Genomic DNA, 144,179 nt, shown 5'->3' with positions numbered 1-144,179 from the left:
TTTATGGAAATTTATTGTGGTGTTAATTTATTTAACACCTGAATTGGATAAAAAAATGGCCGCAATGCTATATTATGAGTAGGGATGAGCGAACTCGAACTGTATAGTTCGGGTTCGTACCGAATTTTGGGGTGTCCGTGACACGGACCCGAACCCGGACACTTTCGTAAAAGTCCGGGTTCGGGTTCGGTGTTCGTCGCTTTCTTCGCGCTTTTGTGACGCTTTCTTGGCGCTTTTTGAAAGGCTGCAAAGCAGCCAATCAACAAGCGTCATACTACTTGCCCCAAGAGGCCATCACAGCCATGCCTACTATTGGCATGGCTGTGATTGGCCAGAGCACCATGTGACCCAGCCTCTATTTAAGCTGGAGTCACATAGCGCCGCCCGTCACTCTGCTCTGATTAGCGTAGGGAGAGGTTGCGGCTGCGACAGTAGGGCGAGATTAGGCAGATTAACTCCTCCAAAGGACTTGATTAACTGATCGATCTGCAGCTGTGGATCATTGAGCTGCTGATCCTCAATTGCTCACTGTTTTTAGGCTGCCCAGACCGTTTGTCAGTCACATTTTTCTGGGGTGATCGGCGGCCATTTTGTGTCTTGTGGTGCGCCAGCACAAGCTGCGACCAAGTGCATTTAACCCTCAATGGTGTGGTTGTTTTTTGGCTAAAGCCTACATCAGGGTGAAGCTGTCACACCAAGTGCATTTAACCAGCAATAGTCTGTTTATTTTTTGGCCATATACTACATCAGGGGCAAGCTGCGCCTGTCACCAAGTGCATTTAACCCTCAATGGTGCGTTTGTTTTTTGGCTAAAGCCTACATCAGGGTGAAGCTGTCACACCAAGTGCATTTAACCAGCAATAGTCTGTTTATTTTTTGGCCATATACTACATCAGGGGCAAGCTGCGCCCGTCACCAAGTGCATTTAACCCTCAATGGTGCGTTTGTTTTTTGGCTAAAGCCTACATCAGGGTGAAGCTGTCACACCAAGTGCATTTAACCAGCAATAGTCTGTTTATTTTTTGGCCATATACTACATCAGGGGCAAGCTGCGCCCGTCACCAAGTGCATTTAACCCTCAGTAGTGTGGTTGGTCAAGCTATCACACCAAGTGCATTTAACCAGCAATAGTCTGTTCATTTTTTGGCCATATACTAAATCAGGGGCAAGCTGCGCCCGTCACCAAGTGCATTTAACCAGCAATAGTCTGTTCATTTTTTGGCCATATACTACATCAGGGGCAAGCTGCGCCCGTCACCAAGTGCATTTAACCCTCAGTAGTGTGGTTGGTCAAGCTGTGACACCAAGTGCATTTAACCAGCAATAGTCTGTTCATTTTTTGGCCATATACTACATCAGGGGCAAGCTGCGCCCATCACCAAGTGCATTTAACCAGCAATAGTGTGGTTATTTTTTGGCCATATCCCAGTCTAATTCTGTCACTAAATCCATACCGGTCACCCAGCGCCTAAATACTAGGCCTCAAATTTATATCCCGCTAAATCTCTCGTTACCGCTGTCCTGTTGTGGCTGGGAAAGTTATTTAGTGTCCGTCAAAGCACATTTTTTGTTCTGTGTTGAAATACAATTCCCAATTTAGCAATTTAAAAATTTAGTGGTTTCTGCTGTATCAGAGCTATTTGAAATCTATCCCTAAAAGGGTATATAATATTCAAGGTGCACATAGGGTCATTCAGAATAACTTCACACACCCGCTACTGTGCATTTCCAAGTCTAATTCTGTCACTAAACCCATACCTGTCACCCAGCGCCTAAATACTAGGCCTCAAATTCATATCCAGCTAAATCTGTCGTTAGTGCTGTAGCTGGGCGAGTTATTTAGTGTCCGTTCAAGCACATTTCTTGTTCTGGGTTGAAATACAATTCCCAATTTAGCAATTTAAAAATTTAGTGGTTTCTGCTGTATCAGAGCTATTTGAAATCTATCCCTAAAAGGGTAGATCATATTGAAGGTGCACATAGGGACATTCAGAATAACTTCACACACCCGCTACTGTGCATTTCCAAGTCTAATTCTGTCACTAAACCCATACCTGTCACCCAGCGCCTAAATACTAGGCCTCAAATTTATATCCAGCTAAATCTGTCCTTAGTGCTGTAGCTGGGCGAGTTATTTAGTGTCCGTTCAAGCACATTTCTTGTTCTGGGTTGAAATACAATTCCCAATTTAGCAATTTCATAATTTAGTGGTTTCTGCTATATCAGAGCTATTTGAAATCTATCCCTAAAAGGGTATATAATATTCAAGGTGCACATTGGGTCATTCAGAATAACTTCACACACACCCGCTACTGTGTATTTCCAAGTCTAATTCTGTCACTAAACCCATACCTGTCACCCAGCGCCTAAATACTAGGCCTCAAATTTATATCCAGCTAAATCTGTCCTTAGTGCTGTAGCTGGGCGAGTTATTTAGTGTCCGTTCAAGCACATTTCTTGTTCTGGGTTGAAATACAATTCCCAATTTAGCAATTTCATAATTTAGTGGTTTCTGCTATATCAGAGCTATTTGAAATCTATCCCTAAAAGGGTATATAATATTCAAGGTGCACATTGGGTCATTCAGAATAACTTCACACACACCCGCTACTGTGTATTTCCAAGTCTAATTCTGTCACTAAACCCATACCTGTCACCCAGCGCCTAAATACTAGGCCTCAAATTTATATCCTGCTAAATCTGTCCTTAGTGCTGTAGCTGGGCGAGTTATTTAGTGTCCGTTCAAGCACATTTCTTGTTCTGGGTTGAAATACAATTCCCAATTTAGCAATTTCATAATTTAGTGGTTTCTGCTATATCAGAGCTATTTGAAATCTATCCCTAAAAGGGTATATAATATTCAAGGTGCACATAGGGTCATTCAGAATAACTTCACACACACGCTTCTGTGCATTTCCAAGTCTAATTCTGTCACTAAATCCATACCGGTCACCCAGCGCCTAAATACTAGGCCTCAAATTTATATCCCGCTGAATTTGAATACAATACATTGGGCCAAATAATATATTTGTTGTTGTGGTGAACCATAACAATGAGAAAAACATCTAGTAAGGGACGCGGACGTGGACATGGTCGTGGTGGTGTTAGTGGACCCTCTGGTGCTGGGAGAGGACGTGGCCGTTCTGCCACATCCACACGTCCTAGTGTACCAACTACCTCAGGTCCCAGTAGCCGCCAGAATTTACAGCGATATATGGTGGGGCCCAATGCCGTTCTAAGGATGGTAAGGCCTGAGCAGGTACAGGCATTAGTCAATTGGGTGGCCGACAGTGGATCCAGCACGTTCACATTATCTCCCACCCAGTCTTCTGCAGAAAGCGCACAGATGGCGCCTGAAAACCAACCCCATCAGTCTGTCACATCACCCCCATGCATACCAGGGAAACTGTCTCAGCCTCAAGTTATGCAGCAGTCTCTTATGCTGTTTGAAGACTCCGCTGGCAGGGTTTCCCAAGGGCATCCACCTAGCCCTTCCCCAGCGGTGAAAGACATAGAATGCACTGACGCACAACCACTTATGTTTCCTGATGATGAGGACATGGGAATACCACCTCAGCATGTCTCTGATGATGACGAAACACAGGTGCCAACTGCTGCGTCTTTCTGCAGTGTGCAGACTGAACAGGAGGTCAGGGATCAAGACTGGGTGGAAGACGATGCAGGGGACGATGAGGTCCTAGACCCCACATGGAATGAAGGTCGTGCCACTGACTTTCACAGTTCGGAGGAAGAGGCAGTGGTGAGACCGAGCCAACAGCGTAGCAAAAGAGGGAGCAGTGGGCAAAAGCAGAACACCCGCCGCCAAGAGACTCCGCCTGCTACTGACCGCCGCCATCTGGGACCGAGCACCCCAAAGGCAGCTTCAAGGAGTTCCCTGGCATGGCACTTCTTCAAACAATGTGCTGACGACAAGACCCGAGTGGTTTGCACGCTGTGCCATCAGAGCCTGAAGCGAGGCATTAACGTTCTGAACCTGAGCACAACCTGCATGACCAGGCACCTGCATGCAAAGCATGAACTGCAGTGGAGTAAACACCTTAAAACCAAGGAAGTCACTCAGGCTCCCCCTGCTACCTCTTCTGCTGCTGCCGCCTCGGCCTATTCTGCTGCTGCCGCCTCGGCCTCTTCCTCCGCCTCTGGAGGAACGTTGGCACCTGCCGCCCAGCAAACAGGGGATGTACCACCAACACCACCACCACCACCTCCGTCACCAAGCGTCTCAACCATGTCACACGCCAGCGTTCAGCTCTCCATCTCACAAACATTTGATAGAAAGCGTAAATTCCCACCTAGCCACCCTCGATCCCTGGCCCTGAATGCCAGCATTTCTAAACTACTGGCCTATGAAATGCTGTCATTTAGGCTGGTGGACACAGACAGCTTCAAACAGCTCATGTCGCTTGCTGTCCCACAGTATGTTGTTCCCAGCCGGCACTACTTCTCCAAGAGAGCCGTGCCTTCCCTGCACAACCAAGTATCCGATAAAATCAAGTGTGCACTGCGCAACGCCATCTGTAGCAAGGTCCACCTAACCACAGATACGTGGACCAGTAAGCACGGCCAGGGACGCTATATCTCCCTAACTGCACACTGGGTAAATGTAGTGGCAGCTGGGCCCCAGGCGGAGAGCTGTTTGGCGCACGTCCTTCCGCCGCCAAGGATCGCAGGGCAACATTCTTTGCCTCCTGTTGCCACCTCCTCCTTCTCGGCTTCCTCCTCCTCTTCTTCCACCTGCTCATCCAGTCAGCCACACACCTTCACCACCAACTTCAGCACAGCCCGGGGTAAACGTCAGCAGGCCATTCTGAAACTCATATGTTTGGGGGACAGGCCCCACACCGCACAGAAGTTGTGGCGGGGTATAGAACAACAGACCGACGAGTGGTTGCTGCCGGTGAGCCTCAAGCCCGGCCTGGTGGTGTGTGATAATGGGCGAAATCTCGTTGCAGCTCTGGGACTAGCCAATTTGACGCACATCCCTTGCTTGGCGCATGTGCTGAATTTGGTGGTGCAGAAGTTCATTCACAACTACCCCGACATGTCAGAGCTGCTGCATAAAGTGCGGGCCGTCTGTTCGCGCTTCCGGCGTTCACATCCTGCTGCTGCTCGCCTGTCTGCGCTACAGCGTAACTTCGGCCTTCCCGCTCACCGCCTCATATGCGACGTGCCCACCAGGTGGAACTCCACCTTGCACATGCTGGACAGACTGTGCGAGCAGCAGCAGGCCATAGTGGAGTTTCAGCTGCAGCACGCACGGGTCAGTCGCACTACAGAACAGCACCACTTCACCACCAATGACTGGGCCTCCATGCGAGACCTGTGTGCCCTGTTGCGCTGTTTCGAGTACTCCACCAACATGGCCAGTGGCGATGACACCGTTATCAGCGTTACAATACCACTTCTATGTCTCCTTGAGAAAACACTTAGGGCGATGATGGAAGAGGAGGTGGCCCAGGAGGAGGAGGAGGAGGAAGAGGGGTCATTTTTAGCACTTTCAGGCCAGTCTCTTCGAAGTGACTCAGAGGGAGGTTTTTGGCAACAGCAGAGGCCAGGTACAAATGTGGCCAGCCAGGGCCCACTACTGGAGGACGAGGAGGACGAGGATGAGGAGGAGGTGGAGGAGGATGAGGATGAAGCATGGTCACAGCGGGGTGGCACCCAACGCAGCTCGGGTCCATCACTGGTGCGTGGCTGGGGGGAAAGGCAGGACGATGACGATACGCCTCCCACAGAGGACAGCTTGTCCTTACCCCTGGGCAGCCTGGCACACATGAGCGACTACATGCTGCAGTGCCTGCGCAACGACAGCAGAGTTGCCCACATTTTAACCTGTGCGGACTACTGGGTTGCCACCCTGCTGGATCCACGCTACAAAGACAATGTGCCCACCTTACTTCCTGCACTGGAGCGTGATAGGAAGATGCGCGAGTACAAGCGCACGTTGGTAGACGCGCTACTGAGAGCATTCCCAAATGTCACAGGGGAACAAGTGGAAGCCCAAGGCCAAGGCAGAGGAGGAGCAAGAGGTCGCCAAGGCAGCTGTGTCACGGCCAGCTCCTCTGAGGGCAGGGTTAGCATGGCAGAGATGTGGAAAACTTTTGTCAACACGCCACAGCTAACTGCACCACCACCTGATACGCAACGTGTTAGCAGGAGGCAACATTTCACTAACATGGTGGAACAGTACGTGTGCACACCCCTCCACGTACTGACTGATGGTTCGGCCCCATTCAACTTCTGGGTCTCTAAATTGTCCACGTGGCCAGAGCTAGCCTTTTATGCCTTGGAGGTGCTGGCCTGCCCGGCAGCCAGCGTTTTGTCTGAACGTGTATTCAGCACGGCAGGGGGCGTCATTACAGACAAACGCAGCCGCCTGTCTACAGCCAATGTGGACAAGCTGACGTTCATAAAAATGAACCAGGCATGGATCCCACAGGACCTGTCCGTCCCTTGTCCAGATTAGACATTAACTACCTCCCCATAACCATATATTATTGGACTCCAGGGCACTTCCTCATTCAATCCTATTTTTATTTTCATTTTACCATTATATTGCGAGGCTACCCAAAGTTGAATGAACCTCTCCTCTGCCTGTGTGCTAGGCCTAAATATATGCCAATGGACTGTTGCAGTGGTGGCTGACATGAAGCCTGATTCTCTGCTATGACATGCAGACTAATTCTCTGCTGACATGAAGCCAGATTGTCTGTTACGGGACCTCTCTCCTCTGCCTGTGTGCTAGGCCTAAATATATGCCAATGGACTGTTGCAGTGGTGGCTGACGTGAAGCCTGATTCTCTGCTATGACATGCAGACTAATTCTCTGCTGACATGAAGCCAGATTGTCTGTTACGGGACCTCTCTCCTCTGCCTGGGTGCTGGGCCTAAATTTATGACAATGGACTGTTGCAGTGGTGGCTGACGTGAAGCCTGATTCTCTGCTATGACATGCAGACTGATTCTCTGCTGACATGAAGCCAGATCCTCTGTTACGGGACCTCTCTCCTCTGCCTGTGTGTGTGCTGGGCCTAAATATATGCCAATGGACTGTTGCAGTGGTGGCTGACGTGAAGCCTCATTCTCTGCTATGACATGCAGACTGATTCTCTGCTGACATGAAGCCAGATTCTCTGTTACGGGACCTCTCTCCTCTGCCTGTGTGTGTGCTGGGCCTAAATATATGCCAATGGACTGTTGCAGTGGTGGCTGACGTGAAGCCTCATTCTCTGCTATGACATGCAGACTAATTCTCTGCTGACATGAAGACAGATTCTCTGTTACGGGACCTCCCTCCTCTGCCTGGGTGCTGGGCCTAAATATATGCCAATGGACTGTTGCAGTGGTGGCTGACGTGAAGCCTCATTCTCTGCTATGACATGCAGACTAATTCTCTGCTGACATGAAGACAGATTCTCTGTTACGGGACCTCCCTCCTCTGCCTGGGTGCTGGGCCTAAATATATGCCAATGGACTGTTGCAGTGGTGGCTGACGTGAAGCCTCATTCTCTGCTATGACATGCAGACTGATTCTCTGCTGACATGAAGCCAGATTCTCTGTTACGGGACCTCTCTCCTCTGCCTGTGTGTGTGCTGGGCCTAAATATATGCCAATGGACTGTTGCAGTGGTGGCTGACGTGAAGCCTCATTCTCTGCTATGACATGCAGACTGATTCTCTGCTGACATGAAGCCAGATTCTCTGTTACGGGACCTCTCTCCTCTGCCTGTGTGTGTGCTGGGCCTAAATATATGCCAATGGACTGTTGCAGTGGTGGCTGACGTGAAGCCTCATTCTCTGCTATGACATGCAGACTAATTCTCTGCTGACATGAAGACAGATTCTCTGTTACGGGACCTCCCTCCTCTGCCTGGGTGCTGGGCCTAAATATATGCCAATGGACTGTTGCAGTGGTGGCTGACGTGAAGCCTCATTCTCTGCTATGACATGCAGACTAATTCTCTGCTGACATGAAGACAGATTCTCTGTTACGGGACCTCCCTCCTCTGCCTGGGTGCTGGGCCTAAATATATGCCAATGGACTGTTGCAGTGGTGGCTGACGTGAAGCCTCATTCTCTGCTATGACATGCAGACTGATTCTCTGCTGACATGAAGCCAGATTCTCTGTTACGGGACCTCTCTCCTCTGCCTGTGTGTGTGCTGGGCCTAAATATATGCCAATGGACTGTTGCAGTGGTGGCTGACGTGAAGCCTCATTCTCTGCTATGACATGCAGACTGATTCTCTGCTGACATGAAGCCAGATTCTCTGTTACGGGACCTCTCTCCTCTGCCTGTGTGTGTGCTGGGCCTAAATATATGCCAATGGACTGTTGCAGTGGTGGCTGACGTGAAGCCTCATTCTCTGCTATGACATGCAGACTAATTCTCTGCTGACATGAAGACAGATTCTCTGTTACGGGACCTCCCTCCTCTGCCTGGGTGCTGGGCCTAAATATATGCCAATGGACTGTTGCAGTGGTGGCTGACGTGAAGCCTCATTCTCTGCTATGACATGCAGACTAATTCTCTGCTGACATGAAGACAGATTCTCTGTTACGGGACCTCTCTCCTCTGCCTGGGTGCCGGGGCCTAAATATCTGAGAATGGACTGTTCCAGTGGTGGGTGACGGGAAGCCAGATTCTCTGCTATGGAACCTCTCTCCAATTGATTTTGGTTAATTTTTATTTATTTAATTTTTATTTTAATTCATTTCCCTATCCACATTTGTTTGCAGGGGATTTACCTACATGTTGCTGCCTTTTGCAGCCCTCTAGCTCTTTCCTGGGCTGTTTTACAGCCTTTTTAGTGCCGAAAAGTTCGGGTCCCCATTGACTTCAATGGGGTTCGGGTTCGGGACGAAGTTCGGATCGGGTTCGGATCCCGAACCCGAACATTTCCGGGATGTTCGGCCGAACTTCTCGAACCCGAACATCCAGGTGTTCGCTCAACTCTAATTATGAGTTACCTTAAAGAGGACCTTTCACTAGAATAAAAAATCTAAACTAACTATACAGACATGTAGAGCTGCGCCCAGGGATCTCCCTGCACTTACTGTTATACCCGGGCGCCGCTCCGTTCTCCCGGTATATCCACCGGTATCTTCATAGTTAGGCTCCACCCAGGGGAACCTGCCGGCGTCTCCTTCTCCCATGCTGTAGCGCTGGCCAATCGCAGCGCTCAGCTCATAGCCTGAGAGGCTTTTTTTTCTCTGTCACATTTGTCACATTTGAAGAGCCCCTGATAAGGTGGCAGTTTTGTTGGTACTTTTTTAGGGTACATATGTTTTTAGGTTGCTCTCTATTACACTTTTTGTGAGGCAAGGTAAGAAAAAATAGCTGTTTTGGCACCGTTTTTATTTTTTGTCATTTACAATGTTCATTTGACAGGTTAGATCATGTGGTATTTTTATATAGCAGGTTGTTACAGACGCGACAATACCAAATATGGTATTTTGGTTCTTTGTTTCAGTTTTATATAATAAAGATAAAACATTTTTTAGTGTCTCCATATTCTGAAAGCCATTGTTTTTTGTTTTTTTTTGGGCGACAGTCTTATGTAGGGGCTCATTTTTTTCAGTATAAGATTACGGTTTGATTGGTACTATTTTAGGGTGCATATGACTTTTTAATCGCTTGGTATTACACTTTTTGTGATGTAAGGTTGTTACAGATTCTGTGATATCTAATATGTCTACTTTTTTTTATTTATTTTTTACATTTAACACAATAAAAGCATTTTTAAAACAAAAAAAATCATGTTTTAGTATCTCCATACTCTGAGAGCCATATTTATTATTTTTTGGGCAATTGTCTTAGGTAGGCTCATTTTTTGCGGGACAAGGTGACGGGGGTGAGGTGAGGGGTTGTCACGTACCGGCAGGACAGGTAGTGGATCCTCTGGACCAGAGAGGCGATGGCGCGGGTTGTACTAAAGGACCGGTTCTAAGCAGTTACTGGTCTTCACCAGAGCCCGCCGCAAGGCGGGATGGATTTGCTGCGGCGGTAACTACCAGGTCGTGTCCCCTAGTAACAACTCGACCTCTCTGGCAGCTGATAAGGCGTGGTACACAGGGAGAAGGCAAGAGCGTAGTCGGACGTAGCAGAACGTAGCTGAGGTCAGGGCAGGCGGCAAAGGTTCAAAGGCGAGTAGACGGTAGCAACGGGTTCGGCAACAGGCAAGGCAAACAAACACAGTGGAACGCTTTCTCTGAGGCACAAGGCACAAAGATCCGGCAGGAAGCTGTGGGAGGAGAAGGTATAAATGGGCAGTGCACAGGTGCAGCCTAATTAAGTCAGCACTGCCTCTCACAAACCTTAACCCTTAATAACCCTTTTGGACCAGGCACCAATCACTGGTGCACTGGCCCTTTGAATCTAAGAGTCCCGGCGCACGCGCGCCCTAGAGAGCGAGGACGCACACGCCGAGACACTGGAGTGCTGCCTGGGGGCATACGCTGTGAGCGCTCCGAGGCCAGCAGGGGACCCGGAGCGCTCAGCGTAACAGTACCCCCCCCCCTTTGGTCTCCCTCTCTTTTTGGTACCGAAGAACTTGCGGATGAGACTGCGGTCCAGGATGTTCTCCTCCGGCTCCCATGACCTCTCCTCAGGACCGCAGCCCTCCCAGTCGACCCAAAAAAATCTTTTTCCCCGGGAGATCTTGGTCGCCAAGATCTCCTTGACAGAGAATATATCGGAGGTACCGGCGACAGGGGTGGGAGAAACAAGCTTGGGAGAAAAACGGTTAAAGACAGCAGGTTTAAGAAGGGAGACATGGAAGGAGTTATGGATTCGGAGGGAGGGAGGAAGATGGAGCTGATAAGAAACTTGATTGATACGACTCTTGATTTTATAGGGTCCCAAGAAACGAGGGCCCAACTTGTAACTTGGGACCCTAAATCGGATGTACCTAGAGGAGAGCCACACCTTGTCACCCGGGCGAAATTCCGGAGGAGATCTGCGTCTCTTGTCAGCTTGAACCTTCATACGGGCGGAAGCCTTGAGGAGAGCAGCGTGGGTTTCTCGCCAGATGGAGGAAAAATCCTGTACAAGACTGTCAACGGCAGGTACAGAAGAAGGAGTGGGAGACTGCGGCAGAGGTGGAAGAGGATGACGGCCAAAAACTACAAAGAAAGGAGACTTGTTAGAGGCAGAGGATTGTTTGTAGTTGTAGGAGAACTCCGCCCAGGGAAGTAGATCAGCCCAGTCGTCATGGCGTGAGGATACAAAGTGACGCAGATAGTCACCCAAAATTTGGTTCACCCATTCTACTTGGCCGTTAGACTGAGGATGGTACGAAGAAGAAAAGTCCAATTTGATCCCGAGCTGAGCACATAGAGCCCTCCAGAATTTGGAGACGAATTGTACCCCACGATCCGAGACAATATGTTTGGGAAGGCCATGGAGACGGAAGATGTGTTGGAAAAATTGTTTGGCCAACATGGGTGCAGAGGGTAGACCGGGCAGGGGTACAAAGTGAGCCATCTTGGAGAAGCGATCCACCACGACCCAAATAACGGACTTGCTATGGGAGGAGGGAAGATCTGTAATAAAGTCCATGGCGATGTGAGACCAGGGAACTTCAGGAACGGGTAGAGGCAAGAGGAGACCCGCTGGTTTCTGGCGAGGCGATTTATCCCGGGCGCAAATCATACAGGCCTGGACGAAGTCCGAGACATCTTTCTCTATGTCAGTATGGGATCTGCATCTCCACTGCAGGGTGGCAGATCGCTGTCTACACATTGCAGCACTATGGGTCCCAGTACTGGCTTACCTTGTAGGAGACGCAGGTGCCCGCCAGCATACCGTCGCATCCGTCCTCTTTGCCAGGTGTCATCTGATGAGCTATAGCACGCGCGCGCGCACCTCTCCCTTTCTTATAGGAGTAGGCAGCTGGTTCCTGATTACCATCCCCACCCGAAGGCGGGACTAGTTGTATTTAAGGCAGCTTCACTCATCATGAAGTGCCCAAGCGTGGTTGTTGTACCTCTGGACTCCCGCTGAAGCACTCCACTGTGTCCGTTTGTTGGATTTCCTGGATTCTGACCTCCGCTTCATTTGACTACGCATCTGCCTGCTGTCTGTTTATTGGACCTCCTGGATTATAGACCTCTGCACTGCCTGACAACGCATCAGTCCATCTCTTCCAGTAAGTCTGCCTGGATCCAGTCCCAGCGCTGCCTATGAGACTGCTTATATCTGCACTGCCTGATTATGCATCTGCCCATGTAAAGTCTGCCTGGATCCAGACCCTGCGCTGCCTCTGAGACTGCTTATATCTGCATGCTATATTGCTCTGAACTTTGTGTTGCCTGTATCTGTCAAGTGACTTTTTGAATACTGTCTGCCAGTAAAGACCATCTGTTACTTTATTCTGCCTTTGTTGGACTCTGTTCACACTACTGCAGGTAGCTGCATTCAAGGTAACAGGTGCAGACACCAGGGTCCTGTCTCTGAGAGTCAGCAGTCTGCGATATTGGACTAATTCCAGTCCTCTATCAGCTGACACAGAGGATCCACATCCTCTGGTCGTAACAGTACGCTTGGGCCATGGATCCCGCTGGCTCTAAACCAGGAATGTCTGAAGTACTACATGAACTTGAACAACAGCGTACCACCCAGAAACAGGTGATAAATTACTTGCAGCATGTAGCTGCTCGCCTGGACTCCCTTGCTACAGCACAGTCTGCACAGGCTCCTACTGCTCCTGCTGTCCCTGTTGCGGCTGCAGCACTGCCAAGCATTTCTGGACCACGTTTATCTGCTCCGCCCCGTTACAGCGGCAACCCGAAAGCCTGTCGTGGGTTTCTTAACCAGTGTACAATTCACTTTGAACTGCTTCCTCATCACTTTCAATCAGACCGCGCCAAAGTGGCGTTCATTATCTCTCATCTCGAGGGTGAGGCTCTGGCCTGGGCGAATCCAATATGGGAGAGATCTGGTCCTATCACCAATAATGTGGCACTATTCATGGGCTCTTTTAAGAAGGTGTTTGAGGAGCCAGGTCGAGCTTCTTCTGCGGCTTCCTCTCTGCTGCACGTCCGTCAAGGAAGCTGGTCGGTGGGCCAATACGCCATTCAGTTCCGCACCTTAGCGTCTGAAGTTTTGTGGAATGAGGAGGCTTTGGTGGCGGCCTTTTGGGAAGGGTTGTCTGGACGTATTAAGGATGAACTTGCAGGTCGTGATGTGCCTACCTCCCTTGAGGCTCTGATCTCTCTGGCTATTAAAATCGACATACGGTTTTCGGAGCGAGCTCGGGAGGCCCGTCAAGAGAAAAGACCTTCCACAACAACTGTTTAAGTCTAATATGTCTCAACCTCCATTACGCACCTCCTTTTCGGATCCTGAACCCATGCAGGTGAATTCCACTCGGCTCTCGGATGAGGAACGTCGTCTTCGCATGTCTTCTGGACTCTGCCTCTACTGTGGTGGTTCGGGTCACCGTGTCCGCAACTGTCCCCAGAAGTCGGGAAACTCCAATGCTTAGGGTCTTTGGGAGAGGCGGCTCTAGGCGAAAACTGCTCCACTCTCCAAATTCCTGTGACTCTGGTTCTTGGGGGCATCAAGGTCTCCATATCTGCTTCCTTGGATTCCGGGTCTGCGGGGAACTTCATACACCAAGCTATGGTGAGTCAATACCACATTCCTGTACGCCTGCTTCAAAATCCCCTGCTGGTGACTGCCGTCAGTGGACAAGTACTGACGGATCCAGTCCGGTTCATCACTGAGCCGTTGGAACTGCAGGTAGGGTGGTTACACGTTGAAAAGATTTCTCTATATGTGCTCCCTGAACTGTCCCATTCTCTTTTGCTGGGGTTGCCCTGGCTTAGGATGCACAATCCAGTAATCGAGTGGAGCTCTGGAGAGGTTCTTCAATGGGGACAGCTGTGCCAAGGCAAGTGCTTATGTTCCATTCAACGAAGGGTCTCTATATCCCCCCCTAAAAACCTGGAGGCCTTGCCAGTGGTCTATCATTCCTTTGCGGATGTGTTCGATAAAAAAGAGGCTGAGACACTACCTCCCCATCGCCCCTATGACTGCCCAATTGATTTACTATCTGGGACTTCTCCTCCTCGGGGTCGTGTTTATCCTCTGTCCCCTGCCGAATCGCAGGCAACAGCAGATTACATTAAGGAGAACCTTGAGAGGGGTTTCATCAGGAAGTCTTCCTCACCTGCAGGGGCAGGATTCTTTTTTGTGAAAAAGAAAGATGGGTCTCTTCGCCCCTGTATAGACTACCGTGGTCTGAATAAGATCACCATCAAGAATAAATACCCTTTACCGTTAATTTCTGAATTATTTGATAGACTCCGTGGGGCTCGGATCTTCTCTAAGTTGGACTTGCGGGGGGCATATAATTTAATACGGATTCGTGAGGGTGACGAATGGAAGACAGCTTTTAATACCAGGGATGGCCACTATGAATACCTCGTGATGCCCTTCGGGCTCAGTAATGCCCCTGCTGTCTTCCAGGAGTTTGTCAATGACATTTTTCGAGATCTGCTCTATTCTTGTGTTGTTGTCTATTTGGATGATATTCTTATTTTTTCCAGAGACATCAGAACTCATCGCAGGCATGTGCAGATGGTCTTACAACGCTTACGAGAGAATCGTCTGTACGCTAAATTGGAAAAGTGTGTCTTTGAAAAGTCGTCCCTGCCCTTCCTGGGGTACATCATCTCGGATCATGGTCTCAAAATGGATCCTGGAAAGGTGGCAGCAGTGCTCGACTGGCCCCGTCCCTCCGGCCTGAAGGCAATACAAAGGTTCCTGGGCTTTGCCAATTATTATCGTCAATTCATCCGTAATTTTTCTACCCTAACAGCTCCTATTTCTGGCCTGACCAAGAAGGGTGCCAATCCCAAACTATGGTCCCCTGAAGCAGAGACAGCATTTTCCTCCCTCAAGCAAGCCTTTTCTTCAGCTCCAGTCCTTAGACGCCCAGAACCCAACAAACAGTTCTTCTTGGAGGTGGACGCATCCTCTGTGGGAGCCGGGGCCGTCCTGTCACAGAAGAATGCCTCAGGTCGTATGTCTCCTTGTGGTTTTTTTTCTAAGTTATTTTCCGCTGCCGAAAAAAACTATTCTATTGGGGACAGGGAACTCCTAGCAATTAAGTTGGCTCTAGAGGAATGGAGATATCTTCTGGAGGGTTCTAGCCTACCAGTCATAATTTACACCGATCATAAGAACCTCACCTATTTGCAGACAGCTCAACGACTTAATCCTCGTCAGGCCCGTTGGTCTCTCTTCTTTGCCCGATTTAATTTTCAATTGCATTTTCGGTCCGCTGACAAAAATATCAAAGCGGACGCTCTCTCCAGGTCCTTTGAAACCACAGATTCAGAAGACGAACCCCAGTTTATCATTGAACCAAATAAAGTAGTCCCAGTGGCTCCAGTTAACCTGTCCAAGGTTCCCCCAGGTAAGATCTTTGTTCCGGAATCTAAACGAAGGAAGGTTTTACAGTGGGGGCATGCATCCAAGATTGCCGGCCATCCAGGTCAACGGGGGACCTTGAATCTCATCTCCAGACATTACTGGTGGCCATCCATAACAGCGGATATTGTAGACTTTGTGGCTTCCTGTACCTTGTGTGCCCAGAATAAGTCTCCCAGACTGAAACCTGCAGGTTTATTATTGCCTCTTCCGGTGCCTGAGGTCCCCTGGCAGCATATTGGTATGGACTTCATAACCGATTTACCTGTCTCTGAGGGCTGTACAGTCATTTGGGTTGTCGTTGACCGTTTTTCTAAGATGTCGCACTTTATTCCGCTTCCAGGTCTGCCATCTGCTCCTCGTCTTGCTGAGCTATTTATTTTACATATCTTCCGCCTTCATGGATTTCCCCTCCATATCGTCTCGGATAGAGGAGTACAATTCACCTCCCGGTTCTGGAGATCTTTATGTAAGTCTCTGAATGTCTCTTTGGACTTCTCTTCTGCCTATCATCCACAGACTAACGGCCAGGTGGAACGCATGAACCAAATATTGGTCAGCTTCCTGCGACATTTCACCAATGCCCATCAGGATGACTGGGTGAAGCATCTTCCCTGGGCAGAATTTGCTCATAACAATAGAGTCAACCAAGCCACAGGTAAATCTCCATTTTTTGTGGTCTATGGACGACATCCAAGTGTTCCTCTTCCTGTGCGGCCTTCTTCTGGAGTTCCTGCGGCAGATTCCTGTGTGGAGCAGCTGTCTCGGGTCTGGTCTGACACTAAAGTATCGCTTCGGAGAACAGCGGACCAGATGAAAAGGTCTGCGGATAAGAGGCGCAGACCTCCTCCTCAGTTTGCCATTGGAGACAAGGTATGGCTTTCTTCTAAGAATATCCGTCTCAGACTTCCCTCTTACAAACTGGCTCCGCGATTCTTGGGACCTTTTTCTGTGATCAAGAAAATTAATCCTGTTGCCTACAAGCTCAAACTACCTGCTACCTTGCGGATTCCCAACTCATTTCATGTTTCATTACTTAAGCCAGCTGTCTTTAACAGGTTTTGCAAAGGCACTTCACAGAACCCTCCTCCTGTCACTATGGATGATGAGTTTGAAGTTAAGGACATTCTAGACAGGAGGATTATCAGAGGTAAGACCTTCTATTTGGTGGACTGGAAGGGCTACGGGCCTGAAGAAAGGTCATGGGAATCTGCAGAGAATATTCATGCCCCTCTGTTGCTGAAGAAATTTCTCTCCAGGTCAGCCGTGTGGAGGAGGGGGCGTAAGAGGGGGGGTACTGTCAGTATGGGATCTGCATCTCCACTGCAGGGTGGCAGATCGCTGTCTACACATTGCAGCACTATGGGTCCCAGTACTGGCTTACCTTGTAGGAGACGCAGGTGCCCGCCAGCATACCGTCGCATCCGTCCTCTTTGCCAGGTGTCATCTGATGAGCTATAGCACGCGCGCGCGCACCTCTCCCTTTCTTATAGGAGTAGGCAGCTGGTTCCTGATTACCATCCCCACCCGAAGGCGGGACTAGTTGTATTTAAGGCAGCTTCACTCATCATGAAGTGCCCAAGCGTGGTTGTTGTACCTCTGGACTCCCGCTGAAGCACTCCACTGTGTCTGTTTGTTGGATTTCCTGGATTCTGACCTCCGCTTCATTTGACTACGCATCTGCCTGCTGTCTGTTTATTGGACCTCCTGGATTATAGACCTCTGCACTGCCTGACAACGCATCAGTCCATCTCTTCCAGTAAGTCTGCCTGGATCCAGTCCCTGCGCTGCCTATGAGACTGCTTATATCTGCACTGCCTGATTATGCATCTGCCCATGTAAAGTCTGCCTGGATCCAGACCCTGCGCTGCCTCTGAGACTGCTTATATCTGCATGCTATATTGCTCTGAACTTTGTGTTGCCTGTATCTGTCAAGTGACTTTTTGAATACTGTCTGCCAGTAAAGACCATCTGTTACTTTATTCTGCCTTTGTTGGACTCTGTTCACACTACTGCAGGTAGCTGCATTCAAGGTAACAGGTGCAGACACCAGGGTCCTGTCTCTGAGAGTCAGCAGTCTGCGATATTGGACTAATTCCAGTCCTCTATCAGCTGACACAGAGGATCCACATCCTCTGGTCGTAACAGTACGCTTGGGCCATGGATCCCGCTGGCTCTAAACCAGGAATGTCTGAAGTACTACATGAACTTGAACAACAGCGTACCACCCAGAAACAGGTGATAAATTACTTGCAGCATGTAGCTGCTCGCCTGGACTCCCTTGCTACAGCACAGTCTGCACAGGCTCCTACTGCTCCTGCTGTCCCTGTTGCGGCTGCAGCACTGCCAAGCATTTCTGGACCACGTTTATCTGCTCCGCCCCGTTACAGCGGAAACCCGAAAGCCTGTCGTGGGTTTCTTAACCAGTGTACAATTCACTTTGAACTGCTTCCTCATCACTTTCAATCAGACCGCGCCAAAGTGGCGTTCATTATCTCTCATCTCGAGGGTGAGGCTCTGGCCTGGGCGAATCCAATATGGGAGAGATCTGGTCCTATCACCAATAATGTGGCACTATTCATGGGCTCTTTTAAGAAGGTGTTTGAGGAGCCAGGTCGAGCTTCTTCTGCGGCTTCCTCTCTGCTGCACGTCCGTCAAGGAAGCTGGTCGGTGGGCCAATACGCCATTCAGTTCCGCACCTTAGCGTCTGAAGTTTTGTGGAATGAGGAGGCTTTGGTGGCGGCCTTTTGGGAAGGGTTGTCTGGACGTATTAAGGATGAACTTGCAGGTCGTGATGTGCCTACCTCCCTTGAGGCTCTGATCTCTCTGGCTATTAAAATCGACATACGGTTTTCGGAGCGAGCTCGGGAGGCCCGTCAAGAGAAAAGACCTCCACAACAACTGTTTAAGTCTAATATGTCTCAACCTCCATTACGCACCTCCTTTTCGGATCCTGAACCCATGCAGGTGAATTCCACTCGGCTCTCGGATGAGGAACGTCGTCTTCGCATGTCTTCTGGACTCTGCCTCTACTGTGGTGGTTCGGGTCACCGTGTCCGCAACTGTCCCCAGAAGTCGGGAAACTCCAATGCTTAGGGTCTTTGGGAGAGGCGGCTCTAGGCGAAAACTGCTCCACTCTCCAAATTCCTGTGACTCTGGTTCTTGGGGGCATCAAGGTCTCCATATCTGCTTCCTTGGATTCCGGGTCTGCGGGGAACTTCATACACCAAGCTATGGTGAGTCAATACCACATTCCTGTACGCCTGCTTCAAAATCCCCTGCTGGTGACTGCCGTCAGTGGACAAGTACTGACGGATCCAGTCCGGTTCATCACTGAGCCGTTGGAACTGCAGGTAGGGTGGTTACACGTTGAAACGATTTCTCTATATGTGCTCCCTGAACTGTCCCATTCTCTTTTGCTGGGGTTGCCCTGGCTTAGGATGCACAATCCAGTAATCGAGTGGAGCTCTGGAGAGGTTCTTCAATGGGGACAGCTGTGCCAAGGCAAGTGCTTATGTTCCATTCAACGAAGGGTCTCTATAGCCCCCCCTAAAAACCTGGAGGCCTTGCCAGTGGTCTATCATTCCTTTGCGGATGTGTTCGATAAAAAAGAGGCTGAGACACTACCTCCCCATCGCCCCTATGACTGCCCAATTGATTTACTATCTGGGACTTCTCCTCCTCGGGGTCGCGTTTATCCTCTGTCCCCTGCCGAATCGCAGGCAACAGCAGATTACATTAAGGAGAACCTTGAGAGGGGTTTCATCAGGAAGTCTTCCTCACCTGCAGGGGCAGGATTCTTTTTTGTGAAAAAGAAAGATGGGTCTCTTCGCCCCTGTATAGACTACCGTGGTCTGAATAAGATCACCATCAAGAATAAATACCCTTTACCGTTAATTTCTGAATTATTTGATAGACTCCGTGGGGCTCGGATCTTCTCTAAGTTGGACTTGCGGGGGGCATATAATTTAATACGGATTTGTGAGGGTGACGAATGGAAGACAGCTTTTAATACCAGGGATGGCCACTATGAATACCTCGTGATGCCCTTCGGGCTCAGTAATGCCCCTGCTGTCTTCCAGGAGTTTGTCAATGACATTTTTCGAGATCTGCTCTATTCTTGTGTTGTTGTCTATTTGGATGATATTCTTATTTTTTCCAGAGACATCAGAACTCATCGCAGGCATGTGCAGATGGTCTTACAACGCTTACGAGAGAATCGTCTGTACGCTAAATTGGAAAAGTGTGTCTTTGAAAAGTCGTCCCTGCCCTTCCTGGGGTACATCATCTCGGATCATGGTCTCAAAATGGATCCTGGAAAGGTGGCAGCAGTGCTCGACTGGCCCCGTCCCTCCGGCCTGAAGGCAATACAAAGGTTCCTGGGCTTTGCCAATTATTATCGTCAATTCATCCGTAATTTTTCTACCCTAACAGCTCCTATTTCTGGCCTGACCAAGAAGGGTGCCAATCCCAAACTATGGTCCCCTGAAGCAGAAACAGCATTTTCCTCCCTCAAGCAAGCCTTTTCTTCAGCTCCAGTCCTTAGACGCCCAGAACCCAACAAACAGTTCTTCTTGGAGGTGGACGCATCCTCTGTGGGAGCCGGGGCCGTCCTGTCACAGAAGAATGCCTCAGGTCGTATGTCTCCTTGTGGTTTTTTTTCTAAGTTATTTTCCGCTGCCGAAAAAAACTATTCTATTGGGGACAGGGAACTCCTAGCAATTAAGTTGGCTCTAGAGGAATGGAGATATCTTCTGGAGGGTTCTAGCCTACCAGTCATAATTTACACCGATCATAAGAACCTCACCTATTTGCAGACAGCTCAACGACTTAATCCTCGTCAGGCCCGTTGGTCTCTCTTCTTTGCCCGATTTAATTTTCAATTGCATTTTCGGTCCGCTGACAAAAATATCAAAGCGGACGCTCTCTCCAGGTCCTTTGAAACCACAGATTCAGAAGACGAACCCCAGTTTATCATTGAACCAAATAAAGTAGTCCCAGTGGCTCCAGTTAACCTGTCCAAGGTTCCCCCAGGTAAGATCTTTGTTCCGGAATCTAAACGAAGGAAGGTTTTACAGTGGGGGCATGCATCCAAGATTGCCGGCCATCCAGGTCAACGGGGGACCTTGAATCTCATCTCCAGACATTACTGGTGGCCATCCATAACAGCGGATATTGTAGACTTTGTGGCTTCCTGTACCTTGTGTGCCCAGAATAAGTCTCCCAGACTGAAACCTGCAGGTTTATTATTGCCTCTTCCGGTGCCTGAGATCCCCTGGCAGCATATTGGTATGGACTTCATAACCGATTTACCTGTCTCTGAGGGCTGTACAGTCATTTGGGTTGTCGTTGACCGTTTTTCTAAGATGTCGCACTTTATTCCGCTTCCAGGTCTGCCATCTGCTCCTCGTCTTGCTGAGCTATTTATTTTACATATCTTCCGCCTTCATGGATTTCCCCTCCATATCGTCTCGGATAGAGGAGTACAATTCACCTCCCGGTTCTGGAGATCTTTATGTAAGTCTCTGAATGTCTCTTTGGACTTCTCTTCTGCCTATCATCCACAGACTAACGGCCAGGTGGAACGCATGAACCAAATATTGGTCAGCTTCCTGCGACATTTCACCAATGCCCATCAGGATGACTGGGTGAAGCATCTTCCCTGGGCAGAATTTGCTCATAACAATAGAGTCAACCAAGCCACAGGTAAATCTCCATTTTTTGTGGTCTATGGACGACATCCAAGTGTTCCTCTTCCTGTGCGGCCTTCTTCTGGAGTTCCTGCGGCAGATTCCTGTGTGGAGCAGCTGTCTCGGGTCTGGTCTGACACTAAAGTATCGCTTCGGAGAACAGCGGACCAGATGAAAAGGTCTGCGGATAAGAGGCGCAGACCTCCTCCTCAGTTTGCCATTGGAGACAAGGTATGGCTTTCTTCTAAGAATATCCGTCTCAGACTTCCCTCTTACAAACTGGCTCCGCGATTCTTGGGACCTTTTTCTGTGATCAAGAAAATTAATCCTGTTGCCTACAAGCTCAAACTACCTGCTACCTTGCGGATTCCCAACTCATTTCATGTTTCATTACTTAAGCCAGCTGTCTTTAACAGGTTTTGCAAAGGCACTTCACAGAACCCTCCTCCTGTCACTATGGATGATGAGTTTGAAGTTAAGGACATTCTAGACAGGAGGATTATCAGAGGTAAGACCTTCTATTTGGTGGACTGGAAGGGCTACGGGCCTGAAGAAAGGTCATGGGAATCTGCAGAGAATATTCATGCCCCTCTGTTGCTGAAGAAATTTCTCTCCAGGTCAGCCGTGTGTAGGAGGGGGCGTAAGAGGGGGGGTACTGTCAGTATGGGATCTGCATCTCCACTGCAGGGTGGCAGATCACTGTCTACACATTGCAGCACTATGGGTCCCAGTACTGGCTTACCTTGTAGGAGACGCAGGTGCCCGCCAGCATACCGTCGCATCCGTCCTCTTTGCCAGGTGTCATCTGATGAGCTATAGCACGCGCGCGCGCACCTCTCCCTTTCTTATAGGAGTAGGCAGCTGGTTCCTGATTACCATCCCCACCCGAAGGCGGGACTAGTTGTATTTAAGGCAGCTTCACTCATCATGAAGTGCCCAAGCGTGGTTGTTGTACCTCTGGACTCCCGCTGAAGCACTCCACTGTGTCCGTTTGTTGGATTTCCTGGATTCTGACCTCCGCTTCATTTGACTACGCATCTGCCTGCTGTCTGTTTATTGGACCTCCTGGATTATAGACCTCTGCACTGCCTGACAACGCATCAGTCCATCTCTTCCAGTAAGTCTGCCTGGATCCAGTCCCAGCGCTGCCTATGAGACTGCTTATATCTGCACTGCCTGATTATGCATCTGCCCATGTAAAGTCTGCCTGGATCCAGACCCTGCGCTGCCTCTGAGACTGCTTATATCTGCATGCTATATTGCTCTGAACTTTGTGTTGCCTGTATCTGTCAAGTGACTTTTTGAATACTGTCTGCCAGTAAAGACCATCTGTTACTTTATTCTGCCTTTGTTGGACTCTGTTCACACTACTGCAGGTAGCTGCATTCAAGGTAACAGGTGCAGACACCAGGGTCCTGTCTCTGAGAGTCAGCAGTCTGCGATATTGGACTAATTCCAGTCCTCTATCAGCTGACACAGAGGATCCACATCCTCTGGTCGTAACACTCTAGAGAAGACCACCAGTACCTTTGGGAGATTAGTTGGAGAGACTTTTGCACCCCTGGATGACCGGCAAAAGGGGAGGCGTGGCCCCACTTGAGAATTCGCAGCCGTTGACGTGGAGGTACGTAGGATTTGCCAGGAGGAAGAAGGCGCAGGTCCACGGGAGCGACTGTTATAAGGCGTTCTGGAGGGATAATATATCGAGGTGTTAACTCGTCGCCCACCACATCAGAGGAGCGAGACAGAGCATCTGCCCTAATGTTCTTACAAGCCGGACGGAAATGGATCTCAAAATTAAAGCGGGCGAAGAACAGAGACCAACGAGCCTGACGGGGATTTAATCTCTGAGCAGACTGGAGATAAGCCAGGTTCTTGTGGTCTGTGAAGATGTACACAGGATGTGTGGCGCCCTCGAGTAAATGTCTCCATTCCTCCAGTGCCAATTTAATGGCCAGCAGTTCCCTGTCCCCAATGGAGTAATTTCTCTCTGCGGAAGAGAATGTTTTAGAAAAGAAGCCACAAGTAGAAGTCTTGCCCCGGGAAGACTTTTGGGTGAGGACAGCTCCGGCTCCCACCGAGGAGGCATCCACTTCAAGAGAGAAAGGCTTGGTGGAATCTGGTCTAGAGAGAACGGGTGCAGAGGCAAAGGCGCATTTCAGGGACTGGAAGGCTTCCTCGGCTTGGGAAGGCCAGGATTTGGGGTTAGCTCCTTTTCTTGTGAGGGCCACGATAGGAGCTACCAGAGTTGAATAGTGAGGGATGAATTGCCTGTAGTAATTCGCAAAGCCCAGGAATCTTTGTATGGCTCGGAGACCAGAGGGGCGTGGCCAATCCAGAACCACCGAGAGCTTGGCTGGGTCCATTTGAAGTCCTTGGGCTGAGATAATGTATCCAAGGAAAGGCAGGGAGGTCCGTTCAAAAAGACATTTTTCAAGTTTAGCGTACAGGCGATTTCTCCTAAGACGAGTAAGAACTTGTTGCACATGGACCCTGTGTTGATCCAAATTGGAGGAAAAGATGAGGATATCATCCAGGTATACGACCACGCAGGTGTAAAGTAAGTCCCTGAAAATATCATTAACGAATTCCTGAAAGACAGCAGGTGCGTTGCAGAGGCCGAAGGGCATCACCAAATACTCAAAATGGCCGTCCCTTGTGTTAAAGGCGGTCTTCCATTCGTCTCCCTCACGGATACGGATCAGATTATAGGCCCCTCGAAGGTCCAATTTAGTGAAGATCTTAGCCCCTCGGAGACGATCAAATAGCTCAGAGATTAGAGGCAGAGGGTAACGGTTCTTGATGGTAATTTTATTAAGACCACTGTAGTCAATGCAGGGGCGGAGGGAGCCGTCTTTTTTTGTCACGAAGAAAAAACCGGCCCCAGCAGGAGAAGAAGATTTTCTTATGAATCCTCTCTGTAGGTTCTCACCTATATAGTCAGACATGGCAAGAGTCTCAGGAGGTGAGAGAGGATAAATTCTGCCCCGAGGTGGAGTAGAACCGGGTATCAGGTTGATCGGGCAATCATAGGATCGGTGAGGAGGAAGGACCTCAGCTTGTTTCTTGCAGAAGACATCCGCAAAGGAATGGTATGGCTTGGGCAGCCCAGAAGGCGGAGAAACTTGCGGGTTCTGTTTGACCAGAGCAGGCTTGAGACAGCGGTCCGAACAGGAGGAACCCCAACGCAGGATCTCACCGGTGGACCAATTCAGGATAGGACTATGACGTTGAAGCCACGGCAGACCCAGGAGGAGTTCGGAGGAACAGAAGGGAAGGACAAAGAACTCTATAGTCTCGGTATGAAATATTCCGATGTCCATCTGCAGAGGCTGGGTACGGAACTGCACGGTGGCAGAGAGTCTCTCACCGTTAACAGTAGAGATGAAAAACGGCTTGGGTAGACGGATTACTGGAATACGGCACTTGTCAACCAAGGAGGCGTGAATGAAGTTGCCAGCTGAACCGGAATCCAAGAAGGCGGCTGCGGAGAAAGAGGACTTTGAAGAGATGATCAACTGCACGGGTATGATGAGACGTGGAGAGGAAGAATCCACACCTAGCAACGCCTCTCCCACGTTTACTAGGTGCGAGCGTTTCCCGAACGCGGTGGACGGAGAGGACAATCTCTAAGAAAGTGCTCGGTACTGGCACAGTACAGACACAGGTTCTCGTTTCTGCGGCGGCTTCGTTCTTGCGGAGTCAGGCGTGACCGATCCACCTGCATGGCTTCCACGGTGGGAAGCCCAGTAGCGGGTTGAGGTGGACGCAGAAAAACGGGAGCCAGACGAGGAAAGCGTCTAGGACGAGCTTTTTCCTTTTCAAGGAGGAGTTCCTCTTGTCTTTCGGCGAAACGTTTGTCTATCCTAGTGGCCAGCAAGATGAGGTCACTAAGAGTGGAAGGAAGCTCACGTGCAGCCAGAACGTCCTTTACTTCACTATTAAGTCCCTTCTTGAAGGTGGCGCAAAGGGCTTCATTGTTCCAGTTCAGCTCAGAGGCCAGGGTGCGGAACTGAATGGCATAGTCACCCACGGAAGAACCTCCTTGGGTCAAATTTAGTAAGGCAGTCTCTGCGGAGGTAACCCGGGCAGGCTCCTCAAAAACATTCCGGAACTCTAGGCAGAAGCTCTGGACGGAAGCGGTGGCAGGATCTGCGCGGTCCCATAGTGGTGTAGCCCAGGCCAGGGCCTTCCCGGACAGCAAACTGAGAATAAAGGCTACCTTGGCTCGCTCAGAAGGAAACTGGTCGGACAGAAGCTCGAGGTGGAGAGAGCACTGCGACAAGAACCCACGGCACTGCTTAGGATCTCCGTCATATTTGTCTGGTAGGGACAAACGGATTCTGGAACCAGTGGCAACTGCAGGCGGAGGTGACGCAGCAGGAGCAGACGGAGGAGCTGGCTGTTGCTGAGAGGGCAGGAGCTGCTGCAACATAGCGGTCAACTGGGCCAGCTGTTGACCCTGCTGGGCCACAATAGTGGTGAGGTCCGCTAGGCTTGGCAGGGGAACATCAGCGGGATCCATGGCCGGATCTTACTGTCACGTACCGGCAGGACAGGTAGTGGATCCTCTGGACCAGAGAGGCGATGGCGCGGGTTGTACTAAAGGACCGGTTCTAAGCAGTTACTGGTCTTTACCAGAGCCCGCCGCAAGGCGGGATGGATTTGCTGCGGCGGTAACTACCAGGTCGTGTCCCCTAGTAACAACTCGACCTCTCTGGCAGCTGATAAGGCGTGGTACACAGGGAGAAGGCAAGAGCGTAGTCGGACGTAGCAGAGGTCAGGGCAGGCGGCAAAGGTTCAAAGGCGAGTAGACGGTAGCAACGGGTTCGGCAACAGGCAAGGCAAACAAACACAGTGGAACGCTTTCTCTGAGGCACAAGGCACAAAGATCCGGCAGGAAGCTGTGGGAGGAGAAGGTATAAATGGGCAGTGCACAGGTGCAGCCTAATTAAGTCAGCACTGCCTCTCACAAACCTTAACCCTTAATAACCCTTTTGGACCAGGCACCAATCACTGGTGCACTGGCCCTTTGAATCTAAGAGTCCCGGCGCACGCGCGCCCTAGAGAGCGAGGACGCACACGCCGAGACACTGGAGTGCTGCCTGGGGGCATACGCTGTGAGCGCTCCGAGGCCAGCAGGGGACCCGGAGCGCTCAGCGTAACAGGGGTTAGGTCATGTGATATTTTTATAGAGCAGACATGGCAATACCTAATATGTATTCTTTTTAAAATTTATTTAAGTTTTACATAATAATATCATTTAAAAAAAAAAAAAAAAAATTCCTGTTTTAGTGTCTCTTTTTTTTTTTTTTTTTTGGGGGGGATTGTCTCAGGTAGGGTATCATTTTTGCGGGATTAGATGATAGTTTGGCACTATTTTGGGGGGGCATATGACTTTTGAATCGCTTGCTATTACACTTTTTGTGATGTAATATTTTTATTTTTATTTTTTTACATTTAACACAATTTTGAAACAAAAAAAATCATGTTTTAGTGTATCCATACTCTGAGAGCCATATTTTTGGGGCGATTGTCTTAGGTAGGCTCATTTTTTGCGGGATGAGGTAATGGTTAGATTGGTACTATCTTGGGGGGCATACGCCTTTTTGATCGCTTGGTGTTGAGAGCAGGTTGTTACAGACGTGGCAATACCAAATATGTATACTTTTTTTACATTTATTTAAGTTTTACACAGTAATATTATTTTTTAAACAAAAAAGTCATGTTTTAGTGTCTGCATAGTCTGAGAGCCATAGTTTATTTTTGGGGGATTGTCTTAGGTAGGGTATAATTTTTGCGGGATGAGATGACAGTTTGATTGGCACTATTTTGGGGGGCATATGACTTTTGAATCTCTTGCGATTACACTTTTTGTGATGTAAGGGTTTTTTTTTTTTTTTACGGTGTTCACCGGAGGGGTTAGGTCATGTGATGTTTTTATAGAGCCGGTCGTTACGGATGCGACCATACTAAATATGTCTGTTTTTTATGTATTTATTTTTATTTTGGGGACTGGAAGTTTTTACAGCTTCCTGCCTGTGAGATCCAGGGGGCTGGATCTCACAGGCTGTCATGGAAGGCAGCCACGATGCCTAAGGAAGGCATCGGGCTGCCTTCCCTGTCACTGGGTCCCCATCACAGCAGCGCGGGGACCCGATGGCCACCATGGACCCGGCAGGATACCGCATGTGCCGCATGTGTCACCATGGTCACCGGCTTTCAGTGACTGCTGGACTCCTGCCGCTGATCTGCACCTGCCCGATCAGCCCGCCGTATTTGTATGGCGCTGGTCCTTATGTCACGTCCACCAGCGCCGTACATGTACGGTGCGGGTTCTTAAGGGGTTAAAGGCTATATACACCTTCGGATGCAATTTTTTAAAATTAGTGCATTGTACTCATTATAAGCTAAAAAACATTTATTCAATTGGTCTTTATTAAAAATATGGAATCCTTTTTTCTGTACAGTGCTGAGATGCTCTAATAGAGGGACCTGGATTTTGTATCTTTTCCATCAGTCAGGATGCTGACAGGCTCCTTATCTCTGCTCTCTAATATTTTAAACACTCATTATAGCTCAATCCTAATCTTACTGATAAGAATGTGGCCTAACTAGTGTTTATGACTTCTTTGTAGTTTAGATATAAGGGTTTTTAGATGGCACAAAGTGAAAGTGAAAGTAGGATGCACACAGCTAGAAAAACACTTTGCGACAGAATGGCTCAATATTTGTAATAAAGGCCAATTGAATTTTTTTTAGCCCCAAATGAGTAAAATACAATCAGAAACAAAATTGCCCCAAAGGTGTACATAGCCTTTAAACAATTTTTCCACAACTTTGGAAGCATCCTTGGGGGTCCTTGTACATTTGTAAGACCTGTTTGTTTCTAGGCTTTAACTTCATGGCTGATGGTTTGAGATGTTTGCTCAATATCTCCACATGATTCCTTCCTCATAATACCATCTATTACTATGAGAAGTGCACCAGTCCTCCTGCAGCAAAGCACCCCCATGCTGCCACACCCGTGGTTCACAGTTGGGATAGCTTTCTTTGGCTTGCAAGCCTCTTTAGTTTTTCCTTTATACATAACGATGGTCATTATGGCCAAACATTTTTTTTTTTTTTTTTTTCATCAAACCAGAAGACAGTTTTCCAAAGTGCAGACTGGCCATATACCCTACAGGGAAATTTCCTGGTGGGTCGACTCTCAGAGGGAGCCCTCCTCACGACCGCTGCTCAGGAACATAACGATCTGTTACTCTCAGCATTAATTAATACTAGGAGCATCAGGTACTTGTGCACCTGGCCAGCAGCTGCAGGTGCCCTCCTGAATTCACCGTCCTCAGTATGGTGATAGGACAGTATTTTGGGCTGCATTGTGGTATTTGGTTCTGTTGGGATGGTATTTTGTGCTGCACTATGATATTGCACGCCTCGCCTACTTCTGTTCTCTCTGCCTACATGTGGTTGTGTTGTCCTGCCTTCTGACAATTTGGACTCACCTACAACATGGGGCCACATGGGGTTCTTTCCAGGGCCACTTTAGGTTCCGAGTCCCTCCCTGCCACAGAGAGACCTCCAATTAACTCAAATCAGGTCAGTTATCCTATCAGATTTTTCTAATCTATAACTATGACATTGTTGTCCGGAATTTTCCAAGCTATTTAAAGCCGCAGTCAATTTAGTGTATATAAGCTAATGATTTCTTAGTGTACTGCACCATGGAAAACAAAGTCTATAGGAGTTGGGGATTCTCTATAAAGTGCTTCAGACCATTCACCAGGGGCACACCTATCATGGAGGCCACCGCCATTGCTAGGTGGCCCAAGGTGGGGCAGCAGCGAATGTTGTCTTTTGCTTCTGGAAACAAATCCACTACATTTTACGCAGCCACCAGTAGAGGGAGCTAAATGCTATGAGATTTTGACAGCTTCCATTGGCTTCAATGGTAATTATATAAATCCCTATGCGCTGAACTCCCCCTAGTGGTGGCTGTAGGTAGCCAGTGTTATAACCTCCTGTTGGATTTAGAGCTGCATGGGGATATTTATGAATGTGTTTATACTAGTTGTTGTTGTAAATATGGTGCATTTATAAATATGATGTTTAGAATGATTGCCATATTTATGAAGCCCCCTCTTCACTTTTTTGAAATGACTATTTTTATCTTTAAAAAAAGCTCACTTCAGAAATCTTGACTTGCAGGTTCTATACAAAATTTTACTATGGGGCCGTACTATCTGCCATTCATAGAATTAACACAGATTTAAGCGTGTAAACCCCCTACATTTTCATGTTATGTGACATCATATCAATATGCTCAGTTTGAGGTGGATTTTTCCCTTGATAACAGTTAACTTTCCATAGAATGTCACGTCACAACAGTGTTCGCTGTCCATGGTCCTGATTATGGCTCTACTGAAGACCCATTAAGGCCTCTTGCACACAAACCTTGTGCATCCGTTCCATGCATTGGTGACCGCACGGGAAACATCTGTACAGCGGCCGGGACAGATCGAGACCAATTCAACTTGAATGGGTCCGTGATCCGTCCGCACCGCAAAAAAATAGAACAAGTTCTATTTTTTTGCGGTGTGGAGGCACAGACAAACACCATGGAAGCACTCCGTAACGCTTCCGTGGGGTTCCGATCCGTGCTTCCGTTCCGCATCTCCGTGATTGCGGACCTATTCAGGTGAATGGCTCTGCTTCCGTTATGCGGTGTATTGCGGACCTGTCGTATGCAGGCCGCAATACGGCCACGGGCATACAACGTTTCGTGTGCATGAGGCCTAATGCACAGTGATTATCATAGGAAGTCACTTCACTGCCACTAAGTTCCACTGAATGTATACCCCATAAATATGCAACTACATGTCTATACTTTGACTACCATAGTAAAAACATAAAATGCACAATTTTTTTAATTTTTATTATTATTTTTGCTGGATCCTTTTGTAATAAAAGGTACAGTTAAAGGGTTTTCTTGGACTTACCTATTGATGTGCTAGCCTCAGATCAGCAGGGTCCAGCTTCTGATCAGCTGTTTTCAGAAGCTGAGACCCTGGAACTACACAGCTCTACCACTTGAATAGAAGCATCACTGCCGCAACACACAGCGGACAGAGATCCGTAGTTCCTGTGCCTGGTTCTGGAGCCAAAGCTTCTGAAAACAGCTGATCTGCAAGGGTCAGCCCCAGGAAATCTGATCCTAATGACCTCTCCTAAGGATACGTCATCCGTAAGTATGTCTTTGGCAGCCCTTTTAGCTGTGCTTTACAATACTATAAAAAAAAAAGGTATACCAACATATATGAGCTAAACATATGCCAAAAGGTCTCTCTTAACCCCCTTCCGACTTCTTCCCAGAATTGGGATCTTTAAACATGGCGCCCGCTCAGAAGCTGACTGGGTGCCATAGCTGCTGGGTGCCTGCTGTTTTACACAACAGATACTCTGAGGCATTGTCCACGATCAGGGATAACGCCAATCATGGACATTTAAAGTGTAACTGCCATTCTTTCTTTTTATTTCTGTACACTGTGTGTACAGTATACCTCTCTTGTATATATGCATGCATTGGATGAGCAAGTCTTTTTTGCATTGTGTATTCATGTTTGTGTATAGCATGTGTACAGTATAGTTCAGTGTGTGTGTATGTATATATAGATATATATACACACACACATTATTTTTTGTGGTTCAGTTATGTTTGTGTATATGACGAGTAGGAAGCACACATATGTGTGTACAGTACATGTATGTTTGTGTACACGGTTATAAAGGCTGGTCAGCTGCAAGCAAGTGGCAGACAGCTGAGGAAAAAGCAAAGCAATTTCCATCTTCTTATGGGGAAAGATTGGACCGTGTGAGGTCCTGTAGCCGGCGCTCGCGGCCCCTCGGCCCATCCCCCGCCCGCTTCTCCTCAGAGTTGAGGCAGCCGCTCGGGGTCCGCAGTGTGCTCGCCTCCGCCGCCGCCGCAGCCGCAGTCCGCTCTCACTACACTACTATGTGACATATTCAGACACAAGGCGGGAATTTGCTCGTTTTTTTGGTTGCATAAAAATCAGAACCAAAAAAAAGCCCATTGAGCGGCGGTGCGCGGAGCCCTCAGTGCAGGAGCTGGTAGCGGTGCAGACGGTGCACGAGCCGGGCTGGCAGAGCTCCCGCCATGGTCGCCGTTCACGCTTCTCATTCTTCCTCCTGTGCAGAGTGGATTGCCTGTCTAGATAAAAGGTACCTTCTACACATGGGTGCAGCCGGGCTACATGTATGATGTGACTGTGCCGGGCTACATGTATGATGTGACTGTGCAGGGCTACATGTATGATGTGACTGCTGGGCTACATGTATGATGTGACTGTGCAGGGCTACATGTATGATGTGACTGTGCAGGGCTACATGTATGATGTGACTGTGCCGGGCTTACATGTATGATGTGACTGTGCCGGGCTACATGTATGATGTGACTGTGCCGGGCTACATGTATGATGTGACTGTGCCGGGCTACATGTATGATGTGACTGTGCCGGGCTTACATGTATGATGTGACTGCGCCGGGCTTACATGTATGATGTGACTGCGCCGGGCTTACATGTATGATGTGACTGCGTCGGGCTTACATGTATGATGTGACTGCGTCGGGCTTACATGTATGATGTGACTGCGTCGGGCTTACATGTATGATGTGACTGCGTCGGGCTTACATGTATGATGTGACTGCGTCGGGCTTACATGTATGATGTGACTGCGTCGGGCTTACATGTATGATGTGACTGCGCCGGGCTTACATGTATGATGTGACTGCGCCGGGCTTACATGTATGATGTGACTGCGCCGGGCTTACATGTATGATGTGACTGCGCCGGGCTTACATGTATGATGTGACTGCGCCGGGCTTACATGTATGATGAGACTGCGCCGGGCTTACATGTATACAGTACTATACACAGTGTTGTACCCCATATATCTGTATACATTGACCCTGCACCAGTATATCTGTATACATTGACCCTGCACCAGTATATCTGTATACATTGACCCTGCACCAGTATATCTGTATACATTGACCCTGCACCAGTATACACACTGCTGTACCCCATATAACTATATACTGCTGTACACTGAATACCTGTATACACAGTGCTGTACCCCATATACCTGTATACACTGACCCTGCACCCAGTATACACAGTGCTGTACTCCATATAACTGTATACACTGCTGTACCCTGTATACACAGTGCTGTACCCCATATACCTGTATACACTGACCCTGCACCCAGTATACACAGTGCTGTACTCCATATAACTGTATACACAGTGCTGTACTCCATATAACTGTATACACTGCTGTACCCTGTATACACAGTGCTGTACTCCATATAACTGTATACACTGCTGTACCCTGAATACCTGTATACACGTGTGATGTGGCTGCTGGCCTACATATATTATACTACCGTGCTGCATGTATGATGTGACTACTGTGCTACATATGATAAAACTAAGGTGCTGCTGACCTTTATGTCATATAGAAGGTAACACTGACGTGCTTCTTGTATGTTGTTACTGTTGTGCTGCACGTATGATGTGACTTCTGCACATAGGATGACAATGGTGAGCTGCTGCCATAGTTGTCACCAGAGTGCAGCATATGTGAGATGTGTGTCACGTACGGCTGTTCCTGTGATGTGTGCACCGTGTGAGTGCTGTGCTGCATACATGATGTGAGTGCTGTGCTGCATACAAGATGTGAGTGCTGTGCTGCATACATGATGTGAGTGCTGTGTTGCGTGCCTCATGCCGGCTAATGGAGGGCTGTTTGTTGAGCTGCATGGTGATGTGTGAACATCAGACGGGTCCTGAGGTGATGGACAGCAGCGGTGCTGATCCGTCTCCTCCTGGCGGGGAGCCTGCACTTGTCCATTGTTATTTCCTGGGGATCAAGGTCTCTGCACTGTGGATGGTCGGAGAAATCAATGCCCTCGATGTACATTAGTGAGATGTGGTGACTAATGGTGAATTAGGGAGAAGTATGACTGCAGCTATTAAAGAGAAATGCTGTGTATGCGATATGCAGATCCCACATTCCTCAGCTGATGCAGAACCTCTTGAGATACACAGCTGAAGTACTCCTTGCACTGGTATGGTGAATCCATTATCTGATGTGTTACCAGATTCTGTTGTAACTTGTGCTATAATTTTATTAAAGAACAAGTCTCCGACAATAAAACAAACACCATTAATGCGGAGCTGTCGTAACTTGTGCTGTTCTTCTCTTATTCCTGCTAGAAAGTTATGGATAAAGGGTGAGATGAGAGGTACCACTTGGGTGGGGTGGGGGTGTTCCTACACAGTCTACCACCTGCCGGATTGATTGGACAGTAACAGACTGTGCAGAGACCCCCCCCCCCCCAACTGGTAGCACCCATCTGGACCTTTATCCATAAACTTCTAGCAAGAATTGAAGAAGAATGGCAAATCCTAGAGTCATAAGGATAAATGTTCCAGGAAATTCCATGCAGAATACAACTATTTACCAAAAAGGACATGTCGGGAGTGGTGAGAGGTCCCCTTTACATACAGTCTAGAGTGGTCCTGTTCTGTAATCCTGTGGTCAGACATGTTTCATCCATTAGTTACATGTGTATTTGGGAAAGCTGGTGGCTACAGGGTCAGTGTTTAGTTATGAGGCACAGGCTGTACCCCCATATAAGGCTGGTTTCACACGGGCGTTGCGGGAAAAGTTGCGGGTGCGTTGTGGGAACATGCGAGATTTTTCTGCGCAAGTGCAAAACATTGTAATGCGTTTTGCATGCGCGTGTGAAAAATCGGCATGTTTGGTACCCAGACCCCGGGTTTGGGTTAGGTGTTCTGTAGATTGTATTATTTTCCCTTATAACATGGTTATAAGGGAAAATAATAGCATTCTGAATACAGAATGCATAGTACAATAACGCTGGAGGGGTAAAAAAAAAAAAAAATAATTTAACTCGCCTTAATCCACTTGATTGCGTAGCCGGCATCTCTTCTGTCTTCTCTTTGCTGTGCACAGGAATAGGACCTTTGATGACGTCACTGTGCTCATCACATGGTTCATCACCATGGTGAGGGACCATGTGATTGGATCATGTGATGTGACGTCACCACAGGTCCTTAGCCGGCAACTCAACATTACAGAAGAAGACAGAGATCCGCAACTACGCGATCAAGTTGACTCGGTGAGTTAATTTATATATATTTTTTAACCCCTCCATCACTATTTCACTTTGCATTCTGTATTCAGAATGCTATTATTTTCCCTTATAACCATGTTATAAGGGAAAATAATACAGATCGGGTCCCCAGCCCGATCGTCACCTAGCAACCATGCGTGAAAATCGCACCGCAGCCGCACTTGCTTGCGGATGCTTGCGATTTTTCACACGGCCCCATTCACTTCTATGGGGCCTGTGTTGCGTGAAAAACACACAATATAGAGCATGCTGCGATTTTCATGCAACGCACAAGTTATGCGTGAAAATCACTGCTCATGTGCACAGCCCCATAGAAATTAATGGGTCAGGATTCAGTGCGGGTGCAATGCGTTCAACTCACACATTGCACCCGCGTGGAATACTCACCCGTGTGAAAGGGGCCTAACTGTATACACTGACCCTGCACCCCATATACACTGTGCTGTACCCCATATAATTGTATACACTGACCCTGCACCCCATATACACTGTGCTGTACCCCCGAATACCTGTATACACTGACCCTGCACCCAGTATACACTGTGCTGTACCCCGAATACCTGTATACACTGACCCTGCACCCTGTAGATGCTGGTGAGTGAAAGCCCTGTTCAGCGCTCACTCCCACCGCCACAAGAAGACATTACTATAATGTATGGGGGCAATATGGAGACGGTATACTGTACACGCCTCATACAGTATAATGTCTTCTTGTACCCTTTATAGGACAGCAAGCCTGAGGACTAGACAGGACAGTGGAAGTGGACGGAGGCTGTCACCAAATTTCCAGCATGTTTTGAGTGTTTTTTCCTTCTAAATTGGGTATTTATTGCGATGTGCCTAGTGCCATCTCTTATATACCTGAATACTCCAGGCCTTACTTTCTGACTTTCTCTGCCGAGCAAAAAAAATCAAGGAACTCTGTCTATGGTGACTGAACGCAATAAAGAAGTGTATCTGTAGAATATTGGGACATAAACTGACAGGATTTTGGGGAGTCACTTTAAGGCCTCATGCACATGATTGTGTACCCGCCTTCTACGGACATAGACCCATTCACTTGAAAGGGTTCCGTTTACTGCATCTGATGCTTTTGTGGGCTTCCCCTCTGTGCCTCCGTTCCGCACTGTATCTTCCGGATTGCACATTCCCTTGAATGCATCCATACGGTGAGTACACGACCGGTGGCCGTATATTGCGGACCCGCTGTTTGCTGGCCGCAATACGGGCACGGACCTGCTACACACTTGTGCACGAGGCCGAAATTCACATGTTTCTTTCGATGTAGAGTGTTTCCTTACTTGTGTATCTGTGGTGGCTAGGAAGATGAATGCAGCATTTTTTTAAATCCTATATTTCGGATAGAGATGATAATGCTATGATGCCGGCTGTTCAGTCTTAGGGTCCATTCACATGTCCGTATGTGTTTTGCGGATCTGCAAATTGCGGATCCGCAAAACAGGTACACCGGCAAAGTGGGTTCCACATTTTGCGGACCGCACATCGCCGGCACTCTCATTAAAAAAAATGTCCTTTCTTGTCCGCAATTGCGGACAAGAATAGGACATGTTCTATTTTTGGAGGATCCGCAAATGCGGACAGCACATTCCGGCCCCATTGAAAATGAATGGGTCCACACCTGTTCCGCAAAGTTGCTGAACGGATGCGGACCCATTTTGTGGACATGTGAATGGACCCTTAGACATTCAGTGGGTGCTCTGAACTGCAGTAATAAATCGCTCTGGTTTTGTCCAGTGTGTATGTGGCGGTAGATGTTGAGCGGTGATGTCACTGCTGTCATGACTCATTCTGAAAGTGTTCTCCAAGGCAGTGAATGATTTACCTGCAGTGAAGCACGTATGTGAGGGGCCTCACCCAAGCACGTTGTGTTGTATCAGCTGGAATATTTCAATTAATAATTTACAGTTTACGGTTTGTATGTTGGATAAAGCACACCCTGCCGGTAATGATAACATATGTGCGGCTTGGTACAAATTTCCGGAAGGTGAATAGATATTTGGGGGAATTTTGTTTGTTGATTGAATGATTTAACCCCTTTAAAAGGGATATTCTCATCTCAGACAATGGGGGCATATACAAGCGATCTGAGATGAGAATACCCCTTCAATGACTAGACCTGAAAAGGCCTTAAAAGGGTTGTGAAAGAATGCAGGGTGGTGGAGGGGGGTTGGCAAACTCCCCCCCCCCCCATTCATTTGGACCTTTAAGGGCTCATGCACACAAACGTATTTTCTTTCAGTGCCCGTTCTGTATTTTTTATTTTTTTTTGCGGACCATTTACTTCAATAGGCCTGCAAAAAAAAGAAAAGTGTGCATTCCGTTTCCGTATTTCTGTTCCGCAAAAAAATAGAACATGTCCTATTATTGTCCGCATTACGGACAAGAATAGTACTGTTCCGTTCCACAAAATGCACACGGATGTCATCCGTATTTTTTGAGGATCTGTTTTTTGCGGACCACAAAATACATACGGTACATAAGGAAAGATAAATTACCTGCTTCGTGCAGCCAGCTCCCTGCTCCTCCTCCTCGTCTAGGCTCCGCTGGGCTCCCTGAATGTCAATATCCAGTTTGAGATCTCGGCAGCCAATCGCTGGCCGTGGCGGTGATCACCTTCTCATGCCTCCGCCGGAACTCCGCCCCCGCCCTCCATTATGGTCAATGGGGATGGAGCGGCAGTCCAGGTGCACACGGTCACTAGCGACAGGATGGATCCGGCAGGCTGTTCACCCGACAGAACAGCCTGCCGGAGGTCCGTGCCGCTAGTGTGAAAGTAGCCTAACCCAAAATACATCTAAATCAATAAAAATGGCTTTGGAGATGTCCATAGCCTTTAAAATGGATATCTTGTAACTTCAGAGCTGTCCACCTCTCCTTACCTGTCTTTCTTTCCTAATTACTATTATTCTCCATGTAATAACAATTCTGGATAATCTATTCTTATGGCTCTGTGTTCTGCTGTCCCTTTATTATTCCTATAAGAAATTTGTGAATGGATTGTCAGCAGGCTGCAAAAAAGGTCCAGCTATGCATTACCAATTAAGGGCTGTCCCTGCATGGTCTAATGCAGGCATGCTCAACCTGCGGCCCTCCAGCTGTTGTAAAACTCCAACAATGACTATGCGGTAGGCTGTTCGGGCATGCTGGGAGTTGTTTTGCAACAGCTGGAGGGCCGCAGGTTAAGCATGCCTGGTCTAATGGTATCAAATTAGTGCTGCCAGTGGCAGACTATGCAGGGACACACAACTGGTAATTCATAATTTCTAGCAGGAATAATAAAAGAAATAGCACATCATAGTCATAAGAATAGATGCTCCAGAATTATTGCATGGGGAAAAAAAGTAGTTACTAATACAGACCTGTCCGGAGAAGGGACAGGTCCTTCCTGGGCGCCCTGAGGCTTGCAAAAGAGAAGCTGTGGGGATGCATATGCAAGAAAACATGTCTTGGACAATAAGGGTGTATGGAAAAGTCTATTCTGTAACATGGACGCTTATGTATGTAGGAGAACACTTCCTGGACAAGATGTTGAGTATATTACAAAGTTTTACCCCATGCCGATTACTGCCTGTGGGGCAGAGGTGAAGTTTTTGAATAAAACGTGGAATATAAGAAGAATTCAAACGTGCACATTTGCTATAGCCGCAGTAGCATGAAGCAAGCACTGTGGACCGTGCAGCAGTCTGTAGATTTGTGTTGTATCTGGAGGGATATCTTGTATGAATTTTTTATAAGTATTACAGCTGCCATTATCGCAGCATGGTACCCCGGACTTCTGTGATCTGTTTCTGCTGTTGTGTAGATCTATCCTGGAGGCACTGCAGGTTATAGACGGAGAGGAGAGCAACATGGACATTTCAACAACAAAAAATATAAATAATTACCATGGTAAGCACAATAGGGCGTGTTATAGGTGTGTTTTCCTGCTTGACTTCAATTGGGAAACTACAGATTATAAAGTGTAGATGCAATAAGTTCATGCACACGTGATACCACAATGGGGTTTTACATATAATATCTAAATGTAGTAGTGCCTTTAAATTCTTAGGGGGTCAGATGTAATTTTGTCGCAGACAGGATTTGCTGTCGAATCTGCTACTTTTCCAAAGTGGCGGAAAAAGGAGGCCTGGCATGGGTGGAGAAGGAGACTGGTCTCATTTATTATTTGGCATAAAAAATTACTCAAATCTACGCCAGCAAGGGAGTTGGCGTAGATTTAAACCTTAGGCCTGAGCCTAAGTTAAGCATCAGGCGCCAGCGCAGGGGTATTAAGACCGGCGTCTAAAACGCTGGTCTTAATAAATGACCCTTTTAGTTTCCAGGTGCCCATATTGGCAAACCAATGTTTAGGTAGTGCGGGGATTTTCTCTGGTAGACAGGTTAGCGGATGCAGTATTTTATTCACACTCAGCAAAACATAACAGTCTTGGTGCTTGTTCATACACAGAAAACAAAACGGTGTTCACCTGGAATCCTAGGTGTCAGTTTACACCTGGCTGAATGCTCAGCCAGAGAAAAGTTCACTGGCAGACTTCCAGGCGGCCTGCACGCCTGTTTTGTAGCCTTCAGCACAAACCCGGCCTGGAACGTGGGGAGTAGCCACCCAGCCAGCACTTTGGCTACTCCCAGTAAAAGCCGTCCCGGATCAGTTTTATAGCCATACTAAACAGCTGAAGTGTCAGACTGCAATCTGCATTACTGACACTTGAGAAAAAACGTCTCTTACCTCACCGAGGCCAGGAACCTCGGTGACACATACCGACCATCAATGATGGACCCATGTTCCTTCCTATATACCTCCCCCTTTGTTCAACCCTGAGGGGGTGGACACACATTAAACAGTGTACCCGGGACAGGGCATCCGCGTTTCCTAGTAACCGGCCTGCCTTGTGTTCCACAGAGAACTTGAAATTTTGCAAAGACAGAAACCACCGGGTGACCCAGGCATTTCTGTCCTTGGCCTGGCTCATCTATTTGAGAGGGGAGTGGTCTGTCACCAGACGAAACTTTCTCCCCAACAAATTAGGGATTGATTGATATTGATATTTTATTTTTATTTTTATAGTCTATACCGATAATCTGTGAACTTTCAGGCCGATAGCAGATAATTTATATCTCATAATATATATTATATTAGTTGGTAGTCACTGAGGTGGTGGAAATTTGCATTTGGCACTAGTATATTGTAAATTATTAAAGCCCTTAGTTGGTAGTCAATTTATAATTTATATTTATAATATACTAGTGCCAAATGCCAACTTCCACACACCATCCCCTCCTCCTCACTGACTTTATTAACCCCCATCAGACCTCAGATCAGACCTTTATTAACCCCTATCAGACCTCAGATCAGACCTTTTTATTAACCCCTATCAGATCTCAGATGAATAAAATAAAAAACTCCTCACCTCTCCTGCGCCGCGGCTCCTCTTCATCTCCGGGTCCGGTGTCTCACTCCCATGTCTTCTCCGGCCCGCGCTGCACTGTCACCTGTACAGGTTCAGGACAATGCAGCGCGGGCCCCATCAAAGAAGTATTGGAAGTGTTTGCTGCGCTTCTTCCCCACTCCCGGCACCCGATGCATACTAGTGCGCGCTTCCGTACTGCTGGCCCTTCGGCCTCAGGTTCCCAGGGTTCCAGTTTCCTCCCTGAGCAAGGCCATTCTATTGGGGCTACTCCTGCCCCATGGGTATCGGTGACTCTCTCCTCAGGCCACAGTGACGGGAAACCGTGGAAGTCTCCCAATTATTAGTCTCCAAGGAATTGCTCCTGGTTAGCCAGAATCCTACTCCACACTGAGGGGCAACACCCCGAAACAGCTGTCTGTGGATGGATAACCGGCTTAGGTCTTCCCTGTCACATCCTTAAAGCTTGTAAAAGAGTGGGATCTTGACATAGGGGCCACTTAATATAGTGGATCTGATGATCTCTGTAATGGAGACACCCCTTTGGTCGGTTTTCCTTCCTTTTGAAGGATATCTGACTTTCTCTGTGTTAAAGACCCATAACTCTGGCTCCACAGTTATTTTGCCAATTATTAGTTCATATTTTAACTTTGTGGCGACGGCCACCTCATGAGTCCACCTGCCGGCCACCGTGGATAGACGCACCAGGGCGGTGGGTTAGTCCTTTAAGTCTCCATGGATGCACACGACGCCGACTTTTTGGCCAGTATACTCAGCAGGCCGCACCAGGGCAGCTCCTACCAGGGACACCAGGCTCCCTGAGTGCAGCAGCGCCACCGCCAGGGTATCTCCTACTTGCCAATGGCACAGGTGACTATTGTCTGTTGTCTCGGGGGTACCGTTTGCACACAGCCTCCTGGCATACATTGAGGGGCGGTAGCCATAGTTAGTGTCCATGGGTTCCTCACCATGGAGACAGTCGGCCCTTATGTGACCATGCTCTTGACACCGCCAACAGACCATTGGAGCTGGGTCTGTAGGGAGTATTTCCTGAGCGGGTTTTGCTGGCACTGGTTGAGGGTGGAGATTTCCGGGGTTTAACTGGCTCCCTCCCACAGGAACCCCCTGTAGATTTATGGTGGCCTCATAGCGCTCTACCAGGTCGACGATCTAGGGCATTACCAGGAGACGCCGGGCCGATCCAGTGCTGGAGAGGGTAAGGCAAAGCCCTCCAGAACACATCAGCCAACAGACAGTCCAGTAGTAGGACTCAGTCAGGCTGCAGCCATTTTTGCAACCGGTGTAGCAGATCATAATACTGCGGTCTGGCGGGTTCAGCCGGGTTAAATTCCCACTGATGCACCCGCTGGGCCCGGACCAATGAATTCACCCCTAGTCTTGCCAGAATCTCACCCTTTATGGTCATGTAGTCAGCTGCTTGACCATCTGGTAAGTCGAAAAACACCTGCTGGGGTCCAGACGCCAGGAACGGAGCGACGACCTCAGCCCATTGGTCTCGGGGTAGCTTCTCCCTCACGGCCACCTTTTCGAATACTGCCAGATAGTTCTCGCCGTTGTCTGAGGGGGTCATCTTGAGGATCGCCGCACAGGCAGCTTTCCTGCCGCTTGTAATGCCATGACATGCTGTATTAGGAGCTGGTTGGTTTCCTGCTGCTGCTTGTTAGCCTCCCGCTGCTGCAAGTTATCCTCCATGAGGGCTTTCACGACCGCCTCCATTTTGTCAGGGGACACGGGTCGTAACCTTGCCGACTTGATATGACATACAGCCGTGCCCAGAAAAAAAAAAAAAACTTTTCGGCCTTCAGGCCTGCCACACTCAGCAAAACAGTGTTCACCTGGAATCCTAGGTGTCAGTTCACACTCGGCTGAATGCACAGCCGCAGAAAAGTTCCCTGGCAGTCTTCCAGGTGGCCTGTAGGACTGTTTGCAGTCTTCAGCCTTCAGCACAGACCCGGCCTGGAACGTGGGGAGTAGCCACCCACCCACCACTTTGGCTACTCCCAGTAAAAGCTGTCCCGGATAAGCTTCATAGCCATACTAAACAGCTGAAGTGTCAGACTGCAATCTGCATTACTGACACTTGAGAAAAACCGGCTCTTACCTCACCGAGGCCAGGAACCTCGGTGACACATACCGACCACCCGGCTGAATGCTCAGCCACAGAAAAGTTCACTGGCAGTCTTCCAGGCGGCCTGCACGACTGTTTGTAGCCTTCAGCACAGAGGCTCCACAGGTTCACTGTCAGATGGAGGTAAAATCCACCCCACCTGATAGTGCTGACTGCTTTTTAAGCCTGCCAAGACCCGGCCTGGAACGTGGGGAGTAGCCACCCACCCACCCAGCACTCCCAGTAAAAGCTGTCCCGAATCAGCTATACAGCCATACTAAACAGCTGAAGTGTCATACTGCAATCTGCAATACTGACACTTGAGAAAAAATGGCTCTTACCTCACCGAGGCCAGGAACCTTGGTGACACATACTGACCATCAATGACTGCCCCTTGTTACTTCCCACAGTAGGTAGAAGGAAACCTCTCTGCCCCCTAAGGGTTCTTTCACACTTGCGGCAGAGGATTCCGGCAGGCAGTTCCGTCGCCGGAACTGCCTGCCGGATCCGTCAAAACACATGCAAACTGATGGCATTTGTCAGACGGATCCGTATGACAAATGCATTAAAACGCTGGATCCGTCTCTCCGGGGTCTTCCAGTAAAACGGATCCGGAATAAAAAAAATTCACTTTTTTTTTTGTGGTCTGAGAATGCGCTGACCGCAATGCCGGATCCTTCCTGCTGAAACACTCGGGGCGGCATTAATGCATGTCAATGGGAAAAAATGCCGGATCCGCCATTCCGGCAAGTGTTCCGGAATTTTGGACGGAGATAAAACCGCAGCATGCTGCAGTATTACCTCCATCCTGAAAAGGCAAAAAGACTGAACTGAAGACATACTGATGCATCCTGAACGGATTGCTCTCCATTCAGATTGCATTAGGATAAAACTGATCAGTTCTTTTCCGCTATTGAGCCCCTAGGACGGAACTTCATGCCAGAAAAGAATAACGCTAGTGTGAAAGTACCCTAATCTGCTATCGTTTAAAAATCAGGATTTGGGGATCTAAATTTAGGAAATTGAGTATATTTGAACAGATTAAAGAAAGTCTAGTGTTTAGATTTGGAAATTAAATCTGTATTTTATTCTAGGGTTGTCCCGGTAGATTTACATTTTTTACGATACTGGGCTGCTAGTATCACAGAACATGAGTGCACTGCTGTCGGCACGCTCATGTTCTCTCAGCAGCACAGGGGAGAAGGAAGCAGTGTCTCCCTCCCCCCTGTGCCGCCACTGCCACCAATGAGGGGAGAGGGGCGGGCGCACTGCGCCACCAATGATAGGACTTTTCCTGGGTCCAGACTTTAAGTATTAGGCTACACAGAGCGGCGCCCAGAGATGTCCCAGCACTTACTATTATTTCTGGGCGCCTCTCCATTCGCCCGCTGTGCCCCATTACAGTCTCCTGCTCCATATGCTAATTACTATCGGAGCAATGTGGAGGAGACATCAGCTTCTCTCCTGGGCGTTCCTTCTTCCTGCGATGCGATTGGACAGCGCTACAGCCAGGGAGAAGTAACGCCCATTAGAGAAGCTGATGTCTTCTCCCCATTGATCCGATAGTAATTAGCATATGGAGCAGGAGACTGTAATGGGGCACAGCGGGCGAACCGAGCGTCAATTCAGACCTGTGGTTTGCGGCTTTTACATGTTGCAGGCGGCGGTGCCATCGGGTCCCCATGCGGCTGTAGGGGGGACCCGATGGCATGGAAGGCAGCGTGATGCTTTCTGGTGACGAGCCTGTGAGATCCAGCCCCCTGGATCTCACAGGCAGGAAGCTGTATGGTAATACACACTGTATTACTCCTACAGCCAATACAGAAGTATTGGAATGCATTGTAAAGGGGATTAGACCCCCAAAAGTGGGACAAAAAATTGGAAAGTGGAAAAAAAAGTTAAAAAATTAAGTTCCCCCCCCCCCAAAAAAAAATTCAGTTTCAAGTAAAAATAAACAAAAACGTAATTTTCCCCAAATAAAGTAAAACAAAATTGGTAAAAATTAGGGGGAAACATATTTAGGTATGGCTGCGTCCGTATCGACCGACTCTATAAATATCACATGACCTAACCCCTCAGAGGAACACCGTAAAAAATAAAAACTTTGTCGCCTTACATCACAAAAAGTACAACAGCAAGCGATCAAAAAGGCGTATGCCCACCAAAATAGTACCAATCTAATCGTCACCTCTTCCCGCAAAAATTGAGCCCCTACCTAAGATAAACGCCCCAAAAAATATGGCTCAGAATATGGAGACACCTAAACATCATTTTTTTTTGTTGTTTTAAAAAAGCTGTTATTGTGTAAAACTTACATAAATAAAAAAAGTATACATATTGGGAATCGCAGCGTCCGTAATAACCTTCTCTATGAAAATATCATATGACCTAACCCTTCAGACGAACACCGTTTTTTTTTTGTCATCTTACATCACAAAAAGTGGAATGGCAAGCGATCAAAAAGTCATATGCACCCCAAAATAATTGCCCAAAAACTGAAAAAAACTATGGCTCTCAGACTATGAAGACACTAAAACATTTATTTTTTTTGTTTCAAAAATGAAATAATTGTGTAAAACTTTCATAAAAAAAAAGTATACATATTAGGTATAGAGATGTCCCGAACTATTCGCCGGCGAACATCGCTTGTTCGGGTTCGCCGCGGCGGGCGAACATATGCGATGTTTGGTCCGCCCCCTATACGTCATCCTTGAGCAAACTTTGACCCTGTACCTCACAGTCAGCAGACACATTCCAGCCAATCAGCAGCAGACCCTCCCTCCCAGACCCTCCCACCTCCTCTAAAAAAGCAAGGACGGCAGCCCTCTTAGATTCATTCTGAAGCTGCAGTGTGTGTTAGAGCAGGGAGAGTGCTGCTGCTGAATTAATAGGGAAAGCGTTAGCTAGGCCAGTATTCTGTGTCCACTCCAGTCCTCAAAGACTCATCTGCTGTAAGGACAGCGTCCTGACAGCACCCCATAAAGCCCTTTTTAGGGCTGGTACATCAGTCTGCTTTTATTTTATTTTTTATATATATATTGCAGTTGCCTGCCCGTCTGTGAGAGGCCACAGGCCCACAGACTGTACTGTGTGCACACCACTCATATAGGGTGGCACAGCACCTTGCTGTTAAAAAATTAATTTAATTTTTCCTCTGTAATATAATTGCAGTTGCCTGCCAGTGAGTGTCAGGCCCACAGACTGTACTGTGCCCACCACCCATATAGGGTGGCACAGTACCTTGCAGATAAAAAAGTCATTTAATGACCTTCAATGAGATCAGTAAGGACGAGGAACGGGACATGAGTAGCTCGGCATCCAACCTTGTGCAAATGGGGTCTTACATGCTGTCATGCCTGTTGAGGGACCCTCGTATAAAAAGGCTGAAGGAGAACGACCTGTACTGGGTGGCCACGCTACTAGACCCCCGGTATAAGCAGAAAGTGGCTGAAATGTTACAGAATAACCGGAAGTCGGAAAGGATGCAGCAGTTCCAAAACAAGTTAAAAAGTATGCTTTACACAGCGTATAAGGGTGATGTCACAGCACAACGGGAATCTAACAGGGGAAGAGGTGATAGTAATCCCCCTTGACTACTGAGTGTGCAGGCTTGACCTGTGGCCTGAGCTATCCCAATTTGCGATAGAACTTCTGGCCTGCCCCGCTTCAAGTGTCCTGTCAGAAAGGACCTTCAGCGCAGCAGGAGGTCTTGTCACTGAGAAGAGAAGTCGCCTAGGTCAAAAAAGTCTAGATTACCTCACCTTTATTAAGATGAATGAGGCATGGATCCCGAAGGGACTGACAGTGGGGGATACCAGTGGTGTAGCGTGGGTTGCCAGCACCTGGGGCAGGCCAAAAATTGCGCCCCCCCCCTACAGGCACGCCCCTTTTAACAGATACTGTAGTAGATCACTAGCAGTCCTATGTAACACCACAGATAACACAGTGATAACTCTGAGTACAGATAATGTAGTAGATGGGTGTAAGCCCCCAGAATTCAGAACACGCACAGTGTGACCTGAAGTCTGGGGCCGAATGCGGCAGTGTGGGTCAAATTCTCAATCTCCTCCCCCAACCCTACTGTGAAACAGATATGTGCATGGACATTATTATTACAGTATAATACCGCCCCATACCTGTTACATCCAGTGACGTCTCCTGTGATGTAGACTCTCCTCGACGTCTTCATTCAGAGATAAGACCGCTTCTTTCAGCCGCTTCTCGTCTCTGCAGAGTTTCACAGAATTTTTTTTTAGGTTCCTCACTTTACTCTCATCCTCTCCTTCCTGGTGTCTCAACAACTCATCCTGCTGCCCCCCAATACTGTGCTAGAGCCAGATAGTCCCCCATTCCTCATAATACTATTTCCCCCTGTATATTATAATGACCCCCTCTTTATTATTAATATAATGCCCCCCTCTTTATTAGTAATATAATGCCCCCCTCTTTATTATTAATATAATGCCCCCCTCTTTATTATTAATATAATGACCCCTCTTTGTTATTAATATAATGGCCCCCTCTTTGTTATTAATATAATAGCCCCCTCTGTTATTAAAGGGGTTATCCCATCTTAGACAATGGGGGCATATTGCAAGGATATGCCCCCATTGTCTGATAGGTGCGGGTCCCACCTCTGGGACCCGCACCTACCACGAGAACGGAGCCGGGGAGAGTTGTGGCTGGAGGACCCCGGGTTTCCCAGGGTCCGACCACCACCAGGCACAGCTCCCCGCCTCTCCACATGCGCGGCCAACGCTCCCATTCATTTCTATGGGGCCGACGGAAATAGCCGAGCCAGCGCTCGGCTATTTTCGGCGGCTCCATAGAAATGAACGGAGGGCGGCTACGCATGCGCAGTGCGCCCTCCTCCACTTTCTCTGCTCCGTTCTGCTTGTAGGTGCGGGTCCCAGCGGTGGGACCCGCACCTATCAGACAATGGGGGCATATCCTTGCGGTATGCCCCCATTGTCTAAGATGGGATAACCCCTTTAATATAATAGCCCCCTCTTTATTATTAATATAATAGCCCCCTATTTATTATTAATATAATAGCCCGCTCTTTATTATTAATATAATGGCCCCCTCTTTATTATTAATATAATGGCCCCCTCTTTTTGTTATTAAAGAGGGGGCCAATACATTAATAATAAAGAGGGGGCCAATACATTAATAATAAAGAGGGGGCCAATACATTAATAATAAAGAGGGGGACATTACATTAATACTAATGTATTGGCCCCCTATTTATTATTAATGTAATGTCCCCCTCTTTGTTATTAATATAATGGCCGCCTCTCCCCTCCTCTAACCTAATTACACAGGGTGGGACTCTGCACTCGGGGACAGTCACTGACTCAGACTGTCACTCACTCTGGGTCGCTTGAATCACTCTCTGCCTGGCCCGGACTCTGGACTTCTGCATCTTCATTCATGCTCCGGCTACTGGCTCTGCACTGCCTTTCCCGTCTGGAAGGTGGACGGAGCCTATTGGGATCTGCCGTGCATGCCCCGCCCCCTCTCCCCTCCTCACTCTGCTCTGCAGCCGATGCTGTGTGAAGAAAAAAAAAACACAGCGTCAGGCTCCATTTAACTTGTGCCAGCCCAGCGGACAGCCGCGCCCCCCTGCAGTGTGGTGCCCGGGGGAACGGCCCCCCCACACTACGCCCCTGGGGCAGTGGTGTATCTTGGTTTTGTGCTGCCCTAGGCGAGACTAAATTCGGGCACCCCCCTAATATAAATTTGACCCACCCCTTCCTGTCAAGGCCAAACCCCTTTCTCTCTAAACCCCACCCCTTCCTATGTGCCATCCACGGATCCCCCTCCCCTAAATAGTGCCATCCACGGATCCCCCTCCCCTAAATAGTGCCATCCACGGATCCCCCTCCTCTAAACAGTGCCATCCACGGATCCCCCTCCCTAAACAGTGCCATCCACGGATCCCCCTCCCCTAAACAGTGCCATCCACGGATCCCCCTCCCCTAAACAGTGCCATCCACGGATCCCCCTCCCCTAAACAGTGCCATCCACGGATCCCCCTCCCCTAAACAGTGCCATCCACGGATCCCCCTCCCCTAAACAGTGCCATCCACAGATTCCCCCCCCCCTCCCCTAAACAGTGCCATCCACAGACCCCCCCCTCCCCTAAACGTGCCATCCACAGACCCCCCCCTCCCCTAAACGGTGCCATCCACAGACCCCCCCCTCCCCTAAACGGTGCCATCCACAGACCCCCCCCCTCCCCTAAACGGTTGCCATCCACAGACCCCCCCCCCCTCCCCTAAACGGTGCCATCCACAGATTCCCCCCCCCCCCTCCCCTAAACGGTTGCCATCCACAGATTCCCCCCCCCCTCCCCTAAACGGTGCCATCCACAGATTCCCCCCCCCCTCCCCTAAACGGTGCCATCCACAGATTCCCCCCCCCCTCCCCTAAACGGTGCCATCCACAGATTCCCCCCCCCTCCCCTAAACGGTGCCATCCACAGATTCCCCCCCCCTCCCCTAAACGGTGCCATCCACAGATTCCCCCCCCCCTCCCCTAAACGGTGCCATCCACAGATTCCCCCCCCTCCCCTAAACGGTGCCATCCACAGATTCCCCCCCCTCCCCTAAACGGTGCCATCCACAGATTCCTCCTCCCCCTGACGCTCACAGGAAAACATTTAAAAACAAATCAGTAACCTAAACTTTATTCATTAGTGATGTCTTTACTGGATACCTTACTCTGTCTTTCAGCTTCGGTAACAGCAGGCAGTGCGGGAGGGCGGCGCTCACTCACTGACGTCACGCGCCTGCTCCTCCCACTAGGCGGCGCAGGCGCGTGACGTCAGTGAGTGAGCGCCGCCCGCCCGCACTGCCTGCTGTTACCGGAGCTGAAAGACAGAGTAAGGTATCCAGTAAAGACATCACTAATGAATAAAGTTTAGGTTACTGATTCGTTTTTAAATGTTTTCCTGTGAGCGGCGGGGCCCTGTATATTCTAACCCCCAGGCAAGCGTCCCTGTCACCATGGGAACGCCTGGGGGTTAGAATATACCATCGGATTTGTGTTTTCACGCTCTCACTGAGAGCGTGAAAACTCAGATCCGATGGTATATTATAACCCCCAGGCAAGCGTCCCCGTCACCATGGGAACGCCTGGGGGTTAGAATATACCATCGGATCTTCTGAATATACCGGAGGCGTCTGATGGGACAAGGGGCAAACAAGGCATTTTGCCGCCCCATTGGCAAGTGCCGCCCTAGGCAAATGCCTTGTTTGCCTCGCGATAGATACGCCCCTGCCCTGGGGGATGCATTTGACTCAAAAAGGCCTGATGCGATGCCTTGGGCTAAAAATGGTCCCCACGCTGCTGTATTTAATCTCTGCATGCCGGATGACTTGCGTGACTTCTCCGCCACCAACTAGGGTTCAAGCCGCAATGTTTTAGTAGACTCTCTGACTGGAAAACAGCAATTTTTCCGGCCGCTGCTACAGCAGCGACTGCAACAATACCTGATTTTTCAGGCATGTGTACATGCCTAATTTTTCTGGCCTCTGGTGCTGCACTGTGGCTGCAAAAACGAAACAAAAAAAAGGCACATACATGTGTCAATTCCCCTTCGTGATCGTTACCTTGTTGTGGTGAAGGGGCTTGCGTGTCGCAATGAAGCAATCACCACCTCTGAGTATGTTGGCACACCCCAGATGATAAGGTCGTTGCTTTATTGTGAACAGACCAAAAGCGATCGGCTGGATAATTTTTCATAGAAAAAACATTCATTTTCTTTGATCAACTAAGGTGATCATTAAAGCCTACTAGGCCAACAATGGGCCCACACTGCAGATTCATTGTTTTCTGGGTCACTTAACTGTCACTGAACTACCTCTGAACGACCCGACCATAGGCTTTGAAAACCCGCCATCGCCTGCAATCTCCCGAACGTGCGCACGAGCACAGTCATCACTACACCAAGATTGACGCATAGAGGAATAAAATGTGTGTCAACCAGGGCCGTCTTTAACGTGGGGCAAAAGGGGCAGCTGCCCCGGGCCCAGTTGCTCCTCGGGGGGCCCAAGGCAGCTGCCTCTTGAGCCCCGCTGGCCACTGCATGGCGGGGGGGGGGGGGGGGTGCAGCCCCGCAAGTGCTTTTTTTTTAAGTGCAGCGGTGGGCCCTCCCTATATATTGCGCAACGAACTCACGCCTGGGCAGCCCACAAGTACGGAGCGGAAGAAGTGGTTAGCGGTAGTTAAGTAGGTTTTGTTTTTTTTGTCAATGTATGCACACACACACCAATGTATGCACACACACACCAATGTATGATTGGGGGATCTGTAGTGCGGCCGGCACTAATGTCTGAATTAAGAAAGTCAAATTTTCTAAAGAGCACAACAGGGTGACACTGCCCAAAACTTTCTCCCAAGACACAAAAAAACTCTGCCGGGTTTTCCTCAAAATCACAACTTATGTCACGAAAAAGAAAACAAATGTGGGCGGCACTCGCCAAAAATGTAGATTCTTTATTCAGACATCATTATTGCAGACATGGAGCGGACTTGGCATAGCGCAGGCAACAAGGATCGTGGCGACGGCCGTTTCACGCCTCTGCGCCATGCATACTACAGTGTGGGAAGGTGGGATCCAGGGGGCCCCAGTAAATTCTTGCCCAGGGTCCTATCAATACTAAAGACGGCCCTGGTGTCAACTATTGACAACTCTTTGCGGTGCGTTAAACGGGGAGTTTGGTCTGTCACTGTGAAGCGGGCGTAACCCTTACACTACCTGATCGATACAACATCATACCTGATCGTATACACACACTGGATGTTTTAAAGCACGGTATTCCAAACAATTTAGGAATGTTAGGTGATTTATGCACTTTATGGATTAAAACCCGACTCTGCGTCAACTACGTAATTTTCCATGGGAGTTTTGCCATGGATCCCCCTCTGGCATGCCACAGTCCAGGTGTTAGTCCCAACTTTTCCATCACTATTGTGGCCAGAAAGAGTCCCTGTGGGTTTTAAAATTCGCCTGCCTATTAAAGTCTATGGCGGTTCGCCCGTTCGCGAACATTTGTGTAAATTTGCGTTTGCAAATGGAAAATTTTATGTTCGCGACATCTCTAATTAGGTATCGCCGCGTCCGAAATAACCTGCTCAATAAAACCATCACATGACCTAACCTGTCAGATGAATGTTGTAAATAACAAAAAAAAAAACGGTGCCAAAACAGCTATTTCTTGTTACCTTGCCTCACAAAAAGTGTAATATAGAGCAACCAAAAATCATATGTACCCTAAACTAGTACCAACAAAACTGCCACCCTATCCCGTAGTTTGCCGCCCTGAGGATAGGCCATCATCATTAGTTGATCATGGGGGTCTGACACCCCACACCCCTGACAATTAGCTGTTCGGGTGTTGCTCTGTCAGCCTAGCAGTGGAGCAAGTGCTAAGTCAGACTTCGCAAGGTTTGTTTGTTGGCTGTTACCATGGAGACACAATAATCAGCATAGCAGCTATAGAAACAAAAAGGTAGTCACAAAATGTGATAAAATTACAGAAGAAGTGATGCTGCCCTGCCGCTTTAAGTGCCATGCTTCAGTCCTCCCCTGCTGGTGTTTTCGTGTCTGTAACGGTGCATCCTCCAAACACCACGTCACTGCTGCAGACAATTACTGGCCTCAGCAGTGACGTGCCATATGCTATTGAGGCCAGTGATGGCCTGTACGATGATCTGTGTGCTTGGAACATCATCACTAAGAAAATTAAGTTAGCTCTGCAGATCCGGAGATCAGCACTGGAAGGGGCAGGGGAGAAAATGTTTTTTTTTTTTTTTTTTTTTTTAGCATTTACAGCTGCGTCTCAAATTTTTATTTAAATCAGTACAAGATAAAGTGAACTATTCGCAAAGTTAAAGGGGTTGTTCACCTTTTTTTGGCGGGGAGGGGTTCGGCAGACTTCACCCTCCTGGCCCGACCAGCGACGCATACTATCCTGCTCCCCACTGCTGGTTCCGTGCTTCTAAAGCTGGGTTCACACCTGAGCGTTTTACAGCACGTTCCTACGCGCTGTAAAACGCTCAACAGGCAAGAACCAATGCTTCCCTATGGGCATGGTCCTCACCTGAGCGTTTTACAGCACGTTCCTACGCGCTGTAAAACGCTCAACAGGCAAGAACCAATGCTTCCCTATGGGCATGGTCCTCACCTGAGCGTTTTACAGCGCGTACGAACGCGCTGTAAAACGCCCTACGCCCCAAGAAGTACAGGAGCTTCTTTGGGGCGTATTGTCGCGCGTTCCCGCCCATAGACTTCAGCGGGAACGCGCAACAATGGGCGTTTCTTTTTTGCTAATTTAAAAACGCGCGTACATACGCGCCGCTTTGTGTGTAAAAGTATTTTACTACTGTCTGAAATGAGCTCTCTCCTGTTGATAAAATGGCCAGCCTCTGTACTCGCTTTATGAATGCACTGCAGCGAGCGTCAGTGAGCTGGCCGGCCGGCACGTGTCTGACGTCACTTAGTAACGCTCCAGCTTCCTTAGGAGCGTTACTAAGTGACGTCAGTCACGCGCCGGCCGGCCAGCTCACCGACGCTCGCTGCAGTGCATTCATAAAGTGAGTACAGAGGCTGGCCATTTTATCAATGGAAGAGAGCTCATTTCAGACAGTAGTAAAATACTTTTTACACACAAATCCAGTTATGTGCGCAGTTTAGGACACATGAGGGGACACATAGGGCCATGAGGGGGACCAGCATAAGATGCTATATGTGTGTCTTATGCTGGCCCCCCTCATGGCTCTATGTGTCATAGCACACATCCCCTATAACAGTGCCATCCACAGGTCCCCCATAAAAAGTGTCCTCCACAGATCCCCCATAACACTGTCCTCCACAGATCCCCACAATCACACAAACGCGCGTTTCCTAAATACAAAAACGCCCCAAAATACGCCTCAAAAACACCTGCTAAAAACGCCTGTAAGAAGCTCATATCGAATACGCTCAGGTGTGAACCCAGCCTTAGGTGCCTGGCCATTGCTGCCTTGTTTACATCCCCTTCTGTCAACATCCAATTTGACGCATGTCCCTTGCTTCATACCATTTAGTCACCTGATGCAAGGGGGCTAGGTCACCACTACTGCCAGTCATTGGCATGAAAGTCGACATGACAGCGTGGAACATCAGCGAGGTGGTGGAAGCAGGGCAATGATGGAGCTGGGACCCTGTGGCAGGGAACAGGTAAGTATGCTTCCTTTTGGGGTCTCATCAGGAAGGGGGGGTTGGGTCTGCCTAAACTCTCCCCAAAAGGTGAACAATCCCTTTAAGCAAAGACTGTAAAAAACTAAAGTATAGGGACGTGTACATGAATTTGTTAGGATTAATTGTATTTATAGGAAGACAATGCAGTCAAAGCCAATACAAGTAACATAGACTGAATTCAGTCTGCAGTTGTCTGCGTGATTTAATTGTATGCAGACTTCGGCCACAATTTAGCACGGTTTCTGGGGACCTCTAGTGTTGACGACGTAGTATTCTTTGTCACCATATTTACTGCTTTCAGTCTTCAGCAGGGGGCTGCAGATAAAGCAAACAGCACAACTCATATGGTGGTCCCTCAAGATTTATTCCGGGATGACCATTGATAAAAAAATATTGTAGGCCATGATGAAATCTCTATGGAAAACTAGAAATTTGTTCTAGAAATTGTGTTTTTCCAGTCTTTTTGCATGCACTTTTTTTGCCCACGAAATGCTGCATTTGGTTAGCTGAAAGCCAATAGTGACAAATAAAACACGCTGCAAGCAATGATTTTTTTATTTTTATTTTTATTTTTTATTTTTTGGGGGGGGGGGGGACGACTACATTTTTCTAGCCTTTTTTTGAGTCCTTGGTGTTTTTTTAAACATAGCATGCTCTAGGTATTGCAGTTTTATCTGCCGTTTTCCCATAGGCTTTCCTTTAGAAGAAAAAAGAAAAAGAAAGAAAAACTTCAAAGAAAACATGTTAAAGAGCCTCTGTCAGCATGATCAGCCCTATTAAACCAGGCATGTTGCCTGGTAGGGTTAATCATGCTAAAACAACACTTTTAAATTTTTATTTTTTAGCTTGCTCCACTGCAAAGATATGTGGACTTTTTTAATTGTGCTATTTAGGCAGTTTGAGCATCGAGGGGCCGGCATAACACTTGGAGCACCGCTACTTCTATTCCCCTAGTGCTCATGCTGACAGAGGCTCTTTAAAGAATGGATAGATGGATGAAAATTCTAGTAAAACTGCAATGAAAAGCTCATGAAATTCATATTTCTTTTTACTAGCGCAAGTAGGGAATAGTAAAGGACATGTAATACCACAATGTTTTGTAGAGAGGTGTGCAGAAGCTATGGCAGGAGCCTCTAGTACACATTTCGGCAAAAAAGAATGAACTCCCGCAGTGGTATTTTACCCGGCAGAATGCCTGTATTTATGCTGGAAACTCAACGTTCGTGTGAACGAGCCCTTATACAGGTGTTTTACCAGTGAAATACCAGTGCGGTGTGTCGGCATTGAATGTTTTTTCTTTGAATAGACAAAGAAGGAGCATTGTATTGTGTGTTGAGAGTATTGTTGCTTAATGGGGTTGTGTCCTGAAACATATTCTACCTTTTTTAAAACCAGCACCTGGATCTGAATACTTTTGGTAATTACATGTAATTAAACATTTTGTATAGCCAGTGAGCTATTCAATAAAATGTATCTGTATAGCGCCACCTGCTGTTTCTTCTCCTTATTTTTTATTTCTCTGAGCTCGTTGAATGTGCTCAGTTTAACCACCTCAGCCCCCCTAGCTTAAACACCCTTAATGACCAGACCACTTTTTACAATTCTGCAGTACACTACTTTCACCGTTTATTGCTCGGTCATGCAACTTACCACCCAAATGAATTTTGCCTCCTTTTCTTCTCACTAATAGAGCTTTCATTTGGTGGTATTTCATTGCTGCTGACATTTTTTGTTATTAATCGAAATTTACTGAAAATTTTGCAAAAAAAAAATGAAATTTTTTACTTTCAGTTGTAAAATGTAAAAAAAAAAAAAGACAAGATATATATATATATATATATATATATATATATATATATATATATATATATATATATATATATATATATAATTTTTTCTCAAAATTTATTGTTCTACATGTCTTTGATAAAAAAAAAATGTTTGGGTAAAAAATAAATGGTTTGGGTAAAAGTTATAGCGTTTACAAACTATGGTACAAAAATGTGAATTTCCGCTTTTTGAAGCAGCTCTGACTTTCTGAGCACCGGTCATGTTTCCTGAGGTTCTACAATGCCCAGACAGTACAAACACCCCACAAATGACCCCATTTCGGAAAGTAGACACCCTAAGGTATTCGCTGATGGGCATAGTGAGCTCATAGAACTTTTTATTTTTTGTCACAAGTTAGCTGATAATGATGTTTTTTTTTTTTTTGTTTTTTTTTTCCTTACAAAGTCTTAATTTTACGCATTTGGATTCCGTGAGGGGTATGGTGAGTTCATGTGAGATTTTATTTTTTGACACAAGTTAGTGGAATATGAGACTTTGTAAGAAAAATAAATAAATCAATTTCCGCTAACTTGTGCAAAAAAAATGTCTGAATGGAGCATTACAGGGGGGTGATCAGGGAGTGTATATGGGGTGATCACCCCCCCCTAAGGCTCCATTCAGACGTCCGTATGTGTTTTGCGGATCCGATCCATGGATCCGTAAAATGCATACGGACGTCTGAATGGAGCCTGACAGGGGGGTGATCAGGGGTTAATAAGTGACAGGGGGGGGGGGGTGTAGTGTAGTGTGGTGCTTGGTGCTACTTTTTACAGAGCTACCTGTGTCCTCTGGTGGTCGATCCAAACAAAAGGGACCACCAGAGGACCAGGTAGCAGGTATATTAGATGCTGTTATCAAAACGGTGTCTAATATACCTGTTAGGGTTTAAAAAAATCGCATCTACAGCCTGCCAGCGAACGATCGCCGCTGGCAGGCTGTAGATCCACTCTCTTACCTGCAGTTCCTGTGTGCGCGCGTTCACAGGAAGTCTCGTGTCTCGCGAGATGACGCACCGATGCGTCACTCTGCCTGACAGCCGTCTCCGGACCGCGATCCTGCGTTAGGCAGTCCGGAGGCGGTTAAAGCCTCATTCACATGTCGGTGTTTTCCCATCAGTGATTGTGAGCCAAAACCAGGATAGGAGCCCCCACAGTCATAAGGCATAATGGAGAGACCTGCACCTGTTCTGTGTTTAGAGCCGCACCGTTTTGGCTCAAAATCACTGATGGAAATCACTGACTGAACACTGACGTGTGAATGAGGCTTAAATCTTCAACTGCCAGTAGCCATATGTTCTGTTAGAAGCTGTGGCAGTTGCAGAGAGAGAGAGCTGCAGCAGAAAGGACACGTCCCCTGAGCTGCCCAGCTGAACATAATCTAGCAGAGCTATTAGAGCAATGAATGTGCAGATCTCTGGATCCATGTGAGGTACAGGGCTGGTTCTAGCTTTGCTAGGAAGAGGTTGTCATGAACTTTTTTATATCAATCATGACATAACCCCTTTATGGGGCCACTGTAAAAATAAATTAAACAAAAATGCATAGAAATGTAGCTTAGAAAGTGAAGTGTTCTGCCCAATGATTTGTTACCCCTTTAGTCTGATCAGTCCAGATTTAGTCACCATCATTCGTAAAATACCCCAACAGTGTGAAACCTGGTAGGCGCTTTAGCAGTGTCTGAAGTATTTCCTTGGTCCATCTCCTAAAAACTGAAGGCAGTTTTTGACTGAATATTGCCAGGGGTGTGGGGGTCCTCCTGACCAACAGGGTGATTCCTAAGGCCTCATGCACACGACAGTTTTTTTTCACGGCCCGCAAAAACTGGGTCCGTGGGTCCGTGATCCGTGACCGTTTTTTCGTCCGTGGGTCTTCCTTGATTTTTGGAGGATCCACGGACATGAAAAAAAAGTCGTTTTGGCGTCCGCTTGGCCGTGCGGAGCCAAACGGATCCGTCCTGAATTACAATGCAAGTCAATAGGGACGGATCCGTTTGAAGTTGACACAATATGGTGCCATTTCAAACGGATCCGTCCCCATTGACTTTCAATGTAAAGTCTGGAGTTCTTTTATACCATCGGATTGGAGTTTTCTCCAATCCGATGGTATATTTTAACTTGAAGCGTCCCCATCACCATGGGAACGCCTCTATGTTAGAATATACTGTCGGATATGAGCTACATCGTGAAAATCAGATCCGACAGTATATTCTAACACAGAGGCGTTCCCATGGTGATGGGGACGCTTCAGGTTAGAATATACTGAAAAACTGTGTACATGACTGCCCCCTGCTGCCTGGCAGGTGCTGCCAGGCAGCAGGGGGCAGACCCCCCCCCCCCCTGTTTTTAACTCATTGGTGGCCAGTGCGGCCGCCCCCCCTCCCTCCCCTGTAGTTAACTCATTGGTGGCCAGTGCGGCCGCCCCCCCCCCCTCCCTCCCCTGTGCGGCCGCCCCCCCCCCCCTCCCTCCCCTGTAGTAAACTCGTTGGTGTCCAGTGGGCCCCCCTCCCTCCCCTGTAGTTAACTCGTTGGTGGCCAGTGGGCCCCCCCTCCGTCCGCTATAGATAACTCGTTGGTGTCCAGTGGGCCCCCCCTCCGTCCGCTATAGATAACTCATTGGTGTCCAGTGGGCCCCCCCTCCCTCCGCTGTAGATAACTCGTTGGTGGCCAGTGGGCCCTCTCCCCTCCCTCCCCCTCCTAATTAAAATCGCCCCCCTATCATTGGTGGCAGTGGTGAGTACCGATCGGAGTCCCAGTGTAATCGCTGGGGCTCCGATCGGTAACCATGGCAACCGGGACGCTACTGCAGTCCCGGTTGCCATGGTAGCTTAGCAATTTGTAGAAGCTTCATACTTACCTGAAGAGCTGCGATGTCTGTGACCGGCCGGGAGCTCCTCCTACTGGTAAGTGAAAGGTCTGTGCGGCGCATTGCTTATAGCACAGACCTGTCACTTACCAGTAGGAGGAGCTCCCGGCCGGTCACAGACATCGCTGCTCTTCAGGTAAGTATAAAGCTTCTACAAATTGCTAAGCTACCATGGCAACCGGGACTGCAGTAGCGTCCCGGTTGCCATGGTTACCGATCGGAGCCCCAGCGATTACACTGGGACTCCGATCGGTACTCACCACTGCCACCAATGATAGGGGGGCGATTTTAATTCGGGTGGGAGGGGAGAGGGCCCACTGGCCACCAATGAGTTATCTATAGCGGACAGAGGGGGGGCCCACTGGACACCAATGAGTTATCTATAGCGGACGGAGGGGGGGCCCACTGGACACCAATTAGTTAACTACAGGGGAGGGAGGGGGGGCTGGCTACCAAGAAGTTAACTACAGGGGAGGGAGGGGGGGGGGGGCGGCCGCACTGGCCACAAATGAGTTAAAAACAGGGGGGGGGGGGGGGGGTCTGCCCCCTGCTGCCTGGCAGCACCTGCCAGGCAGCAGGGGGCAGTCATGTACACAGTTTTTCAGTATATTCTAACCTGAAGCGTCCCCATCACCATGGGAACGCCTCTGTGTTAGAATATACTGTCGGATCTGAGTTTTCGCGAAGTGAAAACTCACCTCTGAAAAAGCTTTTATGCAGACGGATCTTCGGATCCGTCTGTATGAAAGCAACCTACGGCCACGGATCACGGACACGGATGCCAATCGTGTGTGCATCCGTGTTCTTTCACGGACCCATTGACTTGAATGGGTCCGTGAACCGTTGTCCGTCAAAAAAATAGGACAGGTCATATTTTTTTGACGGACAGGATACACGGATCACGGCCTCGGCTGCAAAACGGTGCATTTTCCGATTTTTCCACGGACCCATTGAAAGTCAATGGGTCCGCGAAAAAAAACGGAAAACGGCACAACGGCCACGGATGCACACAACGGTCGTGTGCATGAGGCCTTATTCACACATGCATTGTGGGTTTTCTGTATGACAGACCTCACAATGCATTTCTGGATCCTTCTCATGACAGATGCCTGGTGGACTGCCGCATGGTGGTTCAGTAGTTAGCACTGCTACAGTACTTTGCAGCCATGGGCTCCTCAATTCAAATTGGACTAAGGGCAACATCTGTGTAGTGTTCGTATTATCTCCCTATGTATGCATGTGTTTCCTCCCACACTCCAAAAACTATACCGAGAGATGAACTGGCTTCCTATGAAATTGACACTTGGGGGCGAGTGCCTATAAGGCGGCCACTGACTTTCCTGCTCCACAATCATCTCTGCAGTTTAGAGATGTCCTTTGTGTGAGAAAGATACATTACACATGTTTATCATTGGGTCCACCAGGTTCCATTGTGGTGTCTGCTATTTGACAGGAAAATTGTACTATGGATTCTGTAGTAAGAATGCTATTATTTTCCCTTATAACCATGTTATAAGGGAAAATAATAAAATCTACACAACACCTAACCCAAACCCGAACTTCTTTACAGAAGTCCGGGTTCGGGTCTGGGTACCAAACATGCCGATTTTTCTCACGCGCGTGCAAAACTCATTACGATGTTTTGCACCCGCGCGGAAAAAACACAAACGTGGAACGCAATCAGTGAAAACTGACTTGTTTTTAGTGTCAAAATCGCACTATTTTCCCAGAATGCATCCGGCCCCCAATCCGCAACGCCCGTGTGAAAGGGGCCTTAAGGGGTTGTTTCCCTTCAGCAAATGGCATTTATCACGTAGAGAAAGTAAATACAAGGCACTTACTAATGTATTGTGATTAGGGCTGAAACAATTTCTCGATTGAATCGAGTAATTCGACACCCAAAAAATCCCCAATGCAAATATTTTGCATCGAGGATTCGTTTGTGTCATGTGACCATGGAGTGAGAGTGAAGCGCTTGATATATACTCACCGCTCTGTGGTCATCCGCCGGCCTGTACCTCGCTGCACTGTATCCTGACACATCGTCAGGTCATAGTGCACGTAAGCAGCGCACTATGACCTTGCGCTGTGTGACGTCAGGATGGCAGTGCAGCGCTCGGAGAAGAAGATGAAGGAGCTGTGGAGCAGCGCCCCTACAGGAAAGGTAAGTACTGGTGCTGGGGACATGGCTAGGAGGGGGACAGGGTGGCACTGGGGGGGCAGCTGATGGCATGAGGGACAGCTGATGAGTTTTTGTTATTAGAGTACTCGATTAATCGATAGAATACTCGATCACAAAAAAAGTCGATAGCTGCAGCCCTAACTGTGATTGTCCATATCTCCTCCTTCGCTGGCTTGATTAATTTTTCCATCACATTATACACTGCTCGTATCCAGAGGCTATGACCACCCTGCAATCCATCAGCAGTGGCCATGCTTGCACACTATAGGAAAAAGCACCAGCCTATGTGTGCTCCCGCGGTCTTGGCCACCAGAGAGGCTGGCACTTTAAGAAAAAGGGCCAAGACCGCGGGAGCACACATAGGCTGGTGCTTTTTCCTATAGTGTGCAAGCATGACCACCGCTGGTGGATTACAGGGTGGTCATAACCTCTGGATACAAGCTGTGTATAATGTGATGGAAAAATGAATCCAGCCAGCAAAGGAGGTAATATGGACAATCACAATACATTAGTAAGAACCAACGATGGCCTGGCCCTGTCAATCAAGACAGAAGGGCATGGAAATGAGGTGGGTGAACGGAGCCTCTAGGAGCAGCCCCTGCTCCTAGAGACTAATTTGCATATAATAAAAGTTAAAATTACACGAAAACGGGGGGATACTTAAAAGAAATGCAGCGTTAAACTCAGGTGACATTTTTACATCTATAATGTCAGCTTGTTTAATAGCGAAAATTGGGGTGACAGAAAGCCTTTAAGCGCTCCCTAAAAACACATTTTTAGGTTAGCCTATCGCATCCCCTGATCTAACCATTCTCCATTCACCCCCACCTCCCCTTCAGTGCTTGGTGAAAACACTCAAAAGACCCCCTTTAAGATAAAACTACCACTTAGCGATTCATCATTGTACAGTACATCTACAGGGTCTGTGTAATGTATCTCTCAGGTCAATGTACAGGTTGTTCTCTGCAGTATTTGTTCCATGGTGCGACAGCTGTCAAATCGTGTCTTACCAATTGCTGCTTCACCCCCATGTCTCAGTGTCGGCTTCACACGAATCCCGACCTACGATCCTCAGTGTAAATCTTTGCAATCTAATATTTCTCACACTTTATGAGTCATATTCTAATCTGTCACTTACTTTCATGACTTTGAGTTTCTATATTTTGATTGCTTTCCAGGCCAGTGGAGCGTTCAGGAGAAGACGTAGACATAATATTCGCCCGTCTGAAAGCAGTGAAGGCTTTCGAGAGATTCCATCCTAATTTACTTCAGCAGATCTGTTTCTGTGGATATTATGAAAGCTTGGAAAAGGGCGTTACGTGTAAGTACAGACAATGTAAGGCTCTGTTCACACCTGCGTCATAGGCTAGTTTGGAGGCCTCCAGTGAGGTTTCTGTCATATCCCGTCAAAACCCAATGTACCTAAAGACAGCAGGGGTCATTTGGTGCAGGCGGCGTCCGTTGTATGACAGAGCCAACAGTGCATTGTGGGAGTGATTCGAAACGGAAGCCATGATGCAGGTGTGACGAGCATAAATGAACTGTTGTTGTTGTGTGTTTTTTTTTGTTTTTTTTATATATATATATATATATATATATATATATATATATATATATATATATATATATATATATATATATATATATATATATATATATATATATATATATATATATATATATTAGCAAATCCTGGGCCTGATATATCAAAACCGTGAGGGGAAAAAAAGTGCCCTCTGTATTTATAGCAGCAAATTATTGGTATAGAAAATGAAAGCTGAACCCAAGGTCAGCCAAACAATTTTTTTACAAGACGGCTTTGATAAATGAGGCCTATTACAGTATGCTTACCAAGTTTAAAGGTACAGACAAAAAAAGGATCCGCTCTCAGCCTGGGGTATGCCTCAGATATGGATTCAGAGAAAGCCTGAAAAGAGAATTCTCTGCTCCTTAGGCCCTGGACAAGGCATAAATCTGGAAGTCCCTTAAGGGGATTATCCTACAAACAACATTTATTTATCATACTATGATCATTGGTGGCCCGAGCTAGGAGCCCCATTCAGTCACTAAAACGGAGTCCTGAGCCCCGGTTCTAGAAGAGTTTGAAGGAAGTAATGGTCTATTAGACTGACAGACATAGCTGAGTACAGCGCCCAGATATTTCCACTAGTTCCATAGAGATTAAATGGATGTGTATAATAATGTGTATAAGCACCAAAAAGCGAGTCTATCAGTAGTTTTGACCTCTCACAACTGCTGACAGTCTGACGCTGCCACACACAGGGCCCGCCTGACGCTGCCACACGTCCATTACACAGATAGAACTGTACAATAGACTGGTTACACTGACATAGCCCTGCTTTTATACACACCTTCCATACATAAAGTACCTCTGCATTCTCCACCAGCACAGTCCTACACCGAGCCTGTGTTCCCCTAACTCCTCCCACACACATGGCAGATCACATGACTGTAACATCACCACAGGTCCTGTAACCACAATGTAGTGTTTAGTCCAGACTCTGGAGCTGCTCCTGGTGAGATGTCCGTGAGGGGCGGGGCTCCATGTGTGCCGGGCCTGGCAGCTTCTGATACAGCACTCCTAACTAGAAAAAGACCATGCTCAAAAATACACAAGTCTTTTTCCAGGGAGTAAAATGGCCTGAACAGGCGTCTGTGATGCTTGTACAGGCGTTATTGTGACCTCTGTTTGAAGGTGCAGCGTAAGCATACCTGGGATGATGGTCATGTAGGTTTCTTGACCAAGGAACTCTGTATTTAATCCACGGTGCTGTGAAATTGTTTCCTGCATGTTCAGCGCCCTCGGCTTCCTGTACTGAACACTTCCCCCACCCGTCCCCTCTGCTCTGAGTGACGGCTCTAGAGTGCAATCAGGAGAATGCTGGAGCAATCACTCAGAGCAGAGGGGAGGGTCTGGGGACAGGTTCAGTGCAGAGAGTCAGGACCCCGTAGGCAAAGCTTTCCATTACCACCTTAGAAAATAACATGATGGAGATGGTCTATGATTTGCACCTCATTATCATCCTCAAATCAGCAGTTAGAAAACAAGGGCTCCATATACTGTACAGACACTGGAGCCAAGCATCGTCTGTGTGCTCCCTTTATTAAAGGGAATCTTTCACCACAATTTTGTACATTATTATTATTATTATTATTATTATTTTTTTTATAAACTCTCTTTATTAGGAAATTCAAGAAAAGAAAGCACATAATACAATTTCTTCTAACATTAACAGTTTCTATACATCATGAATTCAGTAGGATATACACATTGATCTTAATAATTTTTTATGTTTAATTTTGTATCATATTCGTTAAAGTCTTATCTCCGTCCCTCTCCCTTACACTAACCCAACTCACCCGAAAAAACTTTTGCTCCTTACTGGTTGTCTATGGTTAAGTCTATCTGAGAATGTTAATACAGCGTATAAATATTTACATTTCTAATTTACCCAGACTCCCACTCACTTGGACCTCCAAATACCATTTGCTTTGTGTGAAGGGGGAGATTAATTTTCGAATCTCAGCAACTGACAGAGCGAACTCAATAAACTTCCTCCATTTTTTTTTTTTTAGGAATTTGTCTGTTGCCTTTTCTTTATTTCATTCTACATCTATCCTCTCCACATATAACACCTGTTTTACTAAACCTACAACTTCTTCCCAAGTTGGAACTGACGTGTCTTAATATACAGTTTTTAACCTCCGTAAGTAGCACGTGGATACCTCTCTCTGCTACCGCCATTCCTGTGTCCTCGTCTTGGTTTTTTGGAATATATTGAAATATACATTGTTGTGGAGTGGGGGATATCACTGCCTCCCATATTACTTTTTATATATTGTACCTCTTGTTCCCAGAGTGGTTTCAATTTAGGACAGTTCCAGAACCCATGCATAAGATCTGCCTTTGGAAGAGCACATTTAGAACACTGTCTAAGATAGTGAGCGGGTGCATCCTTGAAGGAAAGATCAAATGCATATGTGGCCTTGTGCATAATTCTTAACTGTGTTTCACGCCATTGTTCACCGTGGACTGCACATCTGATATAGTCTAATCCTTCCCTCATCTTGCGTGTCAGATCATCGTCTTTTTTAGCTCTTTCCTTTTGGCAAATACCCCTTTAACTAAGCCCATGGAGTATACATCTTTAATTCTGTAATATTGCTTTAAAAGGGAGGTCATCGACTTATCTTTGCCCACTTGGGCCTTGAACCATGTCAACCTATCCCCTTCCCTAACGATTCCGATAGTTTTTTTTACAATAGGATTTGATCTGGTAAAATGGCAGGTAATGAGAAGTCGCCAATTGGTATTTTGCTCTAAAATCATTCCATCTCATCAGTTCATGATCAAATATTTTGCAAGTCTATATATCTTTCTTATAGCCTTCCAGGCGATAATCGTATCCCTGAGAAGTATAGACCTTTTGATTTGGGAAGGAATATCTTTCCATCTAGTTTGTCACAGGGCGGATAGGTCACAAGGATATGCTAGTTCTTGATCCCATATCCAGTCCTTTATATGCCTAAATAAGGCTGCAAGGTTATAATGTCTGATATTCGGCAGTTGTAATCCTCCTTACCATTTTAACATACAAAGTTTCTTATACGCTATGCAGGGTTTTTTTCCCCAAAGGAAAGAAGTAAATGCCGTTTGGATCCTCATATCTACATGTTTCAATAACAGTGGGATTGTTTGTAAGGGGTATAATAACCTTAAAAAACTTATCATCTTTAAAAGATGGGCCCTCCCGCACAGAGATAGTGGTAAATCCTTCCATTTGCCTAGTTCCGTTTCAATTTTCTGTATCAATAGGGGATAATTTAAGGCATACAGTAAGGCTTGGGTTCTACCCATCTCAATCCCTAGATATAAACGTAGTCTTTCCGCACTTCCACACCCAGATGAGGAGTAGGAACATTCTCTTGGTTCCGTAGAAACAGTATCTGACTTTTTGTCACGTTTACTTTGTAACCCGTGACTGTGCCATAATACTGAAAAGTGTCTGAAGATCGTTTTCAGATATAGCTCCGGTGCCTTCAAATACATCAATAGGTCATCGGCAAAACTTGGTAATTTTATCTCCTTCTTACCCACTGTAATCCCCTCATACAGATCGGATTGTATACCAGTAAATAGTTGTGCAAGCCGCTCAAGGGTTACATCAAAAAGCAAAGGAGACAGTGGGCACCCCTGCCTGGTTCCCTTTTTTAGTTGTATGATGTTTGACAAATGCCCTGGCACGTGTGCCCTAGCTTGTGGATCCTCATATAGCTCTTTTATTTAGTTGCTATAAGGCCCTTTTAGTCCAATTGCGTCCAATACTTCTCCCAGCCACTTCCAGCTAACATTGGCAAATACTTTTTCCGCGTCAATTGCTAGAAGTGCTGGATTAGCCGACACCCCCATCTCATTCTGGCCATCTTGAGCTAGTAGGACTTTCCTAATGTTAGTAACCGCAGAGCATACTTTTATAAATCCTACTTGATGGTTCCCTATCAAGTCTGGTAAAGTGGAAAGTTTATTTACTAGTAATTTAGACAACAGCTTTATGTCTTGATTGGCCTGAACGACTCTGGGCACGTTAAATCTTTCCCTTGTTTCGGGAGTATCTTTTTGTATAGGCCATATTACCCGATAGTGGTAGTCTTCCCCCTTGTAAAATAGAGTTAAAAAGCGAGGTGAGTGTAGATACGATTTTATTTCTCAAGGCCTTATTAAAACTATGCAGGGTACCCATCGTGGATTTTAATTCGTCTTCTGAGATGTCTGCATTAAGGATATTTTAAGGAGTCTTCTGATAGCCGTGGGAGATTGATCTTTTGTAAAAGATCCTTTGACGGCTTCTATCATAGGAATCCTGTGTATACAATGACGCAAGGTATTTACCCAGTATATCTACTACATTTTTTGGGTGAGTTTGTAATGTTCCTGTTTCATCTTTCAAGGGGTATATTTGTGTTTGTCTAGAGTAAGGTTGCGATAAGTTTGCTAGCATCTTGCCTGCTTTATTTCCATATTTAAATAGTTCTGCCTTGATGATAATCAAAAGTATGTTTAGCTGTTACCCAACGTACTTTAAGCGTCTGTCGAATCATTTATATACAGTTGCAAGAAAATGTATGTGAACCCTTTGGAATTTATATGGATTTCTGCACAAATTGGTCATAAAATGTGATCTGATCTTCATCTAAGTCACAACAATAGACAATCGCAGTCTGCTTAAACTAATAACACAAAGAATGAAATATTACTATGTTTTTATTGAATACACCATGTAAACATTCACAGTGCAGGTGGAAAAAGTATGTGAACCCTTGGATTTAATAACTGGTTGAACCTCCTTTTGGCAGCAATAACTTCAACCAAACGTTTCCTGTAGTTGCAGATCAGACGTGCACAACGGTCAGGAGTAATTCTTGACCATTCCTCTTTACAGAACGGTTTCAGTTCAGCAATATTCTTGGGATGTCTGGTGTGAATCGCTTTCTTGAGGTCATGCCACAGCATCTCAATCGGGTTGAGGTCAGGACTCTGACTGGGCCACTCCAGAACGCGTATTTTCTTCTGTTTAAGCCATCCTGTTGTTGATTTACTTCTATTCTGTTGAGCTTCAGCTGGTGGACAGATGGCCTTAAGTTCTCCTTCAAAATGTCTTAATAAACTTGGGAAACATCGTGCTGCCCCATAGAAATGAATCGGTCCGCAATTCCGTTCCGCAAAATGTGGAACGAAATTGCGGACGTGTGAATGGACCCTAAATCCGATAAGTGAGATGCTACAGGAGACACATCCCTACGAGAGATACACCCTCCCTGAGTCCCCTTCTTATCCATGACAATGCCAGTTTGGAGCTTTAAGATATCCCAACCCAAGATAATTTTCCAAGTATAAAGCATCCATAGCTTCTCTTGGGGAGAGATAGGTCTCCGTGCAACCATCTGGTAAGAAGATCCTCAATATTGCTGGGTAAATTAAAGCACTGTACCAGTGTGGAACATACATGTGAAAAGGATCTTTTTCGTTTTGCTACCTCCGCAGAATAGTCGCTGAAAATCAGGATTTTGTGGTCACGTACTATCAGCGGCTGCGGATGTCATCTGTATTTGATAAGTATTGCCTCTTTGCCTGCGTAATTTAAATACTTTACTATGGTGGGTCTTGGCCTGGATTTTCCCAGCTCCTGATCTAATGCCCTGGCTGGCCCCAGCCTGTGCGCCCTCTCCACTGTGAAAGTTCCTTGGAGCCCTAAGGCTTGCAGTAGTTCCACTGCGCAAATTTGAACCAGTTGGTTCGAAAGAAATCACCTCAGGTAGACCCACTATTCTCAAGTTGCTTCTTCTGGAGCGATTTTCTACATCTTCTACTTTTATCTTTGAGGGCTTTGTTATTACTGAGGACTTTACGGATTTGAGTTTGAGCTTTTTCAAGTTCTTCCTCTACCAGGTTAACCCTTTGTTCCAGTGCTGCAATCTGGGAGGAGTGTTGGGATACCTCTCTGTAGTTGTGGTAGCACGACGAAGACTGTGGCTTCCAACATGAATTTTAGATCGGGTGGCAGCAGCTTAGCTACTTTGATAGCCATATCACGGCAGGAAATCTTAAAGGTCTGATGTAGGTGATTGACTGACCTCTTCGTCGTCAGCACTTGCTCTTGCCGTTTCTTTATGCCTCTGGGGGGGTTGCAAGGCCGACCTTGTGAGTCTTTGAGATTTCTCTTGCACCGCCGCCATCTTGCCACGCGGCTGTCTGTCTTCTCTCTGGGGGAGCGATAAATGCGTGCGGTTTTGTAATGGTTTGCGGGCTGTGGGTCCCGGAGCTTCGTCTTCCTTCTCTACATGTGCGCACCGGAACCGGAAATCCGATTGTGTGCTGTTATCTGCAATAGTACAACAGTAGTACTGCAAATAAAGGAGTCTGGATTGCTTTTTTGTATTTTTTTTTACTTACCCCTGTTCCCTTTCTGTCAGCTCTCAGAGCTGCATGCTGACATCATGGCGAGGACTCGTATAGACATGCACAGGAGTCCTTAAATCCTCTGCGGTACTAGTCATGTAGTACTGCAGATAATACCCCAAAATCTTGGTGACAGATTCCCTTTAAGACATGGACATGGCCATAATATGTCTCTATGTTGTACTTCTGTATGCATCCAATTTCACATTTTTTTTTTTTTTATTATTTTTTTTTTCTTCTTTCAGATTTGGCTTGAGGGTATAATTGAGTTTCTTTTTATGTGTTGACACTTATTGGACTACAGTCATAGCTTATACAAAGCAAGCTAACATTCTAGGTATACTAATGAACAGTGCTGCTATACTGTCTGTTATACCAGGATACTTACACTGTAGCGAGCGGTGTACCATGGCATAACACTATAAGGTGCAGTCACAGAGCTGGAGCGCCGAAATCTCGTGATGCGCGAGCTAGCGCATGCGTAGTTCGTTCCCTGTGCTGATGCCAGTACAGGGAATGAACATGATGCCGACACTGCGCATGCGCTAGCTCGCGCATCGCGAGATTTCGGTGCTCCAGCTCTGTGACGTCAGCCAGCAAGGAGGAGATTCGGAGGACGCGGGGCGGTGCTGGGCTCCTTTCCGCTTGACTCATCTCCGGATACAGGACTCATATCAGGTCATTTGCATATTAATCAAAACTGTTTTTTAACACCATAAAAGCGCAGAGAGCTATGGGACCTGGGTACTGCAGATGTGCTAGCGGCCATCTAGCAGCCCATGTCCCCAGCTTTATGCGCAAAATCCTGGTGACAGGTTTCCTTTAATACATGTATTAAAGGGGTTTTCCAAGATTGTCATACTTTAGGATAAGTCATCATTATGATATCTGCGGGGGTCTGACTCCAGGTACCTCCACTGATCAGCTGTTTAAAGAAGCCGTGGCTCACCAGATCTCAGATGAGCACCTTGGCTGCTTCACAGCTTACCATGCACCGTGCTTTCCATTTGATAGCGGCTGTGCTTGATATCGTAGCTTAGCCCCGTTCACTTCAATGGGGTTGAGCTGCCCCTAGGCCGTGTGAACGATGAATGTGATGCCTGGGAGGAAGCCTGAGTGCTTACCGAGCACTGCCACCTCTTCATACAGCAGATCGGTAGGGGTGCCAGGAATCAGAACCCCACGATCTCCTATTGATGATCTATCTTGAGGAAAGACAATCAATATAAAATTCCACGAAAAAACATTAAATAATGACCCTAAGAAATCTTTACGACGCATTCTTATGATTGTCATGAATTATATGAGTAATTACAGTCTTATTAAAATTCCAATTATATGAACATAATAAAAGTTACATTGTGAAAAGTTGTGAATATACTGGTTCTTCTTTGGTTACAGTGTATCGCCAGGGAGACATTGGTACAAGTTGGTATGCGGTGCTCACAGGCTCCTTGGATGTCAAAGTGACTGAAACTAACAGCCATCAGGTAAAGTATCCAGAATTCAAGAGATTGTAACTAATAGGTGCGAACTGGTTCTACGTTCATTCTGAACTTCTCAAAAGTTTGGATTCAGTTAATCCCAAATTTTTTGTTATTTGTTTTGGGCGAACCAGACAGAGCCTAGTACAGAAATGTGTGTCTCTCAAGAATACTATATACTGTATATGCATTGGGGTACTCCTTTTCATTATGGAAAGCCCATGGTTCTCTTTCTCTCTGAATCGTGCCGGAACCGAATTTTTCAAAAAATTCGGCAAACTTCAAACAAAACAAAATTTCTTTGGTTCGCTCATCTGTAATTGTAACCACTGTGAGGGAGGTTTATGAAACTGTCTAAAAGATATGGGGGAAATTTATTATGGCATTTCTCATGCCAATCTGAATTACTATATATGCTGGCGTATGATTTGCCACAATTAAGAGCTTCTGGCCTCTTGATAATTTTGCCGCATCTCTGGGAGGTCCATGCATCAGAAGATTAAATATAAGCCTTTTCTTTTTCTTTCTTTCTTCACCTTGAGACCATGCCGGCCCAATGGAGATGGATTAACAGTCTTGGACAACCCCTAAAGCCTGAGTAGTCTCTGGTTGTATATTTTCTGACAGATTCATACAACTATAGCATAAGTATAGGTAGAAATGTACTGTAAGTGCCTCCATTGCTTTTTTTGTTATTTAATTTTCCCAAGAAGCAGAAGCGTAGCTAAAGTGTAAGGTGCAAACATTCAGCTTGGGCCCCTCTCCCATGGCCCCCCAAGTACAATATAACCAAAAACTAATCCTGTTTGAGTATATCTAATATGAGTAAGGGCTCCTACACACAGACATATTACAACTGGGCACAGCTTCCTGTTGTACAGATGTGTAATATGCCTCCCATTGCATTTTTTGGGTCCTTACTGTTCTTTTGTACAAGGCCATCCTTAGTTTAAATGGCACCCTGTACAATATGGGAAGACCATCTAATATTAGGAGCCCCTCCGTAGACTAATAAAGGGGGTGTGCACAATGACGAGACTCAGTATCCACACTGGCTCTTGTACAGGTGGAGGCTAGGCTGGCTTTAGTTGTTCTAGTTGCTTTTGTTACATTGATTACTTGTTAGGCAGTTTTTGCTTATGCCCTTATGACAGCGATCGCCGACAATAATTTCTGTTGTCCCTCTTTCTATTGTCTCTTTCTCTTTTTGCTCACATTTTCTTTTCCTTTAGTTTCTCTTGACCATAAAGAGTACAACAGATAAGGCTTACTATTTTTGTCCAAGACAGACTTATGCAAGACATGTCAAAGCATGTATCTTTATTCATATATTGCAGTTTTGTACCAAAAAAAAACGCAATAAGGCTGGGTTCACGTCATGTTTTTGTCTTCTGTTTAATGTGTAGGTCATCAGCATCTGATCAGTGGGGGTCTGACACCCGAGACCCCCGCTGATCAGCTGTTTGAGAAGGCACCGGCGCTTATGTGAGCGCCGCGGCCTTCTCTCTGCTTCTCCTTGGCCAAGTCGCAACACGTTCATGTGTCACGTGGCCTAGGAGAAGCTAAGCCCCATTCAAGTGAATGAGGCTGAGCACAAGAGCAACAGTGCCTTCTGAAAACAGCTGATCAGTGGGGGTCCGAGTGCTGGACCCCCACGAATCAGATACTGATGCTCTACGCCAAAAAATAGGTAATCAGTTTAAAAATCTTCTAAAACTCTTTTAACCCCTTCCTAACATATGATGTAATAGTACGTCATAGCAGGAGGTTACGTCATGCTGATCGGGCAGGCACCATGCCGTTGCCCACCCGATCAGTGTGGGGGCCCGGCAGTCACTGAAAGCCAGCCCCTGCTGTATCCGCTGGCATCGCTGTAAAAGCTGAGGCTGGCAGATTAACCCTTTCTATGCCACAGTAGTAAAATATATCAACTTAAATTAATTACTGTCATGAAGTACAATGTGTTACAAGAAAACTATCTCAGAACAGCTTGGATAAGTAAGTGTTCCAAAGTTATTACCCCATAAAGTGACGCACGTCAGATTTGCAAAAAATGGCTTGGGCAGGAGGGTGAAAACTGGCCCGGGGTAGAAGGGGTTAAAAAAAAATTACAAAAATTAAACACATAAAATATGGTACTCGTCTAAGGGCTACTTTCACACTTGCATTTTGTGTGGATCCGTCATGGACGGATCCGTTCAGATAATGCAACCATCTGCATCTGTTCAGAACGGATCCGTTTGTATTATCTGTAACATAGCCAAGACGGATCCGTCTTGAACACCATTGAAAGTCAATTGTGCCAGATTGTGTCAGTGAAAACGGATCCGTCCCCATTGACTTACATTGTGTGTCAGAACGGATCCGTTTGGCGTTTTGGTGTCCGCCTCCAAAGCGGAATGGAGACTGAACTGATGCATTCTGAGCGGATCCTTTTCCATTCAGAATGCATTAGGGCAAAAATTATCCATTTTGAACTGCTTGTGAGAGCCCTGGACATTGCAGAGTAGCGCAGAAGGGCAGGCTGTCAGAGAAGGTGATAGCTTGCTGTCTGCAGCTAGCGGATGTGCTGACATCATGCCTTCTATATAATGGGAGACCGAAGCGCCCTGTGCGTCTGTATGTCTTTGACTTCATATGGAAGCATAGAAATCCGCCAGTAAAAAAAACAACAAAAAACATTGCAGCAGCTCCATCACATAGTGATAGTATTGCTATTGTGGCCTCCTTTTCGTTGCTGTGGTTACCCTAAAATGAATACAGGTTCCAAAACAGACCCCAGAATTCATCCAGACCTTAGATAGTAAAATTAATCCAGGCTCCCAGATCTCTAAATGAATTATCGCAATGTCAGGACGCCGTAGTCAACAGAACGTAACCCAGGCCCAGGAGCAGCGAGGCAAAGTATATATGAAAGTGTATATGAAAATGAAAATCTGCTCACTATTACGGTGCCATGTTTACCAGCTGTGGCAGTAGGACCTACTTTTTGTCTCCATCCTTGCACCCTTGGGCCAATTCCCACTCCCTTGTTTGCTGACAAAGCAGCTTATCTGTATAAGTTTTGCGCAGATTCTTATCACCAAAGCAAAAGACAAGATAACAATCATGGTCGGGCGTCTTCTCCCAAAAAGCCCAAAAGCAATCTCTGTGTTGAGTGCCTTCAGTCTCTCTTGGCCATTATATACGTCTTTTTATTTTATTTTTTGCACATATTATTAATGGTGATTTTGATCTTAAATCTATTATAATATTAATTATAACATTATTATAATATTAAATACTTTTCTATCAAAAGAGCCAAAAGTATTATAATAGCAATTTCCAAAGATGCATACAGCACTTCGGGGGGTCATTTATTAGGTGGATGTGGATCTGCCGAAGTTATGAAGAGGCGCCGGCCTCTACATAACTATAGTACATCCAGCGCCAGTCTAAATCTAAGACGGCTTCCTTGTTGGCTTATATTTAGACAATTTTCTACACCTAAAACAGATATAGAAAATCAAGAATGACACGGGCCTGCCAGCCCGTTCCCGCCCACGCCATGCCCACAATTTTTGAAGCACAAAAAACCTTTGCGCCACAATCTACGCCAGAAATGCACCTAATTTTGGCGTATTTCTGGATAGTAAATGACCTCCTTTTGTCATTTTAAATTCTTTATTGAGTCATATTAAAGCCCATCTGTCAGCAGATTTGTACCTATGACTCCGGCTGACCTGTGCACTTGGCAGCTGAAGGCATCTGTGTTGGTCCCATGTTCATATGTGTCCGCATTGCTGAGAAAAATGATGTTTTGATGTATGCAAATGAGCATTGGGGCGTTGCCGTTACACCTACAGACTCTGCTCTCTCTGCAGCTGCTTGATCCTCTGCACTTTAGCAGAAGTCAGGGCCTAGCGTGATGATGTTTACACTGCCTGACCTGTCAATAAAAGTGGAGAGCAGAGCCTGTAAGTGTAATGGCAACTCCCCTATTGCTCCTCATTTTCATATAGTAAAACATCATTTTTCTCAGCAATGTCGGCACATATGAACATGGGACCAACACAGATGCCTTCAGCTGCCAAGCGCACATGTAACAGGTCAGCCAGTGTCATAGGTACAAATCTGCTGACAGATGCACTTTAACCACTTCAACCCCGCTAGCTAAAACCCCCTTCATGACCAGGCCACTTTTTACACTTCTGCACTACACTACTTTCACCGTTTATCGCTCGGTCATGCAACTTACCACCCAAATGAATTTTACCTCCTTTTCTTCTCACTAATAGAGCTTTCATTTGGTGGTATTTCATTGCTGCTGACATTTTTACTTTTTTTGTTATAAGGCTACTTTCACATTAGCGTTTTTCTTTTCCGGCATAGAGTTCCGTCACAGGGGCTCTATACCGGAAAAGAACTGATCAGGCATATCCCCATGCATTCTGAATGGAGAGCAATCCGTTCAGGATGCATCAGGATGTCTTCAGTTCAGTCATTTTGACTGATCAGGCAAAAGAGAAAACCGTAGCATGCTACGGTTTTATCTCCGGCGAAAAAAACTGAAGACTTGCCTGAATGCCGGATCCGGTATTTTTTTCCATAGGAATGTATTAGTGCCGGATCCGGCATTCAAAATACCGGATTGCCGGATCCGTCCTTCCGGTCTGCGCATGCGCAGACCTTTAAAAATGAGGAAAAAAAAAAAACGGATCCGTTTTGCCTGATGACACCGGAAAAACGGATCCGGTATTGCAATGCATTGCAATGCATTTTTCTGACTGATCAGGCATTTTTCAGACTGATCAGGATCCTGATCAGTCTGAAAAATGCCTGATCAGTCAGAAAAAATGACATCCGTTTGCATACAGTTTGCCTGATCAGGCAGTCAGTTCAGGCAACGGAACTGCCTGCCGGAATCAAACAACGCAAGTGTGAAAGTACCCTTAATCGAAATTTACCGATTGTTTTGCAAAAAAATGAAATTTTTCACTTTCAGCTGTAAAATTTTGCAAAAAAACGACATCCATATATAAATTTTTCGCTAAATTTATTGTTCGACATGTCTTTGATAAAAAAAAAATGTTTGGGGAAAAAAAAATGGTTTGGGTAAAAGTTATAGCGTTTACAAACTATGGTACAAAAATGTGAATTTCCGCTTTTTGAAGCAGCTCTGACTTTCTGAGCACCTGTCATGTTTCCCGAGGTTCTACAATGCCCAAACAGTAGAAAAACCCCACAAATGACCCCATTTCGGAAAGTAGACACCCTAAGGTATTCACTGATGGGCATAGTGAGTTCATAGAACTTTTTATTTTTTGTCACAAGTTAGCGGAAAATGATGATTTTTATTAAAAAACATTTTTTTCTTACAAAAGTCTCATATTCCACTAACTTGCGACAAAAAATAAAAAATTCTAGGAACTCGCCGTGCACCTCACGGAATACCTTGGGGTGTCTTCTTTCCAAAATGGGGTCACTTGTGGGGTAGTTATACTGCCCTGGCAATTTAGGGGCCCAGATGTGTGAGAAGTACTTTGCAATCAAAATGTGTAAAAAATGGCCTGCGAAATCCGAAAGGTGCACTTTGGAATATGTGCCCCTTTGCCCACCTAGGCTGCAAAAAAGTGTCACACATCTGGTATCGCCGTACTCAGGAGAAGTTGGGCAATGTGTTTTGGGGTGTCATTTTACATATACCCATGCTGGGTGAGAGACATATCTTGGCAAATGACAACTTTTCCAATTTTTTTATACAAAGTTGGCATTTGACCAAGATATTTTTCTCACCCAGCATGGGTATATGTAAAATGACACCCCAAAACACATTGCCCAACTTCTCCTGAGTACGGCGATACCAGATGTGTGACACTTTTTTGCAGCCAAGGTGGGCAAAGGGGCACATATTCCAAAGTGCACCTTTCGGATTTCGCAGGCCATTTTTTACACATTTTGATTGCAAAGTTCTTCTCACACATTTGGGCCCCTAAATTGCCAGGGCAGTATAACTACGCCACAAGTGACCCCATTTTGGAAAGAAGACACCCCAAGGTATTCCGTGAGGGGCATGGCGAGTTCCTAGAATTTTTTATTTTTTGTCGCAAGTTAGTGGAATATGAGACTTTGTAAGGAAAAAAGAAAAAAAAAGAAAAATCATCATTTTCCGCTAACTTGTGACAAAAAATAAAAAATTCTAGGAACTCGCCGTGCCCCTCACGGAATACCTTGGGGTGTCTTCTTTTCAAAATGGGGTCACTTGTGGGGTAGTTATACTGCCCTGGCAATTAAGGGGCCCAAATGTGTGAGAAGTACCTTGCAATCAAAATCTGTAAAAAATGGCCTGCGAAATCTGAAAGGTGCACTTTGGAATATGTGCCCCTTTGCCCACCTTGGCTGCAAAAAAGTGTCACACATCTGGTATCGCCGTACTCAGGAGAAGTTGGGGAATGTGTTTTGGGGGGTCATTTTACATAAACCCATGCTGGATGAGAGAAATATCTTGGCAAAAGATAACTTTTCCAATTTTTTTATACAAAGTTGGCATTTGACCAAGATATTTATCTCACCCAGTATGGGTATATGTAAAATGACACCCCAAAACACATTCCCCAACTTCTCCTGAGTACGGCGATACCAGATGTGTGACACTTTTTTGCAGCCTAGATGCGCAAAGGGGCCCAAATTCCTTTTAGGAGGGCATTTTTAGACATTTGGATCCCAGACTTCTTCTCACACTTTCGGGCCCCTAAAAAGCCAGGGCAGTATAAATACCCCACATGTGACCCCACTTTGGAAAGAAGACACCCCAAGATATTCAATGAGGGGCATGGCGAGTTCATAGAAATTATTATAATTTTTTGCATAAGTTAGCGGAAATTGATTTTTTTTTTTTTTTTCTCACTTTCCGCTAACTTAGGACAAAAATTTCAATCTTTCATGGACTCAATATGCCCCTCACGGAATACCTTGGGGTGTCTTCTTTCTGAAATGGGGTCACATGTGGGGTATTTATACTGCCCTGGCTTTTTAGGGGCCCTAAAGCGTGAGAAGAAGTCTGGAATATAAATGTCTAAAAATGTTTACGCATTTGGATTCCGTGAGGGGTATGGTGAGTTCATGTGAGATTTTATTTTTTGACACAAGTTAGTGGAATATGAGACTTTGTAAGAAAAAACTAACAAAAAAAATATATATATATTTCCGCTAACTTGGGCCAAAAAAATGTCTGAATGGAGCCTTACCCCCTGTAAGGCTCCATTCAGACATTTTTTTGGCCCAAGTTAGCGGAAATATATATATTTTTTTGTTTGTTGATCAATGACAGGGGGGTGATCACCCATATAGACTCCCTGATCACCCCCCTGTCATTGATCACCCCCCTGGTAAGGCTCCATTCAGACGTCCGTATGATTTTTATGGATCCATGGATACATGGATCGGATCCGCAAAACACATGCGGACGTCTGAATGGAGCCTTACAGGGGGGTGATCAATGACAGGGGGTGATCAGGGAGTGTATATGGGTGATCACCCCCCTGTAAGGCTCCATTCAGACGTCCGCATGTGTTTTGCGGATCCGATCCATGTATCAATGGATCCGTAAAAATCATACGGACGTCTGAATGGAGCCTTACAGGGGGGTGATCAATGACAGGGGGGTGATCAGGGAGTTTATATGGGGTGATCAGGGGTTCATAAGAGGTTAATAAGTGACGGGGGGGGGGGGGGGTGTAGTGTAGTGTGGTGTTTGGTGCGACTTTACTGACCTACCTGTGTCCTCTGGTGGTCGATCCTAACAAAAGGGACCACCAGAGGACCAGGTAGCAGGTATATTAGACGCTGTTATCAAAACAGCATCTAATATACCTGTTAGGGGTTAAAAAAATCACATCTCCAGCCTGCCAGCGAGCGATCGCCGCTGGCAGGCTGGAGATCCACTCGCTTACCTTCTGTTCCTGTGAGCGCGCGCGCCTGTGTGCGCGCGGTCACAGGATATCTCGCGTCTCGCGAGATGTCGCTGTGCGCAGGGCTGCCGCCTCCGGACCGCACATCTGCGTTAGGCGGTCCGGAGGCGGTTAAAAACAAAATCCCCCAAAAAAGGGTTTAATCCAGATAATCACCTCTCAGGGTCCTTTCACACTAGCGTTTTTGTTTTCCGGTATTGAGTTCCGTCAATACCTGAAAAAAAAATGTATCAGTTTTATCCTAATACATTCTGAATGGAGAACATTCCGTTCAGGATGCATCAGTTCAGTCTCTTTTACGTTTTTTGAACTGAGAAATCACCGCAGCATGCTGCAGTTTTATCTCCAGCCAAAAATACTGAGCACTTGCCAGATCCGGAATTAATTTACATTAAAGTGTATAAGTGCCGGGTCCAGCATTAAGCGTTCCGGCAAAACTGATCCGGCTTTTCGGTCTGCACATGCGCAGACCTTTAAAAATGCAAAGAAAAATAATTATACGGGATCCGTTTTTCCAGATGACACCAGAGAGATGGATCCAGTATTGCAATGCATTTGTCAGACGGATCTGGATCCGTCTGACAAATGGCATCAGTTTGCATCCGGATTGCCGGATCCGGGCGGGTTGTTCTGGCAACGGAACTGCCTGCCGGAATCCTCTGCCGCATATGTGAAAGTACGCTTAACGCCAAAATATTTCAGACAGTTTCCTGCTGCCCTTACTCATGGCATAGGGGCTTACACACAAATGTCCGTAACATGATGACATTAAGGGGTGATGATCTGGATTGAACCCTTTTTGTTGGAATGTTGGTTTTAACATGACTCAATAAAGACTTCAGGATTTTAAGGAAAAAATGCTCTATACATCTTTGGAGACTATCATGTTTCGCTGTCAAGGCACTTTACAGTTACGGGCACCATCCATAGGTCCCTTTCACACGAGCGTGATTTCCGCGCGGGTGCCATGCGTGACGTGAACGCGTAGCACCCGCACTGAATCCTGACCCATTATTTTCAATGGGTCTGTGTACATGAGCGTTGTTTTTCACGCATCAGTTCTGCGTTGCGTGAAAATCGCAGCATGTTCTATATTCGGCGTTTTTCACGGCAGCCCTGGCCCCATAGAAGTGAATGGGGCTGCGTGAAAAACGCATTGCATCCGCAAGCAAGTGCGGGTGCGATGCGTTTTTCACTGATGGTTGCTAAGAGATGTTGTTTGTAAACATTCAGTTTTTTATCACGCGCGTGAAAAACACATCAAAACGCATTGCACCCGCGCGGAAAAAACTGAACAACTAAACGCAATCGCAGACAAAACTGACTGAACTTGCTTGCAAAATAGTGCGAGTTTCACTGAACGTACTCTGAACGCATCCGGTCCCAATCCGCAACGCCCATGTGAAACCAGCCATAGAGTTTGGTGTGAACAGAATCAAACTACAAGAGCAGTGAGCTGGACTGAGTGTCCACATCTCGTTGAATATGTGAGTATAATAGTAATACTTTTAAATGCTTTCAGAGCACAGAGGCCCCTTCATCAGGCTGGTTTACAAATGAAAGGATGTATTCTTCCCTTTAAGTGTGGCACAATTGTATAGAAAAATGGACACTCCTGCATTGTAATCAAGTACACATTAATGTTTTTGCCTGATGAAGTGACCTCTGTGGACCACTAGGTGGCAGTGCACCGTCAGTTACCATTGCTACGTCTCATCAGTGGACCAGAATTGATAGCTTGGCGTAAATTGATCTTCATGTAAACAGTATTTTTCCGTTTGCCAGTTACATTCAGATATGTAATTAAGGTTATAAGGGGGATACAGGTGACTACCCTAGTGGTCCCTGAACAAGGTGAGCCTCTAGTACCCCACCCCCTGCACACCTCGCACATGGCACAGTAGACTTACTACACTACAGGCAGAGTACAGCATCTCAACCAGCCTGTATCCATATAAAAGCTGGATAGATTATTTGAGTTTATCATTACAGATGCATCTGGTGGCTGAGATGACTTGTAGACACAGCGGCAAGCCAGCCAGTATCCTCCTTTTCTAGGCACCCATTTTTTTTAAGTCGCTGCAGGGACCCCTATAATCAGTCACCTTGTAACGTCTTGCTGCTGTCTGCTGCTGTGTGAATGGGTAATATTTGCAGGCATATGAGTAGTGGGTCCCCAGAATTAATTTTACTGGTGGGCCCTAGGCATCTTAATCTGACACCTGGGAGGACTACAACTCTCAGCATTTCCATTCTGTTATGGGATATCAGAGGACAATTCAGAGAGGGAGTATAAGAGAAAAGGACTACAACTTCCAAGGTTTCTCAGGCTCCCCACTTCTGAGCTCCGGTCCCGCCTGCACTGATCGCATGATGGTGATGTCATCAGAGGTCCTTCAGCTCTTGCACTGTAGCAGATTATAGTGCCCGCCCTGCGCCGCCCCTCCCTCCTTGAAAATCCCAGACATTTTTGGTAATTTATAAATTCTGACTAGGCAGTTTCAGGGTCCTCTGGAAAAAGAGGACGTATGGTCACCCTAGAGACTGTTCTGGAGGAGGATATGGCACTGTGGCTGTCACTTATGGCACAACTATGGATATAGCGGAAACTTATAGAGGGCTGTGGCTGAGCTTTATAGGACATTTATCTGTTATGGGGAAACCGTGACCCTGTAGGGAGGGTTGACTGGAACCCCCTGGCAAGTTATGAAGAAGGTATAAAATTGTTTTGGGGCTTTGACCGGCACTACTATGGCACTGTTAATGGCTGTCTCTAATGGTAGCACTGTGGTTGCTGTGTTAGACAGGCATTTTGGCTAGCACCTCTGGGGGCACTGTGGATGGCGTTTGTAGGGGCACCATTGTTGTCACCTTTGGCATCAGTGTAAACTATGGCTGCCAGTTACGAAGACAGCAGAGGAAACTTATGGGGGCATTGACTGGCATATCCATAGGATAGGCCCCCCTGAAGTGTGCAGCAAGTCACGCATGTGCGGCCACCCTTCATTCCCGCTATGGAACTTCAGAAAATAGTTGAGCGCTGGTTTAGAACTTTTCAGGAGTCCCATAGTGGTGAATGGAAAGGTGGCCGCACTGGTGCTGCTTGTTCTCCATTCGCTGCTATGGGACTTTCGAAAACAGCCGAGTGTGCTTGGTATTTTTGGAATTCCCATAGCAATGAATGGAGAGGACTGTGCTCTCTGTTTACTTCGGATTCCTGTTCTGGAGATATGAGCGGGTCCCAGAGATATGGGACCCCCACCTATAGGGCATTTATGGCACATTCTATCGATTTTATATGCCGTATATGTCCCAGATTGGAATACTCCTTTAACCTCTCCCTGAGAAAATCATGCATACACCCCTGAAACCAAAGAACGCAAAATAAAGAAACATAATAAAGACACAGAATAAAGAGACCGAACACGGTAATTGGGGGATAAATGGCCAAATTGTTTATTTAAAATATAAAAAAATGGCAAACCCCCGACTCACGGAGAGTCACCCTCCAGCACTCAGGAGAGGAAAACCCCCTGTGGAGGAAACCTCTAGGGAACCATGGCTGGAGGGCTGCCCTTCCCTTGGGCTTAGAGGGTAATGCCACTATGTGGCTGCCACATAAATAGTAGGGGGGGAAGCAGCAGCCGGGCTGATCTGGTTGGCTAGGCGGATGTCCCTTTTCTCCCGTTGGGCGATGGACTTCCTGCTAGAACCTCCAAATTTCTTCAAGGTGTGGTGGGCGGGTGGTCAAGCTCAAGGTCCTCAGGCCATCAAGTACGGCAGCAAATATGGCCGCTCACCCCCTTTTTACAAAGGTTCTTCCCTTATGACACACGTGCTTGTGATGTCATAGGCGTCTATGACTAATGTTGGTGGCAGCCTTTTGAAGGGTTAACCCTTTAGTGACTGTCAATGTGCCATTAACCCCTTCCTGACCACACTTCGTCAATATACTCCAGTTTGAATAACCGGCATAAATATTTTTGGTCCCCTGACAATAGCCGGGTTTCCTCCTTCGGCGGAGCAAGTTTGTTCTGTTACTTACAGCCACTGGTCCAGGTGCCGACACCGAGTACCCGGACCAGTGACTCTTATTCAACCCTTTCCAGACCGCACCATGTAAACCCTCCTCCCAACTGTCATCTTCCCCTCAACTGTCTCTTTCTGTTTTCTCTCCTGGACTGAGCCTAGACATCTGATTTGTGCTGTGCTCCTTTACACATCGGACACAAGAAGACAGGTAACAGAGGACAGACATCATATTTGGCTGCTGGGCTTCCACTGCACATCAGGGAGCCCGGCTCTTACACTCAAAGTATGGATAAAATAATATAAAGGGGCAGCATCACCCCGTTACTAGATGCAATATGGTGGCAACTTCAAGGCCACCGCACAGTGGATGGAGCCTTTTGCGTCTACTGTTTTGATTGCAGGCTGCCGAAAACAGCGAATCAATGGGGGGCCGGGTCCCCACTAAAATGCCACCTGCTTGGTAAATCCCTGGCCTAGCCGGTATTACCGGTAATCTGCTGGGAAAAATGGCCACCCTATATGTAGTTCATCCATAATATAATGGGTTCTTGTAATCGCTTTCATAACCCCCAAAAGGGGGTGACAATACAGCACACAGAATGGAAAGAATAATTCATATACCAGCGTCAGGAGACATTACAGGGAGGAGGTATCACAGGAAAGGACTACAACTCCCAGCATACTCAGGTAGTTATTATGGGATATCAGAGGACGTTTCAGGGAGGAGGTCTATAATCAGAGGCTGATGATATGGGATATCAGAGAAAAGGGGGGGGGGGGGGGGGGGTGTATAAGAGGAGAGAACTACAGCTCCCAGCATGTCGAGGCTGATATAATGTGATATCAGAGGACATTACAGGAAGGGAGGTACAAGAGAAGAGGACTACAACTCCCAGCATTTCCAGGCTGTTATGTGATATCAGAGAACATTACAGGGATATGGTAGAAGAGGAGGGAACTATAAATCGCAGCATGTCCAGGTCTTTATTATAGGATATCAGAGGACATTTCAGCGACTGGTATAAGAGGAGAGGACTACAATTCTCAGCATGTCCAGGCAAATATTATGGGAACTCAGAGGATATTTCAGAGAGAGAGTGTGTATAAGAGGAGAGGACTACAACTCCCAGTATGTCCAGGCTGTTATCATGTGATATGTCTGTCCTCTGTTACCTGTCTTCTTGTGTCCGATGTGTAAAAGGGTTTGAGCGGAGTCCAGCACCAATCACATGTCTCGGCTCAGTCAGGAAGAGAAGACAGAAAGAGGCAGTTGAGGGGAAGATGACAGTTGTGAGGAGGGAAGAGTGTGTCTAATGGCCTCCATTGCGTGTCCCTGACAGACAGCCCTGATCCAGATCAGCCCGGCTGCTGCCCCCCCACTATTTATGTGGCAGCCACATAGTGGCATTACCCTCTAAGCCCAAGGGAAGGGCAGCCCTCCAGCCATGGTTCCCTAGAGGTTTCCTCCACAGGGGGTTTTCCTCTCCTGAGTGCTGGAGGGTGACTCTCCGTGAGTCAGGGGTTTGCCATTTTTTTTTATATTTTAAATAAACAATTTGGCCATTTATCCCCAAATTAACGTGTTCTGTGTCTGTCTTTTATTCTGTTTCTTTAATTTGTATTCTTTTGTTTCGAGGGTGTATGGATGGTTTTCTTAGGGAGCAGGTTAAAGGGCTATTCCCATCTGGGATATATACATTATATGCATATATTGATAGGAAAAATAGCGTACATGCTCAGCTGTTTTCGGAAGTTCCATATCGGTGAATGGAGAACAAGCAGCACCAGCCCGGCCTAATCTACATTCACCACTATGGGACTCCTGAAAATAGTCAAACCCCTGGTCAGCTATTTTCTAAAGTTCCAGACCAGTGAATGAAGTGACTTGTTTTCTGGGCACTTCGGGGGCCCCATTGTACGGATATGCCATAAATGTCCCAGATGGAATATCCATTAAAATGAAATCGGGACTCAGAGCAGTGTTAGGAGTCCCAGCAATGTGGCTCCAAATGAGAACAGTCGCTGGTGACGCTGAGGGTGAATGACTGTTCAGTTGAAAACTGTGGGGCGAATGAATCAATCTTCTACGCCAGTTCTATGCAAATTTAGACGCATGTCTAAATTGGAACACAGCCTAGCCTTAATGGCTGGTAAATTCATAATGCAGACAAATGTATGTCCAAAGAAACATACTATGAACTTAAATACATTAAACATCAGGACAGGGGGACCACCAGGTGGCAATAATATATATGGTGTGTACAACAAATGGAGCAAAGGAAAAAAGTAGTACAGAGGCAAGGGCACTAATTGTATACCTTGAGCTGCGTCATGTATACAGGAAAATGAAGGATGTCTGAACCTTCACATGATGTTAAAATCAAGTAAGACGCCGTCTAAGGAAGTAACCACATAATATGGGCAAAGGGCAAACCAGAAAAGAAGTCACAACAGACTATATGAGGAGAGGAAAGGGTGGGAGAGGGTGCAAGTTTCTTACCTAATCGTTACACATGGAAGGTGACAACCATGGTGCCCCTGCAAATGCCATCCACAGTGCCCCCATAGGTGCTAGCCAAAATGTCCATCTAACACAGCAACCACAGTGCTACCATAAGCGACAGCCATTACAGTGCCATAGTAGTGCCGGTCAAAGCCCCAAAATATGTCATCCACTGCCTCCATAACTTGCCGGGGGGTTCCAGTCGACCCTCCCTACATGGTCATGGTTCCCCCATTACAGATAAATGTCCTATAAAGCTCAGCCAAAGCCCTCTATAAGTTTACACCATATCCATAGTTGTGCCGTAAGAGACGGCCACAGTGCCATATCCTCCTCCAGGACAGTCTTTAGGGTGACCATACGTCCTCTTTTTCCCAAAAAAATTGTTTAGTCAGAATTTATAAACTACCCCAAATTTCTGGGATTTTGAAGGAGGCGGGCACTTTAATCTGCCACAGTGCAAGAGCTGAAGGACCTGTGATGACGTCACCATCATGTGATCAGTGCAAGCGGGGCTGGAGCTCAGAAGTGGGAACCCTTAGAAACCTTGGAAGTTGTAGTCCTCTCCTCCTATACTCCCTCTCGGAATGGTCTGCTGATATCCCATAATAACAGAATGGACATGCTGGGAGTTGTAGTCCTCTCCAGTGTCAGACTAAGGTACCTAGGGCCTACCAGCAAAATTCATTCTTGGGACTCACTACACATGACTGCTACAGATGACTCACTACAGATGACTGCAAATATTACCCGCTCACACAGCGGTAAACCGCAGCAAGACGTTACAAGGTGATTGATTAAAGGGGTCCCTGCAGCAACTTCAAGAAGGCGGGTGCCTAGAAAAGGACGGTACTGGGTGGCCTGCCGCTGTGTCTACAAGTCATCTCAGCCACCAGATGCATCTGTAAATAAACTATTAAATAATCTGCCCATCTATCTCTATGTAGTGCAGCTACTCTACTGTGCCTGGTGTCCAGGGGGTAAGAGACTAGAGGCCCACCTTGCTTGCAAGATGTGACACCACCAATCAAATATTGGTGACCTATCCTAAGGATAAGCCATCAATATATGAGTGACGGAAAACCCCTTTTAATGGGTGAAAGACAGGTCTGTTCTTACGATACTATTTCTAAGGGGGCATTCACACGACCGGATGTATTTTGTGGCCCGCGAAGGCCCCTTTCACACGGGCGAGTATCCAGCACAGGTGGATCAACGACCCCTCTCTAGTAGCTATAGCCTGTAATATTACTCATGAGGAAAAAACTGAACAACAGAACGCAATTGCAGTCAAAAGTGACTGAAATTGCGTGCCTACTTGCACGATTTTCTCTGAACGCACCTGCGTCGCATTCGGCCCTCATCTGCGACGCCCGTGTGAAAGTGGCCAAAACGCGGATCCGCAAAAAATACGAATGTATCCGTGCGACAGTTTTTTTTCGTGGGCTCATTGTAATAACGCCTATTCTTGTCCGCAAAACGGACAAGAATAGGACATGTTCTGTCTTTTATTTTTTTATTTTTTGTGGGGCTGTGGAACAGACACGGATGCTTACTGCACGTGTTGTGCTGTCCCCATTTTTTGCAGACCCATTGAAATGAAAGAATACACATTTTGTCCGCAGAAAATGCGCATTTGATGAAGAGAAAAAATACGGTCGTGTGAATGGGGCCTAAATGTCAGCTGGATGCCAGATGTAGCATACAGAGCCCCACAAATGTACTTCCGAATTACTTAGTCTGGTTGTAACTCTTCTGTGTGCTTCATATACTTGTTGTTTAAATAATTATTACCTTTTTTACACTAGGATGCTGTTGTTATTTGCACGCTGGGAGTCGGTACTGCTTTTGGAGAGTCAATACTGGATAACACCCCCCGACATGCCACCATTGTTACCCGGGAATACAGCGAACTCTTACGGATTGAGCAGAAGGAGTTTAAAGCGCTGTGGGAGGTAGGCATATTGATTCGGCTTATACGTTACTGCCGTGTTTACACGTCATCGTTGGAAAGGTTTACTGACATTTGCTGAAGGAAAACACTTGACAGAGTGATGGCAATTCATTTGACAGTTTCCATATTGCGATGGTTGCGTCAAGTGTATATTTGCAGTGTGACATATGAAAGCTGTAAATAACAAATGGAGCTGCAGAAAGTCGCTGTTGCGAGAGGATGGCAGATCGCGGTACACACAGCTTATTTCAGCTGCGGAGACATACGGCATGCAATGCTTAGAAATGGAGTCTGTCTGAGGAAAGTCTCTGTCATTTCGTATCGGAGGCAGACTGGCAGATTTGTGCTACTGTAAGGAAGCGAAACAAATTAGATTGTGTAGCATTACCGCACATGAACACAGCTTTTACTTTAACCCCTTCAGGACCAGGCCATATTCCATTTTTGGATTTTACTCCCAGCCTTCCCAGAGCCATAACTTTTTTTGCAGGACAAGTTGTTCTTTCTAATGGCATCATTTACGGTTGCATACAATATAGTGGGAAGCAGGATGGGGTGGAATTATATATAAAAAAAAAAAAAAAAACATTCCGCCACAGTTTTATGGGTTTTGTTTTTATTCTTGAGTTTCAAAGTATTCCGTAAAACTGACCTGTTACTTTGATTCTCAGGGTCAGTATGATTACAGTGATGCCACATTTGTAAAGTTTTTCTTGTGTTTTAATTTAAAATCTCTTTTGCATCCCCATATTAAGATCCCCATAACTTTTTTTCTTTTTATGCCTATAGAGCACGTCTGCGATTTTAATGTTTTTTTTTCTATTACACCATTCACCATGTGGGATAAATATTTGTATATTTTATTAGTATGGGAGTTTTGCAGTCAGCGATGATTGTTTAATAGTTTATTTTTATTTTAAAGAAAGGGAGGTGATTTGAAGTTTTATATATATTTTTTAAATATAGTTTAGATTGCTTCTCTCATAGACTGCATACCTGGGGTTGCCGCAAACACCATATGGCTCCCCTGACCCCCACTAGGGGGAGCCGTTGTATGGCCGGGAGCGCGTGCTCCCGGTTTTTGAGCTCCCTGATGCTGTGGTCATCGATCGCATACATTAGCCGTGGGTATCTGCTATTTAAAACAGCAGGCACCTCATAGCTATAGCACTTGCTGCGCTCGCGAGCGGCTGCCATCTTTAAATACCCGACCTCCAACGTATATTTACTTTGGGAGGTCAGGAAGGGGTTTAAGGGATTTCTGGGTTCAGGATAGGTTAAGTCGATGAGGATGCGATTTTTGGCACCTCGCTAATTGGCTGTTTAAAGGGGCCCTGCATTTGTGCAAGCTCTGCAGCTTCTCCATTGTTTATATGGGCACATCTACTGTCTAATTAGTAGTAATAGTTAAGGATACTGCAGCTTTGTCCTATACAACTGGCGCTATGGAGTGCAGGCCCTACAAATAGCTGATCAAGTTGGGGTGCCGAGAGTCAGGCCCCATCTGATATTGACTATCTATAGGCCATCAGTATTCTCAACAAGATGATTTAGAAAAAACCTTTAATAAACTCAGGAACCTAAAACTCAACTTATTTTGCTACATTATTGGACTATTAGACACACCTAAGATTTTGAGGAGCAGACCCCTATTCTTTACCAGTCCTCAGATCAGAACCCAAAATCAGACCCCTTAAAGAGAGTCTTTCACCTAAAATGACCATTATACACCACAAACATCATGATATCCATTACATTCCCCATATTATAATCTTACCGTTCATATTGCTGTCCGTCGCCTATTCTCTCTTAAAAACGCTTTTATTCCATATGCTAATCAGGTACTGAAGGTGCCCAGGGGCGGCCTCAGATCAGACACCCAAGCTCCTTCAGCCTCAAATCAGAAAAAATAAATAAACGTACCTTGTTTGCTCTGGACGGCACTGCCACTCTGCAGATACAGGACTCACCGCAGAGTGAGATGTATGTCACCTGGACGCACCGATTCTGGCAGATTTGGGCAACCATGTAATGTGTATAGGGATGTCCCGAAAAGAAAAATTACTAACATTCATTGTTTTCATGAAGAGCACAGCTTCTCCATTCTGGGCCCGATTCAGGAGATTCAAAAGAACTATGTTATTGCTGTCTGGTATCCTGAGGACATGTCCATGTGCGAGGACAGAAAGACAGGCTGTTGATGGCCTGTAGTGAAGGAAATGTCTCATATTTAGTTTCCTTAATTAGACTAAGTCTGTATATGAGAAACCACTTGTTTTGCTCTTTTTATGTAAAATGTTTTAGCAATTATTATTTTTTAAACATTTTTAAAAACTTCCCTGGGGGCTGTCATATTGCAGGCACTTCCTTCCAGTACTGTCGGTATGGATGACTCTACTCTGTACAGCAAATCTGACAGGTTAGCTGTGGGAAACAGAAAGTGTCAGCGTATTGTGACTGCTCAAGTGGTCAGTGTAAAAGCTGGGATATTTAAAGGCTATGGATACCATCAAGGGCAATTTTTTTTATGATTTCATTTTATTCATTTTGGGCTAAAAATAATTTTTTCAAATGATGTTTAAAGGGACACTGACGGGCCCAATAACCATAATTAGCTGTACATATCCATGCACAGGTCTTCTAATGTGCATTTAAAACATATAAGTACCCCCCCTGTCCACATTATGAATACTGCAAACTCGTGTTTTATAACCTGAAGTAATCCCTGTTCTTTCTGCCCAAGGGGCGGGGTTTCAGCTTCTCTGGACACAAGAGAAGCTGAAACCCCGCCCCTTGGGCAGAAAGAACAGGGATTACTTCAGGTTATAAAACACGAGTTTGCAGTATTCATAATGTGGACAGGGGGGATACTTATATGTTTTAAATGCACATTAGAAGACCTGTGCATGGATATGTACAGCTAATTATGGTTATTGGGCCTGTCAGTGTCCCTTTTAATAATCAATATTCAATTATTCTGTCACAAATGTTTGTCTAGCTTTGTTACTGTGTGCGTCCACTTTGTGCCGGTCATTTAATAAACCTTTTCTCTAAATTACTAAAAGGTCATAAACACTTATTTAATCCACATTCTTATCAGTAAGATAAGTACTGAGCTTTAATGAGTGTTTATAAGCTCAGAGATAAGGAGCCGTCAGCTGAGCTGCCTGACGGAACAGAGTAAAAATTCAGAGCCTGCTACTAGAGAATCTAAAAATCCCCAGCTTAGCTTAAAATTAGTACAATGCAATAAAAAAAAAGAAAATTGTACTTAAAATATTAACGTCTTTTTTCATTATACATTTACTTTCAAAAGGCTTATATCAGTGATTTTCTGTCTTATTATCGTAGGGTAACAGGCAGCACAGATACCACAGTGGGTGATGACAATCTCTGTACAGCACTGTTGAATATATTGATGCTGTATAGGTGTATATAATAATGACATTGCTGACTTAAAGAAACTTAGTGTTGGGTGAGGGAACGGGACGGGGACATCCTATAATTAATTTATTTCCAACTCTATGATGGCTCAGATTGGTTTACTGCTTTGTATAGCATCTGTGGGCAGCCAAGATCGGTGTCACGGCTGAGGATGGGGGAAACCCTCAGCCGTGCGATGCCACGTGATGTAAGTCGCTGCTCGGCCAGGACAACAGAATAAGGGAGCAGGTCACCTCCTATAGCATCCCTAATCTGACCCTGACTCCTAGCTGCGTGAGCCGACCTTGATGGTAGGAGGACTCATGCTCAGGAACCTCGGATCCCTACTCGCCCTCCGCCGATCCCTGAACTAGGAGCTGGGTAGACCACCTGTTCCTCCTGGATGCGGAGAAACAGGAGTCTAAACTGGCCGAGCTGCAAGGGGATATAAACGGAAGCAGACTATGGATATGGCAGGAGAGTGAAAGACTTCCACCCCTACCTGCCACAGACACACTGACTGGATCCCTGAGCTCAAGTGCTGGAGTCCACACACAGACCTAAAAGGACACAGCACACATAGACACACAGGAAGCCAGAACCATAGCTGCAATAATACAGACATCACATAATAACATTTTATGACCACAAGGGTGGCCCTCACTGGCAGATGGTATTAGAGACCAGGAGGGTGCCTCCAGCTTACTACAAGGCTGGAGTACCCCTCAGACATCATGTCTCAACTGAGGCTAAATAGCCACACCCACGCAGACACACCCAGTGCTCACAGACTAGGAAGGGAATTAACCCTTCTCACACCAGGGAAGGGAAGACAGCCACTTAAAGGGGAAAGTGCACACATAACTAAAACCCTGTGCACACCAGACATACAAAAGACACACCTAACAAAGACAGGTTGCCAGGTGCAACTGCATGCACATTGCCGCAAGCTGCCTAGCACCAGCTCAGGCTGCTATACTGTGACAATACAAAACAACTTGTTGCCCACGGCAACCACAAGTGAGGCAACATACTAGCGGCCCTCACCTGTGGTTGAACAATCAAACCAAACCGCAAGCAACAGCTTGCGGTTCAGGAGTCACGACCATGACCATGGTCGTGACAATCTGTTTGTATTCCCTATTGTATAAGTGACAGGTCTTGGTGTTGCTATGTTCTGGAGAAACCCTGATCAGGTCTCAAGAATCTTCAGGATTTTTGGGAACCCTGATTGAGAAATACTGTCCTATATAGGTTCATAGCAGCGCTGATTGATTATATAGTATCTTCAGTTACACATTTCGCATCCTTCTATTGTAGTGGCATAATACATTTTGCTCATATGTGTTGTACCTCTTTAATTCTTCAGTTTTGAAAGGAATTGCATGCCCAAGATTATAAACCATATCTTAGGGCCTGTTCACATTTCGATTGAAGGCTCCGTTGCAGATTCTGTCAAAAAGACCAGACAAAAAAAGTCTTGCATGCAGGGCTTTTTTGTCTGGTAAAAAAAAAAAATGGATTCTAAACAGACTTCATTGGAGTCTGTTCAGCTCTGTTTGGGTATTATGTGCCCGATCCGGCTCTTCTGTTATTTCCCTTGTTCTTCATCTCTAACAGAGCAGAACAACGGAAATATACAGCGGTGGTGTGAACTTAGTCTTACCTATTTTATTGTAAATTGTAACTAGGGCTGCACGATATATCGAAAAAATAATCGAATCGCCAAATGCGATATGGCCGACCCGAAAATGCTGCGATTATATATGAAGGGGCCCCGCACACATAACTGGCTTTGTGTGTAAAGTATTTTACTACTGTCTGATACAAGCTCTCTCCTATTGATAAAATGGCCAGCCTATGTACTCACTTTCACAATGAATGCACTGCAGTGAGCGGCAGCGAGCGGGCCGGTGTTCTGCCACTTTTCTATACCCGGAAGTGATGTAGCTGCACCGGAAGTCACGTGGAAGCGTTGGAATCAGCTGGAGGAGGAGTTGTGCGCGCTGCGCAAGCGCATTTGGCTTAAGGATGTTAATCTGGCAGAACGCCCCTGCATTTTCCTGCGCCCAGCCGTCTTTTTTAGCGAGCCGAAGGTAGCAGAAGATTCCGGCCCACTGCGCATGCGCGAAAAAAGATGTCTTGGCGCAGTAGCGCCGAGTCCAGTTAACAATAAAGGTTAACAAAATACAAATGTCTAGACCTCTTCAGCACCTCTGTGACGTTTACTTGACAGTATTTTTATTAATTGGTCTTTCAGACCACATTATGTCAAGCTTGAAGTGCTGACTAATATAACATTTTAAATCTTTATTTCATTTCCTTTAAAACTATCTTCCACAATATAGACATAAACTGTTTAAAAGTGTGCTCGAAAAAGGGCCGAAGGTAGCAGAAAATTCCAGCCCACTGCACATGCACGAAAAGACGGATTGGCGCAGTAGCCCTTTATTGTTAACTGACTCGGCGCTACTGCGCCAAGCTACCGCTTCGGCGCGTTTGCGCTACGAGTTAATCCTGCGCGCCTGCGCCGACAAACCCCCAGCAGAGCCAATGAGAAGCCGAGGTGAGAGACACACCTCCCACGTCACTAACTGTGCGTCATCCACAGATCCCCCCCCATAACTGTGCGTCATCCACAGATCCCCCCCCATAACTGTGCGTCATCCACAGATCCCCCCCCATAACTGTGCGTCATCCACAGATCCCCCCCCCATAACTGTGCGTCATCCACAGATCCCCCCCCATAACTGTGCGTCATCCACAGATCCCCCCCCATAACTGTGCGTCATCCACAGATCCCCCCCCCATAACTGTGCGTCATCCACAGATCCCCCCCCATAACTGTGCGTCATCCACAGATCCCCCCCATAACTGTGTGTCATCCACAGATCCCCCCCCATAACTGTGTGTCATCCACAGATCCCCCCCATAACTGTGCGTCATCCACAGATCCCCCCCCATAACTGTGCGTCATCCACAGATCCCCCCCCATAACTGTGCGTTATCCACAGATCCCCCCCCATAACTGTGCGTCATTCACAGATCCCCCCCCCCCCATAACTGTCATACCCAGCCGCGTCAGCGGCTCATATGGGAAAATCCAAGCAAATAGACCTCTAGCACAATTCCCTTAAAATATCGCATTGCATATCGTTATCGCAATTTTTAGGGCCCTAATCGCAATCGCACAAAATTCCCATATCGTGCAGCCCTAATTGTAACTATGTAAGCAGATTTGTCAAGGGCAAAGAATGTGCTATTGGCAGGAACGGGTGAAAACCCTTACTCAAGAAATCAGCAGAGAGAAGCTTTTACATCACACCTATAATTTAGGATGTGCTGCTAGTTGGCTTCTTGCACACTAAATAATTTATACACGATTGGACATCTCACAGCTCTGAAGCAAGTTTCTGTGACCACTTCCACTTTCAGGACCTAGACCGGAGCTTAAAAACAGCTTAAAGGCAAAATGGAGTTGGCAAGGCATCTTGGGTCAGAGATAAAAAAAAAAACAATGTATGATGAGTGGACAATTTGAAATCATACATATTGCAGGATTACAATACGTTTTGACATGCTGTATAGATACTCTGATGGAATGCTTTCTCCTTTTAAGGAAGAGGTCTTGTGGAGTCACCCTTTGGAAAACAACGGTTCCAAGGAAAGTAGAGAAAATGTGAGCATTGACTCCTTTTCGTCGCGATGCACTGTAAGATGTAGGACAAGAAACCCAGCCTGGCGTAATGTGTTATTTCTGGCGTAGCCTTGGCAGCAACTGTCTAGAAATATCTTGTCAAAGGGATGCTGACAGACACAAAAGATGCATTAAGTTAGAGTAGTCTGGTTTATTCTGAAGAATTGAATTTGATCTAAAAGGAATATGGATAAAAAATGTGGATTGGGATGACTTTATTCGATAATATGTTAAAGGCTATATACACCTTTTGGGGGTAATTTTTATTATTTTTTATTATTGCATTGTACACATTTTGAGCTAAAAATATTTTTTTTAATTGGTCTTTATTAAAAATGATGAGCTGTTTTCCCTTCACAGCTTTGAGTTTATCTACTAGAAGTACCTGTATTTTCTCTGCTCCGTCAGGCAGGGAGCTGACGGCTACTTATCTCTGTTCTGACAGTATAAACACTCATCATAGCTTAGGCTACTTTCACACTTGCGGCAGGACGGATCCAACAGGCTGTTCACCATGTCGGATCCGTCCTACCGCTATTTCGCCGGACCGCCGCTCCGTCCCCATTGACTATAATGGGGACGAAGGCGGAGCTCTGGCGCAGCACGGCGGTGCACGGCGAAAGCCGCCGGACTAAAAAGTCCTGCATGTCCGGCTTTTTAGTCCGGCAGCTCTTGCCGTGCTGCGCCGGAGCTCAGCCCCTGTCCCCATTATAGTCAATGGGGACGGAGCTGCGGCACAGCGAAATAGCGGCAGGACGGATCCGACATGGTGAACAGCCTGTCGGATCGTCCTGCCGCAAGTGTGAAAGTAGCCTAAGTGTGGCTTAAATAAGTGTTTATGGGTCTTAGTAATTTAGAGATGAGGCTTATACGATAACCGGTACAAAGTGAAAATACAAGTCAGACAGCTAGAAAAAACGGTTTTGTGACAGAACGGCTCAATATTTTTTTTTAATAAAGACCAATTTAAAAAATGATTTATATCCCAAAATGAGTAAAATGCAATCATAAAAAAAATTTCCTCCGAAGGTGTACATAGCCCTTTATCTGTAAGTTCATTGATTAGGATGGGACTGAAGAACAGGCTAAAGAAGCAGTTGCTTTGGTTGCAACTTGGTTTATAGAAGTTCTTTTAACTGTGTAGAAAAAATATCTGATTGCTAATGTAGGCTGAGATTGAGAATGACATTGCATGACCGCTGCCAAGATGCCTTGTGTTTTAAATTAATCGGCACAGAATATGTGATCTATTTAGGTTAAAAGAAAACAAAAAACAAATGGTGTCACTTGGCAGTTTATAGACCCCGTGGTTCTACAGCAGGGGTCAGCAACCTTCGGCACTCCAGCTGTTGTGAAACTACAGTGGCAGCATGCTTCATTCATTTCTTTGGGAGTTGTGAGAAGAGCAGAGCAAGTATGCATGCTGGGAGTTGTAGTTTCACAACAGTTGGAGTGCCGGAGGTTGCCTACCCCTGTTCTACAGAGTCAGGGCAGTGTCCCGTGCCCGTGCTGAGAACCGCAAATTGCGGTCTGCAATGCACAGGCACCTTCCGTGGTGCAGGTGCATGGGGATCGCAGACCCATTCACTTGAATGGATCTGCGATCCCTCTGTTTCGCAAAAAGATAGTGCATGTTCTATCTTTTTGCGGTGCGGAGGCATGGAACGGAAACCCAGAAAGCACTCCGTAGTGCTTCCATAATCCGGATTTGCGGACCCATTGAAATAAATAGGTCCGCATCCGTGATGCGGAATGACAACGGAACGGGATCCGCAAATGCGGTCAGCAGTACGAGAAAGGGACACCAACGGTCGTGTGAACGAGCCCTCATATTTAGATCACTATGGGACCCTCTGGTGATCTGAGCCAGAGAGGCCTGCTTGCTATATAGCTACTTAAAGGGGTATTCCGGTTATATAAGCTTTTCCCCTATACATCAGTGTTTTTTATGTAAAATATTTTATTGTGAAGCAAAAATAAAAATAAAATTAAAACAATTTGGTCTCTAAATATGTCGATAAAGTCCAGTTGTGACCGGGGCTATGTGTGAAAGAACCTACTGCCCTGAAATACCCCCTAAACAAACTGGCGGCTTGAGTTGTGGCATAACCGCTTCCGTCGAGAGTACACCTGAAAGAGGGTATACCCTATGGGAGAATGTAGAGAATGGGGCGGGCTGGGAGGGGAATATCGCTGCCGTCCGTTGCCACCTGAGGAGCTGTGAGTCAGATATAGGCCAGGACGCCCCTCCCACAAATACAGGCCAATAAATCGGCCTTGCTACTTGTGACCGGGGCTATGTGTGAAAGAACCTACTGCCCTGAAATACCCCCTAAACAAACTGGCGGCTTGAGTTGTGGCATAACCGCTTCCGTCGAGAGTACACCTGAAAGAGGCCAAAAATCCAGCATGAAAATACACACATGTTTATTGACATATTTACAACGCCAAATTCTGAAAGGCACAGTGAATCTCACTGACAGGGTTCGGCACATACCGGCTGTAACAAGAGGACCGCCATCGGCCCAACTTGCGGATAATGTGAGCTGGCACTTGATGCCTGGAGGCGGCAGAGGCTGCCCCTATCCTGAACGAATGCCCTGACACCGAGAGGGGGTCTAAACCCAAATTGGTCGCTAGCATGCGTGCGTGTGCTATGAATTGGGATGTGGACAATGCAGCTGTCCCGAAAGGTAACAGTGGGGTGTCAGCCCCGCGACTGGCTAGTGCTTCTGACAACTCCCGTAGAACGTGGACCGGACACCATTTGTGAAAGGTGGGGAAGAACCTGATGAGGGTAGGGGGACCTGACTGGGAAGTCTTAGTTACAGGTAAGGACAGGACAAAGCCCTCTGGGCTGGGAACCAACTGTCGGCGGGATAGGAAGGGGCTGCTGAGTGACAGTGAACTCACCCGGCCTCATGAAGCCGTAAAAGGCCAAATAGATGGCGGCTTTGAGCACTAAGCTTTGCAGAACCCCGAAAGGCCTGAGGTCCAACAGATCGGACATGCCTCTGAATGTGGGGCCGGACACGGGCTGTCTACGGGGGTTGACACCTGGGGTACAGTTCTGTAGACCTTTCAACTTGGCCTTGACCACGTGACTGGAAAACAATGACGTTCTTTCTGGCTGCGAGCAAGACAAATGATGTTGGACCCCGGCCAGATAAGTTTTGACGGTGCCGGGAGAAAGATGCATGTGCTCGTGACAGTACCCGATGAACGCCAATATGAAGTCTATGTGGCCCAGGTCGCCTGGGGGGTGTTCCTGTTGGAACTTGAGGTACAACCGCCAGCCAGTGTTGTATGCTCTGGTGGTGTTGGCTGAGAGCGACCTGGCAAACAGCCCATGGGCCGTGTTCAGGTATCGGTTTAGCTGAGAAAGAGTGTGGCCGGACGAGGAGACGGGGTTCTCGATGCGTCGGCTTCGGGGCAAACCTGAGAAAATAAAAAGTAATTCATCTCAGCTAAAGCGTTAACTGTTACTACTTGCGTATCACCTATGAGGGTACCACAGAATAAGAAGTTGTGTAAGAGCGACAACTGCACCAGACGTCTCGTCAATGACATGACTAGCTGAGATCTGGATTTGCCACTGTCGAGGATGGCCAAGGAGGAAGGACTAGCAGAAGCGAAGACCACGGTGCGGCCTGTCCACAGGTTACCCCAAGCGCGAGCCGCCGCCACTACGGGATACAAGTCCCTAGCCTCCGTTGTCTGAGAGGTTCCTGCGGTTTCGCATACCTCCCCCGGCCATGCCCCGTTAAGCCAATGGGAGCCAAAAATGGCAGCGAACTCAGTGCTGATCCCGCTGCTGGAGAATATGACGGGGGAGTCATGCGAGACCGCCGGGACAAACATGGACACGCCATTCCAGTGACGCAAGAAGTGGTCCCACATGCTCAAGTCTGCTTGCGCTTGACTGTCCAGAAATACCGGGCTGTCCTGACAGGGAGCTGCTGAGAGGAGTGGTAGTAACCTAGCTACAAACGACCTGCCCTGGGGAATAACGCGCATGGCAAAGTTTAACATGCCTAACAATGACTGTAGCTCAACCTTGGTGGTGACCCTCCTGGTGACAAAACTGCGAATGACTGCCTGGACCCTAGCCAACTTGTCTTCTGGCAATTTGGCTGACATGCTCTCCGTGTCCAGCACGATGCCCAGGAAAGTGATGGTGGTTGCCGGACCATCCACCTTCTTGGAGGAAACGGGGACCCCTAGTTGGGCGAAACATGCTAACAAGCTCTGAAGATCATTGGGCGAGCCCTGTGGAGATTCGATCAACAAAAAGTCGTCCAGGTAATGTATGACGTGTTCGCAACAAAACCTGTTCTCTAGTATCCAGTGCAAGGCTTTCGCCAGTTGATCGAAAATCCAAGGGCTGCTGCGGGATCCGAAAGTCAACTTAGTTGCAAAATAGTAAAGAGAATTCCACTTGATCCCGTGCCACCGCCAAAGTTCTGGCCTGATTGGCATCAACTTGAAGGCGTCTGATATGTCCGCTTTGGACAAGATCGCCCCAGGGCCTGTGGCAAGGATGAGTGCAATGGCTTGATCGATGGAGGCGTACACCATGCTGACCTCCTCCGCTGGAATGAGTGAATTCACGCTGGGGGTGGATAACCCGTGTGGCGCTGATAAGTCGAATATCAACCTCTCTTTGCGGCTGAACTTCCCCGTAACCACCCCTATGGGGCTGACCCTCCAGCGTTCGAATGGGGACGACAAGAAGGGGCCGATGATGTACCCCTTGTCTAGCTCTGCCTGGAGAAGTCTATCTATGGACCCGGGGTTGAGGGATGCTGACTGCAAGTTCCTACACTCATGGGTGTGTTCCGGTAATGCCACCAGACCTGTGTGGAAACCATGGGTGAAACCTGACACCAGGAAGTCGCAGAAGGAGGCGTCCTCGTGTCCCTGTAAGTATGACTCCAAGAGTTCTACATTTACCACGCTCATGCAATGTTTATCGGTTTTTAATGAGCAGGCGACTTTCGGATGGGCTCGGAAACAGTTTGCGCAAATGTGCAACAACCGACACTGACTATAATTGCAAGTGGCAAAATTGTAGTTGTTGCAGATCTGCGACCTGCCCAGATACTTGATCGGCAGGCCGATTTTATCGACCGCCGAATTCTGCTGGATGCCAGCCGACGGACCAGGAATAGGAGGAGAAGGATTGGACCTCGGGGCACTCGCGGCATTATGACACCATTCTCCAGTATGATAGACTGGCATGAAGAGCAAGCCGGTGCTTTCAGCCCCGCGAAATGCCTGCAGAATATCTCTGTGTCAATGTTGGCCCAGTTAGTAGTAAACTGGAATTGACTGAGCTCAGCTGCGGCTTTGGCAGAAAAGGAGCAATGGTAGTCATAGAAGCCGAAGCCTCCGTACTTGTAGCCCAACTCCGTGACCCTGAAGAGATACAGGTCCAACTCTTCCCTCCTATCTGGTCGTACCGAACAGATGACATCTCGGTAAAGACTGAAGGCAAGCACAAACTCCGGAATCGTCAATTTTCTACTGAGCCTAAGATCACGTCCCTTCAGTACAACAGAAACATCGCCGCACGCAATGACCCTATTGTCCGATAAGTCACGAGTGGCAATCAGGAGGGAGGCCAGGTTCACATCTCTGCCATCGAGGATGTCCTTCTTGATGTTGGCCGGAATAAAATGAGCTGGAGTGACGTTGGGTACCGTGACAAAGTTACCTGAAGTACTGGCAACGGGTGCCGCTACGACTGGCAACGGAGTGACGGGTGAGGACAAGCCAGCGACCCTGGCCTCCACTGACTCCAATCTGGATTGTACCCCGGACACGGAGGAGGTAAGGCTGTTCAGCATGACATGGAGCTGAGTTAGTGAGGTCTGAACTGTGGCCATGGAGACCTCTTGCTGGGGCGGTTCTGCGGGGTTGGACACCAATAGCCTATACAACTCTGCTTTCCGGGCCCCAGCCGGGAAAGGAACGCCTCTCTTGGCTAACTCAGACATGAGTTTAGGCACAGTCCAATTACGCAGAGAAGGAATACTGCCGGATTCCGACGCCCTAGAACCCAGATCTTCGCCAGAGGCATCCACTATGTCTGAGCCGTGAGACATGATCGGACTGTTGAAACAAGCAAAATGACGGACCGTCACTAACACTATTAGGTGCCAAGATAGACTAACACCCGTGCTCCGACCACCACCGCCACTGCAGAAATCAACATGCAAGAAATTGACCCTGGTGACCACCTGAGGTAAGAAAAAGAGGGAGGACGTGTGATAGTGGACGAATTTAGGAGCAAAAACCTTACCAAAACCGGACAAGACGCTGTTCTGAGAAGAACGCAAGAGATCGACCGTGGAAGTAAACCTGTACGTATGAATGAACAAAATAATTTTTTTTTTTTTTTTTGCGCCAGCGTACAGATGACCCAGACTGGGTGGCGAGGCACGACTGCCTGCTTGCTAGGGTAAACGCGGGGCTGGCCGAATGGCTGACGAGCCTATGCCAGAAACCTGAGGCTGGCAAAAAGGTAAATACCAGCACCTGAAACCGCCCAACTGTGGCGGAACCATGCGTATGATGCCATGCAATGTGCCGGGTCTGGCGTGCCCCGTTTATCGAGCGCTTGTAATCGGGGGTGCGTGCCCCCAACAACTCCTCACCATCACACTGCACGGCATGGCCCCCCCCTTTTTTTTTTTTTTTTTTTTTTTTTTTTTTATGTATCCCTACCTAAACTGTAACAATAACAAAACCGATTCTAGTCGGTCAAACTAAGGTAACGTTTATAGTACTAAACCCTAAGGATCAAGAATAATTTAACAAATGGCGGGTAGTTTGTTTAGATTAAAGCTTAACATTTAATAATGTAAAAATAAAATTATAGGCCCTATCGTATTGCACACTTGATTTTGTAACCATTGGTTACACTACTCTCCTAATAGATGGCGGAGAGGGGAGAGGACCATATATAGGGATAGCAAAGGGATAAAGAGACAGAATGAGTGGTACAAATTGTACCTAGGCAGACAGATACACTGCTGGGTCTAAACCCTATAGAGCCCTATCACTACCTCTCCTTAACCCCAGCTAATGTATTCACCCTAATGTCACCCTCCCTAAGCATGGACTGCCCAGCTTTGCCCAAAAGACAGAAGTAGGTCCTGTTGATGATATAACAATTGGGTTAAAGCGGGACATAAAGACTGGTACATAAACATATGTGTAACAAGTGACATCCGGTGTAGGCGTCTAATTAAGAGACCACCCACAGTACGGCAGGTCAATCTTACACAAAACAAAAAATCAAAATATATGTATTTCAATAGATGACACCGGATGGTTAATCCTGGTGGTACAGATTAATATACATATAAGATGATCATACTGTCCCGACGCGTTTCCTCGATGGTGTCTGATTCATCAGGGGACAAAATTGTATCCCGGAGGTCCCTTATCGTTGGACAGTTTCTCCGGTAACAAGATTTTAAAGGGATATCTGCGTTTGAAATAGATATCTCTTAATCACACAGTTGGAGTCACAAGGCATATATTGATATATTCAAGCCAAATATCTCAATGGTGCAGGTACAAAAATCAATCGATCCCTAAATCACACAACCAGTGGGTTGTTATTATGTGGGGTCGGATGAACTAGACCTTAAAGAAAGCCCAAAAGTGTGTTTCAAGCAGCCTCCTAGTCGCAGGTCAAAGGATGATTCCTGGTAATTGATGTCTACTTAAGTAGAGAAGTTCCAATGTAAAAAATAAATAAATAAAATGGCATTGGAGTTATTGTCCAGGTAAAAGTATCTGGTGACCTGAACAATTGCCCAGGAATAACCCTGTACCTAATGCCTATGTGGAGCTCCAATCCACATTAGTAGTGTTCAAACCTCAGATAAGGTCGCAAAGCAAATCACAACGATTTACAAGTATCTACTTGCTATACATTGTAGCAGACCTCCCAATGGTGCTGATAACATTGTCGATAAAAGGAAGGTCTCTACAGTGTGTCAAACTTAATAGTAAGGAGGCATCTTAATGTCAAAACTTCCCAGTACTATTGACTTATCTGTCCAGTCCCAGATGACAACTGTTTCCAGATAAAGGTGAATGGAGGGTGGTCCTCGGCGTCCCGCGTGTAGCAATGGCCTTGCTACACGCGGGACGCCGAGGACCACCCTCCATTCACCTTTATCTGGAAACAGTTGTCATCTGGGACTGGACAGATAAGTCAATAGTACTGGGAAGTTTTGACATTAAGATGCCTCCTTACTATTAAGTTTGACACACTGTAGAGACCTTCCTTTTATCGACAATGTTATCAGCACCATTGGGAGGTCTGCTACAATGTATAGCAAGTAGATACTTGTAAATCGTTGTGATTTGCTTTGCGACCTTATCTGAGGTTTGAACACTACTAATGTGGATTGGAGCTCCACATAGGCATTAGGTACAGGGTTATTCCTGGGCAATTGTTCAGGTCACCAGATACTTTTACCTGGACAATAACTCCAATGCCATTTTATTTTTTACATTGGAACTTCTCTACTTAAGTAGACATCAATTACCAGGAATCATCCTTTGACCTGCGACTAGGAGGCTGCTTGAAACACACTTTTGGGCTTTCTTTAAGGTCTAGTTCATCCGACCCCACATAATAACAACCCACTGGTTGTGTGATTTAGGGATCGATTGATTTTTGTACCTGCACCATTGAGATATTTGGCTTGAATATATCAATATATGCCTTGTGACTCCAACTGTGTGATTAAGAGATATCTATTTCAAACGCAGATATCCCTTTAAAATCTTGTTACCGGAGAAACTGTCCAACGATAAGGGACCTCCGGGATACAATTTTGTCCCCTGATGAATCAGACACCATCGAGGAAACGCGTCGGGACAGTATGATCATCTTATATGTATATTAATCTGTACCACCAGGATTAACCATCCGGTGTCATCTATTGAAATACATATATTTTGATTTTTTGTTTTGTGTAAGATTGACCTGCCGTACTGTGGGTGGTCTCTTAATTAGACGCCTACACCGGATGTCACTTGTTACACATATGTTTATGTACCAGTCTTTATGTCCCGCTTTAACCCAATTGTTATATCATCAACAGGACCTACTTCTGTCTTTTGGGCAAAGCTGGGCAGTCCATGCTTAGGGAGGGTGACATTAGGGTGAATACATTAGCTGGGGTTAAGGAGAGGTAGTGATAGGGCTCTATAGGGTTTAGACCCAGCAGTGTATCTGTCTGCCTAGGTACAATTTGTACCACTCATTCTGTCTCTTTATCCCTTTGCTATCCCTATATATGGTCCTCTCCCCTCTCCGCCATCTATTAGGAGAGTAGTGTAACCAATGGTTACAAAATCAAGTGTGCAATACGATAGGGCCTATAATTTTATTTTTACATTATTAAATGTTAAGCTTTAATCTAAACAAACTACCCGCCATTTGTTAAATTATCCCTACCTAAACTGACAGCACGGCGGCCCGTGCCAGACTTTACCCCCACAAAACAACGTCCTCCTTTTTTTTTTTTTTTTTTGTGAAGCCTTCCACAAACCAGGCCCAAGATGACACAATGACAGCCCCCTGGAGATGGCTTATGTACAGGTGAAACCTGTGGTTCTGTGTGATTTCTACCGGACACCATGCTGCACCTGCCCTGGCTTTTGTCAAACTGTACAACAGTGCAATAACAGGGTATATATACCCAAAAGCAAGTGCAATCCAGTCACATGATGCAAATTGGTAAAACACATGGTACAAAGTGCTCTGTCACGTGAAATCACAATCATTGCAACAAATCCATTTGTCACAAAACTCAATAGTTGCATAAAATCACTGAATTCAGTGCGACACAGAAGTGTAGTGGATAAACATCTGGCCAGCGCATCACTAAACACATGAGCCGGCTGCAAATGCTCCCGTGCCGACTGCGCACTGCTGTGACCACCTTCCCCCCTCCCCTCCCCTCCCGTGCCGCCGGGCACTTACACTCTGAACCACAAACCTGACCTGAACGGAGGTAACCCTGGAAAGAAATCGGAGTCTCGCTTACTCCTGCAACCTGAGTGCAAGTCACGTGGGAGCGGGGCGTGCTGCCAGACTGCCGCTCCGGTGTGGGAATGTCCCTCTCTTACCTTAGAGGGACCGACCCCACCGACCGGACTAACCGAGCCGATGCTGCGCTGAGGCAGCAGCTACTCACCCGCCGCACCAGGACGCAGGACCGCCGGAGGGAGCGCGAACCGGAAGTGACGTCGTGCTGCCTTGGGAACGCTGACGCTGTCTGCTGTAACCAGGAATATCGCTGCCGTCCGTTGCCACCTGAGGAGCTGTGAGTCAGATATAGGCCAGGACGCCCCTCCCACAAATACAGGCCAATAAATCGGCCTTGCTACTTGTCCTTCAGGAGCATCTTGTTATCAGTTTCCTTCTGAAAGCGGTCCACGCCCAATGGCACTTTCTTGTGCGTTCCTAAAGACTGAATATAAATGAGATAGAACTATAACCAAGGCACAAAAATCAAAGCACAAGTTGTATTATTTTATTTTTTACTATAGAGACCAAGTGTCTGAGAAGCCAGTTTCCTTCCTTACTGTACACAGAAGTCTGAGCACTGTCAGGAAGATTGTTAAAATTAGAAATCATTACTAGTGTCAGCTGAATTTCCTTAGCTATAACTTTTTTTTTTTTTCGTTGTCAGATATAATAGGATAATATAATAGGAGTTTTAGGATTTAAAACTCTGGTCTATGATAGCCCCTGCGATGTGGGAGGATGCACCAGAGTTATGACGAGTTGCAGGCCTTGTCATAAATTAGGGGCATCACTCTGGCATTCTGTGTGCCTGGAACAACCGTGGGACAACCTCTTGGGCTCCTGACAGAGGTGATTGACATATGAATAAGATCGATTTTTATAAGAATATAAGGCACACAGGTCATAAACAGAGGGATGATTGGAAACACTGCATTAAGACGAATGGGCACATATAAATATCTCCATATCGTTAATCCTGGTGACAGAATCCCTTTAAATATACAAGAAAATTTTCTGCGATTGGGCACGTATAACTCCGATATACTGCACATTGGGCAGTTCTTTAATTGATTATATCAGAGTGTTTCGGGAGGTTTTACATTAAGAAGTTGTATTTAAATAGTCTTTTATCTCATTATTTTCTAATTCAGCCGAGGGGAAGATGCAGAGGTTTCTTTTTTATCTATCGGCCTCTACAAGAGACAGATTTTTATTTTTTTGCTTCCTTTTGAAATTAGATCACACGTTCCCAATCTAGACACAATGGAGAAATTCATCCTGAACCTTTGAAGATATTTAATCAATCCACCGGCAAATAAAGAACTTATCTCTCCTGTTTGAATGTAGCTTTTACTTAATAAAATGTTGGCTTTTATTTTTTGGTAAGAATTACCTTTGTTATCTGTATTCAGCACCAAAATGTGTTGGCCGGGATGTAGTTATCAATTTATCAATGGTGAATCATACTAGATGCCGCACAGACACTTGCTAATATAGCCCATGAATATATCTAATTATTTTTAAAAGATTGAGATTAGGAACGGTGAGTTTACCAGCTGATTCAATGCCTTGGGGGGACTTCTAGACTGTGCAAGTTTTATCTTGACTTTTCTAATAAGATTAGAAATAATTACCGCCATCTATTTAGATAGTGATGGGCCCTTCTCTGTTAATGAGGAGCTTGGAGAGCGTTGGTGGAATTATAAGTCCCACACTTTACCTGTTATATTGTTAGACATTTTGTCATAGCAAGAATGTTATTCATTTTCACCACAAGGTACCTGAACTTTTTATATTCTATTACCGTACACTAAACTAAGTTCCATTTTTTTTCACCCTATTTTAACAATTATAGTCCCAAAAAGCATAATATTCATTAGACAAACTCCTTCATTAAAAAGGAAACGCTTGGAGGAAAACACAAAAAAACAAACAAAAAACAGGTGAGGGCTGTGAGTGGGATGCCATTGATCCACAGGGGTGTACAGTGCAATGATGTTTAAAATGTAAAAAGAAGGTGACACACTCCTTTTTTAGAAACAATTATTATATAAAAGATTGAAGGGGTCCTTTCCTATATAGACCAGGTTCCCTTTTTGAGGTTGGTCCACCATTAAAGGGAACCTGTCACCAGTTTTATAGTGTCCTAACTAAGGGCAACATAAATAAGTGACTGATTCTCTTAGCAAAATGCTGGGTCACTTTCTTTAATTGACCCAGTCAATCTGCCAACATCTTGTATTGAAAAGCTCCAGCTGATAATGATGAGTCCTAAATATTCATGAGCTCCTGACTCTCCCTGCCCACGTGCTGCTGATTGACAGTTATTTTCCATATGAATCAGCAGCAGGTGGGCAGGGGAGTGGCTATAGCTCTGAATTAAATATACGCTGGACTCAATGACATCACGCTGGACTCAAATCAGCTCATTAGCATGCGGCATCTTTGTGTGTATATTATGAGGTAACCATCTGTCACACCAGTAAGTGAATACATCTAAGGTACTTTTTTAGTAGTTAATGATTGTATATAATTAGTTAGATTATAATTAAATATCCACATGACAGGTTCCCTTTAAATTATATTTTAATATAATTCAGCATGAAAAGCTGTTTTACTTGCTGCAGTCCATGAGTAGCAGTCTGCAATGCACAGGCACCGGCCGTTTGCGGATGTGGACCCGTTCACTCGAATGGGTTCGTGATCTGCAACATTCAGTCCGCACAGCAAAAAAATAGAACATATTCTATATAATTATTTTTTATTTTTTTTGCAGTGCAGAGGCTCAGACTGAAATCCCACGGAAGTGCTCCATGGTGTGTCCGTGGGCTTCCGCATCGTTCCTCTGCACCACTCTGCATCTTCTGGATCTGTAATTCACAGTGCACACAGCCGGTGCCTCTATATTTTGGACCCACTGTTTTGTCGCCCTAATTGGGCCCCCTCGTGTTTAATCTGTATAGTAGTGTGCACCATCTTCCATGTAACTGTGACAGTCATAGGGAGACAGCTGCAACAGAAAGGACATGCCCCCTGATGAAGGACCCATACCCTGAGCTGGCAGCCTAAAGATAATCTAGCTAAGCAATTGGAACAATAACTGGAGGCGATCCATGTGAGGGCGGGCTCTAGCTTTGTTAGAAAGAAACTGTCATGTACTATATGATGTCTGATTTCAGTTTTTACATCAGTCATGATATAAATGCGTTATGCTGCTGCTCCCTTGTATTCACCCTTTAACCCCTATACAGGGATCTGGACTTTACTGCAGGGGAGCCATCAGACCACAACCTCTTGGAATAGTCCTGGTATGATTGGCAGCTGACCCACTGGGGTCAGAGACACCGGTGTGAAGCACCAAGTGATCAGGCGATGCTCGTAGTCGGGACACAGGTCAAGGTCAGAGCAGGCACAGTACATGCATATCTGTGTAACTAGTACCAGGTCAGGGCAGTCAGCAGAGAGTCAATATGGTAAACTGGCATTAGGTCAGGCATAGGAGAGACAGTCAATAAACAGGCAATGGTCAGTACCTAGGCAGACAAACAAAACAGCACACCTTAACTAGTAACTAGCAAGCTAGGAACCTAGGACTCAGGTGCTCTCCTCTAGGGGAAGGCACTTAAAATACCCAACTGGGGGCAACAAGAACATGTACTGGCCCATCAGGAGCCGGAGAGTGTGTGCCTTAAGGGTAGTGCAAAAAAGAGACAATGCAGCAGCACCCTGCAAATCAGATAAAGTACAATCATGCCAAAAATTATAGTGCTAATGCTACCCTTATTTATAAAATGAGATGCTTGGCCAATGCATTTTGTACAAAACCATCTGAGCCCATCTGCCGTACGTCAAGGCGATCTCTGTTAGACCGGTCCTAACACTAAATACTACCTGTTATGCGCCATAATCACCGTCATAGGGTTCAGGGAGTGTTAGATCCACATGCATGCTGGATCCAACACTCCCTGAACTTTATGATAGGGCATGGACAGAGGAGGGCATGCAGGTCCGGACCGCTGGAAGAGTAAGTGACACTGCACCCATGCCCACACGGGCTGCAAGTGCAATAAACACACTGTAATTTGGAATAGCCAATAATATTTCTATATTACACAGAATGTAAGGATTAAAGTACAGTGCATCATCCTGCTCAACATATCGTGACTTCCAGAGCAGTAAAAACTTTTTCATTTTTGGTCCAGAAGTTTTCTGTATACCCACTGGCCATAGAGTGTATGTGTAAGGCTTTTATATTTAGAGACAAGTGCATTATATACTGCTGAGTGGTGCAGGGGTAATCTTCTGGGAGCTGTAAAGTCAGTCTCTGACAGCCAGGTTTCCTCTCCTCGCTTGAGGGAAAGTGTGCTGTGACACGAAAGCAAAGCGGCAGGAAAGAATTGAGTGTAGGGGAGTCAAAAGAGCTCAAGGAAATGTCAGTCAGCACGTAAACACGCAGTTCACACACAACAAAACACAGATACTTGGGTCTAATTAAGCTTAATGCTATAAAAAGTTTAAATACTTAAGAAACGGCTCTTACTAGTAGAGTCAGAAAACAAGAAGGAGCTCCCCTAGTTTGAACCTGAAAAAGAGAAGGGAGCCTGTTTCCTAAAGGCTGAATATTAGGGTACGGCCACACGGTCAGGTTTCCTCATGCAGTTTTAGAAACCAAAATCAGGAGTGGATCATAAAAGACGAGAAAGTATAAAGTACAGATATGACTACTGTGTGTCCCCCCCCCCCTCTCCTGGTTTTGGCTTCCAAAACTACTTCAGGAAAACTGTCCATTTGGCTGTACCCTTAGGTCTCTAGCATCGAGCGATATTATGGCTCTGTTCTACCTCTGGAGCTGTTCTACCTATGGAAATTCACATTGCCATTCTGTCCCTATGTAGAGGCATAAGAAATTTTATCTGTCAGATTCATATGGAATTACACAAAATAAAACTCTCACATATGCATAATATAATGCACACAGACAAACACGCAGCAGTGAATCTTACTGCGCATGCCTCTGTTCAGTCTCTCTACACACAACCCTATTGTGGGCAGGAATTCCCATCTTCTGACATTTGCAGAACTTCACATCGGTGTTTGGCAATGTACGTTACTTTTTTCTGATTTTAGACCTGCAGCTCCACACTACCACATTTTTATTCGGTTTGATTCATATAGACAGGAAATGCCACCATCTGAAATTAGAGATATAGAGTAGCCAGAAGATCCTCCCGTAGGTCCAAGCTCTGACACAATAATTAGCACCTTTATAAAACACGGCCTCTGAAGTCTAGCAGAAGATAGTTTGGAGTTGACATTGGAACCAATAACCACCAGAAATCCTATTAAACTTTATTGATAATAAGTCCTAAAAAATTACCTAAAAGTGAACATATGTCCTGTATCCACAGAGGATGAGTCTTCAGAATTATTTTCTCTGGTTTGCCCAGGGAAATTTAATCTGATACTGCATAGCAGCACCTAATTTAGGGCTCCCTCTTACCTGGCTATATTCATGAGGCCTAAGATTTGATGTGTACTGTATACCACCCCTGATAATACACTTCAGCTGACAGCTAGATGTTAATGGCACCTTAGGACCATGGGTCTGGACTATATGACTAGGTGGTCCTTTTAATGGACCTGCTGCATCCATCCCTCAGCATCTTACATAGGCCTTCACTCTACTCCTGTAGTATAACTTTTTGGTTCCCCTTGTTTTGTATAGACTGGTTTTTTATACGTTCCAGCACATAAAAAGGTTATTCTGGTACATTACCCCAGACATATTAAAAAAAGACACTCTTTTGTACTGTATAGGGTACATTTAAGTATATGGATATAGCTAGCACATGGTTCAAGAGCATGTCCCATCATGTACAGTACACCAAACGTGTGCTAACAATGCAGCGTGTACAGAGCTTTTAAAGGATATGGACACCTTTTGGGACAGTTTGTTTTATGATTGCATTATCCTCATTTTAGACAAAAAAAATTTCAATTGGTCTTTATTAGAAAAAAAAATAGCAGTTTTTGTGATATATGCAATTAAGGCTACTTTCACACTTGCGTTAGGAGCGGATCCGTCTGGTGTCTGCACAGACGGATCCGCTCCTATAATGCAAACGCTTGCATCCGTTCAGAACGGATCCGTTTGCATAACTGTTTATTTCAGATCTGATTTTTCACTTCGGAAAACTCAGATCCGACAGTATATTCTAAACACAGAAGCGTTCCCATGGTGATGGGGACGCTTCATGTTAGAATATACTGAGAACTGTGTACACGACTGCCCCCTGCTGCCTGGCAGATGCTGCCAGGCAGCAGGGGGCAGACCCCCCCCCCCCCCTCCTGTATTTAACTTATTGGTGGCCAGTGCGGCCCCCCCTCCCTCCCCAGTATTAAATATGACCAGTGCGGCCCCCTCCCTCTATATTTATTGGTGGCCGGCCAGTGCGGATTCCAAGTATTGTGACCAGTGCGGCCTCCCCTCTCCCCCCCCCCCCCCTAATTAAAATCATCCCCCCCCCCCCATCATTGGTGGCAGCGGAGAGTACCGATCGGAGTCCCAGTTTAAATCGCTGGGGCTCCGATCGGTTACCATGGCAGCCAAGACGCTATTGCAGTCTTGGCTGCCATGGTTACTTGGCAATAAATACAAGCATTATACTTACCTGAAGAGCTGCGATGTCTGACCGGCCGGGCGCTCCTCCTACTGGTAAGTGAAAGGTCTGTGCGGCGCATTGCCTATAGCACAGACCTGTCACTTACCAGTAGGAGGAGCGCCCGGCCGGTCAGACATCGCAGCTCTTCAGGTAAGTATAATGCTTGTATTTATTGCTAAGTAACCATGGCAGCCAAGACTGCAATAGCGTCTTGGTTGCCATGGTAACCGATCGGAGCCCCAGCGATTTAAACTGGGACTCCGATCGGTACTCTCCGCTGCCACCAATGATGGGGGGGGGGGGGGGGGGGATGATTTTAATTAGGGGGGGGGGGGGGAGAGGGGAGGCCGCACTGGTCACAATACTTGGAATCCGCACTGGCCGGCCACCAATAAATATAGAGGGAGGGGGCCGCACTGGTCATATTTAATACTGGGGAGGGAGGGGGAGGCCGCACTGGTCATATTTAATACTGGGGAGGGTGGGAGGGGGAGGCCGCACTGGTCATATTTAATACTGGGGAGGGAGGGAGGGGGAGGCCGCCGCACTTGTCATATTTAATACTGGGGAGGGAGGGGGGGCCGCACTGGCCACCAATAAGTTAATTACAGGAGGAGGGGGGGTCTGCCCCCTGCTGCCTGGCAGCATCTGCCAGGTAGCAGGGGGCAGTCATCTACACAGTTCTCAGTATATTCTAACATGAAGCGTCCCCATCACCATGGGAACGCCTCTGTGTTAGAATATACTGTCGGATCTGAGGTTTACGATGTAACTCAAATCCGATGGTATATTCTAACATAGAGGCGTTCCCATGGTGATGGGGACGCTTCAAGTTAAAATATACCATCGGATCGGAGAAAACTCCGATCTGATGGGGACTCCTGACTTTACATTGAAAGTCAATGGGGGACGGATCCGTTTGAAATTGCACCATATTGTGTCAACGTCAAACGGATCCGTCCCCATTGACTTGCATTGTAAGTCTGGACGGATCCGTTTGGCTCCGCACGGCCAGGCGGACACGAAAACGCTGCAAGCTGCGTTCGGGTGTCCGCCTGCTGAGCGGAGGCCAAACGGTGCCAGACTGATGCATTCTGAGCGGATCCGCATCCACTCAGAATGCATTGGGGCTGTACGGATCCGTTCGGGGCCGCTTGTGAGAGCCTTCAAACGGAACTCACAAGCGGAGCCCCGAACGCTAGTGTGAAAGTAGCCTAAAAATCAGTCCCTATGCCTCCTGAGCTCCGTCAGCTGGCGGCTCATGTGAAGCCTTAGATCTGATCTCCTGACCTTTTTATAAACACCTAATTATACCATATTCTTCTCACTTTAATAACAGTTTAGCTATAATGAGTGACTTATGAGGTCAAGAGATCAGAGATAAGCTCTCTGCATGGGCCCTCAACTGGCGGGACTCAGAAGTGATAGTCTGCGAATAGACTGATTTTTAACTGCATGTATCACAAAAACTGCTGAAATTTTTTAGTAAAGGCCAATTGAAAAAGAGATTTAGCCCAAAATGAGTAAAATGCAATCATAAAAAAATGACTAGGTCTCTATAGCCTTTAAATATATCACTGTATGATGAATGGTGGAAATATTGCAAACCTAAGCATAGTTCCCTGTAATTATTGATACACTTCTCATTCCTTCTGTAGTAAATGGCCCTTGTAAAATCATAGCAACTTATCTATTCACAAGTTTCCGAGTCCCTGGGTGAATCGTGCAACACACACGCCCCCCCCCCCCCCCCTCCATTCATCTCTTTTCGTCTGCCAGAAATGGCCAAATGCAGAGCTTGGTTAACCCCGATAGTTCCATAGGCATTCAGCCAGTGGAACCCTATTCTTATAATTGGTGAGGGTCCCAGAGCCCAGAGGTAGGATCCCTGCTGATTAGATACTTACCATGTATCCTATAGATAAAAGATATGTTGTCTTGGTAGGACAACCCCTTTAAGAGAGTGTAGAGAAATACAATGAGAGTATGAATATTACAGTAGTAAATTGACCTATGATTCAAAGTGACATAAGAGGCCTCTTTGCCTTTATTTCCTCTGAGTGATGTTTTTCCAGCTCTTACATCTGGGTGTGGATGTTTGGTAGTATATTTTGCTTATGCTGGCCTCGTTATGACAGATTTATATATTAATCTTTCTCTGGGGACAATATTAGCAAGTCTGCTCACCATTCAGCGAGTTTCCGGACTCCAAATATAGTCCACTCAGTCTTCCTGACACCGATGAAAAAAACTAACACATCTTCCAAATACACATTACCCAGTGATTCACTGAGAACATGTTTCTAACACCTTCACTCTTCACATTTTTGTGGACAATGCCCGCACGAGATGGAGAAAAAGTAAGAGCCGCTTGGCTGTGATATCCCTATGGAGTTGGACAGACTTTCAGCTGCCCTGCATAAACATAATAAGTGTAAAATAATTTTAATAAGGCCAATATCTCTATCTATCTCATGTTAATCTCATATGTATGTATCTCATTATCTATCTATCTATCTATCTATTAGGGATCGACCGATATTGATTTTTTAGGGCCGATACCGATAATTTGTGAACTTTCAGGCCGATAGCCGATAATTTATACCGATATTCTGGGAATTTTCATTTTTGAAAAAAAAATTTAAATTCCCACAAATCTGCTGAAAATTAATGTTTATTGTTAATGTGTATTTTTTTTTTTTTTTGTAAATCTTTCTTTTTCATTTATATTTTGGTGTTTTTATTATTTTTTTTTTAACTTTTTTTTTTTTTAACTAACTTTTAGCCCCCTTAGGGACTAGATCCCTTGTCCTATTTACCCTGATAGAGATCTATCAGGGTGAATAGGAGCTCACACTGTCCCTGCTGCTGTGTGCCCTGTGCACACAGCAGCATGGAGCTTATCATGGCAGCCAGGGCTTCAATAGCGTCCTGGCTGCCATGGTAACCGATCGGAGCCCCAGCATTACACTGCTGGGGCTCCGATCGGAGGAGCAAGGGAGAGGGGATCCTGTGGAGGGGCGCACTGCGACTGGGGTGGGGGGCCCTATGCGCCACCACTGCTTAATACTGGGGGGGAGGGGGCGCACTGCGCCACCAATGTCTGATACTGGGGGGCTTGGGGGGGCGCACTGCGCCACCAATGAAGCTTAATTTCATATACAGGAGGCGGGAGCTGCAGGATGACATAGCCGGCTCCCGACCTCTATGAGCAGTAGCTGCGATCCGCGGCACCTGAGGAGTTAACTACCGCAGATCGCAGCTACAGCTCATAGAGGTCGGGAGCCGGCTATGTGATTCTGCAGCTCCCGCCTCCTGTATATGAATGAATGATAGATTAATCTTCATTGGTGGAGCAGTGGCCATAGCTCCTCCCCTCCTCCTGTCCCCTGTCCTCTCATTGGCGGCAGCGGCAGCAGCAGCACAGGGGGAGGAGACACTGCTCCTTCTCCCCTGTGCTGCTAAGGGTAACACGGAGAGCGCTGTCAGCAGCGCGATCTGTGTTCCCCATACACTATCGGAATATCGGCAAAATAGATGCCGATACCGATAGTGTTCAAAATCATGAATATCGGCCGATAATATCGGTAAATCCGATAATCGGTCGATCCCTACTATCTATCTATCTCCGTTATAATGTTGAGGGTGCCCATACAAATGGTGATTATGATCACATCTTTTTATGCTTTCTTTGAAGCCAAAACTATCAATTCACAAAAAGGAGAGAAAGTATAAACTAAAGTACAGATGCTACTTCTCTTTTATTAATCCACTCCTGGTTTTGGCTTAAAAAATGTCTTTAAAACCAGCGTCAACCACAGAAAGCGGACATCCGTAACATTGATTCCCTCATCTCAATGGCACGTATCATGGGGTGGGATATATTAGAGAGCAAGTGATCAGTCGGTTTAAAGCTGATGTCTTGGAAGCAAGAAAAATTTGCAAATGTGAGGATCTGAGACTTTGACAGTGGACAATTTGCACTGGCTAGACGACCGGTTCGGAGCATCTCCAAAATGGTAATTCTTTTAGGGTGTTCTTGGTTTGCATTACCTAGCAAAACTGGTCCAAGGAAGGATGACCGATGACGGGGTCATGGGCGCCCAAGCCACATTGATGCATATAGGGAACAAAGACTAGCCTGTATGGTTCAGTCTCTCAGAAGAGATACTGTAGCACAAATTGATGAAAAAACATATTACTATAACTTCAGAGTCCATGCCATTTGTTTGTTGGCACGATGGGGCTACATATTATTAGGCATGTGGTTTTATTGTTATAATTGAATGTATATGTGAGTCAAAGAATACCATTCATGTAAAATCACTGGTAGGTTGACTTTGAACCAACAACTGTATATAGAGGTACATTTTCTATGTCCAAATATCTGTGTACTGAGAAATGGTAAAAAAAAAAATAAAAATCTCCAAATTAATCGATTAACTTGATCCCAAAAAATACTGGATGCAAATTTTTTGCATAGATGATTCGTTTGTGCCACGTGACCATGGCGTATGAATGAAGAGCTTGCTATTACTCGCGCTCCATGGTCACCCACCTGCCCGCACAGCCCTCCACTGGATCCTGACGTACACACATCGTCAGAACATTTTAGTTCACTGGCGCGGCGGCTGGACACTGAAGGCTAGGAGAGGGAGTGGGGGCAGCTGGTGGCACTGGGGGGAGCTGGTGACATTGGGGGAGGAGCTGGAGGCATTGCAGGAAAAGCAACTGATGACATGGGGAAGCTGGTGGCATTGGGGGAGGAGCTGGTGGCATTGGAGAGGGAACTGGTGGCACTGCTGGAGGAACTAATTCCATTGGAGGGGGAACTGAAGGGGAGCAACTGTTGGCACAAGGGAGGGGAAACTGTTGGCACAAGGGAGGGGAAACTGTTGGCACAAGGGAGGGGAAACTGTTGGCACAAGGGAGGGGAAACTGTTGGCACAAGGGAGGGGAAACTGTTGGCACAAGGGAGGGGAAACTGTTGGCACAAGGGAGGGGAAACTGATGGCACAAGGGAGGGGAAACTGATGGCACAAGGGAGGGGAAACTGATGGCACTGGGGGGGGGGAGCTGAAGGCACGGGGGGGGGGGGGGGGGGGGGAAGGAGACTGATTTGCAGGGGGGCCGATGAGTTTTTATAGGAAATGTTCTTTTAACCACTTCAACCCCGCTAGCTGAAACCCCCTTAATGACCAGGCCACTTTTTACACTTCTGCACTACTCTACTTTCACCGTTTATTGCTCGGTCATGCAACTTACCACCCAAATGAATTTTACCTCCTTTTCTTCTCACTAATAGAGCTTTCATTTGGTGGTATTTCATTGCTGCTGACATTTTTACTTTTTTTTGTTATTAATCAAAATTTAACGATTTTTTTGCAAAAAAAATGACATTTTTCACTTTCAGTTGTAAAAGTTTGCAAAAAAAAAAAAACGACATCCATATATAAATTTTTCGCTAAATTTATTGTTCTGGCCTGACCGGCATGGAGTGAGAACGCAGGTCGCTTCAGCTCCGGTGTTATCCTGACTGTATCCTGACCATCTGCTCTGGTGGATCCTGTTTTCTGGACTTAAAAGACCGTCCGTGAGTCCCACTACCTGGTCCCCCTAAATCTAGCTGGTGCTTTGCCCTGCGGCCGCGACCGGATAACATCGCAAGGCCGGGCCTGCGCGTCGGCCAGCATCCCGGTCTGCTGACCTGTCCTGCCGGTGGAAGACCTGGTGAGGCGTGATTCCCTGCTGCACTTACCGCACCGGAGGCCGAGCGGAGCCTGGAAGTTCGGACCGGGGCTCTTCATATATCCGCACTGACCGGACGGCTGGCGCGTCCCCTACACGTGCAGCGGCTGCAGGCGCCATATTGCCCGCAGCACTGGGGTCTGCCGAGCTCCTTCCTCTGTGGCCAGCGCTCCGGGTGAGGACTCCTCTCCCCCCCTGCACTGCAAGAGAGACTTCCCGGTTGTGGGGCGACGTTGTATTGGGGGCAGTGTGGCTCCGTTTCACTATATATAGAGAAGCCTGGCTCCTGTATTAGGCCGCAAGTGACAGTACTGCAGTGATCTTTAACCCTCTCAGTGAAGTGCGTGCTGGAGGTTTTATGGGCCGCAAAACGGGCACCTCAGGGCCTTCTATCCCCTCAATGATGGACAATATGAGCCAAACGGATGGCCATGAAGCTGGGGCCTCTCCTGATCGCCCAGAGGTGGATCTTGCAAAAGTTATGGCGGCTATTACTAACTTTCAAACAGCGCTCACGGTCAAAATTGACCATGTCCAGGCCGACCTCACTCTCCTCAGACATGATATTGATAAAATCCGAGAGAGAACAACTGAGGTGGAGAGGAGGTTGGGGGAAGTGGAAGATAGTGTTCAACGCGATGATTCGGCGGTCCGTGCACTGCAAAATCAAGTTAAAACCTTGGCGGCAAAAGTGGAGGACGCCGAAAATTGTAATAGGAGAAATAACATTCGGATTATGGGGTTGCCGGAGAGAGCGGAGGGCCCTTCTCCTGAGGAATTTACGGAGCGCCTCATTAAGCAGGTCCTGGACCCAATTAACTTATCGGTGACTTTTGCAGTGGAGCGGGCGCACAGGATTCCTACTCGTCCTCTGCCCCCAGGGGCTCCGCCACGTCCTTTCATCTTCAAAGTACTAAATTATAGAGATCGTGATGCTGTTCTGGCGGCGGCCCGTCATCTGAAGGACATTCATTTCGACAACGCCCGGATTTCCTTCTACCCTGACTTCTCTACAGAGGTCCAGAAACAATGCAGGCAATTTACTGCTGTGAGAGGTCGGTTGCGAGAGAAAGGTCTTGTCTACGCCATTATGTATCCAGCACGTCTCAGAGTCCAGGATGGAGATCTGGTGAAATTTTTTGCCACCCCAGAAGAGGCGTCCGACTGGCTCGACCGCAGGGGCTGAGTATATTGGGACTTGTGTTTTGAGAGTCTTAATTTGTGTTTAAGTTGGTCACTTTATAAGATGGAGCTGATTGTACCTAACTTATGTTGTCCTACTATCTAGGTTCTGTTCTTGGTTTACCTAGAGTGGTGGGCTGCAATACGTGCCTCCCCGTCCTTTTCTTCTAGTGAGGAGACTGAACGAGGGGTATTCAAGCTTGGATATGTTGGGGTTATCTGGGCAGGGTGGGGGGGGTTTGCCCGCAGTTCTGGGCATATTGGGATGTTTTTACTGTATTCTTGAGGATTTGGTGTGACTGTGTGTGTGTGTGTGTGTGTGTGTGTGTATGGGTTGTGTGGTGCAGTTTCCTCGTGGGATATAACTTTGCCATACCACCATAATGGCAGTCTGTCGGTTTGTCTCCTGGAATGTCAGGGGCCTAAATGATAAAGTCAAAAGATCCCTTGTCTTTAATTTTGTAAAGAATCATAACCCTGATATATTGATATTGCAGGAGACACATCTGCAGGGACGGAAGCTGCTGGCGCTGAGGAGACCCTGGGTAGGAGCGGCTTTTCATGCGGTATATAATTCCAGGGCGAGAGGTGTGTCAATTCTGGTGGCGAAGTCTCTTCCCTTCCGTTCTTACTCTGTTCAAACTGACACGATGGGGCGCTTTGTGGTCCTCCACGCTGCAATCAGAGGCATCGATTACCTTGTGATAGGGGTTTATGTCCCCCCCCCCCCCTTTCAGAGGGACGTACTGGACGAAATTATGAAACGTGTAGCAACATTCCCTCCGTTGCCTCTGATTGTGCTTGGGGATTTCAATGCGGTATTAGACTGGTCGATAGATGGGCTTCGCCCTGGTGGGCCACATACTGACACGTTGAACTCCTAGGCGGGGGTATTTTCTCTAACAGAGGGCTGGAGATATATGCACCCTGATCTTCGGCAATACTCCTGTTACTCGGCCTCTTATGCAGCCCCCTCCCGGATTGATTTAGTGTTTCTTAGTAGGGAGTTGTTGCCCTCGCTGGTAGCCACTGAATATTTACAGAGAGGTATTTCTGACCACGCCCCCCTATTGGTGGTTCTGAGACAGCCTATTGCACCTGCTGAAAGGCTATGGAGACTTAATAGTAAATGGCTAGAGGTACTACCGGTGGTTTGGGCTGCGCAGCAAGGGATGAAAGACTATTGGGAACTCAATGAGGGCTCTGCTGACCCCCTGGTGGAATGGGAGGCCTTTAACCCCTTAAGGACACAGGGCGTACAGGTACGCCCTTGTGCCCTGGTACTTAAGGACACAGGGCGTACATGTACGCCCTGTGCATTTTCGATCACTGCCGTGCGGCTGGCAGTGATCGGAACCCGGTGCCTGCTCAAATCATTGAGCAGGCACCTAGGCTAAATGCGCGGGGGGGTCCCGTGACCCCCCCATGTCGGCGATCGCGGCAAACCGCAGGTCAATTCAGACCTGCGGTTTGCTGCGATTTCTGCAGTTTCTGATCCCCGCGGTCCCTGACCGCGGGGATCAGAAACTTTAGGATTAAAAATTGTTTCCAGTATCCCTCCCCCCTGCACCCCTGAGTTATTTGAGCACGGTGGGAGGTGCAGGGGGAGGGTTGCGGGAGGTGGGCGGTGCGCTAGGCGGGATCGCGATCCCCCGCCCGCCTCCCATTGCGTAATCGTTGGCGTCTAGTGGGTATACCAGGGTGCCAGCACATTGCTGGCACCCTGGTATAAACGGCTGACATCGGTGATGCGATGTCAGCCGTTTAACCCTTTCCATACAGCGGTCCGTACGGACCGCTGTATGGAAAAGGTTAACAGCTCAGGGAGCTCCCTCCCTCTCCCATCGGGGGGCTGCTGTGCCTTTGCAGTCCCCCGAATGGAGAGGGAGAGAGCTTCCAGGCAGCCCCCCAAGCCCCGTCCTTACCCTTCCCCGTCTGCGCAGTTCTGGCCACTACTGAGCAGACGGGGAAGGTTCCCATGGCAACAGGACGCCTTCTCAGGCGTCCTGCTGTCCATGGTTCTGAACAGATCTGTGCTGAAAGCAGAGATCTGTTCAGACAAAGTGTAAGTAAAATACAGTACAGTACTATATATATTGTACTGTACTGTATTATGCAGACATCAGACCCACTGGATCTTCAAGAACCAAGTGGGTCTGGGTCAAAAAAAAAGTGAAAAAAGTGAAAATAAAGTAAAAATCAAAAAACACATTTATCACTGATTAAAAATGAAAAAAATAAAATTCCCTACACATGTTTGGTATCGCCGCGTCCGTAACGACCTGATCTATAAAACGGTAATGTTACTTTACCCGAACGGTGAACGCCATAAAAATAAAAAATTAAAAACTATGATGAAATTGGAATTTTGCCCACCTTACTTCCCAAAAAAGGTAATAAAAGTGATCAAAAAAGTCGCATCTACGCCAAAATTGTAACAATCAAACCGTTATCTCATCCCGCAAAAATCATACCCTACCCAAGATAATCGCCCAAAAACTGAAAAAGTTATGGCTCTTAGACTATGGAAACACTAAAACATGATTTCTTTTGTTTCAAAAATGAAATCATTGTGTAAAACTTACATAAATAAAAAAAAGTATACATATTAGGTATCGCCGCGTCCGTATTGACCGGCTCTATAAAAATATCACATGACCTAACCCCTCAGATGACCACCGTAAAAAAATAAAAATAAAAACGGTGTAAAAAAAGCCATTTTTTGTCATCTTCCGTCACAAAAAGTGTAATAGCAAGCAATCAAAAAGTCATGTGCACCCCAAAATAGTGCCAATCAAACCGTCATCTCATCCCACAAAAAATGAGACCCTACTTAAGATAATCGCCCAAAAATTGAAAAAACTATGGCTCTTAGACTATGGAGACACTAAAACATTTTTTTGTTTTAAAAATGAAATTATTGTGTAAAACGTACATAAATAAAAAAAATTGTATACATATTGGGTATCACCGCGTCCGTGACAACCTGCTCTATAAAATTACCACATGATCTAACCTGTCAGATGAATGGTGTAAATAACAAAAAAAAAAACGGTGCCAAAAAAGCAATTTCTTGTTACCTTGCCGCACAAAAAGTGTAATATAGAGCAACCAAAAATCATATGTACCCTAAACTTGTACCAACAAAACTGCCACCCTATCCCGTAGTTTCTAAAATGGGGTCACTTTTTGGAGTTTCTACTCTAGGGGTGCATCAGGGGGCTTCAAATGGGACATGGTGTCAAAAAAACCAGTCCAGCAAAATCTGCCTTCCAAAAACCGTATGGCATTCCTTTCCTTCTGCGCCCTGCCGTGTGACCGTACAGCGGTTTACGACCACATATGAGGTGTTTCTGTAAACTACAGAATCAGGGCCATAAATAATGAGTTTTGTTTGGCTGTTAACCCTTGCTTTGTAACTGGAAAAAAAATATTAAAATGGAAAATCTGCCAAAAAAGTGAAATTTTGAAATTGTATCTCTATTTTCCATTAAATCTTGTGCAACACCTAAAGGGTTAACAAAGTTTGTAAAATCAGTTTTGTATACCTTGAGGGGTGTAGTTTCTTAGATGGGGTCACTTTTATGGAGTTTCTACTCTAGGGGTGCATCAGGGGGCTTCAAATGGGACATGGTGTCAAAAAACCAGTCCAGCAAAACCTGCCTTCCAAAAACCAAACGGCGCACCTTTCACTCTACGCCCCGCTGTGTGGCCGTACAGTAGTTTACGGCCACATATGGGGTGTTTCTGTAAACGGCAGAGTCAGGGCAATAAAGATACAGTCTTGTTTGGCTGTTAACCCTTGCTTTGTTAGTGGAAAAAATGGGTTAAAATGGAAAATTAGGCAATAAAATGAAATTCTCAAATTTCATCCCCATTTGCCAATAACTCTTGTGCAACACCTAAAGGGTTAACAAAGTTTGTAAAATCAGTTTTGAATACCTTGAGGGGTGTAGTTTATAGAATGGGGTCATTTTTGGGTGGTTTCTATTATGTAAGCCTCGCAAAGTGACTTCAGAGCTGTAGTGGTCCCTAAAAATTGGGTTTTTGTAAATTTCTGAAAAATTTCAAGATTTGCTTCTAAACTTCTAAGCCTTGTAACATCCCCAAAAAATAAAATATCATTCCCAAAATAATTCAAACATGAAGTAGACATATGGGGAATGTAAAGTCATCACAATTTTTAGGGGTATTACTATGTATTACAGAAGTAGAGAAACTGAAACTTTGAAATTTGCTAATTTTTCCCAATTTTTGGTAAATTTGAAATTTTTTTTTATGCAAAAAAAATATTTTTTTTTACTTTATTTTACCAGTGTCATGAAGTACAATATGTGACGAAAAAACAATCTCAGAATGGCCTGGATAAGTCAAAGCGTTTTAAAGTTATCATCACTTAAAGTGACACTGGTCAGATTTGCAAAAAATGGCCTGGTCCTAAGGTGTAAAAAGGCTGTGTCCCTAAGGGGTTAAAGTTGTGTTGCGTGGTACTTTGATCCAGGCAATTGCATCTTATAGGAAAGAATTGAATGCCACTAGACTTAAATTAGAGGAGGAGGTGGTAGGGAAAGAACAGGCTTATATTACAGAACCTAATGATGTGACCCGTAGTCTATGGGACAAAGCACAGAGGAAGCTTAACTTGCATCTCACAGAGTACACCCAGAAGAAGTTGCTATTCCAGAGACGCCTAGTCTTTGCAGATGGAGACAAAAATGGGAGTGCCTTAGCTTTCCTGGCTAGAACTGAGGTGCCACAGACGGCTGTTCCGCACAATACCTGTGGGGATGGCTTGAAGGTATATCGGCCGGGAGATATTTGTGAACAATTTGTTCAGTTTTATACGGACTTATACAGTTCTAAATCCATCTCTTCTCCAGGTGAGATCCGTTCATTCCTTCAATCCATCCCACTTACGCCTTTAGCTGCGGCCGATAGTAAGTATTTAGGGAGATCTATTGATGAAGGGGAAATTAGGGCAGCAATCGAGGACATGGCGCCTGGGAAGTCACCTGGTCCGGACGGCTTCCCGATTGAATGGTACTGGTTGGATGTTACTTTGCAATCTGCACGCCTACTTAGACTTTTTGATCATGCATATGAGTCCGGGAAGTTGCCTTCTTCCTTTGGGGAGGCGACCATTGTGGTGATTCATAAAGCCGGCAAGCCGCCGGATCAGTGTGCATCGTACAGGCTAATTTCCCTGCTGAATACGGACGCAAAAATCTTAGCCAAAGCTAGGCGTCTCGGTGGGGTAGTCTTGTCCATTATTGACCCGGATCAATCCGGTTTCATGCCCGGTAAGACAACGGATATAAACCTCAGGAGATTATTTACAAACTTGCAGGTCAGACACGATAATGCGGGTTCAAGAGTCTTTGCATCCCTTGACAATGAAAAGGCCTTTGACTCGGTAGAGTGGCCCTTTATTTGGGAGACAATGTTCCGCCTAAATTTCCCTCCCTCCTTTATCAAGTGGGTCCAATTGTTATATCAGGCACCTACAGCACGGATTAGAGTGAATGGAGCTATCTCCCGTCCCTTCAGGTTATATAGAGGCACTAGACAGGGGTGTCCTCTCTCCCCGTTGTTGTTCGCCCTGATAATGGAACCCTTAACACAACTGATTAACAATAGTTCATTGATTGAAGGGTCGATGATAGCAGGGATTCAGGAGAAGGTGTCACTGCACGCAGATGACCTGCTAGTTTACTTGGCAAACCCTGGCCCCTCCTTAGAGACCCTCCTGGATGTGGTAAATGGATATGGTGGATACTCGGGGTTGCGGGTAAACTGGGCCAAGTCTAGTTTATGCGTAGTTGACGTGGACGAAGCTGTGGACATTTCCCCGGTGTCTCCCCTGAGAGTAGTAGAAAGCTTTCTCTATCTAGGGATCTATATTCACAGGGACCCTAGACACTTCTGTCAATTGAACTTGAGACCCACCATGGAATATGTCACGCGTAAGTTAGAGGCCTGGGAAAACCTTCCTTTGACCCTGGTGGGTAGAATCAACATTGTTAAGATGGTGTTGCTGCCCAAACTTTTGTATATATATAGAGCGGCTCTGGTAAGGATTCCTAATTCCCATTTTGACACTTTAGATAGAACCATGTCCCGTTTCTTGTGGCATCATCAGTCCCCAAGGTTGGCGAGAAAGACACTGAAGGCCTCCTATGCACAGGGTGGTCTGCAGCTTCCGGATATGTATATTTATTATATAGCAACGCGTTTAATGTATGCATCTTGGTGGATTAGGGCGGATGCTAATAACCCGGCGGTGGTATTAGAGGCGGCGCTGACCGGGTCCTATGAAGCTCTAGCTAATCTTGTATATAGGGGGGGCAGGGTCACAGGTACTGGGATTTACACAGATAGTATGGTAACAGTTATCGAGGCTTGGGTAAAATTTGTGGAGATACATACTGAGAATCAGACAGGTGATACCTGGTCCCCTTACACTCCACTTTGGCGTAACAAGCTCCTTCCGGAGCTCTTGCACCTCTCAGATTTTGAATTCTGGCCTAGGAGGGGCCTTAAATATCTAACACAACTGTTTCATGAAGGGATCTTCCGTTCTTTCGAGACCCTACGAACTGAGTTCCTGCTGTCCCGGACGAGCTTTTACCGCTACCTCCAACTGAGACATGCCTGTGAGAAACAGTTTAAATCCCTGACCCTAAATTTAGAGTGCGGCCCACTAGAATCAGTAGCCAGGAGGAAACTCCCACACAAACCAATTTCTTCCTTTTATGCTGAAATTATCCAAATGCAAGATTCTCCTATTAAGCGGTCCTTTGCTAAATGGGCTGTAGATATCCCGGAGTTGAAAGACTCTCATTTGGAGGAGTGGCGTCTGAGGTGGAGGACATCGGTTATAAGCGCTAGGGATCAGCTCATTCAAGCTAAATGGATGCATAGAGTGTACTTGACCCCACTGCGTCTTCATCAGATGCCGCAAATACCGACGCCAGGCTGCGATAGATGCGGAGAGGCTAGGGGTTCTTTTTTCCATATGGTGTGGCTCTGCCCGGTGATGAAGACGTATTGGAAGGGCATATGTGACTTTATTAATGCTATGTTGGGGCTCCCAGGGATTTGTAGCCCGATAATCTGTATGCTAGGGATAGTTTCGGAAGCTACTCCCTCCAAATATAATAGAATATTGTTACGATTGTTGATGTTCTATGGGAGGAAAAATATACTTCTGAACTGGAAACCGCCCAAGTGTCCTACAGTGAGCCAATGGGTACTCCTCATTAATAAGGACCTTTAGATGTATAAGTTGGCATATGAGGCAAGAGGACTGCCTGATCGATTCGATAAAATCTGGGGCCTTTGGGTCCAGGCTGAGGGTACGACTTGAGTCATCGGCGGTGGCGACTGTATCACCCAACGTGTGTATGAGAGTGTGTATGTGGTTTGAGCGAGTCATGGATACCTCTTAGTGATGACAGGAAAACCCTGTATTAGTCGCATTGCTGTCTTCTATGGTCATGATCTATGCTGACGATGAACTTGCTAATGTGAATGCGTGTGTCATGAAGAATTGTTCTTCTTTGTTCTCCCTCTGGGAGTGTTGCATCAAATTGAAAATGTCAAAATAAACGCTATTAAAAATTTATTGTTCTACATGTCTTTGATTAAAAAAAAAATGTTTGGGTCAAAAAAAAAATGGTTTGGGTAAAAGTTATAGCGTTTACAAACTATGGTACAAAAATGTGAATTTCCGCTTTTTGAAGCAGCTCTGACTTTCTGAGCACCTGTCATGTTTCCTGAGGTTCTACAATGCCCAGACAGTAGAAACACCCCACAAATGACCCCATTTCGGAAAGTAGACACCCTAAGGTATTCACTGATGGGCATGGTGAGTTCATAGAACTTTTTTTATTTTTTGTCACAAGTTAGCGGAAAATGATGATTTTTTTTTTTTCTTACAAAGTCTCATATTATACTAACTTGTGACAAAAAATAAAAACTTCCTCGAACTCACTATGCCCATCACAAAATACCTTGGGGTGTCTTCTTTCCAAAATGGGGTCACTTGTGGGGTAGTTATACTGCCCTGGCATTCTAGGGGCCCAGATGTGTGAGAAGAAGTTTGCAATCAAAATCTGTAAAAAATGACCGGTGAAATCCGAAAGGTGCACTTTGGAATGTGTGCCCTTTTGCCCACCTAGGCTGCAAAAAAGTGTCACACATGTGGTATCGCCGTACTCAGGAGTAGTTGGGGAATGTATTTTGGGGTGTCATTTTACATATACCAATGCTGGGTGAGAGAAATATCTTGGCAAAAGACAACTTTTCCCATTTTTTTATACAAAGTTGGCATTTGACCAAGATATTTATCTCACCCAGCATGGGTATATGTAAAATGACACCCCAAAACACATTGCCCAACTTCTCCTGAGTACGGCGATACCAGATGTGTGACACTTTTCTGCAGCCTAGGTGGGCAAAGGGGCACACATTCCAAAGAGCACCTTTAGGATTTCACCGGCCATTTTTTTTTTACAGATTTTGATTTCAAACTACTTCTCATGCATATGGGCCCCTAAATTGCCAGGGCAGTATAACTACCCCACAAGTGACCCCATTTTGGAAAGAAAACACCCCAAGATATTCCGTGAGGGGCATGGCGAGTTCCTAGAATTTGTAATTTTTTGTCACAAGTTAGTGGAATATGAGACTTTGTTAGAAAAAAAAATAATAAAAAAAAATAATTATTTTCCGCTAACTTGTGACAAAAAAAATATATTCTAGGAGTGTCTTCTTTCCAAAATGGGGTCACTTGTGGGGTAGTCATACTGCCCTGGCATTCTAGGGGCCCGAATGTGTGCAAAGTAGTTTGAAATCAAAATGTGTAAAAAATGGCCTGCGAAATCCGAAAGGTGCTCTTCGGAATGTGTGCCCCTTTGCCCACCTAGGCTGCAAAAAAGTGTCACACATGTGGTTTCGCCGTACTCAGGAGAAGTTGGGGAATGTATTTTGGGGTGTCATTTTACATATACCCATGCTGGGTGAGAGAAATATCTCGTCAAAAGACAACTTTTCCCATTTTTTTTTATAAATAATAAATTTATAAAATCTCACATGAACTCACCATACCGCTCACGGAATCCAAATGCGTAATTTTTTTTTGACATTTATATTCCAGACTTCTTCTCACGCTTTCGGGCCCCTAAAATACAAGGGCAGTATAAATACCCCACATGTGACCCCATTTTGGAAAGAAGACACCCCAAGGTATTGCGTGAGGGGCATGGCGAGTTCCTAGAATTTATTTTTTTGGGCACAAGTTAGCGGAAATTGATTTTTTTTTTTTTTTGTATTTTCTCACAAAGTCTCCCTTTCCGCTAACTTGGGACAAAAATTTCGATCTTTTATGGACTCAATATTACCTTGGGGTGTCTTCTTTCCGAAATGGGGTCACATGTGGGGTATTTATACTGCCCTGGCATTTTAGGGGCCCTAAAGCGTGAGAAGAAGTCTGGAATATAAATGTCAAAAAAATTTTACGCATCTGGATTCCGTGAGCGGTATGGTGAGTTCATGTGAGATTTTATTTTTTGACACAAGTTAGTGGAATATGAGACATAGTAAGAAAAAAACAAACAAACAATTTCCGCTAACTTGGGCCCAAAAAAATGTCTGAATGGAGCCTTACAGGGGGTGATCAATGACAGGGGGGTGATCAGGAAGTCTATATGGGTGATCACCCCCCTGTCATTGATCACCCCCCTGTAAGGCTCCATTCAGACGTCCGTACGTGTTTTGCGGATCCGATCCATGTATCCATGGATCCGTAAAAATCATACGGACGTCTGAATGGAGCCTTACAGGGGGGTGATCAATGACAGGGAAGTAATCAGGAAGTCTATATGCGTGATCACCCCCCTGTAAGGCTCCATTCAGACGTCCGTACGTGTTTTGCGGATCCGATCCATGTATCCGTGGATCCATAAAAATCATACGGACGTCTAAATGGAGCCTTACAGGGGGGTGATCAATGACGGGGGGGGGGGGGGGGGGGGGGGTGATCAGGGAGTGTATATGAAGTGATAAGGGGTTAATAAGTGACAGGGGGGGGGGGGTGTAGTGGTGTTTGGTGCTACTTTGCACAGCTACCTGTGTCCTCTGGTGGTCGATCCAAACAAAAGGGACCACCAGAGGACCAGGTAGAAGGTATATTAGACGCTGTTATCAAAACAGCATCTAATATACCTGTTAGGGGTTAAAAAAAATCACATCTCCAGCCTGCCAGCGAGCGATCGCCGCTGGCAGGCTGGAGATCCACTCGCTTACCTTCCGATCATCTCGCGAGATGACGCGTATATGCGTGACTCTGCGCAGCGCTGCCACCTCCGGACCGCAGATCTGCGTTAGGCGGTCCGGAGGTGGTTAATTTGTTTTTTTACTATTAGAGTACTCGATTAATCCTTGGATTAATCGGTAGAATACTTAATTACTAAAATAATCGATAGCTGCAGCCCTAACCATGAAAATGCAATGTAAGCTGCGGGCATGTTATAGAGCAGGAGGAGCTGAGCAGATTTATATATAGTTTTATGGGAAAATATTCAGTAAAATTTTAATTCCTGCTCATTCTGGGCTTTGAAGTCAAGGAAGCGTCCTATCAGTGATTGACAGCTATCTGTGTATATGCAGTCTTAGAGGGAAGGCTGTCAATCACTGATAGGACCGCCTCCTGGACTTTATCCATCTAAGATGACAGTATATCTTGGTGAGTGCACAAATGTTTGCAAACATGCCTATTTGATCTTGTGAGTAAGCTTATTGAATATAGAAAGCTAATTTAGTTTACTACAGGCACAAGTTTACCCAGGTTTTTAGTAACGATCATTCATCCCCATACAGTCCTGATGATTGCGGCATGTAATTGCAGCTAGACAAGTAGGTAATGATCATGAAACAACGTAAATTATAAATGCTTGTTTCCGATCATTGCCCATTTAAATGGACTTGAAGGCACAGGGGAATACTGCGGTGTGGGAAACCTTTATGTACAGTAGTTACCGTACATACAGTGTTGCCCATAATTATTCATACCCCAGGCAAATTTTGACTTAAAGTTACTTTTATTCAACCAGCAAGTAATTTTTTGGCGGAAAATGACAAAGGTGTCTCCCAAAAGATAATAAGACAATGTATAAGAGGCATTATTGTGGAAAAAACATTTCTCAGCTTTTATTTTCATTTGAGCAAAAAATGCAAGATGTTCCGCACTGTGGAAAATCTCAGAGGACGTGGTCGGAAGCCAAAAGTGACACGTGTGCTGGCCAGGAGGATAGTTAGAGAGGTGAAAAAGAATCCAAGGATCACCACCAAGGCCATCCTGGTGAATCTGGGCTCTGCTGGTGGCAATGTCTCAAGGCAGACAATCCAACGGACACTGCACAATGCAGACCAAGGAGGACGCCACTTCTCCAGATAAGGCTACTTTCACACTAGCGTTCGGGCGGATCCGTTCTGAACGGATCCGCTCATAATAATGCAGACGGAGGCTCCGTTCAGAACGGATCCGTCTGCATTATATTAGCAAAAAAAGCTAAGTGTGAAAATAGCCTGGGACGAATCCGTCCAGACTTTCAATGTAAAGTCAATGGGGGACGGATCCGCTTGAAGATTGAGCCACATTGTGGCATCTTCAAACGGATCCGTCCCCATTGACTTACATTGAAAGTCTGGACGGATCCGCACGGATCCGCACGCCTCCGAACGGCCAGGCGGACACCCGAACGCTGCAAGCAGCGTTCAGCTGTCCGCCTGTCCGTGCGGAGGCGAGCGGAGCGGAGGCTGAACGCCGCCAGACTGATGCAGTCTGAGCGGATCCGCCTCCATTCAGACTGCATCAGGGCTGGACGGCTGCGTTCGGGTCCGCTCGTGAGCTCCTTCAAACGGAGCTCACGAACGGAAACCCGAACGCTAGTGTGAAAGTAGCCTAAGGCACACAAAAACTCTCTTGGCCTTTGCAAAAGATCATCTGGACAAAGAAGAAGACTTCTGGTCGTCTGTGTTATGGTCAGATGACACAAAAATGTAATAGTTTGGTCACAATGATGTTTCCTTCATTTGATGTAAAAAAGGAGAAGCCTTCAACCCAAAGAACACCATCCCCACTGTCAAACTTGGTGGTAGGAACCTAATGCTTTGGGGGTATTTTTCATCCAATGGACCAGGGAACCTAATCACTGTAAACGGCACCATGAAAAAAAAAGAGCAATACATGAGGATTCTCAACGACAACATCAGGCAGTCTGCAGAGAAACTTGGCCTTGGGCACCAGTGGACACTTCAGCATGACAATGACCCAAAACACACAGCAAAAGTGGTGAAGAAATGGTTAGCAGACAACAACATTAATGTTTTGGAGTGGCCCAGCCAGAGTCCAGACTTGAATCCAATTGAGAATCTGTGGAGGGAGCTAAAGATCAGGGTGATGGCAAGAAGACCCTCCAACCTGAAAGATTTGGAGCTCATTGCTAAAGATGAATGGGCAAAAATACCTGGGGAGACATGCAAAAAGCTGGTCTGCAATTATAGGAAGCGTTTGATTGCTGTAATAGCCAATAAAGGCTTTTCTATTGATTATTGAGAAGGGTATGAATAATTTTGGACTGGACACTTTTTGCTCAAATGTAAATAAAAGCTGAGAAATGTTTTTTTTTTCTTTTTTTCTTTCTACTCTAATGCCTCTTGTACATCGTCTTATTATCTTTTGGGAGACCACTATGTCATTTCCCGTCAAAAAATTACTTGCTGGTTGAATAAAAGTAACTTTATGTCAAAATTTGCCAGGGGTATGAATAATTCTGGGCAGCACTGTATGTGTCTGCTGGTGCCTTTTACAGTATGGGCGCCTTTAAATATCTCTGAAACTATGGAGATTACAGAAAAAGTACCAAAGATTAAGGCCCCTCAATGGGGCTGTTTAGATGGGCAGTGATTTTCACGCATCACTTGTACATCACTAATACAGAATGCTTAGTAAAATGTGGCTTTAGGGGTTAAAAAAAAATAAAAAAAAATAAAAAAAAATAAATGTACTCTCCTCATCCTGTTGTTCACGCAGCCGGCATCATCTTCTTTCTACTTCTTTCTGGACCTGCCAAAGGACCTTTGACGTAATCGTGCTCACCACATGGTGAGCGCGGTGACGTCAGCGCAGGTCCTGCTGAATAAAGCTAGAAATCTTCTATCTTCATTCAACAGGACCGGCACCAACGTCTGAGCGCGATGATGTCAACGAAGGTCGTTTTCCAGCCAGGTCCTGCAAGAAGAAGAAAGAAGACAAGCCCGGCTGCGCGATCAAGTGGATGAGGTGAGTTATATTTTCTATTTTATTTTTTTAACCCCACAATGGACCTTTTACTTAGCATTCTGAATTAAAGAATGCTATTATTTTCCATTATAACCATGTTATAATGGAAAATAATAAAGTAAAAGGGGTCCCGGGTAACTCATCCCTCGTCTTGCTTGCGGATGCTTGCGATTTTCACGCATCCCCATTAATTTCTATGGGGCCTGCTTTGCGTGAAAAACGCATAATATAGAACATGCTGCGATTTTCATGCAACGCACAAGTGATGAGTGAAAATCACCACTCATCTGAACAGCCCCGTTGAAGTGAATGGGTCCGGATTCAGTGCGGGTGCAATGCGTTCACCTCACACATTGCACCCGCGCGGAATTCTCGCCCGCGTGAAAGGGGCCTAACAGTTTCACTTTATTATGCATAATGCAGAAGTTGTAGTTGACTATATTTTTTTGACAATTTTTAATTCTGAAAATTGCACTTATTACGGTAACCTGTGTGTAGGAGTAAATTATTTGGCAGATGGTATGTAGAATTTGTTTTCTTGTCTTTTGTTTCTGAATAGTTAGCTGTTAAACCACTTTGTGTTTGGAATGTCATAGATGGCTCCATAGATAAGCTACTCCGGAGTGGTTCTAGGGGTGGAGAGGTCGGGCTTCCTCTACCAATTTAAGGCTTCCTGTCCGAAAACTATGAGTTTTCAGGAAGCTGCTCTTACTACCTCAGTGCCTTTGTGAGGGTCCACCAATAAATGAAAGCAAATCTGAAGCTGCCATTTGAAGACATGAATAGATATAGCACATGGATCTGTGCTTATTGTTGTGCCAGTCACAGTAACAATATATTACACTTCATATATGCATTAAATATACTAATTTCTTTTGTAAGTTGTGGAAACATCTATTTACATACAATACAATAAAATTTTCCTTTGTCTAGAAAGCCCTAATTTTATCTGAACCATGCCTACTTGATGTGAACCACTAATTTCAGGTACATATTTTTAATAGAGGAGGGTAGGTAGTGAGGGCTTGCCTGTAGTCCACTAAGGTGTGAGAAGGTAGGTAAGACTGGTTTCCGGAAGTGGAGGGTAAGTAGGCTTTTCTCATGTAGCTTGCACAATAGAAACTGCAGGACCTGCAGTTAAATAGTCGGGCCCTTTGAAGGTAAGACATGTGCATTTGGGCAGTGCTAAATGGCCAAAACAACCAACACTGCTCATCAGTCCTGCATTTTAAAGCTGAAAGCACGAACATTTTAGATGTTATTTAGCAGTTAAATTCTTTAATGTATTTTCTGGAAATACTGCTTCATCACATTATTTTTTTATACATGCCCGTGAGATATGTATGTTATTTCTTTATGTGGCTATGCATAGTATTACTTCCTGATTTTAGGACAAAGCAATCAATATGGCAGCTCTCATTAGTACTATGCTGCCCAGTCTTATATGACTCCCGAAGGACATTGATATTTGCACTTGAAAGACAAGTTGAATATTTTGATTCTGAAAAATGACCTAATTGGACATAATACGCCAGTGTGAGCAGAATTGGGATATACTTCTTAATATGTAAGAAAGCAATTTGTAAGGGAAATCATTATTTTAATTCTAACGAAATTACTACAAAGAAGAAAGCTGCAAATTTAGTAGGCAAGATTTTAACTTACAGCTAATTTTTCAAAGTTTTCCATCTTATTATATCGGGTGTCATACAGATGTGCCGCCTATTATGGGCCTGTATTGTACCTGATTTTATACAGAGCACCTCTGAGGGAAAATAAAATATGCCATGTTTCAACACCTGCTGTATTTGTCAGGAACTTACATAGCAAAATTCCATGCACATCTATTCTAGGAGGATTATATGCTGACCAGTCAAGACCTATCTGTAAGCCTGGACGCTGCGCTAATCAAGTTCCTGGCTTGGCATCTAATCCCAGAGCCAGTCGGGGGAATTAAGCCTGGTATTGACTGTCTTTGATTTCTGGCTCCTGTTTGGAGCTCCGTTTTCAATTTGCCTTCTTGTGTACTGAGCTTGGCTTGTTTCTGCACTTTCCCCTCGCCTATGGATTACCGTTCTACTGATTGCCCTGACTTAGACCCTGTGATGCATTTCTGAAGTAATCCTTTGCCTTCAGATTTGACTACTACTGACGTTACTGGCTTAGACTCTGTAGCTTGTTTATGGATTAACCCTTTGTCTACTGATATGGCTCCTACCATTTCTCCTGGCTTTGATTCTGGCTTGTACTTGTCTCCTGCTACCCCATGGCATCTTATAGGTATGTACCTGTGAGTTCGCACCTGTTTTCTGCCGCCTTACACTAAAACTGTAACCTAGATCCCAGCATCAAATTACATCCTGCTTTGCAGCAGGTTCTGGTGAACAAATAGGGGTAGCCTTAGACCTATTTTCCAATGTGATGAAGATGGGATAGGTAGCAGATTTTGAGTTTCCTTGCGGTGGTCCCTGACAGTGTCCTCTGTATTCTTCCTCACCTCTGATTTCTAACAGTTTTATAGATTGTTCTATGGGACATGTATTGCCTACAGGTTGTGAGATGGACCTGTAGAAAATACGGTGATGTAGGGGTGTATATAAATCTGTTTTATTGTCCTGGGGGGCCTTCTACCGTACTGAGTTTGTTTATTATTACAGTACATAAGGATCATACCATCTTTGTTACATAGCTATACACAGAAAAGATGCAAAGAAGGATCCATCACACATTGGCCACCAACGGCGCCCAATGGACACCATGGACTTATGGTGTGCCAAGTTTCCCTCCTGGTGTCTCCACCGTTCTTTCCATCAGACGTGACAGAACCTGTGATGTAGGCTCCTGTAAGAGCCTCCGATGAAGATGTGAAAACCGCCTTACTGTATATGGTAAATTCACTGAGTTGTTTGATGCTTATTTATAACTCATAAATAGTGGCTTTGTTTCTCATCTAGTTACATAGAAAGGAAAAGTAATTTTCTCCATCAAGAGAATACAATAAAGTTTCAGTTCATACAAACCTATTGTTTGTGAGCTGGATATAGCCTCCGGCCTTACTGAGAGCTGTGAATAGTAGCAGTGAAGTTTGGCTGCAAATGTTTTCTGTGCTATTTAAGCCACATCGAGCTTCCTCTGTGTATAATTAACAGACCTCCATGTAAAAATAAGAGTGACTTGTCACTGGGATACAGTATGGTTGAAATATTTTTGCTGCCCAGGCAGACAGTCAGTGGTGCCAGGGAATCACATTGTATAGTAAGCAGCATAAAAACAGACCTGAACATTCAGCCTCTAGTATTTTTTTTCCTTTGGGTAGAACTAATTATATGTTGTGCAGTTTTCTTTGTATTTTGTCTGACCAAAATGATTGATTTCTTTCATTGCTAAATTGTGTAGTTGACAAAGGGCCATACTTGGTTATCTCCGATAGAGAATGAATAGAGCAGCAGCTGACATCCGTTACTTGCTGCTCCATTTGCATGGGGGGTATGGGACCTCCCTTCTCATGATTCACAGATCAAATACTTATGGATAGGAGATAAGTGTTTTAAGCCCGCCCACCGCTGGATGCTTATAGATACATATGAGACGAAATCACTAATCATAACAATTAATATTATCTTCTGTACCTGAATAAATCTTAGACGGTGATCTCGGGTTTGACTAAATCACAACGACCCTCCCATCTATCTTCCCCCATACATACCACATAGTTACTATACAGTCCCTGACAAAAGTTTTGTCGCTTCTCTATTTTGTAGAAACTCCTGCTATTAACCTGACTTTTAATTAATCAATTGGTGTTAGAAATAGCTCATATGAAAAGCTAAAGCCCTCCCAAATGATGTTTAATGCACTGAAATAAATTAGTTTCACTGAAAAAAGATTTATCATTTAATCAAGACAGAAAGGTCAAATTTTGGCAAGACAAAAGTTTTGTCGCCTATACAGAAATTGAACAACTTTACTGCAAATCCAAAAATATGTCAGCAAATTAAGTAGTGGTGCTGTGAGATCCAAATTTAATATCTTGTATGACTTCCATGAGCTTGAAGGACAGCATCCATGCGGTTTGGCAAGGATTCATACAATTTATTGATGAAGTCATCAGGAATAGCAAAGAAAACAGTCTTGCATGCCTCCCAGAGTTCATCAATATTCTTTGGTTTCGTCTTCCATGCTTCCTCTTTCATCCTACACCACATATGCTCAATGATGTTCATGTCTGGTGACTGGGCTGGCCAATCCTGGAGCATCTTGATCTTCTTCGCCTTAAGGAACTTTGATGTGGAGATGGAAGTATGCGATGGAGCACCATCCTGCTGCAGAATTTGGCCTTTTTTATGGTTGGGAATATAAGAGGTAGCTAAGATTTCTTGGTATTTTAGACTATTGATGTTGCCTTCCACCCTGCAGATCCCTCGCACACCCCCATACTGGATGTAACCCCAGACCATGATTTTGCCTCCACCAAACTTCACTGTTTTCTGGGTAAATCTCGGCTCCATGCAGGTTCCAGTAGGTCTCCTGCAATATTTGCGGCGACTGTGGTGTAATTCAACAGAAGATTCATCTGAAAAATCCACCTTCTGCCACTTTTCCAGCGTCCATCCTTTTAGCAGGCTGTGGCCCTTGGCAAATGCCACACGGTTTTTCAATTGTCTTTTGTTTAGTGCTGGCTTATGGGCACTGATTCGACCATGGAGGCCATTTCGAGACAGAATCCGACAAACTGTTCTGGTTGACACAGGGACTTCAGGTGACCAGGTCTTGTGGAGCTCTGCTGCAGTGGAAAATGGGCTGGCCTTGGATTTTCGAGCCAACAAACGGTCCTCTCGAGCAGTTGTCTTGCGGGGTCGGCCTGACCTGGCCTTGTCCAAAACGTCTCCAGTCTCTTCAAATCTTTTTTTTTTTTATCCTCTGAACTTGACGCTGAGACACACTGAAGGTGTCTGCCACATCAGCAGTGGATCTGGTCTTCAGCCTCTTGATAATCAACACTTTAGTCTCCGGGTGAATCTTAGGCATGTTTGCAGAGATCTAGTTGCAGTTGATGTGAAGGTCTAGTGTACTGGGGTTCTTTTTATACACACCTGAGACCTAATTGATCCATTATTAGTCACAGGTGAAGCTCATATGACAAGGCGACAACACTTATGTCTTGGCAAAAATTGACTCATTGGCCTTTACCAAGCTGTGAATATTAGAATACTTTTTGTCAGTTTCGTTTTGCACTGAAACATTATTACAAAAGCTGTTGGGATGAAAATGACCCATTTCTTGTAACAAACACTTGATTAGAAATATATTTTAGCGTCAATTTGTACACAAGCGACAAGACTTTTGTCAGGGACTGTACAGGTTCTCTTATTTTTTGAGTTCAATGTAATTCACTAAACTCTTGACTATGTTCTCATAAGGATTGTTAATGCAGGTCAAATGCAAATACTTCTGGACAATGAATGTCCCAGCTTACATAAATCACCGACCCTTCAGCATCAACATCAAATCCAGGACTGCATAATCCTACTCCAGATATGTTGATTTTCAAGATATGATTATTATGTAATCATTACCTGTACAATGTATATTGTCGTATTACATGTTAATGTTAAACATTAATAAAAAGAAAATTGAAAAGAAAAAAGGAGATAAGTGTTTTAATGTGAAAACTGGTACAGATGACCCAGTTGGAGTCCCCGATTGATGGTCTCGGAGCGTGCTAGTTATTTTTGTGGATTCTTTTCAACTCAGAAAGATTTCAAAGCATGTGAACAGGGTTATGGAAACCCCAAGCACATGCCTGGGATCATGATGCAAAATCCATAGCAAATCTAACATTTGTGTATTGACCTTTTTATAGGGAAGATCTTTGGTTTGGCTAATAGAAGTCCTGAATAGAGGACCCCCTTATGTTGATGTTCATATACCTTTTTGTAGGGCATTTAAACAGGGATGACTCTAGTGCGACAACCACTTTCAGAACATTGGTAATTATCACACTCAAGCAAATGGCATTTTTCCTGTAGACAGAAAGTTAATCCAAGGCGCTTGCTAATGTATTGTGATTGTCCATTTTGCCTCCTTTGCTGTCTTGATTAATTTTTCCATCACGTTGCACACTGCTTTTTGGGTTTACGTCCACCCTTCAATTTAGCAGCTGTTGCCGTGCTTGCACACTGTAGGAAAAAGCGCACTCCCGCGGTCTCGGCCACCAGAGATGCCAGGGCTTTTTCCTATAATGTGCAACCATGACCACCTCTGCTAGATTGCAAGGTGGTCATAACCTCTGGATACAAGCAGTGTATAATGTGATGGAAAAATAAAGGAAGCCAGCAAAGGATGCAATATTGATAATAACAATACATTTTTGCCTTGTGTTAACTTTCTATCTACAGGAGAAATGCCATTTACTGAAGTAAGACAACCCTTTCATCTCATGAACTGTGCCCAAGTATATAGAATATATGCTACATCCATACTGAAGTTATTTACCCGTATCCTGTATCCTGTCAAACAGATTGGTATACAAAGTAAAACGATGTAAAAAAATAAATAAAATCCTCAATGTGATATGAGTCTGCAAATCTAAAGCATGCCCGTGTGGAAACCATCACAATGCCTGTGGTTTCCAAAAAGTACTTGTTTTGTTTAATTTAGAAAAACAAGATGAAATCTCTTAATATTCTAAAAAAAAATTAATCTCCATCTGCAATTCATTTATTCGTACACCACTGAAGATCTTTGCTTCCAACCCTTTATTTAGGCTAATGCACTATGGCCTGTGCTAGAATATGTCCAAAGCGATAAGCAAAACTCAGATTAACAACCCTGAAAGAAATACTTATGCAGAATTTGTTTAGTATTTAAATCATTGAGGTGTCTGACCCAATTACAGTCAGAGGGACATGCATATTTGCAGATGCCTCTTATAATTCTGGGATTTACAGTATATATTACGTAATGGTTCCTCCCTTAGTAGATAAGCCAGGACCATTGTGCAGACAATGAGCCTGCAGTTGTAGGTTCTGCATTCTGGATGACTCCACTTCATGTGCATCGTGTATATTTCTGTGTTCACGGCACCAATTATTGTAGCCAAATCCCACAATTAATACAACTGTAAGATCAAAAAAATAAAAAAACAACATTTCTTTCATTATTGCAGCATATTTCTTGTATGTGTGTGTTTTTCATGTTGCACACTGTCCTCTGCAGATCTTCCGGTTACCCTATGGCATGGTTGTACATTATGGTCTGTAAATGAGAGAATAAAAGTAACAGCCATCTAAATAAGATGCTGTCGGTCCTCATTTGAGTTAGACTTTGATGTTCCCAGCTGATGGTTAACATATGTACCAAACACAAATTATACCATGCAAATACAGTGCCGACAACTCTCGCACAATTACAAAGCAGAAGGTGCTCCAGCTGCCAGGCGAGTATTCTTTTCATTCTTTTACTTTTACAATTACAGACTTGTTATAAATGACTGAAATCAATTCTAGCGAAATGTTTGTAAACTGGAGCTTACCGCAAATTCGATGAAAAGCCTCAAAGTCAGAAGGAGAAACAAAGATAGGAATCATACATTTAGCTGCAAGAGTGTATTCAATTTTGCTTCATCTTTTGTTCGCAAGATTAACTGTAATTAGATAATTATTCCATATCTTTTAGTTTTATGGAAGTATGGGGCAAGTCCCACTCTGGAGAAATGTCTAGCACTTGACTTGATCCCGACATGGGTCACCACGTCATCAACTCAGTGGTGGTGGCACCTCATAATACTTCCATCTATTAAGCTCCTTTTTAATCCTGTTTTCATATTAGGCAACTTTCACACTAGCGGCACGGACCTCCGGCAGGCTGCGAACACCCCATTATAGTCAATGGGGACGGAGCGGCAGTCCGGGGGCACACGGTCACTAGCGGCAGGACGGATCCGACAGGCTGTTCACCTGATGGAACAGCCTGCCGGAGATCCATGCCGCTAGTGTGAAAGTAGCCTTAGTCTTAAAGTGATTATTTCATAGTCACCATTGTTTTCTGTAAGCAAAAATAAATCAGTTTTTTCCCCCACAAATGAAAATCAGAATTGGCTTTTGTATTTTTTTAGGCTCTTTATGGGTGTAAAACTGGACCATACAAAAATAGGAGGAATAATTATTGATGCCTGTGAACTTAAAGGGAATATGTCATCAGAAAATGTAATTAATTTTTGAATAACGTTTTTATGCTAAATGTATTTTTAAAGAATTTTTGGTGGTTATTTTTTCTTTTTCTTGTCAAGATCTATATTTAAACAAAAACCATAAAATCGTGCAGTTTTTGCCACTAAGGCTAATAGTGGACACCACTTCTTGGTCTGTACAGATCACTTTACTGCAGTTATCTGCTTATGTCATTCTAATCCTGCCTATAATGATATCACCTCTGTGTATAGATAATACAGGATCCACCACTCAAAATAGGTGTTTGTCAAATCTTATCTATTCTTTCCTTGTACAATGACCTCTGCACAGGTCACAGATTTCCTAGAAGACTCTCCCATAGAAGTCAGAGGTCCCCTCCTGACCATTGTGTCTATAGACCATGGGACTGCCGTAAAACAACTCTTTAAATGCTGTTAAGAACAGCTCAGGCAAGATGGCCACCCCCATAATCATGTACAGGAAATAGAATTAAAATAATCTCTATTCAGAAAATCTAAACAGATTTAAAAAAATGGATATGTAGCGCTATCTGCTTTTAACTGGCAGAAATTTTTTTTGACACATTTCCTAGTTAGCGTGGCTGGACAAAGAAGTGAAAAAGACTCTTGACTAAACCAAGGCCATCCTTCATCATGAAAGACTCATCCTTTGAACATCACCACTCAATTTTGGACATCACATACATTTTGAATATTCCACAGAGAAAATGGAACGGTTTTCAAGGATTATTATTTTATTTTTTTACTGATTAGTATCTGATCAGTGGGGGTCTGACACCTGTGACCCCCGCCAATCAGCTGTTTGAGAAGGCACCTGTGCTCCTGTGAGCACCACAGCTTTCTTGCAGCTTACCAAGCACAGAGCTATACATTGTATAGCGGCTGTACTTAGTATCACGCTCAGCCCCATTTACTTACATGGGACTGAGCTGCTCCTAGGCCACATGACTGGTTCACGTGATGTCACTGGCCTAGGAAAAGCAGAGAGAAGACTGCGGCGCTGCCTTCTCAAACAACTGATCGTGGGGGTCCCGGGTGTCAGATATTGATGACCTATCCAGAGGATAGGTCATCAGTAAAAAAATAAAATCAAAAAACCTATTTAAAAAACACAACTGTAAAGCTGTTAATCAACTGTGCATTGGAGGGGTTTTCCAGTCCTTTTTGATGGCATATTCTCAGGATAGCCCATCAATATCTGATTGGCGGAGGTCCCACACTCCCACCAATCAGCTATTCTGCAGTGGTTCCAGCACTGCTACCATTCACTTAATTGGAAGAAGCAAAGTGATAAGGTCCATCCACTACACATAGTGGACGGAGTTATAATTCTGATTTTCACTACTGCAGAACAGCTGATCATAAGTCCCCCACCAATCCAATATTGTTTAATAGATGATCTTTATTTTTTTTATCACTGTATTTATCATGTTTGCATCCCAAAGAGTTGAGGTGACCTTGTACAGTCTGCTGCTTATGCCTACCTAATGTGCCGTATTATATATCCAATGTCATCAGGACAGAATTAAATGTGAAGCTCAACTTTTTCCCTGTAAAAAGCCATCATAAGCAATGATGTAAGAGAACTGCACCATGGATAACGTTACGCTGGTTTTAGACAAGTAGATAATTATTACAATCTGTACAGCAACGATTTATGGTGGACAGTAATCGAGTAATATGTATGGAAATTGTACTGAAAATGCTTGTTCAACGCTTGTAAATTATTCGTGCAAACCAGTAAATTATTGCTTGTCGTTAATAAATTGTGGTATTGTAAATGTTTTTTTTTTTTGTTTTTTTTTCTGGCCTTTTTTCAACTCGCCTAGGGAAGCTCATGGGAAAAAATGCTGAAAACTCTTAACAGCATCCCAAAAAGAAATCCATGTCATGTGTAGTGTGATTCATAATTAAAGGCTATGGACACCTTCAGGGGCAATTTTTGTAAGATTGCATTTTACTCATTTTGGGTTAAAAATCCTTTTTTCAATTCGTCTTTATTAAAAATATTCAGCCGGTCTGTCACAAAGGGTTAACTGATTGTCTAGCTGTGAGAATCGTACTTTCACTTGGTGCTGGTCATCTAATAACCTTTCTCACTAAATTGCTAAAAGTCATAAACACTTATTTAAGCCATATTCTTATCAGTTAGATAAGAATTGAGCTACAATGAATGTTTAGGAGATCAGAGATAATGAGCCGTCAGGTGAGCTGCCTGATGGAACAGAGTGAAAACAGACAGCAGACCACCAGAGAATCTCATGGCTGTACAGAGAAAAGGGTTCAACATTTTTAATAAAGACCAACTGAAAAATTGATTTTTAGCTCGAAATGAGTACAATGCAATAATAAAACAAAATTGCCTCCAAAGGTGTCCATAGCCTTTAGGGCTCATGCACACGAGCGTAATGGCATCGGCCATGTGCACTCCGTTTGCTCATGTTGACCCATTAACTTGATTGGGTCCGCGATCCGCAAGATGTGGCCAAAGATAGAACATGTGCTTCGTAGGGCTTTCAATCCTTGCTTCTGTACCGCAAAAGATAGGTGAAGTCCTATTTTCGGTCGTATCTTGCGGATTGCGGACCCAATCAAGTCAATGGGTATGCATCCGCACCACGTATTGCACATGGCCAGTGCCTGTAGCTGTAGAAAAAAAGATGTTAAAAAACAGCACAAAATACAGAAAACTTCAAAAACACTCACTGAAAACCAAAGTGTGAATCCACCCTTAGGCTACAGGAAATGCACACGACAAAATCCACAGCAGAAAATTCTGTGGCAGATCAGTAGCTGTAAACAGGTCGTTTTTGGTTATGTTTTTATTGTTGAATCTCTTTTTATTGTATAGAAGAACAAAGCAATTGAACGGAGCATCAATGATAATAAAGACAGTAAGTGCCCCCTATTTCCAGGTACAAAAAAAGAAGTATCGGTGATTAGATGGACATAGAATACAACATAACCCTCTAGACCAGTTACAATGAGAATTAAAGTAATCAGGTTTGGTTATGTTTTTAGATGTGCTCTGCTGCTTTTTTATTTGTGTATTAGGTGTAATACCACATACAATAAATAGAGCGAAGTCTTCCAAAATATAATTCTAAACAAAAAATATTTTATAGCATTCTTATCAGTTTCCCAACTAAAATGGTATCATCATTTAGGGTCTCATCTGGAGAACATACAGTTAGAGGTATGGCTGAGTTGTAATGTGGTGTTCTGCTAGGTTCATGATTTTGCTTGTTGCACTAATAAGTATTGTTAGAAACCTGTTATCGCAGCAGAAAAATAGAAAATAAGTTAAAATTTGCAGATGGGTTCAGTAATAAAACAGATAGTGAAGAGAAGTGGAATCATATAGTGTACGTGAAAGGTTATTTGTACAAAATTACAGAAAGCTGAAAACGGCCATCAGCTGTTAAAGGGGTTGTTGTTGTTTCACAAATAATATTCTACAGTTTTAAAACCACCACCTGGATCTGAATACTTTTGTAATTGCATGTAATTAAAATGTATTATAGCTACAGAGTTATTCAATGAAATCTCTCTGTATAGGGCCACCTCCTGTTTCCTCTTTTTCTAATTCCTCTGTCCTGCTCACTGGGGTGGAAGCACATACTCAGCTGCCGCAGAAAGGACACACAGCATGAGGAAGGACAGGCCCCCTAAGCTGCCAGTCTGGAAAAAATCTAACAGAGCAATTGTAGCAATGAATGGGGAGATCTCTGGATCCATGTGAGGTACAGGCCTGGCTTTGTGAGAAAGAGGTTGTCATGTATTAGATTATGTACGATTTTCATGTTTTACATTAATCATGGGGTAACCCTTTATAAGGTTCTTACATGGCCTTGTCTTCAAGAATGAACCTATAAAAATCAGGGGTCCCATAGTGAAAAATTAAATTAATTCCCCTGCCTGTACTGGTTCATGCTACCACAAACTACCATCCTGGGACTAGAAGTCGGCCCTGCATTGCTCTCCAATCCATTTCCAGTATTGGTATTTTTTCCTGGTATTCCGCCAAGCCTCGCTTACTTGTTAATATTACTGCAGTTATGGACAGAGAGACCTATCTGCAGGTTTACAAAGAGGGACTGGGTCCTAAAGCATCTGCTTTTGGCTCCTTAAAGGAGTTGTCTGGCCAGTATACATAAAAAAAATAAAAATAATTCAGAATGGCTGAAAAGCATAAAAGATCTGACCCTTACCTCACAAATCTCCCACTGATTCCAATATTTATATCCCTTATCCCTATATCTATATCCCTTTGCCGGTATCAGATATTAGAGACCAATGGGGGCCTAAAAAGCTCCAAAACACAATTAAATGCTTTGTTCTGTATTACCATATAAACAAAGAAATGTCATCTTGAGACAACTAGATTTCTTGAGGTTGACGAAAGATGACACACCAAACTAAATTTAAGGAAGTATTCCAGTTTCAGCAAAATAGAGCTTATCCTTTATATAATGAACATATCTTTTCACAATATAGTTTCTGTATTTTTTACTTTATAAGACACATTTTCTTCTCCCCAAATTTGGGGGGAAAAATGTATGCGTCTTATAAAGCAAATGTGCCGAAAATCATGGTGGCTGACACATTAAGTGATCCTAGACCTTGAAGCAGGCAGCAGTGAAGCATTCACTGAAGCGCAATGCTGCCATCCTGCTTGTTGTTGCTCCATAGCTGGGGTCTACTGCAAGGCAGAAGAGAAGAGTCATTCCCCTTCTCTTCTGCCACCTTGCATGTTGTGCTGATTGGTGCTGACTGTCGTTGGGAACTGCTGCTCCACCGCCTCCACCAATCAACTTACTCCCATTTGGCCACACATGCTGCTGCTATAAGGTAGGAGGAAGTGAATGTCACTGGTCCTCAGGTCGCCCCTGAATGCGGAGCTGAGTACTATCCCCTGGACTGTCTTCACCATATACCACAGTCCCAGGGGAATGACAGCAGGCTATGAAGGAGAGCCCAGGGGCTGATCCAGACATTAAATATGACTATAACCCCTGTAGGAAGGCGCAAGGGTCCGTCGTTGACGGAAGGTGTGTGTCAACGAGGTTTCTGGCCTTGGTAAAGTAAGAGTCTGTATTTTCAGGTGTTAGCGGCAGCTAATGCTCATTGACACTTTACTATTTTAGTATGGCTGTATAGCTGATCCGGGACGGCTCTTACTGGGAGTAGTCAAAGTGCTGGGTGGGTGACTACGCCCTACGTTCCAGGCTGGGTCTTGACTGACCTATAAAAAAGCCCAGCCAGCAGTGTCAGCTGGGAGTGATTACCTCTCTCTGACAGATGAGCTTTCTACTCTGTGTAAACAAACATTAACCTTGCAAAGAGTGTTTGTTTTTGTTTGACCTTATGTCTGAATAAACACAGACATTTGAATTACGAACTTGTACTTTGCCTCTGTACTGCACCCGCTTATCCCAACTACCAGAGCGAATCCCCACAATTGGTGGAAGATGTAGTGAGGCTGGCGTGAAGGTCGAAATATTTTTGTTTTTCTGGGCACGGTTGTATGTCTTACATCAGACCAGCCAGATTACAAACGGTGTCCCTGGAAAAAATGGAAGCTGTCGTGAAAGCCCTTGTGGAAGCTAACCTGCAACAGCGGGAGGACAATAAGCAACAGCAGGAAACAAATCAGCTGCTGTTACAACATGTGATGGCTTTACAAGCAGCAGGAGCATCCCAGAGCGTCCACGATGCCCAGAAAGCGGTCCGTGCGGCGATCCCCAAGATGACCCCCGCAGACTACGTTGAGACCTATTTGGCGATATTCAAGAAGATAGCTGTGAGAGAGAAGCTACCCCGGTAGCAATGGGCTGAGGTCGTCGCTCCGTTCCTGGCGTCTGGACCCCAGCAGGTGTATTTTTGACT

The 144,179-nt window shown here is 45.8% G+C and overlaps 1 protein-coding gene across 1 annotated transcript; it reads left to right on the top strand.

Moving 5' to 3' along the window:
- The first annotated feature begins 31,145 nt into the window (after nucleotides 1–31,145).
- On the top strand, nucleotides 31,146–132,938 carry LOC122923392 (rap guanine nucleotide exchange factor 4-like). The gene is made up of 5 exons (XM_044274189.1): nucleotides 31,146–31,385; nucleotides 61,240–61,382; nucleotides 69,441–69,529; nucleotides 85,816–85,962; nucleotides 132,768–132,938. Exons 1-5 carry the CDS (start codon nucleotides 31,321–31,323, stop codon nucleotides 132,936–132,938), a joined length of 615 nt encoding a protein of 204 aa, XP_044130124.1. The 5' UTR covers nucleotides 31,146–31,320.
- Nucleotides 132,939–144,179: the final 11,241 nt, after the last annotated feature.

This window comes from Bufo gargarizans, unplaced genomic scaffold, assembly GCF_014858855.1.
Source record: "Bufo gargarizans isolate SCDJY-AF-19 unplaced genomic scaffold, ASM1485885v1 original_scaffold_1555_pilon, whole genome shotgun sequence".
In the NCBI taxonomy this organism is placed as follows: Eukaryota; Metazoa; Chordata; class Amphibia; order Anura; family Bufonidae; genus Bufo; species Bufo gargarizans.
This window is presented reverse-complemented; position numbering and strand designations above follow the sequence as displayed.

Coding starts and splice junctions, on each gene's coding strand:
- LOC122923392 (XM_044274189.1), top strand. CDS start 31,321: ATGGTCGCCGTTCACGCTTCTCATTCTTCCTCCTGTGCAGAGTGGATT. Junction 31,386..61,239: donor ATTGCCTGTCTAGATAAAAG/GTACCTTCTACA, acceptor ATTGCTTTCCAG/GCCAGTGGAGCGTTCAGGAG. Junction 69,530..85,815: donor CTGAAACTAACAGCCATCAG/GTAAAGTATCCA, acceptor TTTTTACACTAG/GATGCTGTTGTTATTTGCAC.